The sequence below is a fragment of the Muscardinus avellanarius genome (assembly GCF_963383645.1).
Source record: "Muscardinus avellanarius genome assembly, chromosome: 1".
In the NCBI taxonomy this organism is placed as follows: Eukaryota; Metazoa; Chordata; class Mammalia; order Rodentia; family Gliridae; genus Muscardinus; species Muscardinus avellanarius.
This window is the reverse complement of record NC_137786.1, coordinates 229526373-229665256: the sequence shown is the minus strand read 5'-3', so window position 1 is coordinate 229665256 and position 138884 is coordinate 229526373. Positions and strand designations below refer to the sequence as shown.

The following is a 138884-nucleotide window of genomic DNA, read 5'->3' as shown; positions in this document are numbered from 1 at the left end:
GAGGTGCTTGGTGAGTCACAGGAGAATGGAGAGCCCTGTCAGGAATACCCTCCCTACAGGACAGTTAATAGGAAGCTTTGTCCTCACAAGGACCCTCAGCCATGGCCTTACAAGGTCACTTGAGACCTGCATCTCACACATCCTAAATGAAGCTCAGGCTGTAGGTACAGTGAACACACTCGGTACAGGTCCTGGTATTTTGCATGTCAGGGAGAGTCCCTGTCCTAGGTATTTATTTTTTATTTTGTGGTACTGGGGGTGGAATCCAGTGGCTTTCTACCTCCGGGCTATACTCCCAGACCTTTTTTATATTTTTATTTGGAAACAGGGTCTCACTAAGTTGCTGAGAGCCTCACTAAGTAGCTGAGGCTGGCTTCGAACCCGTGCGATCCTCCTGTCTCAGCCTCCCGAGCGCGGGGATTACAAGCGTGGCCACCACGCCCGGCTTGTCCCTGGTATTTTAAATCCCTCTTTCCGAGGTGTCTCCTGCAAGTGTTCACCACTGCAGGCTACCATCTCTGCCCAGTTGACACGCTAGGCGCCTAGTGGGTGGTTGTCAAACAACTGACTGTCGTTCACTCGGCAATTCTATGGAAGGGGTACGTGGAGCAAATTCAATCACTTCACAAATACTTGTTGAATTTCTAGTGGGCCAGGCATCATGATGAGCCAGGCGCTGGGGGAGAAAAGCCATGACCTAGGTTTCTGCTTCTCCCATGGAGTTCACATTCCAGTTCTACTTTGGTGTTTCTGTTGTTGCTGTTTGGTTGGTTTTTGTGGAGCTGGGGATTGAACCTAGAAACATTCTACCTAAGGCTCGCTACATTTCTGAGGCTGGTATCGAACCCGCGATCCTTTTGTCTCAGCCTCCCAAGTACTGGGATTACGGGCGTGCACCCCCGCGCCCCGCTCGAGTTCTACTTGGTGCTCATACGTCATAAGGGCGAAGGAAGCGAAGCAGAGGTCCGCAGTTGGCAAGGAGCTGAGCTGGGATTCAAACGATGGCCACCCAGCTGGGGCTCTGAGCGCCTTCACTCCCGCGCGGAGGCCCGGCCTCCGTTCAGCCCAAGCCCTCGGCGCGGCCGGCTCCTCCGAGGTTCGAGCCGCGGCAGCAGCCGCCGGCAGCGGCCGGGCCACGGCGCAGGACGAGCCTGGGGCCCCGGGCGGGGCTGCGAGGGCCGGGCCCCGCCCCGCGGCCGCCGGCGACTGCGCACGCGCGGAGGGTGCGCCCTCGGCGCGGCCCCGCCCACAGCCGGGGGACGTCGGCGGCGCGCGACGTGCTCCGCCGGATAAATGCGGTGGCGCCGGGGTGAGGAGCGCTTCTGTCCTGAGCGGCTGGGCGTTCGGACGTTTAGCGGCGTCGGCGCCCGCGCCTGAGCCCGCCCCTGCTCTCCGCGGTGCCATGGCGGACGAGGGGAAGTCGTACAGTGGTGAGCGCTGCGCGGCGGGCGGCGGCGGCGGCCGGGCCCGGGGGGCGGCACCGGCCTAGGCCGCACCCGGGGCGGGAGGCCGCGAGGGGCCCGGCGCCCACGGGCGGCGGCGGCGGCGCGGGCCGGCGGCCGGGGGCGAGGCCGCCCGGGGCGGCGTAGTGGGCTGGAATCCTGGCGCGGAGGACCTGTGGCTCGGAGCGGGCGGCTCGGGGCCGGGTGGCCGGGTGCCTTTGAACTTCGAGGGCGGCTGATGTCTGTCAGTTCAGGTCGGCGGCCTGACTCTTCCTTTAACGTGAGTCAGTGTCCTGCTCGTGGGCAGCCTGGGTGCCCTATTTTTTTTTTTTTTTTTTTTTACCGCGTCCACTCGGTCTCGCCCCTGCCTGCAGCTGAGGCTTAATATTTGAGACCTACACACCAACCTAAGTTGGAGTTTGCACACTGCCGGCTGCTCGTCCATTGTAGTGGTGTAGTGGTTAGGAGAGTGTGACAGCCAAGGTTTGAATCCTGAGTCGGGTACACCAGGCTTGAGTGATTTAAACTCTAGGCCTCGTTTTCCATCCCCTTTAATGTGGATAGTAACAGTAATTGTTCCCCAAGTTTTTGAATGTTTTTTTAAAAATGAGTCCATTTCTATCCAATCCCTGGCGCTGAGTGACTGGCATTGGAGAAAGTTCTCAAAGAACATCAGCTGCACCGTCTAGTCATGTATTATTTTTTCCTATAGTTATTTGTTGAGGTTCTTGTTCAGACTACTACGGTTTGGGCAGACTTCTTTGGAATTCATAGACATTTTTCTCTTCCCCCCCCCCCACTAGTCTTTGGAATTCATGGGCTCATTTGTTCCTTCGTTTTGTTTTGTTCTTCTTCTTACCCAGGGTTTTACTCTCATATTCCTGGAGAGCATTTCAGGTCCCTTGGTTAAGCACCCTAATGTGGGGCTACCACCAGAGCACCTGAGTTAAAGGGCATTTCTGGTAAAAGCGAATAAAGAAGAGCATTTTAAACTTCATAGTGGCATTTTGGGAACAAGAATTTGTTTTTTAGGCCCTTAAATTGCTTCTCCTTTAACCAAGCATTATTACTGTATAGGCAAGAGAAATATTGAGTGGCAGATTTTATGTGGCTTTCAGGGGTCTGACTTATGGCCAGTTACACTTTTGGGTTGCTCACTTTTCTATATTCGGCTTCTTTTGTAGTTCTACTTATTGTCTGCTTCATTTTTCAGAAGCTCTACACAATTTTTTTTTTTTTTTTGAGGGTCTGGGGATGGAACCCAGGGGCATTTGACCTCCGGGTTACACCCCCTGCCCTAGTTTTTATTCTTTATTTTGAAACTGGGTCTCACTGAGTTGCAGAGCGCCTCACGGAGTAGCTGAGGCTGTCCACGAACCACGATCCTCCAGGTTTCAGCCTCCCGAATGCTGGGATTACAAGCGTGCGCCACCACGCCCGGCTCTCTACACAATTTTGTACAAAAATTTCCCTGATGTGAGTTCGTTGGGGTTGTGCATGCCTGTAATCCTAGGATTTGGGAGGCTGAGACAGGAGAATCACAGGTTCAAAGTCAGCCTCAGCAATTTAACAAGGCTCTCAGTGACTTAGTGAGACCCTGTTTCCAAATAAAAGTAAAATAGGAGCCAGTCATGGTGGCACATGCCTGTAATCCCAGGATTTGGGAGGCTGAGACAGGACAATCGTAGGTTTGCAACTAGCCTCAGCAAGGTAGGGAGTCCTTCTGCAACTTAGACCCTGTTTCAAAATAAAGAATGATATAGGGCTGGAGGTGTAGCTCAGAGATAGAACACTGCTGAGTTCAGTCCCCAGCACCAAAAAAGAAAAGAAAGAAAATAGAGACGCGTAGCTTGGAGGTGGAATACCTCTGGGTCCAATCTCCAACACCACACAAAAAAGATTCCTCCCCATACACACCTCCTGTCTTGCCAGAGAGGGTTCTTTCCTCTGAACGGGCAGAGGAGCTTGGATAGAGGTGGCCTCTGTAGTTAGCATGCCTCCCTTCTAATACGTAGTACAGAGTGCTGGGAACTGATTGCCACACTAAGGCATCTGAACCAGTGCCGTGTACTAATTTGTATATCTCTTTCTACTCTAGAGCATGATGACCATGTTAGTTTCCCTCAAAGAAGAAAGAAAGGCCGGGGTCCTTTTCGGTTTAAGTATGGTGAGGGGAATCGTCGGTCAGGAAGAGGTGGTGGTTCTGGTGTTCGGTCTTCCCGGCTTGTGGAAGGTGATGGAGATGTTGCAATGAGTGATGCCCAGGATGTTTCCCGCGTACGATAGTAAGTGACTAGTTGATCTGCTTTGAATTTAGTAGCCAACTATATTTTATTTTATGGCCCTCTTATGGTCCTTGTCATTTCTCTTCTTACCTGGAGCAGCTTAATGGTTTAAGAGTCTCTTTGGAGCCGGGCGTGGTGGCGCACGCTTGTAATCCCTGCGCTTGGGAGGCTGAGACAGGAGGATCGCATAAGTTCGAAGCCAGCCTCAGCTACTTAGTGAGGCTCTCAGCAACTTAGTGAGACCCTGTTTCCAAATAAAATATAAAATAGGTCTGGGAATATAACCCGGAGATAGAAAGCCCCTGGGTTCCAACCCCAGTACCACCAAAAAAAAAAAAAAAAGTCTCTTTGGAGTCCTGCTAACAGTGCAGGATGGTCTTTCCTAGCGTTTATGGATATTTAATTTTCTGCTTCCCCACAGCGGTCCCTATGACCCCCGACCTAGCCGTCGGGGTGATACTTGGCATGATCGAGATCGCATTCATATTACTGTGCGAAGAGACAGAGCTCCTCCAGAAAGAGGAGGGGCTGGCACGAGCCAGGATGGGACCTCAAAGAACTGGTTCAAGATTACAGTAAGTACCTTGGGAACATAGATTGCATAGGCCAAAGAAGTGGCTGGACTCTTCAGAGTGAAGGTGTTTTCTTTTTTTTCCTCTCACAAAAATAAATTTTTTGACCTAGGCACAGATATAACGGAGCACGCCTATAATCCCAGCATTTGGGAGACTGAGACAGGAGGACCTCAGGTTTGAGGCAATCTTTAAGAACTTAGCTAGGGCCGGGTGTGGTGGTGCACACTTGTAATCCCAGCATTCGGGAGGCCGAGACCAGAGGATCGCGGTTCGAGGACAGCCTCAGCTACTTAGTGAGGCCCTCTGCAACTCAATGAGACCCGGTTTCAAAATAAAGAATAAAAAATAGGGCAGGGGGTATAGCTTGGAGGTCGAATGCCCCTGGGTTCCATCCCCAGTACTGTTAAAAAAAAAAAAAAAAAAAAAAAAAAAGAACTTAGCTAGGTCCTCAGCAACTTAATGAGACCCTGTTTCAAAATAAAAAAATGAAGCTGGATATGGTGGCACATGCTTGTAATCTTAGTACTTGGGACGTTGAGACAGGAGGACTGCAGGTTTGAGGCCAATTGTTAAGAATTTAGCTAGGAAGCTGGGTGTGGTGGCGCACGCTTGCAATCTCTGCGCTTGGGAGGCTGAGACAGGAGGGTCGCACAGGTTCGAAGTCAGCCTCAGCTACTTAGTGAGGCTCTCAGCAACTTAGTGAGACCCTGTTTCCTAATAAAGTATAAAAAAAAGTCTGGGAGTATAGCCCAGAGGTAGAAAAGCCTCTGGGTTCCGCCCCCAGTACCCCCCCACAAATAATATAATAAATAAATAAAGCCAGGTGTGGTGGTGCACGCTTATGGGAGGCTGAGAGACTGGAGGATTACTGGTTCGTACACAGTCTCAGCTACTTACTGAGGCCCTCTGCATCTTAGGGAGACATTATTTCAAAGTAAAGAATAAAAGAAGCCAGGAGTGGTCACGCAGGTTTGAAGCCAGCATCAGCTACTTAGTGAGTCGGTCAGAAACTTAATAAGACCCTGTTTCCAAATAAAATATAAAATAGGTCTGAAAGTATAGCCCAGAGGTAGAAGGCCTCTGGGTTCCAACCCCAGCACCACAAATAAAATAAAGAAGAATTAAAAAATAGGGCTGGGGGTATATCTCAGAGGTAGAATGCCGCTGGGTAACCCCAGTACCGCAACCACAACAACAAAGAAAGTTTTAAAATAGGCCTGAGGATTTAGCTTAGAGATAGAAGAAGATCCCTGGGTTCAATCCTTAGTACCCCTTAGTACCTCAATCAATCAGTCAGTTTTAAAAAGGGTTGTAACTCTGAGGTAGAATGTCCCTGGGTTCGATCCCCCAGACCCCCACCAAAGATAATTTATCTTTTTGTCTGTACTCCACATTCAGGTATCCATCCATCCTTTTAGAGTGTTTAACATCATGATTCAAGGGAAGGATTGAGGGGATCAGCAGGATGACAGAGTAGGAGGGAAATGTGATCCCTGTGGTTGGGAGGTAGAGTAACTCCTCTGGATGTCTGTTTGGTTCAAGCTAAGCATGAGTTCTGGAAGTTCTGAGGGTCAGACAAGGTGTAAATGATATCTTGGAGCCAGGCATGATGGCACACACCTGTAATCCCAGTACTTGAGAAGCTGATACAGGAGGATCTCAGGTTTGCTGACAGCCTCATTAACCTAGCAAGGCCCTCCACAACTTATTGAGATTCTGTTTCAAAAATAAAAAACAGCCGGGCGTGGTGATGCACATTTGTAATCCCAGCATTTGTGAGGCTGAGACAGGAGGATCCAGGTTAGCACCCAGCCTCAGCTGCTCAGTGAGGCCCTTTGCAACTCATTGAGACCTTGTTTCAAAATAAAGAATAAAAAATAGAGCTGGGAATGTAGCTTTTTTTTTTTTTTTTTTTTTTAATGGTGCTGTGGATTGACCTAGGGCCATGAGCATGCCAAGCATGTGCTCTACCACTGAGCTGCTCCCCCTCCCCCAGTCCTAGGAAATCTCTTAAAACTTGGTTGGCAAGAGGGTACAAAAGGCATGCTGGATTGAGTTGACAGTTCAGTGTAAGTTACTTAGTGTTACCTTTTTTTTCTCTCATTTCTAGATTCCTTATGGCAGAAAGTATGACCAGGCATGGCTCCTGAGCATGATTCAGAGCAAGTGCAGTGTCCCTTTCACCCCCATCGAGGTAACATAGGCCTGAATGGCTGCCTGGGAACCTGGGAGGCCATGGGTCCCAGCTGAGTAAGACGCTGTAAGCCCAAGTCTAATGCTCTAGTTTCCTCTTTACAGTTTCACTATGAGAATACACGGGCCCAGTTTTTTGTGGAGGACGCCAGTACTGCCTCTGCATTAAAGGCTGTCAACTATAAGATTATGGATCGGGAAAACCGAAGGGTACGTGTGAGGGCCTGGCTTGGTGCAGGGGGGACCGGGGCACAGGGCAGGGCCATTCTCAGTCCCGGGGTGTTAGGTGTGCCTGATGGTGACTCCGCCCTGGGTCTTCTTTTCAGATACCTATTATCATCAACTCCTCTGCTCCTCCTCATTCTGTAGAGAATGAACTGAAGCAAGAACAAGTAGAGCAGCTAAAGGTGAGACCAGTTCAAGTAACATGTTTCCCCAGCCAGTCTTTCCACTTCTTTCTTACACACACAGCTCCCATGACCACCAAATCTTTTCTCTTTCTTTGTAGCTTATCATGAGCAAACGATATGATGGCTCCCAACAAGCACTTGACCTCAAGGGCCTCCGTTCAGACCCAGGTATGGCTGACGGCAGTGATTCTTAGTGAAGACAGGGGGGATCTGTTGGGCAAGGGAAGTTCGAGGAGTTTAATGCTAAAACCGGCCTGACAAGCCCTCCGAGATTTCTTTCTTTCTCCTTCCTATAGATTTGGTGGCCCAGACCATTGACGTTGTCCTGAGTCGTAGGAACTGTATGGCAGCCACCCTGCGAATCATTGAAGAGAACATCCCCGAGGTGAGGCCTGTGGCTGTTAGGACAAGGCGGCAGGCGGGCTGACGAGGTGGGTGAGGGCAGATCCGTCCTGATGGGCGTGCAGGCCATGCTTTCTCTGACCTCTTCTCTGTCCACAGTTGTTGTCTTTGAACTTGAGCAACAACAGGCTCTACAGGCTGGATGACCTGTCCAGCATTGTACAGAAGGCACCCAACCTGAAGATCTTAAACCTCTCTGGAAATGAAGTAAGGATCGATAGCCTGGCTGTGTTTTTGATGGGGTGGGCAGGGGGTTGGGAGAGCTTGCATGAGCGTGGCGGGAGGCAAGAGAGCTTAAGGGATGAGTGTGGGTGATGGGCGGGTGGGAATCCAGCAGCTCTCTTCACAATACATTTTCCTCCCTTTCCCCTTCTTTCTTTGCAGTTAAAGTCTGAGGGGCAGTTGGATAAGATAAAGGGGCTGAAGTTGGAAGAATTGTGGCTTGATGGAAACCCCTTGTGTGACACCTTCCGAGACCAGTCCTCCTATGTCAGGTCAGTTGTAGCCTCTGTCTCCCCTCCTGGGGACCTTCACCCCCTGGGAGGCTGAGTTAGCACACCCTGACCAGTGCCCGTCTGCAGGAGACGTGCAGCCCTGAGCTGGACCACCTGTCCTTTGGGAGAACCACATGCTCCTCCTTCATCTGTCTGTCTCTCAGCTTTGTTCAGGATTCTCCTTCTCACCTCACTGCTATTTGCTGTTTTCTGTGGCTTTTTTCCTTCCTTCCTGAGCACAGCCTTTTCTAGAATCTCCCTCCCGATTGTTCCAAGAAGGACACCCCCCTTTTCTACTCTGACCTGGGGGTGTCTGGTATATGCCCCGTCCGTGGGGTTGCTTTGGGCTCAAGAGCCTGCTATCCGTGGGCTGAGAAAGCCCTCCCTAAATGGGACTTACTGCTAAGATGAGCCTTCCCTCCTTTGACTTGTGATGACCCTCTTGCCCTTGTGCCAAGAGGGACCCACTTCTCATGATCCTCTTGCCCAAGGCTGTAGCCTGGGCTTTTCTGCCCATGCTGAGGATGAGGCCTCTTGGAGGCTGGTACCGGTATGTGCTGTATGTCTCTCTCACCCAGTGCTGTGAGCTGGGCCCTCCATGGAGAAGAAACCTGGGTTTCCCAAGACCTGTGACCAGAGCCGGGGCCCCGCCAGCAGGCGAGGGAATCCCAAGGCAGATGCTGGGCGTGGAGGCCATGGGGGCATAGGCAACCAAGGAGACAGAGAACAGACCCTCTTGGGGGCGCTGTCCCTCCCTCACTCGCACACCCTCACATCACCCTGTTTGGCCCCGGAGGATGGCTGGTTAGCCAGAGACGGGTAAGATTCCTCGGGGAAGGAACAACCTAAGACAGGCACAGTCGCAGAGGGGCCATCAGGAGAGAACTTGGGGGCCAACAGAGGTGGGGCACAGATCCTCACCCCCCCAACTTTGCAGGGGCCTGAGCCCTCACCCCTTCTGAGGGAGGTCTCCTGCCCCCATGGCTGTTTTGCTTCCCACGCCCAGCTCAGATCGGGACCCAGGGAGCCGGCAGAGACCTGGCCAACAGCAACTGCCCTCCCACTGCAGCAGGATTTGCTCTCCATTTCTTCCTTGGACCACGGGGAAAGGGGCAGCTGAAGGAAAGGGCTGTCAGGGCATCTCTCCTGCTTTTCCCTCCTTTTCTCAATGCCTCTCTGCCAGTAGCTCTTTCCTTTGCGCTCTCCTTTTCTTCTCTATCTCTCTCTCTCTCTCTCTCTCTCTCTCTCTCTCTCTCTCTCTCTCTTCATTCTACCTTTTTCCCTTCCTCTTCTGCTTTTCCTTCCTCTTTCTTCCTTTGCCTTCTCTCCTCCTGAGCCCGACCTTGCTCATCTCCCTGCCCCAACATCCTGTGCCATCCCTGTGGTGTGTTCTGGTCTCGGCCAAGGCCAGACCTGGCAGAACCGATGGATACCTGGTGAGGCAGCGGAGCCCCTGGGCTCCCACCCCATTCCCTCCTCCCGGGGCTGTGCAGGTGAGTAGGTGGAAGGTAAGGGGGGCCAGAGGGGGAAGGAGGGCCTGGGCTTAACGCCTGGGCTGATAGTGCTGCTCCGTGTGGCACTTGGGTCAGACAGAGAGAGAAGAGGACAGTCTTCAAGGCTGTCCAGTCTGGGTGCCCCGGGTGAGGTGGGGAATGGGGCCACTTTTTCCTGAGTCCAGGCTGGGGAGGAGCGGGGCGATGAGCAGGATGGAATGGGCTGTCGCTCGGCTGTTGGTATATTTGCTCCTAGAGCAGCCCAGGAGGCATGGTGGCTCTGAAGCTTCACTCACTTCTGTCCCGTTCTTGACAGCGCCATTCGCGAACGATTTCCCAAGTTACTACGCCTGGTAAGTATAAAACTTTTTTCACCCTCTTCTAACAATATAGCATCTCCCACTCCCAAAGTCTTGCCTGATGTGTTTTGATATGCCATTAATTTGAAGACTATGTCCCTGGTTTTGTTGTTTTTGTTGTTCTTTCATGTGGTACTGGGGATTTAACCCAGAAACATTCTACCTCTGAGCTATACCACCAGCCCTCTTTATTTTTCATTGTGAAACAGGATCTCAGTAGGTTGCTGAGGTTGATTTTCAACCTGTGATCTTTGATCTCAGCCTCCCAAGTACTGAACTTATTCCTTTGGCAATCTGATAAAAATTTTAGTCCTTCTTCCCAGAAAGATACCTGTAGACAAAAACTGCTGCATATATCATTCCTGGACACTTGTCATGCCTCGGTTACACTTGATTTCTGACCTTTTACTCAGCTCCTCCATCTGCTGTGTATCTAGCTTGTTCATTTCTAGTTTATACTTTTTCATCTCTCCACAGGATGGCCATGAGTTGCCCCCACCAATTGCCTTTGATGTCGAACCCCCCACGATATTACCGCCCTGCAAGGTGAGAAGTGGGGTTGGGGCTAGAGCTTGTGTATGAAAGTCAGGCACCGTGGCGCACACCTGTAATCCCTGTACTTGGGAAGCTGAGACAGAAGGATCGCAGGTTGAAGACCAACCTCCGCAACTTAAATGAGACCCTGATTCAAAGTAAATAATAAAAAGGCTGGGAGTCTGTATCTTGGAGATAGAATGTCCCTGGTTTCTATTCCCAGTACTCAAAAAAAAAAAAAAAAAAACAACTCACAGGCATTTGGGAGAGTTCCATGTTCCCATGTACCTGATCTCTGTTTTATTCCAGGGAAGCTATTTTGGAACAGAGAACCTGAAGAGTCTAGTTCTACACTTCCTGCAACAGTAAGTAGCACCAACCTGCTGAGGCTAGGGACGGTGGCCGGCCCAAGCATCGCTCTCTTTGGGAGCTGCTGAGTCTTTTTGTGGCTTCAGACCATAGAGCTCAGACTTTTCCTTTCGTTTTCCTCAAAGGTACTATGCAATTTATGACTCCGGAGAGCGGCAGGGGCTCCTGGATGCCTACCATGATGGCGCCTGCTGCTCGCTCAGCATTCCTTTCATCCCCCAGAACCCTGCCCGGTGAGTGTTACATCCCAGCAACTGCCCTAGAACCACAGGGCGCCCCAGCAACTATGGATGCCCACTGCCAGCAGCCACACTACTCTGACCACCACCTCCTTTTTCTCCTTTTCCATAGAAGCAACTTGGCAGAGTATTTCAAGGATAGCAGAAATGTGAAGAAGCTTAAAGACCCTAGTAAGTGTAGTGTGAGCAGAATGGAGTGGGAAGGAACAGGGCTCAGGAGTGTGTGGCGCCCAACCTTGCTTTCTCCTCTGTTGTGCAGCTTTGCGGTTCCGGCTGTTGAAGCACACGCGTCTCAATGTTGTCGCCTTCCTCAATGAGTTGCCCAAAACTCAGCACGACATCAATTCCTTTGTAGTAGACATAAGTGCCCAGACGGTAAGCACTTATTTCTGTGTTGACAGAAGCCTAGAATTGGGACAGCAATTACAAGGCAAAGGGAGCTCAGGCTCTGGCTAGAAAACAACATTGTAACTGGTCTTCTTCTCTTTCAGAGCACGTTGCTGTGTTTTTCTGTCAATGGAGTTTTTAAGGAAGGTGAGAATCTTTTGAGTTCCGAGTTTGCAGCATGGGCCCTCCCTGAGCAAGAATCTTTGTCAGAACTCTTAGCTTTCTACTGACCTTCTGGTCTTTTCCCCCCTGCCCTTCTTTCCCCCATTCTGCCTCAAGCCTCTTGGTTTAGTCTGCCTTCTCTACCTGTTCTGTCTGCAGTGTGGGAAAAGCCTGGGAATTGGCCTGACACAGACTTTGAAGTCAAGCCGGTCTTATATTTTACCCCAGTCTGTAGTCAATGGGGAAGCTATGTTACATCTGAACCTAGATTCTTTATTTGTAAATGGAATTATTTGGTTAGGCATGGTGATGCATGCTTTTAATCCCAGTACTTGGGAGGCTAAGATAGGATCTCAGGTTCAAGGACAGCCTTAGCAAGTAGTGAGACTCTCATCAACCTAGTGAGGTGCTGTTTCAAAATAAAAATGAACAATAGGGCTGGAGGTATAGCTCAGAGGTAGAATGCCCCTGAGTTCAATACCCTGTACCACAGAAAATGGGATTATTAGTACCTTCTCATATGGTGCTATGGAAGGAAGTAAAGTGACTTAGGAAGGACTTGAACCAGCTGGCACAGTGCTGCATGCCTGTAATTCCAGTACTCGGGAGGCTAAGACAGAAGGATGGCAAGTTTGAGGCCAGCCTCAGCAACTTAGACCCTTTTTTAAATTTAAAAATAAAAGCCAGGTGTGGTGGCGCACACTTGTCATCCCAGCATTTGGGAGGCTGAGACAAGAGGATCACAGTTCACAGACAACCTCAGCTGTTTAGGCCCTTTGCAACTCAGTGAGATCCTGTTTCAAAGCAAAGAATAAAAACTAGGGCTGGGGGTGTAGCTCGAAGGTAGAATGCCTCTGGGTTCCATCCCCAGTACCGCAAAAAAAAAAAAAAAAAAAAAAAAAAAAGGCTAAAAATAACGTAGGCATGATGGTACACACTTGTAATCCCAGTATTTAGGAGGCCAAGACGGGATTGTAGGTTCTTTCCACCCTTAGCAACTTAGTGAGACGTTATTTCAAATTAAGAATAAAAAATAGGGCTAGGGGTATAGTAGAATGCCCCTGTTCAATCCCTAGTATGGCAAAAATAGTAAAATAAACGAATAAAATAGGGCTGGGGGTGTAGCTTAAAGGTAGAATGCTCCTGGGTACAGTCCCCATTACACACACACACACACACACACACACACACACACACACTCACTCTCTCTCTCTCTCTCTCTCTCTCTCTCTCTCTCTCTCTCTCTCTCACTCACTCTCTCTCTCATGTCTGGGAATAGCTCAGAGGTAGAATGACCCTGGGTTCAATCCTGAGGACAAAAAAAAAATATGTTGACCTGGCATACTACAAGTGCTTTGTGAGTGGGATAGTAGTTGTTACTGTTACTGTCTTCTCTAACCTCTGACACTTCACCCCACCTCTGCTTCCCTGTACATACATAATATCACCCTATCTGCCTCACTTAGAGCTTTTTGTATTAAAGACCAACAGGTTACAAAAATTATGAATAACTCTAAGGATTGTTGCTCTTGTTCTCTCTGCAGTGGATGGAAAGTCTCGGGATTCCCTGAGAGCCTTCACCAGGACTTTCATTGCTGTTCCTGCCAGCAATTCAGGGTCAGTATTCTGCTTACTATAATGGGTACCATCTCAGTCCCTGGCCAGCAGTGTGATGATTGGAAGGTATAGTCAGTCCTTGTGGGATATTTTTAGAATTTTAGAAAAGCAACAGGAAAAGAGAGAGGTTAAGAGGTTGGCTCTTTAGGGCATGGTAGCACACACCTGTAGTCCTAGTACTTGGGAGGTAGAGACAGGAGGCAAGTGTCCTCATCTGAACATTTCCTTAAGAGTAATCTTTTTTGAGTTTGTTATAACAAATAACAACTGACCATGGATTGAGGGGAAATGTACAGTTAGTGTGTTTGAAAGAGAATCCTTCCAGATGTGAAGTCCATGAGATGAGAGAAGGAGTAAATGGTAAAAAGTAACAGCTGCTGGTCGTGGTGGCGCATGCTTGTAATCCCAATACTTGGGAGGCTGAAACAGAAGGATTGCAAGTTCGAGGTCAGCCTCAGAAACTTGGTGAGACCCTGTTTCAAATTTTAAAACAAGGATGGGTGTGTAGGTTCGAGGTAGAATGCCCCAGGGTTCTTAGTACCACACACACCAAAAAGTAATAGCTAAGAGTAGGAGGGAACCATGTAGGTATTGAAAGAATCTGGGTCAAATGCCAGAGACTAGGAATAATGGCACAAGGATGAGGTTATTTGTCCATCCATTGGTTTAAGATGTTCTTTTTCCCCAAGGTTATGTATTGTGAATGATGAGCTATTCGTGCGGAATGCCACCCCTGAAGAGATCCAAAGAGCCTTTGCCATGCCTGCACCCACGCCTTCCTCCAGCCCGGTGCCCACCCTCTCCCCAGAGCAGCAGGAAATGTTGCAGGCATTCTCTACTCAGTCTGGCATGAACCTCGAATGGTCCCAGAAGTGAGTGCTACGCATGTGTAGTAACGGGTAAACTGAGGTAACACTGATAGTGAACAATGATAGCTCCTGAAATTTTTAAAGCCAGAATATCAGCAAGGCATATAATCTCAGTACTTGGGAGTCTGAGACCTGGAGGATCACAGGTTTGAGAACATCCTCAGCAATTTAGACATTCAGCAACCTATTGAGACTGTTTCCAAAACAAAAAGCCAGAACATTTTTATTGCTTAAAAGAAAAGGAAGGGGGAGCGGCCAGATGTGGCATACACCTGTGATCCCAGTACTTGGAAGGCTGAGACAGGAGGATCATAAGTTTGAGGACAGCCTCAGCAAGTAGCGAGGCTCTTCAACCTAGCAAGACACTTGTTTCAAAATAAAAATTAGGAGTCGGGCATGGTGGCACACGCTTGTAATCCCATCATTTGGGAGGCCGAGACAGGAGGATTGCGCAGGTTCGAAGCCAGCCTCAGCTACTTAGTGAGACCCTTTGCAACTCAGACCCTGTTTCAAAATAAAGAATAAAAAATAGGGCTGGGGGTGTCGCTCAGAGGTAGAATGCCCCTGGGTTTCATCCCCAGTACCATAAAATAAAATAAAAATTAGGGCCGGGCATGGTGGCGCACACTTGTAATCCCAGCATTTGGGAGGCTGAGACAGGAGGATCGAGGTTTGTGGACAGCCTCAGCTACTTAGTGAGGTCTTCTGCAACTCAGTAAGACTGTTTCAAAATAAATAATAAAAAATAGGGCTAAGGATGTATCTCAGAGGTATAATGTCCCTGGATTCCAGCCCCAGTACTGTAAAATTAAAAAAAATAAAAAGACTGAAGGTGTAGCTTAGAGGTAGAATGCCCCTGGATTCAATCCCCAGTACCATAAAAAAGGGGGAGGTGAGACAGATTGAAGGTTTAAAGCCAGCTTCAGCAACATAGGAAGACTCAGCAACTGAGCAACAGCTGCTTTCAGAGCAGGGCTGGGGTTTAGCTTTCAGAGCAGGGCTGGAGGTATAGCTCAGAGGTAGAATGCTCCTGAAGTTCAAGCCCTAACACCACAAAAATTTTTTGTTTTCTTTTTTTGTGGTACTGAGGGTGGAACCCATGGGCTTGTCTACCTCAGGGCTACACTCCCAGACCTATTTTATATTTTATTTGGAAACAGGGTCTCACTAACTTGCTGAGATCCTCACACTAAGTCTCTGAGGCTGGCTTCGAACCTGTGGGAGATCCTCCTGTCTCCGCCTCCCAAGCGCTGGGATTACAAGCGTGCGCCACCATGTCCGGCCATACCACTAAATTTTTTTTTTTTAAAAAAGGTTCAGCTGGAAGCCGGGTGTGGTGGCACACGCTTGTAATCCCCGCGGTTGGGAGGCTGAGACAGGAGGATCGCGCGTGTTCAAAGCCAACCTCAGCTGGCTTAAGAGACCATTTCCAAATAAAATATAAAATAAGTATGGGAGTGTAGCCCAGAGGTAGAAGACCCCTGGGTTCCATCCCCAGTATCACACACACACACCACACAAAAAGGTTCAGATGGACATGGTAGCACATGACTGCAATCCCAGTACTTGGGGAGACTGCGCTGGATCACAGGTTCAAAGCCAGCCTGGGCAGTTTAGCAGGATCTGGTCTCAAAATAAGGGCTAGGGTTGGCAACTAGATTTTTACTCATTCTTCTCCTGTGTAAATAGAGCAACAATGTATGTAATTCTTGGCAAACCTGAGTGTCTGCGGGATGGATTCTGAAAGGCAGTCAGTGTTCAGGGTGACCATGGAGCTGCCTCTTCTCCCCACACCAGGTGCCTTCAGGACAACAACTGGGACTACACCAGATCGGCCCAGGCCTTCACTCACCTCAAGGTAAGGTTTGGAAATACAGTGCAAAAGACAGGACCCGAAGCCGGCAAGGGAGGGTCAAGTCAGCCAGGCACGGGGTGGGGAGGGGACACCAGCTCTGCTGACCTTTCATTTTTCTTCAGGCTAAGGGAGAGATCCCAGAAGTGGCTTTTATGAAGTGATTCTAATCCTGCCCCAGAAGAAGCCCCCTGTAAATAGCCCTTGGATATTACTGTCTGGTTTTCATCTGTCCTCTGTTGTTCCACCGGAAGCCATGCTGTGACTGATGAGGAGGGAGGGCTGCCTTGATCCCTCTCCTCGCCTGCGTCTGGAAGACTTCCAGAGGATTGAGCCAGGAAGCCAAAGCTTACTTTGTAGAACTGACACTAAACTACCCGAAGGACGTAGGTGCTTTGTGTACTTAACCCCAGGAGTCCCCTTACTTTTTAAGATAAAGAGTGAAATTGTACTTTGCGTCAGTGTACTGGGTTGTTTCCGGTGGCTCAGAGGGGCGGTGCAGCCGACAGGAAGTCCCGCCCCGGAAGTGGAAGTGGCCTGGCTTTGGCCGGGATGGCTGCGCTCCTGCGGCGGTGGCCCCAGGGGCTGCTGGTGAGGTTACAACTCCTGCCCACCCGCCGGCTCCTGCAGGATGGGACCCCACCACAGGACGTGCTCCTCTTCAAACATGAACGGCGCCACTTTTTCACCTTCCTCGGGCTTTTCTGCGCCGGCCAGGGCATCTTCTGGGCCTCCTTGGCTGTGGCAGCTTTGTCTCCGAAAGCAGTCCCGGCTCGGCTTAGGGACACCGAGGCCTCGGACCGGTTCAACCTACGCGCTGCTCTCTGGCGCTATGGGCTGGCGGTGGGATTCGGCGCCATTGGTAAGTCATGAGCTGGCTTCCCTTCCTGGGGACCTGGGGTGGTGGGCACCTCATTCCTGACTCAGGCGAGGGGCTACTCCTCGCTGAGAAGGGGCAGGCTGTCCAAACAGGGGTTCGGAATACTGAATTCCTGAGCAGCACACCGTCTTGCAGCAGTAGATTCAGGACTGTTCACTCTGAGACTTTAAGCTAATCCCTCAAGTCTTGGACCCTTTTACTTTTTTTTTTTTTAAATCAGTACGGGGGATTAAACCCAGGAGCATTCTACCTCCAAGCTACATCTCGGCCCTATTTTTTATTTTCAAATGGTTTCAGTTGCTGAGGGCCTAAGTAGCTGAGGCAGGATGCAAACCAGCGAGCCTCCTGCCTCAGCTTTCCAAGTACTGGGATTACAGGGGCTCGTGCCACACCTGGGTCCCTTTTCCCTTTAAAATGGGGGTGGAAGCCTAGAAGCCGGGTGTATTGGCATATGCCTGCAATCCCAGTACTTTGGAGGCTTAGACAGAGGATTACAGGTTCAGAGCCAGTCTGGACGATTTAGGAAGGTCTTACTTCAACATTTAAAGTGTGGGGAGGCTGGGATGTAGCTCCGTGGCTAAGCACTTGCCTGGCAAGTGCACTGCCCTGGGTTCGATCATCAGTCAAAAAAGAAAAAAATAAAGGGGAGAGCTAAGGGTGTAACTCAGATATAGACTTTCTTCTATCTCTGAGGCACTTTGGGTTCAATCCCCAGTACAAAAAGGTTGTGGATGGAGTAATGCAAGATTCTAGGGTAGAATCAACCCTGTTAATAATTGTGTCACGATAGTTTTCTCAAGGGGCACTGGGTATTGCTTAGTCCTCCGGTGAAAACCCCTCACCCCTCACTCCGCTCTTCATCTAGGAACCCTGGTGATCGGTGCTGGTCTTCTTTTCTCCCTGCGGTCAGTGCGTTCAGTGCTGCTTCGAGCTGGAGGACAGCAGGTGACCCTCACCACTCATGCCCCCTTTGGTATGGGGGCCCCTTTCACTGTTCCCTTGAACCAGGTATCCTGCATGGCCCACCGAGGTGAAGTCCCTGCCATGTTGCCTCTGAAGGTGAAAGGCAGGCGGTTCTACTTCCTCTTGGACAAAGCCGGATACTTCCCCAACGCTCGGCTCTTTGACAACACTGTAGGCGCCTATCGGAGCTTGTGAAACCATATTTGGGTTAATTTATCTCGCTCTCAGAGGAAGATAAAACTGAGCCCTAGGCACGAGGTGACAGCCAGTCATGAACGGGAACCTTCAATAACAGCAAATAAAGGAGCCATCGTCCAAACAGCAGCTGCCTGACCCGTGCCTGTTTAGCCTTCGCTCCTTCCTCCCATTTACTTGTTTTTAACATCAAGAAATTAGTACCAAGATGAGGAAAGTAATATAATTATTGCTACAAAAACAGCTATAGGAAGAGGTGGAGAGAGACCTGTTGTCAAGTTTCCCTCCTGGAGGGAAAACAGGCTCCCAACACAAAACAGGGCTACATGGAAGCAAGAGGATTACAGGCACTTGGGCACAGTCTTTGGCTGCAGAAAGCACTCTTTGGTTGCACTTCAGAAATGGGACTGGCGTGGCCCAACAAGAGTATCTGTCTCAGAACTCCACTCAGGGTCTCCTCTCCCCAGAGACATGAGTGGGGTGGCTTCCAACTTCCTCTGTATGACCTGGAGCATCAAGACCACACACCACAATACCAGATTCACCCAAGAGGAGGTCTGTGGAAGATAGAACAGAAATATGAGGAGTGGGGCCACCTGAGATTCAGTCCTCTACCCCACACATCAGTCTTTATCTAGTGTCGAGATAACACGCTACTCAGGTGTTCTCAGCCTGTCACTTATGAGGCAAGCTCATGTACATTGGTGAGCACCCTTACAGCTAGACACTTAAATGAATCAATATTTCCCTGAGTCTCACTTCAGCAGTGTGTAGGTTGGAGTAAAACTGCAGAGCGGTTCCAGGAGGTGTCCATGGGATTTTCTGTGCTTCAGAGCAACTGTGAGGTCAAAGAGACAGTTGTGAGATAGGAAAGAGATATTCTGAGCACTCCTGTGCCCAGGCGCCCTTTGAGATAAGGGTGACTGACAGGTACAATGAGGTTTAGGGCCCCCTCAGCAGAGGGAAAGTAACCCCAGCCAGGCTTCCTTCCCTTTCCCATTACCTATTTGTACTGTGGAGGGAGGTGATGGAACTGCAGAGAGCACTGGTGCCAAATCGAAGCATACAGGCAGAAACTAAGAGCAGGAAGATGGCTATGGCTGAGATGACCAGTGCAATGTGGAGCCCTACGCGACCTCTGAGAAGAGAACAAGCATTAAGGTTGAGATGGGCCTCATCCCACTTCAGTCCCTGGTCCTGAGTAGGGCATTCACCTGTGAGAGTCCTCGATGCAGCTGCTGTAGATCCAGAAGAGCAGAAGCAGAAGGCAGTAGAGGGCCAGGAGGCCAGAGGCCCCAGCCACGAAGTAGCAGAGGGACGGGGCCGAGGGGTGGGATAAGGCCAGGGAGGAGCCATTCAGGGTGGCCACACCATACAAGGGACAGCTACCCCTGAAGGAGCCCTGTGGAGAGAAGCTGCTGAGTCCTAGAGTTCAGGTTAGTGCCTTTGGATGCAAGTAGCCGAGGCTAGATGCGAACCAGTGATCCTCCTGCCTCAGCTTTCCAGTAATTACTCTGGAAGGTGGGAGGGATCGCCTAGACCGGGGCCACTCCAGAAGTTAGGTGTGCCTTGTCAGTTCCTGTTTCTGGGCCAAGGGGACTGATGAAAGGGGCTTACTGGGGAATTAAACCTCCAGTGGTTATCGAATATGAAGAACTTCAGCAAACCCTCACAAGTTCTGCTTTCCCTTCTGAGCAGAAATCCTAGGGTAAACGCGGATCTTCTGCAGCCTTCAACAAGTAACTACTCCCAGTGTTTTCTAATCTGTAGAAGAGATATTCTAGTGCCTGCTTCATAGTAATTAAATGCACCCGTGTTTAACAAGACCGCCTGGCAGTAAATGTGTTTTCTACACCGCTGTCATTTCACAGCGCAGCAGGCAATCGTGCTGGCCTGACCGTGTCCACTAGTCTATGCTTATTATTATTCCGCGCAACCCAAACGCCCCCTGATGTAACGTATGGACTCAGGACTGTGTTGACATCTGTTTCAGAACCAGAAGAGTCACAGAAAGGAAAATACCAGTTCGATTTGGTGCCTCTAGACATCCCTTTAGCACGCGAAAAACAGAACGGGCAGAGCAGAGCCGCGAGGCCGGCCTCCTCACCCGCGCCCCCCGCCCGGCCCGACGCGGCCCGCCCCGCAGCCACACCTGGGTCCGGGTCAGCGCCGCCGCCGCCACGGCCCCGCAGAAGAAGGCGGCCGCGAAAAGCACAAGCTCGACGCGCTGCAGGCAGGCCAGCGCCATGGCGCCCCGGCCGCCCGGAAGCAGCCGTCCGGCTCGGCGCCGCCCCTTCCGGCGCCCGGCACGCCCCTTCCGGGGCGGGGCCGCCTCAGAGCGGCAGGTACAGCGAGTAGTCCGCGAGCGCCCAGCGGCGGGCCGGGCGGCCGGTGCGGCCGATCATGGGCAGCTTCTGCACGTAGCGGGAGGCCGGGCTGGGCCCGTAGGGCGCGGGGAAGGCCGTCTGGAAGAGGCGCCCGCGGCAGCGCCGCCCCGCCTGCCGCCCGGCGATGATGAAGCGGAAGTGCGGCGCGCCGCGCGGGGCGAAGCGGCTCCGCTGGAAGACGTCGCGGGCGCCGGCGCCCGGGCCCTGCTGCCGCGGCGCCCCCCGCGCCCGGTGCACGCGCGGCAGCGGCCTGCTCTCGGAGGCGGCGGGCGCGGGGGCCGCCGCGGGGCCGCCCCGGGGGCTCTCGTCGCCCTGCGGGCTGAGCATGGCGCTGGCCGTCAGCTGCGGCATCTTCCGCACCGAGTCTGGGGCGGCCGCCGGCTCCTTCTTGTCCCCGGGCGGCCGCGGCGCCGTGGGCGCGGGCTGGCCGGTGCCGAAGCGAGTGGCCAGGCTGTCGCCGAAGAAGGCGTAGAGCTCCCGGTAGATGTCCGCCAGGGTCACCGAGGGGGCGGGGTCCTCCGCGCCCGCGCCCCCCGGCGGCAGCGGGAGGCCGGACCCGAAGCCCGGCTCCGCCCCGCCCGCGGAGGGCGCGTCCGGCAGGAGCAGGTGGTCCCAGGGCAGGTCTTCGGCGCGCCGGCGGCCCGGGCCGCCCGGACCGCCCTTGCTGGGCTCTGCGGCCTGGGCCTTCATCTTCAGCAGGCGCTCCACGGCCACCTAAGGAGCAGAGGACCAGGATAAGCAAGAGTTGGGAGCGACCTGGGCCCGGCAAGTGTTCCAAAATCAGCCCGCCGAGCCCACGCAGCGAAGGGAGGCTGGAAGGCGCCGGCACTCACCAGAATGGCTCCGTAGACTTTGTGCCCATCTGCTTTGACCTGAGCGTTGGAAACCGAATAATCATCCAGCACAGCCTGCAGGTTTGTCCAGTAAGTGGACAAGTGTGGGTACAGAACTCGTTCTACTGCCTGGAAGGGAGAGAAGGAATGAGTTAAGCACCTCTTTTTTACTTACTGCCTCTCAAGTACCCCTTCCCAGGAAAGACTTTTTTTTTTTTTTTTTTTTTTTTGCGGGTCTGGGGATGGAAGCCAGGGGCATTTGACCTCCGAGCTACAGCCCCTGACTTATTTTTTATTCTTTATTTTGAAACCGGGTCTCACTGAGTTGCAGAGGGCCTCACTAAGCTGAGGCTATCCACGAACCCGATCATCTGGTCTCACCCTTCCAAATGCTGGGATTACAAGCATGCGCCACCACGCCCAGCCCCCCAAAAATTTTTTTTAAAGGGACTAGCCAGGCATGGTAGCACATGCTTGTAATCCCAGTAACTGGGGGGGCTAAGTGCAGGTTTGAAGCCAGCCTCAGCCACTGAGAGCAACTTAGTGAGACCCTGTTTCGAAACAAAATATATAAAATAGGTTCCTGGAAACCCTTCTGCCTCTGCCCTACACTCCCAGACCTATATATATATATACATACATACATACATACATACATACATATATATATATATTTTTTTTTTTAATTCGGGAACAGGGTCTCTTAAGCCAGCGTGGCTGGCTTCGAACCTGCGCCATCCTCCTGTCTCCGCCTCCCAAGGGCAGGGATTACAAGCGTGTGCCACCACGCCCGGCTATTTTTTATTCTTTATTTTGAAATAGGATCTCATTGAGTTGCAAACGGCCTCACTAAGTAGGTGAGGCTGTGAACTGTGATCGTGATCCTCCTGTCAGCCTCCCAAATGTTGAGATTACAAGTGTGCACCACCACCCCCAGCTTTGTATCCTGTCTTTATTCTCAGTTCCTAGCAAGGCTTGGCAGGTAACAGGTTTCCAATCAGAATTTAGAACGACTTGAGCCCTGTCTGGGCGTGGTGGCGCACCCTTGTAATCCCAGCATTTTGGAGGCTGAGACTGAAGAATCTTGGTTTGCAGGCACCTTCAGTACTTAGGCCCTCTGCAACTTAGTGAGACCCGGTTTCAAAATAAAGAATAAAAAATTGGGCAGGGTGTTGAATGCCCCTGGGTTCCATCCCCAGACCCGCAAAAAAAAAAAAAAAAAAAAAAAAAGAAAGAAAGAAAGAAAGAAAAAGAGTGATGCAGAATTGAGCCAGACGTGGTGGCACACTTGTAATCCCAGTACTTGGGAGGCTGAAACAAGAGGATCCCAGTTCCTGGCCAGCCTCAGCTACTTAGTGAGGCTCTCTTCAATTTAGTGAGACCCTGTTTCAAAAATAAGGAATTAGACACTTTATGACCCAGTGATAATGTGTTCAGTTGAAGTGCTGTCCATAAAAAAAATAAAAGACAGCAAACTGGGCGTGATGTCACAACCGCTTGTAATCCCAGTACTTGGGAGGCTGAGACAAGGGGATTGCAAGCTACTTAGTGAGGCCCTTTGCAACTTAGAGGACCTGTTTCAAAATAAAAGAAAAATAGGGCTCGGGGTGTAGCTCAGAGGTAGAATGCCCCTGGGTTCCATCCCCAGTACCGCAAAAAAAAAAATAAATAAAAAAAATAAAGATCTTAAAAAAAAGGAGATGCCGGGCGTGGTGGCACACACTTGTAATCCCCGCGCTTGGGAGGCAGAGACAGGAGGATCGCACAGATTCGAAGCCAGCCGTGCACGCTGGCTTAGGAGACCCTGTTTCCAAATTAAAATATAGAAATAGGTCTTGGAGTGTAGCCCAGAGGTAGAAGGGCTTCCAGGAACCCCAGTACCACCAAAAAAAAAAAAAAAAAAGGAGATACAATCCAAGCATGGTAGCATATACCTATAATCCTAAAAGGTTGAGACAGAAGGATCAGAGGTTGGCACCAGCATCGGCAACATAGGAAGACCTGTTTCAAAATAAAAGATAAAATCTGGGATTGTAGCTCAGAGGTAGAATGCCCCTGAGTTCAATTGCTAGTACCACAAAAATAAATAACCTCGAAATTATGGTACACGCTTATAATCCTTGTGCCTGAGGGGCTGAGACAGGAGGATTACAGTTGGTGGACAGCCTCAGCAACTTAGGCTCTCAGCAACCTAGTGAGACTTAGTTTAAAATAAGAAATAAAGTCGGTCTGGGATGTAGATCAGAGGTAGAATGCCTCTGGGTTCAATTCCCAGTACCACAAAAAGAGAAGTTAATAAATACATAAGGCTAAAATAGGAGAATCACAGGTTCGCAGCCACCCTCAGCAACATAGCGAAGCTCTTATCAACTTGACAAGACCCTGTTTCAAAATAATAACAGGGATGCCAGGCGTGGTGGCGCATGCTTGTAATCCCCGCGCTTGGGAAGCAGAGACAGGAGGATTGCACAGGTTTGAAGCCAGCTGCACTGGCTTAAGAGACCCTGTTTCCAAATAAAAAGTATAAAAATAGGTCTGGGAGTGTAGCCCGGAGGTAGAAGGGCTTCCAGGAACCCCAGACACCAAAAAATAATAACAGGGAAGCAGCGCAGAGGTAGAATGCCCCTGGGTTCAATCCCTAGCACCCCAAATAAATACTGAGGGTATGTCCTAATGTCATCACATGGAATGGGCAGGCATTCATCAACCTCTGCCATGCAGGACTTCTGAAGAGAGAAGACATGCAAAACGTCACGGTATCGCTGTCTGGCCTCAACACTCCACAGAAGCAAGCACAGACCATTTTTATGACAGGAGACATGCCACGCCATGAGAACTCCCGTGGCTCTGAGAAAGGCCGGGTCCTCACCTTCCATCCGAGAGCGTGCAGCCCCACCACAGCCCCATAGTGAGAGCAGAGAGGTCGCACGGGGTCGGCCAGGACCTTCTGCAGGGAGAGCAGGATCTGCTGATAGAGGCCGCTTACAAGGTCCCCATGAGTCCTGTGGGAGCAACGCTTGTCAGGGAGGGGAAGGCGGCTCCGCTGCCCAGCTGCCTCGCTACACCTCACACTCCAGGGCGACAGGACTCTACGTTCTCAGGGACCCGGCCCGTCTCCCCACCCAACCCACCCTTCGGCTCGGGCCCCGTGGCTACCAGAAGATGTGGCTGAGCAGAAGGGCAGCCCCATCCCGCAGGGTCCAGTGGTCATTCAGGGGGTTGATGGAGGCAGCTAGGGGCTCCAGGACGCAGTAGAGGACGCTGCCCACCAGGGAGCGGACATAGGGTCCCAGGCAGAGGTGTGGGTTCCGAACTAGACTCCGGGCCACCTGCAGTAGCCGGTGCAGCTGCTCCAGGTCGTGGCTGACAGACTTCACCTGCCGACAGAAGACCATGGCTAAGGGGGACGTGCGGGGCGGCAGGCACCTGCCCATCGGAGGGCTCCCGCCACGGGCCCTACACACGGCCGGCTCATCTCCGTCCCACAAAACACTGGCCCCACTCCAGAACGATCACTTACCCCGCTGACCACATAGACAAAGTAAGGCAGGAGCGCTGCGATCTTGGAGTTGGTCTGCAGGTCCTGGAGAGCCACCTGAAGGAGGGCCCAGAACGCACTGGAAAAGCTGCCCCGGCAGAGACTGCCACCGCTCTGGAGAGCGGCTTAGCACAGCCGTGTATCACCACAGTGTTCACACTCACTGATCGAGCACTCTATTTATTTATTTTTATTTTTTTTGGCATACCGAGGATGGAACCCAGGGGCATTGTATCTCCGAGCTACATCCCCAACCATATTTTCCTGATTCTTTCCCCCCCCCCCCCCCCGGTCTGGGGATGCAACCCAGAGGCACTTCGACCTCCGAGCTACACCCCCTGCCCTATTTTTTATTCTTTACTTTGAAACTGGGTCTCTCTCGTGGCAAAGGGCCTCACTAAGTAGCCGAGGCTGTCCGTAAACCATGATCCTCCTGTCTCAGCCTCCCAAATGCTGGGATTACAAGCATGTGCCACCACACCCGGCTAGAGCACTCTACTATTTATCCTACAGAAACCCACTTACACATATAGCCACGCGGCATTGTCTGTAATAATAAATGCTGCTAAACCTCTAACACATTTTTTTTTTTTAATTCTTGGTGGTACTGGGGATTGAACTTAAGAGGCATTCTGCCTCCGAGCTACAACCCCAGACCAATTTTATGTTTTATTTTACCTTATTTATTTATGGGTTTTTTTTGGTTTTTGTTTTTTTTTTGTGTGTGTGTGGTACTGGGGATCGAACACAGGGGCCTTCTACCTTCGGGCTATATGCCCAGACCTATTTTATATTTTATTTGGAAACAGGGTCTCTTAAGCCAGTGCGGCTGGCTTCGAACCTGCGTGATCCTCCTGTCTCCGCCTCCCAAGAGCGGGGATTTCAAGCGTGCGCCACCGCGCCCGGCTTTATTTATTTATGTATTTTGTAGATCGGGTCTGGGGATGGAATCCAGAAGAATTCGAACTCCAAGCTACACCCCTGCCCAAGTTTTTTATTTTTTATTTTGAAACAGAGTCTCACTGAGTTGCAAAGGGCCTCACTAAGTAGCAAACCGCGTTCCTCCAGACTCAGCCTCCCAAATGCTCGGATTACAAGCATGCGCCGCCACACGCGGCTCTAATTTATTTATTTATTTATTTATTTATTTATTTATTTATTTATGTGGGTCTTGGGGTGGAACCCAGGGGCTTTCTACCTCTGGACTATACTCCCAGACCTATTTTATATTTTATTTGGAAACAGGGATTCACTAAGTTGCTGAGAGCCTTGCTAAGTAGCTGAGGCTGGCTTTGAACCTGCGCGATCCTCCTGTCTCAGCCTCTCAAGTACTGGTATTACAAGGGTATTCAAGGGAAGACAGGACTACTTAGCAAGACCCACTTTCAAAATAAAAGGGCTGGGGAATAGGGTATGGTAGCGCATGCCTGTAATCTCAGTGCCCAGTAATTGGGAAGCTGAAACAGGTTAGCGGACAGCCTGAGCTACTTAGTGAGGCCTTCTGCAACTTAGTCAAACCTTGTTTCAAAATAAAGAATAAAAAATATGGTGTAAGCCGGGCGTGGTGGCGCACGCTTGTAATCCCCGCGCTTGGGAGGCGGAGACAGGAGGATCGCGCAGGTTCGAAGCCAGCCGCGCTGGCGTAAGAGACCCTGTTTCAAAAATATAAAATAGGTCTGGGAGCGTAGCCCGGAGGTAGAAGGGCTTCCAGGAACCCCAGTACCACAAAAAAAAAAAAAAAAAAAAAAATATGGTGTAGCTAGGAGGTAGAATGCCCCTGGGTTCAACCGCTAGCACTGCAAATCAATCAATTAAAATAAAACAAAACAGGGCTGAGGTGTAGCTTGGAGGTAGATGGTCCCTGAGTTGAATCCCCAGCACCACCAAAATTAATTAATTAATTAATTAATAACCAGCCTCAGCAACTTAGTGAAACCCCGTTTCCAAATAAATAAGATAGGACTGAAAGTATAGCTCATTGGTGGTTCAATCCCCCAATATAACCAAAGAAAAAAAAAAAAAAAAAAAATGAGTGGAGTGGGATGGTGATATCGTCCAGTGGTAGAGTGCTTACTCAGCATGCACGGGTCCCTGATTGAGAAAATCATCACGTGAGCCCCCAACTGACCGTGGACAGAAGACCCTAGTTTGGCGCCCAGGAGGCCCTTGAAGCCATAAGGCTAAGGCAGCAGAGGCTGGGATGAGGCCAGCGGCCCAGTACCCACCCTGGCTCCTCTGCCTCCTTTCTCCTTTCCTGGCCATGTCCAGGCAGACAAAGCCTGCCACGTGGATGCCTCACTCGGCCGAGAATCAACAGATACCCCGAGCCGGCCGTGATGGCATACACTTGTAAGCCCAGCATTCAGGAGGCTGAGCTCTGCCGGAGGATCATGATTCGCAGGCAGCCTCTGCTACTTAGCAAGGTCCTTCGCAACTCAGTGAGACCTGGTTTCAAAAATAAAAAGACTGACGCCGGGCATGGTGGCGCATGCTCGTCATCCCAGCATTCGGGAGGCTGAGACCTGGAGGATCGCGGTTCGCGGACAGCCTCAGCTACTTAGTGAGGCCCTCTGCAACTCAGTGAGACCCGGTTTCAAAATAAAGAATAAAAAATAGGGCAGGGGGTGTAGCCCGGAGGTCAAATGCCCCTGGGTTCCATCCCCAGACCCGCAAAAAAAAAGACTGAAAAATAAGGCTGGGGTGTTGCTCAGAGGTACAATGCCCCTGGGTTCCATACCCAGTACTAAAAAAAAAAGATACCCCCCAAATAGGCTCCAGAATGCAGGCGTGGAGACCCCCAACGCCCACTCCCAGGGCTGTGCTTAGCCACCGGTTTCCCAATGGTTTCTGCGAAGGGGTCAGGCCTGATGAATGGCCTGGCTCAGAGCCCCACAGCCACCCAAGGGCAGCTCCAGCCACAGCAGCCAGACAACGGCAGAGGAGAGGATCTAGACAACTAAAAGAATTTCACAGGATTTTAAAGTCTGACTGTAGCTGAGCATGGTGGTGCACGCTTGTAATCCCAGCATTTGGGAGGCTGAGACAGGAGGATCACGGTTTGTGGCCAGCCTCAGCTACTTAGGGAGGCCCTTTGCAACTCAGTGAGACCCTGTTTCAAAATAAAGAATAAAAAACAGGGTATAGCTTGGAGGTAGAATGTCCCTGGGTTCCATCCCCAGTACCTAAAAATAAAATAAAATAAAATAGGCCGGGCGTGGTGGTGCACACTTGTAATCCCCGCGCTTGGGAGGCAGAGACAGGAGGATCCCGCAGGTTCGGAGCCAGACGCGCACGCTGGCTGAGGAGACCCTGTTTCCAAATAAAAATGTAAAAATAGGTCTGGGAGTGTAGCCCGGAGGTAGAAGGGCTTCCAGGAACCCCAGTACCACCAAAAAAAAAAAATAAATAAAATAAAATAAAAGCTAAGGTAAAATGCCTCTTGGCTCCATCCCCAGTACCAAAAAAAAAAAAAAAAAAAAAAAAAAAAAAAAATTTATATAGGACTGGGGATGTAGTTCAAAGGTAAAATGCCCCTGAGTTCAATCCCTAGCACCATGAGAAAATTAAAAATAAAAAAAAGTGTGACTGTGAGGCCCAACGCGGCACACTGGCTCACCTTCCTCAGCTGCGGGTCATCCCCCAGCACGGCCCGTGTCACCTGTTGATAATACTTAAGCAGGTCGTCCGTCAGTGAAGAGACCGCGCTGGGCACTGCAGGAAGACGGGCAGGAGGGGGTCAGGGCACGACAGCTGGTCCTCTCCACCCGCCCCCCGGTCTACTCCCTCACCCCCAGCACAGGCGCCTACGAGGAGCGACTCCCCCGGCTCTCGGCACCCTCGCCCCGCGGGCGCCTCGCACCCCAGCGCTCTGCTGTCTGCCTCGTGCTATCGGCCAGGAAGATTCCCACTCAGTCCTCCGCCACCAAGTTCACGAGCCTCCGGCTCTGTGAAGCCTGGCTCGGTGTACCCAGAAGTGCGACCACCCTCAGGGACCTCAGCTTGCTGTGTAGGCTGCTGCTTCTTTTTTTTTTTTGTACTGGGGATGAAACCCAAACCCATGGGGCATTCTACCTCTGAGCTACACCCCCAGCCCTATTTTTTAGTTTTTTTTTTGTGTGTGTGTGGTACTGGGGATGGAACCCAGGGGCATTTTACCTCCAAGCGACACCCACTGTCCTATTTTAGTTGAGAAGGGTCTCGCTTAGTAACTAAGGCTGTCCACGAACCATGATCCTCCGGTCTCAGCCTCCCAAATGCTGGGATTACAAGCGTGCGCCACCACGCCCAGCTTTGCTGCATAGGTTTCTATTCTGGCCTCCAACACATGGGAACCTGACTGGTTCCAGGTCTAGGCTCCCACCTCTGATGCCGGGCCCTCCAGGCAGGGACCAGTACCTGCTCAGCGCACAGAATGAGGCGGGCACTGCCAAATGCTTAGCAGCAGCAGGTGACCTGCCCTCGGCACCTAAAAGAGCGGTCCCCATACCACCCCTTACCTGATCCTTGAGGTGCCAGGTTCCCTTTCCCATCCAGGTAGGAGACATGAACTGGAACCAGGGCAGAGAAGAGTGTCAGCCTGGGATTTTACCCCTCACAGCACCGCCTACCCCAGCTAATCCCCCCCCCACCAGCCAGCCCATCAGCCACCACCCACGCTCCAGCACCCGCCCCCGTCGCCACTCCACGCGGGACACCAGCAGCCACCTCTGACGGCCGTCTCAGCACAGCCTTTGGGGATGTTGGTGGCCAGGGCCAGCTCCACCAGGTTCACCTCTCGGTCCTCAGGAAAGTACAGCTCACCCTCCCTGGCGGGGCGCAGGGGCAGAGCCTCCTGGGATCCATAACCACACACGGCCTGAGGAAAGAGGATGGGACAGAGCCTGAACCGCGGGAGGGAAGAGGCAGGTACCAGGACAGGAGCCCACGTCTGAGGGAAGAGCAGACATCCCAAGAAAAGTGGAAGAAGCCAGGGGCTCAGAGCCATTGCAGGGAATGGAGCCAGAGCACCCACAGCCTGCCTGGTCAGGCGGTAGACACGGTCTCTCTTTACAGACTGGGGCTCTAAGCCACACCCCAGGTTGCTGGCCCCTCGCTCTCCCTCACTCGGCCCCACTCACCTCCACGCTGCTCCACCTAAGAGCCCTGTTAAAGTCCTCGACTGTCAGCCTCCGCCGCCTGGTGTGCTTCATGAACTGAGAACTATTCTGAGGGGAGGAACAGAAGCCTGAGTCAGGGACCGCCGAGCAGCAGGTGTTGGGACCGCCGAGCAAAGCAGGCAGCGCTGGGAAGCAAGCAGAGTGGACGCCACGGCAGTGATCAGAGCGCCTGGATCCCGCCGGGCCTGGTGGCGCATGCCTGGAATCCTAGTGCTTGGGAAGATGAGACAGGAGGATCGGGTCGCAGCCAGCCAGCCTCAGGAAGCTACGGAGGCCCTTTGCAACTTTGTGAGACCTTGTTTCAAAATAAAATAGGGCTGGGGGTGTAGCTCAGGGGGAGAGTGTCTGTGAGTTCAATCCTCAGTACAGCCATTTAAAAAAAAGGAGGAGGCCTGGATCCCAGCTGGGCACTTTTTTTTTTTTTTTTTTTTTGGTGGTACTGGGGGTGAAACCCAGGGACATTCTACCTTCAAGCTACACCCCCAGCCCTATTTTTTATTCTTTCTTTATTTTTTTTTGGTGGTACTGGGGGTGGAACACAGGGGGTTTCTACCTCCAGGCTATACTCCCAGACCTATTTTATATTTCATTTGGAAACAGGGTCTCACTAAGTTGCAGAGGGCCTCACTAAGTAGCTGAGGCTGTCCGTGAACCTGGACCTCCTGTCTCAGCCCCCCAAATGCTGGGATTACAAGCATGTGCCACCACGCCCGGCCATTTTTTGTGTGTGTGATAATGGAGATTGAACCCAGGAGTGTTCTACTTTTGAGCTACACCCCCAGCCCTATTTTATTTTATTTTGTTTTTGTGGTACTGGGGATGGATCCCAGTGGCTTTCTACCTCCAGGATACAGTCCCAGACCTTTTATATTTTATTTGGAAACAAGGTCTCACTAAGTTGCCAAGAGCCTCACGATTGTAACTGAGGCTGGCTTCGAACCTGTGGGATCCTCCTGTCTCAGCCTCCCAAGTGCTGGGATTACTCGTATAATCCTAGTATAAATTTGCACCACCACGCCCAGCCACTTATTTTTTATTTCAGAAGAGAACCTTGCTAAATTGCCGAGGCTGGCCTTAAACCTGCAAACCTCCTGTCTAGCCTCCCACGTACTGGAATCACGGGTGTGTGCCACCACACCCAGCCGAGCTGGGCTCTGACACAAACACCACCTCCAGAGTCACGCTCCCTTTGTACAGCTGTTTCTCGCTGCAGAATGACCGTGCAGCCACTCTGGCTGGCCAGGGAGCTGTGCAGAGGGGCAAAGGGGTGCCAACACATGCTGTTGGGTAGGTCAGGGTGGGAGGAGCGTGGGCAGCGGGCCCCGGCAGCACCTGCGTGGCCTCTCGGAGACGGTAACAGACATCTTCAGCCAGCAGAGCCGCCACCTCGTCGCTCAGCTCCAGGCCTGCGCTCTCCGCCATGAGCCGGACGGACTCCCGCGGGATCTCCACGAACCGCCGCTCTTCCCGTTCTGACATGGCCCCGATACAACTGCAGGCAGAGACGGGAGGAGCGGAGAGCCGCCCCAGGGCCCCTCAGAACCCGAGAGCAGGTGGAGACCCTTTCAACCAAACCACGTTTGCTACTCATGCTCCACAATCCCTGCAGGGAAGCCCAGGGGCCGGGCGACTCAGAAAACGGAGACTCAGAGCCGGCCGGGGCAGATAAGGAAGAGGAGGCACTGGCCTTGGGGTTCACACTCCGGAGCCACCGCCACCCACCTTGACATTCACCAGCCTTGCTGTTCTACGTAAAATAGGGGTGACAACCCCTGCCCTCGTAGCCTAGGGCTGCAGGAGGACAAAATGACACGGTATCTGAGAGTATCGAGGACCAGGACACCTGTGCAGGGCTGGCGCTGCAGCTCAAGAGTAGGGCGCGTGCGTGGGGCACGAGGCCCTGGGTTCCATGCCCAGCACCGGGGGGCAGAGGATGGGGATGACCACACCACACCACACCAACGGAGAGCAACAGAGGATGGGGATGACCACACCACACCATGCCAACGGACAGCAACAGAGGATGGGGATGACCACACCACACCACGCCAACGGACAGCAAGAGCAGCACTAATTAGAAACAAAAAGTTTGTGTCCCTTTCCTTCTCAATCTCTTTTTCTTTTTTCTTTGTGGTACTGAGGATTAAACCCAAACAGAGGGTCCTGCTAAGTTGCCAAGAGACTCGCAACATCACTGCAGCTGTGATCCTCCTGTTTCAGCCTCCCAAGTACTGGGATTTCAGGCGTGTCCCACCCACCCAGCCCATCTCATTCTTTTTTTTTCAGTACTGGGGATGGAACCCAGGGGTATTCTACCACCGAACTACCCTTTTTTTTTATTCTTTACTTTTTTTCTTTCTTTTTTGGCGGGTCTGGGGATGGAACCCAGAGGCATTTGACCTCCGAGCTACACTCCCTGCCCTATTTTTTATTCTTATCTTGATACAGGGTCTTGCTAAGTTGCGGAGGGCCTAAGTAGCTAAGGCTGTCTGCGAACCACGATCCTCCTGTTTCAGCCTCCTGAATGCTGGGATTAAAAGTGTGCACCACCACGCCCGGCTTATTCTTCATTTAGAAACAGGCTATCACACGCCGGGCGTGGTGGCGCATGCTTGTAATCCCTGTGCTTGGGACGCTGAGACAGGAGGATCACACAGGTTCGAAGCCAGCCTCGGCTACTCAGTGAGGCTTCCAGCAACTTAGTGAGACCCCGTTTCCAAATAAAATATAAAAAAAAAGGTCTGGGAGTATAGCCTGGAGGTAGAAAGCTTCTGGGTCCCACCACCAGTACCACAAAAAAAAAAAAAAAGAAAAAAAAAGAAACAGGCTGTCACTAAGTTGCAGAGGACCTCACTAAGCAGCTGAGGCTGGCCACTAACCCGATCCTCCTCACAGCCTCCAAATCCTGGGATTATAGGCTTGAGCCACCATGCCTGGCTCCATCTCATTCTTTTCTTTCTTTTCTTTCTTTCTTTTTTTTTTTTTGCAGTACTAGAGATAGAACCCAGGGGCATTCTACTTCTGAGCTATACCCCCAACCCTATATTTTATTTTTATTTTGAAACAGGGTCTCACTGAGTTGCAAACGGCCTAAGTAGCTGAGACTGTCCTCAAACCGCGATCCCCCTGTCTCAGCCTCCCAAATGCTGGGATTATAAGCATGTGTCACCACGCCCAGTTCCATATCATTCTTATTACAACCACCATCGATTAAATTTTGATGAAAAGAAAGACTACTTGGATCCTGACATGGCCTTGCTCAAAAATCTGCAATGCCCCCCAACACACACACATGCTGCTTGTTAAAACCAAGTCCAAGCCAGGTGTGGTGGCGCATGTTTGTAATCCCAGTAACTTGGGAGGCTGAGACAGGAGGATCGGGATTCGCGGACAGCCTCAGAAACTTGTGAGGCCCTCTGCAACTTAGTGAGACCCTGTATCAAAATAAAGAATAAAGCCGGGCGTGGTGGCGCATGCTTGTAATCCTCGTGTTTGGGAGGCTGAGACAGGAGGATCACCAGAGGGATTGCACAGATTCGAAGCCGGCCACGCTGGCTTAAGAGACCCTGTTTACAAATAAAAATATAAAAAATAGGGTGTATTCGAGTCACCCCTCATGCCATTTTGGCATGGTGCTATATTTCTATTTTCTGTATTTCTACCCTTCTAATAAACTTCTTTAAATCTTCAAAAAATATATATATATGCCGGGCGTGGTGGTGCACGCTTGTAATCCCCGCACTTGGGAGGCAGAGACAGGAGGATCGTGCAGGTTCGAAGCCAGCCCCGCGCGCTGGCTTAGGAGACCCTGTTTCCAAATAAAAATGTAAAAATAGGTCTGGGAGTGTAGCCCGGAGGTAGAAGGGCTTCCAGGAACCCCAGTACCACCAAAAAAAAAAAAAAAAAAAAAAAATATATATATATATATATATATATATATATATATATATATATATAATAGGTCTGAGAGTGTAACCCGGAGGTAGAAGGGTTTCCAGGAACCCCAGTACCACCACAAGAAAGAAGAAAGAAAGAAAGAAAGAAAGAAAGAAAGAAAGAAAGAAAGAAAGGAAAAGAAAGAAGGAGAAAGAAAGAAAAAAGTAGGGCAGCCTGGTGTGGTGGCACACGCTTGTAATCCCAGCCTTCAGGAGGCTGAGACCGGAGGATCCAGGTTCGTGGACAGCCTCTGCTGCTAAGTGAGGCCCTTTGCTATTCAGCGAGACCCTGTTTCAAAATAAACATAAAAAATAGGGCTGGGGGTGTAGCTCAAAAGCAGAATGCCCCTGTGTTCCTGTTCCCATAGCATGGCATAATGAGAACCCAACAAAGAAGCTGGTACCCGACTCTGAAGATGCAGCTGCCCCGTAAGGGTGGAGGGCTGGCCCGCATGCCAAAGTCCGGACAGGAGGCGGCAGCGAGGCCCAGGCCCCAGATACCCCACCCTGAGCCCTCCCGCTACTCCTCCAGCAGGACTGTCTTGTGTTAGTGTTTTTCGATTGTTTTTGTTTTGTCTTTGTGGTACTGAGGACGGAAGATCGGGCATTCTACAGAGGATTATAGGCTCCTGTCCCCCCAAACCAACAGGACTCATTGCTCTTTACCACTAAATCCAATCAGAGCCAGACAGGGTGGCACGCTTGTAATCCTAGCCTCCGACAAGAAGTGAGACTTTAAGGGGCGTGGTGGTGCACGCTTGTAATCTCAGCGCTCGGGAGGCTGAGACAGGAGGATCGCACGGGTTCGAAGCCAGCCTCGGCTACTTAGTGAGGCTCTCAGCAACTTAGTGAGACCCTGTTTCCAGTTGAAATATATTTAAAAAAAAATAGGTTTGGGAGTATAGCGCGGAGGCTGAATGCCCCTGAGCTCCACCCCCAGTACCACAAAATAAATAAATAAAATAAAATGAAGAGCCGGGCATGGTGACGAACGCTTGTAATCCCAGCATTCGGGACGCTGAGACCAGAGGATCGCGGTTCGCGGACAGCCTCAGCTACTTAGTGTGGCCCTCTGCAACTCGGTGAGACCCAGTTTCCAAAATAAAGAATAAAAAGCTGGGCGTGGTGGCGCACGCTTGTAATCCCAGCACTTGGGAGGCTGACGCCAGAGGATCGCGGTTCGTGGACAGCCTCAGCTACTTAGTGCGGCCCTTCACAACTCAGTGAGACCCGGTTTCAAAATAAATAAAATATTGGGCAGAGGTTGTAGCTCAGAGGTCAAATGCCCCTGGGTTTCATCCCCAGACCCGCAAAAATAAATAAAATTAATTAATTAATTAATTAAATAGGGCTGGGAGTGTAGCCCAAAGGTAGAAAGCTTCTGGGTTCCATCCCCAGTACTGCAAAAAAAAAAAAAAATATATATATATATATATGATAAAATAAGCTGGGCGTGGTGGCGCACGCTTGTAATCCCAGCATTTGGGAGGCTGAGACCGGACGATCGCAGTTCCCAGACAGCCTCAGCTACTTAGTGAGGCCCTCTGCAATTTAGTGAGACCCTGTTTCAAAATAAAGAATAAAAAATAGGGCAGAGGGTACAGCTTGGAGGTCAAATGTCCCCTAGATTCCATCCCAGACCCTCAAAAAATAAAAATATAAAAATATAAAAAATATAAAATGTTTCTTTTTTTTTTTTTTTCCTTTTTTTGCAGCACTGGGGATGGAACCCAGGGACATTCTACCTCTGAGCTACACCCCCAGCCCTATTTTTATTCCTTATTTTGAAAGAGGGTCTCACTGAGTTGCAGAGGGCCTCACTAAGTAGTAGCTGAGGCTGTCAGCAAACCATGATCCTCCTGCCTCAGCCTCCCAAATGCTGGGATTACACGTGTGCGCCACCACGCCTGGCCATGCCCCTGGTTTCAATCCTCAGTACCACAAAAAATCCAATCAGCATCCTACTGGGTTGAGCAACACTCCTCCCAATGGATTCCCATTCTGTGTGTGTGTGTGGGGGGGGTATGGGACTGAACTCGGGCCTTCTACCTCTGAGCTACACAGGGCCTCACTAAGTTGCTGAGCCTGACCTCAAACCTGCGATCCTCCTGTCTCAGCCTCCTGAGCATTTCAATTACAAGCCGGTGTTACCAAGCCCAGTTTTCCCCCACTGCTTTTAAATGCAGAACAAAACTAGACCCTGCCTAGGAGCTCTGCACCTACTCCTCTTTCTCCCGTGTTGTGTATTCCCGGCATGACCTCCTTCCATTCTCTCAAAAACACCTCTCAGGACATTTATTTCTGCTGGTTAACTCTCTCCTCCGGGCCTTCTGTGAACTCCTTACTCCTCCAGGTCTGAGCTCCAATGTCACTTGCTAGGGAGCTCTTCCCAGACCCCTCCCGGCTCCAGTCCTCTGCCTTCAGGCAGTTATAAGTCGGTGTGACTTCTCAGTGGGCGACCCCCCCACACTGCCCCCGACCCCCCCCGCACTGCCCCCGACCCCCGCACTGCCCCCGACCCCCCGCACTGCCCCCGACCCCCCCACTGCCCCCGACCCCCCCACTGCCCCCGACCCCCCCACTACCCCCGACCCCCCCGCACTGCCCCCGACCCCCCCACTGCCCCCGACCCCCCCCCACTGCCCCCGACCCCCCCCGCACTGCCCCCGACCCCCCCACTGCCCCCGACCCCCCGCACCGCCCCCGACCCCCCGCACCGCCCCCGACCCCCCGCGCGCTCAGCCCCGCGTCCCCGCCGTCCGCTCCCCGCCCAGGACGGACAGCTTTCCTTCCGAGCGCGCCCAGGCCGAGCCGCGGAGCCCGCGCGGTGAACGATCACCCCAGCGCACCCGGTAACGAGACTCGCGTTACAGACTCTGTCTATTTGCAGCCAGGAATCAGACTCAGAAATGGTTACGGGAGTGTCTAAGACCACCCGGTGCGCACCACGGGGCGATCAGAGACCCCCACACCCTTCCTTCTAATCAGACTGCGATCACCGGCTTCCGGGGGGGCCAAGGCCTTGGGGACTCGCAGCCCCACGACCTGGCGCGGACAGCCACCACGCAGTGACCCCGGGCTCCTCAGTCTCCCCATCTGTGAAATGGGAACACAAGCCCCGCCCCCGCGGGAGGGTCCCCATTACGGGCCTCTACTGAGGCCCCGTGGAGTCCGGGCTGGGACCGAGACGTCTGGCGGCTGGGCCTCCCCTCCGGCGCGTCCCCGCCGCCGAGGAGGCGCGGGCGCGGACCTCTGGGGCTTCCGCGCCGCGTACCCTCCCACCCCAAGCCGCTCATTCCCAATCCAGAGGGCGGGGGCAGAGGGGGTCAGGGGTCACGGAACAGGGTCACGTGGTCAGAGCAGGGGGCGGGCCCCACCGAAGCGGGCTCCGGGGCCCCGGAGTGAGCGCCCCGCAGCGGGACGGGGACGCCATTGGACCCGGGCCGGGCGTGCTCACCTGACGGCTCCGGCGCGGCGACCGCAACTACCGGGGGGCGACCGCAGCGACCGCGACGGCAGCTCCCTCTCACCCCGCTCGCCTCATTCCCTCTCTCCGCGCCCAGGCGCCGCCCTCCACGAGCACAGCCAATCCGCGGCGGCCATGTGAAGATCCCGCCCTCCCGGAGGTGTCCAGCTACGGGATTGGCCGATGTAAAGGCGCTGGACGTTCTAAGGTGCCGGCGATCACGTGACCTTGAAGCCTCCTGCTTCTTAAAGCGACAGCTCTGTCGGGCTTGAAGAGCGAGCGTGCGGGCTTTGGCAGACGCTTGATAAGCGTGTTCTCAAAGGAATATCGACCCCCTACCCTTGATCTTCTCTGCCATCCAGTCTCCAAGCACTTGCATTTTCGTTACTGTAGTAGAAAGGTTTTAAAACTTTGGCATCTGACTTAATTTTCCTCTTCAACCTACCGCACCTGCCTCAAATCCTGTCCCGGGCTGCCCCGTAGGACAAATACAAGCCTTTCCCGCCTCCAGAGTTCTAGACCATTTTACAGCACACACCACCCGGACAGCTTCTTTTCCCAAACTCCCTTTGTAACAGCGGAAATGCTCCCAGTTCTCAACCGATCAACAGTGGACTTACTGAGGAGCGGGTGGGATTTGGGGTCAGATCGGCCTTGGTTCCTATTTCTGACACTGCCATTGGGCAAGTCAGAAATTAGCTCCTCCAACAAGACGAGATGATGCCCGCCTCACGTGCACGTTGTAGATTCAATGAGATAATGTCCGTGGAGGGTGAAATTTCACTGACGCATCAAGAGGCAGCGAGTTCCATTCTGTTCACCCAAGCGGGGGTACTTTGCACTGGCTTATGATTCTGAGTGTGTGTGTGTGTGTGTGTGTGTGTGTGTGTTTCTGGGGGTGGAACCCCGGGGCTTCTACCTACCTTCAAGCTACACTCCCAGCCCTATTGTTTAATTCTTTTGTTGTGGTAGTGGTGGTGATGGTCATGGGAATTGAACCCAGAGTCATTCTACTTCAACCCTATTTTTTATTATTATTATTATTTTTTTTTTTGCGGGTCTGGGGGTAGAACCCAGGGGCATTCGACCTCCAAGCTACACCCCTTGCCCTATTTTTTATTCTTTATTTTGAAACAGAGTCTCACTAAGTTGCAGAGAGCCTCACTAAGTAGCTGAGGCTGGCTTTGAACCTGCGATCCTCCTGTCTCCGCCTCCCAAATACTGGGATTATAAGGGTGCGCCACCACACCTGGCTTTACTCTTTATTTTGAAACAGGGTCTCACTGAGTTGCACACGGTCTCACTAAGTAACTGAGGCTGTGCTCGAATTGCAATCCTCCTGTCTCAACCTCTCAAATGCAGGGATTACAAGCATGATCCACCACGCCCAGGTCTGTATTTTTTTTTTTTTCTTTCTTTTCAGTGTTGGGATTGAAACCAGTGACTTTCTACCTCCGAGCTACACCACCAACCTTATTTTATTTGTGGGAGGGGGCTGCTGAGAATTGAACCCAGGGGCATTTGACCTCTGAGCTACACCACTCTGAGCTATTTTTTATTCCTTATTCTGAAAGGTCTAACTAAGGTGCAGAAGGCCTCAGTAAGTAGCTAAGGCTGGCTGTTTACCTGCAATTCTCCTGTCTCAAGCATCCCAAGTACTAAGATTACAAACCTGCACTGGATGCCCACGCCCTGTTTTTTTATTTTGTTCCAGTATTGGGGATTGAACCCAGGGACATTCTACCTTCGAGCTACAGCCCTCATCCCTGTTTTGTATTCTTTATTTTGAAACAGGGTCTCACTAAATTGCAGAGGACCTCACTAAGTAGCTGAGGCTGGCCTGTTATCTGTGATCCTTCTGTCTCAGCCTCCCAATTACTAGATTACAAGCATGCTCCACCAAGCCCGACTTGCCTGCCACTTTTATTTTTTGTTTTGAAACAAGGTCTTCCTTGCTGCTGAGTCTTGCTGCGTTTCTGAGGCTGGCCTGGAACCCCTACTCCTCTTGTCTCAACCACCCAAGGATTAGGATTACAGGGTGCACCACCACACACGGCCACATTCTTTTTTTTTTTTTTTTTTTTTTTTTTCGTACTAGGGATGGAATCTAGGGGCCTTCTACCTCTGAGCTACACTCTCAGCCCTATTTTTTATTCTTTGTTTTGAAACAGGGTCTCACTGAGTTGCAAAGAGCCTCACTAAGTAATAGCTGAGGCTGTCCGTGAACCGCGATCCTCCTGTCTTAGCTTCTCAAATGCTGGGATTACAAACGTACACACATTCTAATTTTTTATCTTTCAAATTTACTTATTCATTAATGAATGTATTGATTGTGCTGCTGGAGAATAAACACAGGGCCTTGCACATGGTAGGAAAGCCCGGTCCCACTGAGGCCACACCCGAAGTTATTTTTATTAATGTTTTTATTAATTCTGGCAGGAACATTCTGCAAGGGAGCATTCGTTTACACATCCTCCCCTTTCTGTCAGGGCTAGATGCTTATGTCTAGAAAAGAAACGCCTCTGAGATGGAAGCGGTGAAAACCTGATGGATGTAAGAGGGGTTGCCATGACAACCCCACCTGAGGACCCCGACCCTGCTGAGCCTCCTCCAGCCATTCTGCCATACTCAGAGGGATGAGTCACACTGAAGTGGTTTCAGGCTTGAGCTGCTTGTCAGTTCACCTCTACAGGAGAGAGGAAGCCCTCGCCTAAGGTCTGATCATCAGCTCAGCCACGTCAGGGCTGTTGCTGGACCTCCGGACAGCCATTGGCAACCTTGGAGATACACAAGAAGTTTGGAGGAAGGTTGAGGCCTGGCAGGGGCCTGATATATCCCACCTGCTTAGCACACATTTGCCCTCAACTTGAGTGAAAGCAGGGACTAGGAAAGGCAGGACTGAGGCCACATAGGAGAAATGGTGGTCCCCCAGTGCCTGGCAAGAATTTGGAAGGCTTCAAAACCAGACTGACTTTTTTTACATAACTGGGGATGGAGCCCAGGGGTATACTACTTCTGACCTACACAGCCCTATTTCTTTCTTTCTTTCTTTCTTTCTTTCTTTCTTTCTTTCTTTCTTTCATTCTTTCTTTTTTGTGTGTGTGGTACTGGGGATGGAACTCAAAGGCATTCTACCTCCAAGCTACACTCCCAGTCCAATTTTTTTTCCCCCCTGCGGGTCTGGGAATGGAACCCAGAAGCATTCAACCTCCAAGCTACACCCCCCTGCTCATGTTTTATTCTTTATTTTGAAACAGGGTCTCACTAAATTTTCCAAGGACCTCGCTGAGTAGCTGAGGCTGTCTGCAAACCACAATCTTCCAGTCTCAGCCTCCTGAATGCTGGGATTACAAGTATGTGCCACCACATCTGGCTCCAGCCCTATTTTTTTTTTTTTTTCAAATTTGGGGATGGAACCCAGGGGCATTTTACCTCCGAGCTACGCCTCCTACCATATTGTTTATTCTTTTATTTTGAAACAGGGTCTCACAAAGTTGCAGAGGGTCTCACTAAGTAGCTAAGGCTGTCTGTGTACCTTGATCCTCAGGTCTCAGCCTCCCAAATGCTGGGATACAAGCATGTGCCACCACGCCCGGCTACCAGCCCTATTTTTTATTCTTCGTTTTGAAACAGAGTCTCACTGAGTTGCAAAGGGCCTCACCAGGTAACTGAGGCTGCCCGTGAACCCGTATCTTCTGGTCTCAGCCTCCCAAATGCTGGCATTACAAGCATGTGCCACCATGTCCAGCTCCAGCCCTACTTTTTATTCTTTATCTTGAAACAGGGTCTAAGTTCTGGAGGGCCTAAGTAACTGAGGCTGTTGGCAAACCTTCCATCCACCTGTCTCAGCCTCCCAAATACTGGGATTACAAGCATGTGCCACCATGCCCAGCTTTTTGTTTTTTTGTTTTTGCAGTACTGGGGATGGAACTCTGGGGCATTCTATCTATCTCCAAGCTACACCCAGCCCTATTTTTTAGTCTTTTTATTTTTATTTATTTATTTTACTTATTTTTGCGGGTCTGGGGATGGAACCCAAGAGCATTCAACCTCCGAGCTACACCCCCTACCCTAATTTTTATTGAAACCAGGTCTCACTGAGTTGCAGAGGGCCTCACTAAGTAGCTGAGGCTGTCTGCAAACCACAATCCTCCGGTCTCAGCCTCCTGAATGCTGGGATTACAAGCGTGCGCCACCACGCCCAGCTAGTCTTTTTCTCTCTTTTTTTGGGGGTACTGGAAATGAAACCCAGGGGCTTTCTACCTCTGGGTTACACTCCCAGACCTGTTTTATATTTTATTTGGAAACAGGGTCTCACTAAATTGCTGAGAGCCTCACTAAATAGCTGAGGTAGGCTTTGAACCTATGCGATCCTGTCTCAGCCTCCCAAGCGCAGGGATTGCAAGCATGCACCACCATGCCCGGCTAGTCTTTTTCTTTTTGAAACAGGGTATCACTGAGTTGTGAAGAGCTTCACTAAGTACCTGAGGCTGTCTGCGAACCCCAGTCTTCCGGTCTCCACCTCCGGAATGCTGGGATCACAAGCTGCGCCAGCACAGCCTGGCCTTTTGTGTGTGTGTGCATGTGTGTGTGTGTGGTACTGGGGATGGTTTGGGCATTCTACCTCCAAGCTACACCCCAGCCCCATTTTTTAGTCTTTTTATGTTTGATACAGGATCTCACTGAGTTGGGAAGGGCCTCGCTAAGTAGCTGATGCTGTCCAAGAACTGCGATCCCCAGGTCTCTGACTTCTGAATGCTGGGATTACAAGTGTGGGCCACTAGACCTGGCTTTATTCTTTATTTGGAAACAAGGTCTCACTGAGTTGCAAAGGGCCTAAGTAGTAGCTGAGGCTGGCTTCGAACCTGTGCAATCCTCCTCTCTTAGCCTCCCAAGCGCTGGGATTACAATCATGTGCCACCACACCCGGCTTTATTTTATATTTTTAATTATATTTATTATTTTTTTTTATTATTATTTTTGCGAGTCTGGGAATGGAAACCAGGGGCATTCTACCTCTGGGCTACATCCCCTCCCCTATTTTTTATTCTTTATTTTGAGACAGGGTCTCACTAAGTAGAGGAAGGTCTCACTAAATAGCTAAGGCTGTCCGTTAACTGTGATCCTCCAGTCTCAGCTTCCCGAATGCTGGGATTACAAGCGTGCGCCATCACGCCCGGCTTTAATTATCATTATTATTTTTTTCGTATGGGGGATGGAACCCAGGGGCATTCTACCTCCGAGCTACATCCCAGCCACATTTTTTAGTCTTTGTGTGTGTGTGTGTGTGTGTGTGTGTGTGGTACTGGGGATGGAACCCAGAGGCTTTCTACCTCCAGGCTATACTCCCAGAGCTATTTTATACTTTATTTGGAAACAGGGTCTCACTAAGTTGCTGAGAGCCTCACTAAGTAGCTGAGGCTGGCTTCGAACCTGCGCGATCCTCCTGTCTCAGCCTCCCAAGCGCGGGGATTAGAAGTGTGCGCCACTATGCCGGCTATTCTTTTTATTTTTTGAAACAGGGTCTCACTGAGTTGTGAAGACCTCGCCAAGCAGCTGAGGCTGTCTGTGAACTGTGATCCTCCCTCCCGAATGCTGGGATTACAAGCATGTGCCACCACACCTAGCTCCAGCTAATTATTTATTTGGTGCTTGGGGTAGAACTCAGGGGCATTCTACATTTTTTCTTTTTTTCTGGTGGTTGGTACTGAGGATGGAACCCAGGGGCTTTTCTACGTCCAGGCTATACTCCCAGACCTATTTTATATTTTATTTGGAAATGGTCTCACTAAGTTGCCGAGAGCCTTACTAAGTAGCTGAGGCTGGCTTCGAACCTGTGAGATCCTCCTGTCTCAGCCTCCCAAGCACTGGGATTAAAAGGGTGCGCCACCAAGCCCAGCCCTTTATTCCTTTATTTTGAAACAGGGTCTCACTAAGTGTGGAGGACTTCAGGATGTTGCTGAGGCTAGCTGGGAACCTTTGATCCTCCTGTCTCAGCCTACCCAAGTACTGGGATTACAAGCGTATTCCACCATGCCTGGTTTATAATCAATTTTACAAATGCTCTTTAGATAGTTGGTCATGAAGGCTCTTGTTTGTAATCCCGGTACTTGGGAGACTGAGACAGGAGGATTTCATTCTGAGAACAGCCTCAGGGCTAGGAGTTTAGCTCGGAGCTAGAATGCCACTGGGTTCAATCCCCATTACTACAAAAATAAAAAAAAATTTTAGCTGGGCATGGTGACGCATGCTTGTAATCCCCACGCTTGGGAGGCTTAGACAGGAGGATCGCGCAGGTTCAGAGCCAGCCTCAGCTGGTTTAAGAGACCCTGTTTCCAAATAAAATATAAAATAGGTCTGGGAGTGTAGCTCGGAGGTAGAAGGCCCCTGGGTTCCATCCCCAGTATCACCAAAAAAAAAAAATAATAATAATAAAAATTAAAAAATAAAAAAAATTTAAAAAGTTAGGGCTGGGGGTGTAGCTAGAGGTAGAATGACCCTGGGTTCAATCCCTAGTACTTCCCAAAAGAAAGAAAAAGAAAAAAAAAATGCTATTTAAACCTTCTATAAAAGAGCTGGAGATTCAAGCTGCCTCCTCTCCAACTGCCCCAATTATTAAATGTAATTTTCTCCAGATGACCATATCTGACGGCGCTACTATCATTTTCATTGGAGCAGCAACATTTCATGGCAGGACTATCTACGGCGCAAGTAGCATCCGCTAAACCCCAGGTAATTTTTATTTCTTATTGGGAAATAGGGTCTCCCTAGGTTGCTGAGAGCATCCCAGGTTTCTAAGAGTTGTTCCTAAAAAAAAAAAAACAAAACACTTTCATATGAATCAAGTACCTTTAATGGCTTGGACACAGTAAAAAAAAAAAAAAGAAATGGTATCAGCAGCTAAGTTGAACAAGTACCAGGTGTCTTGTGGGGACAGGGATCTTTCCCTGTCTCCCAAAAGCTGCCAAGTGAATCCTCTGGATAACACAGCACGTGTGAAAGTAACAGGCCCTACATCAGGACTGAACAAGGGACGAGGCCTCCATGCTCAGCTTACCAGCCCTGTGAAGACAGGAAGAACGCACCAGTTAGACCCAGAGAACAGGGGCAGCTACAGCCACGCACGGCACGTCCCACGGCCCAAGCCCTGGCTCTTCCAAGCTCACAGAATGAGAAGTTCATTGGTCTCCGGCTCACGCAGTGAATCCTATCAACGCTCCCCCAGCCACGCACCCCCTCCCCAGGTAAAAGCCCTGGCACCCAGGATCAGGCACTCACCCAGGTAATCATCCATCAGGGAGCCAATGGCAAACTGTGGAGGAAAAGGGAAAGGCAGGTGAAGCCGAGGCCGCACACACCCTCCTCCGCCCGCAGCCCTCCGGCCGCCATCCCTTCCTCCCAGCTCAGGAGCTCAGAAGCCAGGCGCGGCGGGTCCTGATCGCCAGGGACGCGGCCGACTCACGATGTCATTCTTATCCACGCGGGTCCCCACAATCTTCAGGCGGATCTCATCCTCCTGTTGAATCACAATGTCCTGGGAGGGAGAGAACGACATGCTCGCTCGACCATCCCCCCCCCCCCCGCGCCCCCAGCCCAGCTCCTCCCCACTCTCCCCGCTCACCTCGTCCGTGGTCTTGTAACATGGTGGGTTGGAGTTGGGGTCAAACTCCATCTCTGATGGGATGGACTAAAAGGAAAGTGAGGCTGGATGAGGATGTGACTTGTGTAATTAACCTTGTAATGCCGGGGATCACACTCAGGGCCTCACACAGGCTAGGCAAGTACGCGACCCCTGAGCGGCTTCCACTGGCCTTTAGCAAAATTTCATTTTCAGCTGTAATTCCAGTATGTGGGAGGCTAACACAGGAGGATCGTGGGTTCAAGGACAGCCTCAGCAAATAGTGAGACCCTGTTTCAAAATAGAGAATTAAAAATAGGGCTGGGAGCCGGGTCTGGTGGCTCACGCTTGTAATCCCAGAAATTGGGGAGCTGAGACAGGAGGATGGCAGGTTGGTAGCCAAACTCAGCTACTTAATGAGGCGTTTGGCAATTCTGCAACTTTGTGAGACACTGTTTCAAAAATAAAGAATAGAAATAGGGCTGGGAGAATAACTTGGAGGTAGAATGCCCCTAGGTTCAATCCTTAGTAGGAAAAAGAAAAAACCCAGCTGGGCTTGGTGACACATGCTTGTAATCCCAGCATTAGGGAGGCTGAGACAGGAGATCGCAAGTGTATGCCACCATGCCTGGCTCTAGGGTTAGGAATTTATTTTTTATTTTATTTATTTATTTTATTTTTTATTTATAGGGTTTTGTTGTTGTTGTTGTTGTTGTTGTTGTTGTTGTTGTTGTTTTTGGTGGTACTGGGGATGAAACCCTTCTACCACCAGTCTACACTACCAGACCTATTTTATTTTATTTTGCGGGTCTAGGGATGGAACCCAGGGGCATTCCACCTCCGAGTTACACTCCCTGTCCTATTTTTTATTCTTTATTTTGAAACCAGGTCTCACTTAGTTGCAAAGGGCCTCACTAAGTAGCTGAGGCTGTCTGTGAACAGCAATCCTCCAGTCTCAGCCTCCTGAATGCTGGGATTACAAGCCTGCGCCACCACACCCAGATCCTATTTTATATTATTATTTGGAAACAGGGTCTCTTAAGCCAGCGAGGCTGGCTTCGAGCCTGTGTGATCTGATTCTGATCCTCCTGTCTCCACCTCCCAAGCATGGGGATTACAAGCATGCCCCACCATGCCTGGCTTTTTTTTTTTTGCGGGTCTGGGGATGGAACCCAGGGGCATTTGACCTCCGAACTATACCCCCTGCCCTATTTTTGATTCTCTATTTTGAAACAGGGTCTTACTAAGTTGCAGAGGGCCTAACTAAGTAGCTGAGGCTATCCGCGAACCACAATCCTCCGGTCCCAGCCTCCCAAATGCTGGGATTACAAGCGTGTGCCACCATGCCCGGCGAGGGCTAGCAATTTAAAATGGACCCCAAGCCGGGCATGGTGGTGCACACTTGTAATCCCAGCATTCAGGAGGCTGAGACAGGAGGATCGTGGTTCACAGACAGCCTCAGCTACTTAGTTAGGCCCTCTGCAACTCAGTGAGACCCAGTTTCAAAATAAAGAATAAGGCCGGGGGTGGTGGCGCACGCTTGTAATCCCCGCGCGTGGGAGGCAGAGACAGGAGGATCCCGCAGGTTCGAAGCCAGCCACACTGGCTTAAGAGATCCTGTTTCCAAAAATAAAAAAAAGTATGAAATAGGTCTGGGAGAGTAGCCAGAACCACCAAAAATAAATAAATAAATAAACAAAATAATAAAGAATAAAAAATAGGGCAGGAGGTGTAGTTCGGAGGTCAAATGCCCCTGGGTTCCATTCCCAAACCCGCAAAAAAATTAAAATAAATAAAATAAATAAAATGGACCCCAATAAGTGGTGACACAGGGGTGTGCTCTTAGCCCCATAGAGCATGAGTGGACTTACATGTCTAGAGATGAAGCAGGACATAGGCCCAATCTCTGTGAAGAGTCCAACCTAGGAAGAAAGTGAGTAATCACAGGTTACATTTTGTCCTCCAAAGCCTTTTTAAAATTTATTTTATTTTTGGGGTAGTACTGGGGTTCCTGGAAGCCCTTCTACCTCCAGGCTACACTCCCAGACCTATTTTATACTTTTTTAATATTTGGAAACAGGGTCTCTTAAGCCAGCACGGCTGGCTTCGAACCTGCACGATCCTCCTGTCTCTGCCTCCCAAGCACGGGGATTACAAGTGTACCCCACAAGACCCGGCTATTTTATTTCTTTTTTTTTTTGCAGGCCTGGTGATGGAACCCAGTGGCATTTGACCTCCGGGCTACACCTCCTGCCCTGTTTTTTATTTTTTATTTTGAAACAGGGTCTCACTGAGTTGCAGAGGGCTTCACTAAGTAACTGAGGCTGAAGCCGGGCGTGGTGGCACATGCTTGTAATCCCAGCATTTGGGAGGCTGAGACCGGAGGATCGGGGTTCGTGGACAGCCTCAGCCACTTAGTGAGGCCCTCCGCAACTCTGTGAGACCCTGTTTCAAAATAAAGAATAAAAAATAGGGCAGGGGGTGTAGCTCAGAAGTCAAATGCCTCTGCGTTCCATCCCTAGACCCGAAAAAAAAAAAAAAAAAGTAGCTGAGGCTGTCCACGAACTGTGATCCTCCAGTCTCGGCCTCCCAAAAGCTGGGATTACAAACGTGCGCCACCATACCAGGATAAACCCCCCCCCCCAATCCTTTTAAATTCTCCATCTTTATTGAGTTCCTAATCGTAATATCCAGGATTTATAAGCAGCCTAAACTGTAGCACTGTTTTTTGTGGTACTGGAAATGGAACCCAGAGGCCTTCTACCACCAGGCTACACTCCCAGACCTATTTTATAGTTTTTATTTGGAAACGGTCTCTTAAGCCAGCAGAGGCTGGCTTCGAACCTGCGCGATCCTCCTATCTCAACCTCCCAAGAGGGGGGATTACAAGTGTGCGCCTGTCACCCGCTTGGCTTTAGCACTGTTTTTTTAGGGAAGATTACAAGCAAAAGACACCATACCTGGCTCGTGTGTGTGTGTGTGTGTGTGTGTGTGTGTGTGTGTGTGTGTGTGTTTAGTACTGGGGACTGAACCGAGGAGCATTCTATCTCTCAGCCCTGTTTTTTAATTTCTTATATTGAAACAGAAGCCCAGCATGATGGCACATGCATGCCTGTAATTCCACACTTGGGAGGCTGAGAGATTGCAGGTTCAGAGCCAGCCTCAGCAACTCAGTGAGACTGGCAGCAACTGAGCGAGACTGTTCCCAAATAAAAAAGTACAAGCCGGGCGTGGTGGCGCACGCTTGTAATCCCCGCGCTTGGGAGGCTGAGACAGGAGGATCGCACGGGTTCGAAGCCAGCCTCAGCTACTTAGTGAGGCTCTCAGCAACTTAGTGAGACCCTGTTTCCAAATAAAGCATAAAATAGGTCTGGGAGTATAGCCCGGAGGTAGAAAGCCCCTGGGTTCCACCCTCGGGACCACAAAAAAAAAAAATAAAATAAAATAAAAAGTAGGATAGAGCTGGGGGTGTAGCTCAAGGTAGAATGCTCCTGGGTTCAATCCTTAGTACCACAAAAAAATAAATAAAAATAGGACGGGTGTGGTGACACACACTTTTATTCCCAGCATTGGGGAGGCTGAGACAGGAGGATCTTAGTTCCTGACAGCCTCAGCTACTTAGTGAGGCTCCTGACAACTCAGTGAAGCACTGTTTCAAAAAATATAAAGACTAGCCGGGTGTGGTGGCCCACGCTTGTCATCCCAGCATTCAGGAGGCTGAGACCCGGAGGATCGCGGTTCGCAGACAGCCTCAGCTACTTAGTGAGGTCTCTGAAACTCAGTGAGACCCGGTTTCAAAATAAAGAATAAAAAATAGGGCAGGGGGTGTAGCTCGGAGGTTGAATGCCTCTGGGTTCCATCTCCAGACCCGGGGGGGGAAAAAAAAAAAATATATATATATATATATATATATACACTAAAAGATAGGACCGGATGTGTCCCTTGTAGCTTGGAGGTAGAAAGCCCCTGGGTTCCATCCCCAGGACTGCAAAAGAGAGAAAGAAAGAAAGAAAGAAAGAAAGAAAGAAAGAAAGAAAGAAAGAAAGAAAGAAAGACAGACAAAAGAAAAATGAAAAAAAAAAAAAAAAGGCTAAATTGCAGAGGACCTTTAAATCAGTGAGGCTGGCCATAAATATGTGATTTCCTTGTCTCAGATTCCCAAGTATTGGGATTATAGGCATCCACCGCCACGTCTGGTTTATTTTTATTTATACTTTACTTTTGCGGTACTGGGGACGGAACTCGGGCATTTTACATCCAAGCCACACCCCCAGCTCTTTTTTTATTCTTTATTTTGAAACAGGGTCTCACTGAGTTGCAAAGGGCCTCACTAAGTAGCTGAGGCTGTCCGCGAACCACGATCCTCCTGTCTCAGCCTCCCAAATGCTGGGATGACAAGCGTGCGCCACCATGCCTGGCTTATTTTTTATTTTGGAACAAGGTCTCAAGCTCAGCATCACAGTGCATACTTGTAATCCCTCAGAAGGCTTAGACAGGAGGATGGCAGGTTCGAAGACAGCCTCAAGCAAGTACTGAGACACTCGCTCATCTACCTAGAGAGACCCTGTTTCAACCTAAAAATGAAATACAACTGGAGGTTTAGCTTGGAGGTAAAATATCCCTGGGTTCAATCGCCAGCATCACAAAAAATAAAACAAAAAAAGAAACAAGGTCTTCCTAGGTTGTTTAAGTTATCCTTGAACCTGTGACCTTTCTTCAGCCTCTGATGTTCTATTTTGTTTTTGTTTTTGATTTTGTGGTGCTGAGGATGAAACCCAGGACCTCACCCATGCTCGGCAAGCACTCCACCACTGAGCTACACTCCAGGTCTAACCTTTCTTTTTCCTTTTTTTTTGGGGGGTGCTGAAGGTTGAATTCAAAGGCATTCTACCTCTGAGCTACACTTCCAGCCCTATTTTCTTTTCTTTTTCTTTTTTTTTTTTTTTTTGTGGCACTGGGAGTGGAACCCAGGGGCTTTTCTACCTCCGGGCTATACTCCCAGACCCATTTTATGCTTTATTGGAAAAAGGGTCTCACTAAGTTGCTGAGAGCCTCACTGAGTAGCTGAGGCTGGCTTTGAACCTGTGCGATCCTCCAGTCTCAGCCTCCCTAATGCTGGAATTACAAGCATGCACCACTACGCCTGGCATGTTTATTATTATTATTATTATTATTATTATTATTATTATTATTATTTTGGTGGTGGTACTGGGGTTCCTGGAAGCCCTTCTACCTCCGGGCTACACTCCCAGACCTATTTTATATTTTTATTTGGAAACAAGGTCTCTTAAGCCAGCAAGGCTGTCTTCGAACCTGAGCAATCCTCCTATCTCCGCCTCCCAAGGTCAGGGATTACAAGCGTGCCCAGCAACCTTTCATTGTAAATTAAACCTAGTGTAGTTGTGAGTCGTTTAGATCTGGGTTTTGTTAGTCTGAGACTTGAACGCTTGTTGGCCACAGGACCTTGGCGGTGGATTCTCTGGGCATCCCCACCTGGGAGCAGGGATAGAGGCTCCCACCTGCCAGTCCCTGTGGGGCTTTGCATGGGACCTGGTCTTACTGACCATGCAGTCAGTGCAGGCCTGACTCTCATGCATGAGTCAGACAAGGAAAATTCGCTATGTCACCGGAGGTGAGAGCACTGCAGCCCAAGACAGTATCCTGGCTGAAGCCACAGTTAGCAATGGAGAGGGCTCGACCCAGAGCGGAGGGACCAGCCCTGACCTCCCACAGACGTCTCACCTTATTGACCTGAGTGACCACAGCATCCACGACTTCGCCTTTAAAAGGCCGGAAAACAATGGCCTTGTACTTCACGGGATAAAGAACAAAGCCCCGGCCTGGCTGGATCACACCAGCACCAATATTGTCAATGGTAGTGACGGCAATTACGAAGCCATACCTGCAGGGAGGATAAAGAGAGAAAGGCTCGGGGTGTGGAAGAGCCCGTCAAGCCACCTGCACCGCAGCGCCTGAGCCTGCAGGAGGAGGGAGAAGGCAGCACCTCTGAGCAGAGCGGAAGGACCGAGAGAGGACAGGTCAGTACCTAAGGCCAAATGCTTCCAACACTTTATTTTATTTATTTTTTATTTTCGGTGGTACTGGGGATGGAACCCAGGGGCCCTCTACCTCCGGGCCACACTCCCAGACCTATTTTATAATTTTTTTTGGAAACAGGGTCTCACTAAGTTGCTGAGAGCCTCACTAAGTAGCCGAGGCTGGCTTCGAACCTGCGCGATCCTCCTGTCTCAGCCTCCCAAGCCCAGGGATTACAAGCGTGCGCCACCACGCCCGGCATTCTTCCAACACTTTATAATAGCTGTGCATGGAGGCACATGCTGGTAATCCCAGTAATTGGGGGGCTGAGACAGGAGTACTTGGAAGCTGAGACAGGGAGATCGCAGGTTCGAGCACGGCCTCAGCAAGTAGTGAGATGTTCAGTAATCTAGCAAGACCAAGTTTCAAATTAAACATAAAATAAGGCTGGGACAGCCTCAGCTACTGAGTGAGGCCCTTTGCAACTCAGTGAGTCCCTGTTTCAAAGTAAAGAATAAAAAGCCGGGCGTGGTGTTGCACGTTTATAATTCCAGTACTTGCTGAAACAGAGGATCGCAAAGGTTCGAAGCCAGCCTCAGCTACTTAGGCTCTCAGCAACTCAGTGAGACCCTGTTTCGAAATAAAGTATAATATAGGTCTGGGAGTACAGCCTGGAGGTAGAAAAGCCCCTGAGTTCCACCCCCAGTACTACACACACACACACACAAAATGAGTTGGTTATGGAATACCCCTGGGTTCAATCACATATTAAAAATAAACAGCCAGGCATGGTGGCGCAGGCTTGTAATCCCAGCATTTGGGAGGCGAAGACCAGATCAAAGTATATAGATAAAATAAAATATTAAAAAATTTTCAGAATAAAAAATAAATACTATATTAAAAAAAATAGGGGCTGGGGGTGGTGTCGCACGCTTGTAATCCAAGTTTGTAATCCCAGCATTCAGGAAGCTGAAACTGGAGGATCACGGTTCTTGGACAGCCTCAGCTACTTAGGGAGGCCCTCTGCAACTTAGTAAGACCCTATCTCAAAATAAAGAATAAAAAATAGGGCAGGGCAGGGGGTGTAGCTCGGAGGTAGAATGCCCCTGGGTTCCATCCCCAAACCCGCAAAAAAAAAAAAAAAGGGATGAGGGTGTAGCTCTGAGGTCAAATGCCCCTGGCTTCTACGCCTAGACTCACAAAAAAAGAAAAATTATAAATAAATAAAATAAATACGGCTGGGGATGTTGCTCAGAGGTAGAATGCCCCTGGTTTCCATCCCCAATACAGAAGGAAAAAAAAAAAAAAAAAAAAAAAAAAAACCTGCTTCGGATCATTCTGACACCAGATACCCAAACTCTCCACTGTCCAGGGACTAGTCTCAGCCCATTCACAACTTCCTGTAGGACACTCCTCTGTGGCGAGCTCAGGGACTGTCAAGTCCCAGCCCTCTTCCTTCCCCTAAACAGTTTTTCCTGGTTATTCATTCAGGAAACAGCCCGAGGCCCGTGATGTGCCAAGAATGAGAATTAAAACAATGAGAGGACTGGTCTCCCATCTATGCGCCGTGTGTTTCCAGAAACCCACACGAGGGCTGGCAGCGCAGCAGGAGGTTTGAAAGCGTTTGCGGAGTGAATGAACGTCCCGTCCAACCACGGGGAGCCCTGGGAGCCCGCTTGGCCGAGGATGCCTTGGTAACCCAAACGGGATGCCACTGGCTGCCTGGGGCACCTCGGGGCGAAAGTGCTCCGCAGCCCGGCGGCGGGGCCTCCGGGGCTGGGCAGGGGGCGCGGAGGGCGCGACACTCACTTCCCCGTGCAGGTGCCCTCCACCTCGGTAAAGAGCTTCTGCTTCACGGTGTTGAGCAAGTTGGGCCCGAAGTAGCGCGGATGCAACAGGATCTCGTGCTCCAAGGAGATCTACGGGGAGAGACGGATGGACGCCGGCCCGGCGCGGCCTCGCCGCTCCGCTCCACCCAGCCCTCGCCACCACCCCGCGCCCCGCACCCCGCTCACGTGGTAGAACATCTTCCCGCAGAAGGACCCGCCGCGGGGCGCACCGCCCAGCCTCCCGCCAAGCCGGAAGCGCTCGGAGCCGCCCCAGCGCCGCTTCCGGCCCCGCCCCGCGCTCTGATTGGACCTCGCCGTAAGAGCGGTTGGGCTAAGCCCCACCCCGTCCCACCCATTGGCCGTTTTTTTGTTGATCTGCATAAATTGCAATAGATGCACAATAAATACTTGAGGGGGGGGGAAGTGGGTACTCGTGATTGAGCCCAAAGGAAATCAACCGCTGAGCTACACTCCCAAGCCCTATTTTATTTTTTTTTATTTATTTTTATTTATTTTGCCGTATTGGGGATTGAAGCCAGGGGTATTCTACCTCTGACCTACACCTCCAGCCCTATTTTTTATTCTTCATTTGGAAACAGGGCCTCACTAAGCAGCTGAGGCTGTCCGCAAACCGGGATCCTCCTGTCTCAACCTCCCAAATTCTGGATTACAAATTTGCGCCACCCAGCCCTATTTTACCTTTGTCTTTATTTTTGTGTTATGTGTTATTGAGGACTGGACTACCCCCAGCCTTTTTTTTTTTTTTTTTTTCCGGAACCAGGGATTGAACCCAGGGGCATTCTAACTCCAAGTTACACACCCAACCCTATTTTTATTGGAAACATAGCCTTACTAAATTGATGAGAGTCTCAACACTTGCTGAAGCTGTCTTCAAACCTGCCATCCTCCTGTCTCATCCTTCCAAGTACTGGAATTACAAATGTGCCCAGCCTGTTTTTTTATTTTGAAACAGGGTTTTGATAGGTTGCTGAGAGTCCTCCTACACTGCTGAACCTCTCAAGTCTATCCTCCTGTGTCAGCCTCCAAAGTACTGGGCATACTTATTTTCCTTTTGTGGGACTGGCATTAAACACAGAGGCATTCTACCTTTCAACTACACCCTAACTAGATTTTATTTCTTATTTGGAAACAGTCTCACTAGGTTGATAAGAGTCTCACTACTTGCTGAGCTTGTCCTCGAACCTTCAATCTTCCTGTCTCAGCCTCCAAAACAGGGATTACAGTCTTGCACCACCATGCCCCACTGGAAAAACAGCCTCAGCAAGCCAGGCATGGTGTTGCACACTTGTAATCCCAGTACTCGGGAGGCTGAGACAGGAGGATCACAGGATCATGACCATCCTCAACAATTTGTAAGGCCTTTTGCAACTTAGTGATACCGTTAACAAATATAAAATAAAAAATAGGACTGGGGGTGGAGCTCAGAGGTGGAATGCCCCTGGGTTTAATCCTCAGGTCTCAGCCTCCCGAATGCTGGGATTCCAAGTGTGGGCTACCACATCCGGCTGTAATACCCTGTTCCAAAATAAAGAATAATAGGGCTGGGGGTGGAGTTTGGATGTAGAATGCTTTGGGTTCAATCCCTAATAACACACAAACAGAAAAAGTATATAGCATGCTTCATTTACCCATGCGCCCATTGCTGTACACTCGGCTATTCTTTGCAATTCTGGTACAGACATGAATATCTAAATGGACACTTTTATTCTCACATCATAATGTAAACCGTGTTGACAGTGACCCATGCACACAGTACTGCTGCCCCCTCTGCAAGCCTTCCTGCCCCACACAGGGTACTGAGATTGGCACTGGTGTTCTCACATATCTACATAAAGCCACAATAGTAGTTCCTTCGTGGGTCCTCCCCCCCTTCTCCCAGACCACCTCCCTGGCTCCAGTTAGGTTTCTCCTTCATTCTCTGAAGTCCCTCTGGTACCTCCATCACTCCCCAGCATCCAAATATGAGAAAATATGACCCTTTACTTTCTGTGACTGGCTGATCTCACCTAACATAATGACATAATTTTGTTGTCCTTCTTTGTGTGTGTGGTACTTGGGATTGAACCCAGGGGCATTCTACCCCTGAGTCACACCACCATCCTTATTTATTTATTTATTTATTTATTTATTTATTTATTCATTCATTCATTCATTCATTCATTTATTTTGTTGTACTGGGGATAGAACCCAGGGGCATTCTACCTCTGAGCTACACCCCCAGTGCTCTTTTTATTCTTTCTTTATTTTTGATGGTATTGGAGGTGAAACCCAGGGGCTTTCTACCCCCCAAGCTATACTCCCAGTCCTATTTTATATTTTATTTGGAAACAGGGTCTCAATAAGTTGCTGAGAGCCTCACTAAGTAGCTGAGGCTGGCTTCGAACCTGTGCGATCCTCCTGTCTCACTCAGCCTTCCAATCGCTGGGATTATAAGCATGTGCCACTTCGCCCAGCTCCCAGCCCAATTTTTTTTTTTTTTTTTTAATTTGGAAACAAGCTCTCACTGAGTTGCAAAGGGCCTCACTATGTAGTTGAGGCTGGCGGAGAACTGCAATCCTCCTGTCTCAGTCTCCCAAATTCTGGGATTACAAGCATGTGCCACCACGCCTGGCTCAAACGAGCAATTCTTTTTTTTTGGGGGGGGGTGTCTGGGGATAGAACCCAGGGACATTCGATCTCCAAGCTACACCCCCAACCCTGTTTTTTATTCTTTATTTGAAAACCGGGTCTCGCTGAGTTGCAAAGGGCCTCACTAAGTAGCTGAGGCTGTCCGCGAACCGCGATCCTCGGGTCTCAGCCTTTCGAATGCTGGGATTACAAGCGTGCACCACCACGCCCAGCTAAATGAGCAATTTTTATAGAGCTATCAGAGCAGTATTGAGGTGAATAACTAAGATGACTCTTATAATTTTGGCCAAAATCCTAAATTTGTTTAGGAGGTGACCAAAGACAGAAAAAAAAAGAGCTCAAGCTGAGTGTGGTGGTGCAGGTCCTCAGCAACTAAGCGAGACTGTTTCAAACCAAAGAATAAATGCCACGCATAGTGGCACGTGCACACTTGTAATCCCAGCATTTGGGAGGCTGAGACCAGAGGATCATGTTTGAGGACAGCCTCAGCTATTTAGCGAGGCCCTTTGCAACTCAGACCCTTTTCAAAATAAAGAATAAAAAATTGGGCAGAGGATGTAGCTTGGAGGTCAGTATCTCTGGGTTCCATACCCCAGACCTGCAAAAAAAAAATAATAATATATAATAAATAATAAATAATAAAAAGTCGGTCGTGGAGGCACCTGCTTGTAATCCCAGTACTTGGGAGACTGACACAGAAGGATTGCAGGTTTGAGGCCAGCCTCAGCTACTTAGTGAGGCCCTTGGCAAATTAGTGAGACCCTGTTTCAAAAGAAAGAATGAAAACTCGGGATGAGGGATGTAGCTTGGAAGTAGAATGCCCCTTGCTTCAATCCCCAGTACCAGAAAAAAAAAGGAATAAAAAGGGAGGCCGGGCGTGGTGACGCATGCTTGTAATCCCCGTGCTAGGAAGGCGGCGAAGACAGGAGGATGGCGCAGGTTCGAAGCCACCATGCTGGCTTAAAAGACCCTGTTTCCAAATTAAAAAAATACAAAATAGGTCTGAGAATGTAGCATGGAGGAAGAAGGGTTTTCAGGAACCCCAGTACCACCAAAAAAAAAAAAAAAATAGGGAGGGGTTGTAGTTCAAAGGCGGCCCCTGGGTTCAATTCCTAGAATGAAAAAAAAAAAAAAAAAAAGATTGGTGGGGTCTTCTAGTTACATATTTCTGAGACCATATTTTCTTAAATTTTTTTCAGTCTAAACAATATAGTAGCTGGGTGTGGTGGCACATTTCTGTAATCCCAGTACTTGTGAGGCTGAGACAGGAGGGTTTCAGATTTATGCCCAGCCTCAGCAATTTAGAGAGGCTCTCTGCAACTTAAGGAGACCTTCTTTCAAATACAGAATAAAATCTGGGTGGGGGTGTAGCTCAGAGGTAGAACATCCTGGAGTTTAATCCCTAGTATCACAAAAACAAAACAAAAATAAATAAAAGTTGGGCCTGAGCCAGGCGTGGTGGCTCATGCTTGTAATCCCAGCATTCGGGCCTGGAGGAGCGGTTCCCGGACAGCCTCACCTACTTAGGCCCTCTGCAACTCAGTGAGACCCGGTTTCAAAATAAAGAATAAAAGAATAAAAAAAATAGGCCAGATAGCTTGGAGGTCGAATGCCCCTGGGTTTCATCCCCAGACCTGCAACAAACAAACAAACAGAGCTGAGAGGTTAGTTTAGAGATAAAATGCCCTTGGATTCAACCCCCAGTACTACAAATATAAAACAAACAAACAAAAAAACCCCATAATAACAGCTTTCTACCTCTGGGTTACACTCCCAGACCTCTTTTTATATTTTATTTGGAAACAGGGTCTCACTAGGTTGCTGAGAGCCTCACTAAGTAGCTGAGGATGGCTTCGAACCTGTGTGATCCTCCTGTCTCAGCCTCCCAAGCACTGGGATTACTAGCGTGTGCCACCACGCCCGGCTCTTTATTCTTTATATTCTTTTTTTTCTTTTTGTCTTTGGCCCGGCTGTCTTGAGACATTTTAATGCCCTTACCCCATTGATGCCCTTCCTACCAACACCTGCCTAATATTCCTGGACACAGTACTGTGTATCTTCTTCATTGTAAATTGACCACCGAGTCCTGGCTAAGGACATCGTCATTTCTCTGAGGCTGCTACCGACGCAGGGGCGCCGGAGCCATTGATCTGGAGCAGTGGCGGCATCATGGACTTTTTAAGGAAGGGACCTTCAGGAGACATCTGCGGTTCAGAAAGGTATGGCTCTCTCCCACGCTCCTGCACAAGCCTGTCTAGGACCCGGGACTCCAGGGTTTCACTCTGCTTCTCTTTTTTCCGTTCACTCGACAGCTGGAGACACCTGCAGCTCGCTCTGGCATCGCCAATGCACCTGCCCACTAGCGCCCGCAGGGAAGGGCACCGTGTCCCGCGCCCTACCCGGGTCTTCGACCACCTGCGGGTCTCTGACAGAAGCTCAGCCAATCCAGAGGACTCTGAGGCAAAGAAGGCGGGACGAGGAGCAGAAGTTCAAGGCAGGAGCCCCAACCAATCCGGCATCTAGCTGTCTGACAGACGGTCACTAGTACCCACTTAGAGACACCGGTCAGAGTGGGGCGGGAGAGCATACAGCGGACCAATCAGGAAGGGAGAAGGCGCTCTCGAGCCAATTGAGGCCGAGAAGGTGGGAAGGGGCGGAGCTCTCCTGGTGGCTGCTCGGTGGTGGGAGAGGGCTCGGCTTTCTCTCCTAGTTCTCACCCTGGGAGTCCTCAGCCCCTGGAATGCGAGGGAGAGACTCAGGGAGTTCCTGGAGTGGGGCGCAGAGGCATCGCTCGGTAAAGCCTGGGAGCGAACAGGAGCCTAGTTAGGGAGCCGCTGGAAGCTACCGGGTGGGCATCGAGGAAGCCAAGGCTGGTTAGGGGCGGGACTTCCGGGGGCAGGGCCATTGGGTGGGGCGGGGCTTGATGCTGATGTTAGTCTGAGGGGCGGGGCCATTAGATCTTGGGTGTTAGGTGTTAGAAAGAGGGTAGTAACTCAAAATCAAGAGCCTTGCAGTGGGGATGGTCTTGCCAGAGACCTTGGGGTGGCAAGTGACAGTTAAGGGCTGGTGTGCTGCCGGGGAGATTACCTACCCTAACCCACGTCCTCTCTTCCTAGGGTGCCACTGGTGGGGACCTTCCTTGGGTGCCCTCCCCTTCGTAGGATGCTATGGAGTTCCCAGAACACAGTCAACAGCTGTTGCAGAGCCTCCGGGAGCAGCGGTCCCAGGGTTTCCTTTGTGACTGCACCGTGATGGTGGGTAGCACCCAGTTCTTAGCCCATCGGGCTGTGCTGGCCTCCTGCAGCCCCTTCTTCCAGCTTTTCTACAAGGAGCAGGAATTGGACAAGAGGGATCTGGTGTGTATTCACAATGAGATTGTCACGGCCCCAGCCTTCGGGCTACTTTTGGACTTCATGTATGCTGGCCAGCTCGCCCTGAGGGGGGACACGCCTCTAGAAGATGTGCTGGCAGCTGCCAGCTACTTGCACATGAATGACATTGTCAAGGTGTGTAAGCAGAGGCTGCAGGCCCGGGCCCTGACAGAGGCCGACAGTACCAAGAAGGAAGAGGAAACCATTGCACAGCCCCCTAGTTTGGAGTTTCTGTCCACCTCTTCTCATGGCTCCCGGGCTTTGTTGGCGTCTGCAGAGACTTCAGGCCATTGGGGTAAAGAGGAGTGGAAAAGCCCGGCTGCCCCCTTACCTCCTGTCCGCCCTCCAGATGAGCCACCGATGCCTGGCGGGGCCGACACTACCCAGCCTGGCATGGAGGTCGACTTGCCACATCTGCGGGCACCTCCCCCACCAGTCGCTGATGTCTCCGTCTCTCTTGCCAGCCCCAGTAGCTCCACAGAGACCATTCCTGCCAGTTACTTCTCTTCTGGCCTCCCAGCAGTTTCGGTGGAACCCCTGACTCCTCTTGATGTGGGTCCTGAGAGTCTGAGGGTGGTGGAACCTAGAGTTACCGGAGGACCCCTGCAAGGCCTCTATCCCCCAGCTTCAGTTCCGGCCCCAGCCCCAGACTCGGCTCCAGTTCCATCTCAGGCGCCAGCTCCAGCTGAAGCTGAGCTGGTCCAAGTAAAAGTAGAAGCCATTGTGATCTCTGATGAAGAAACTGATGTGTCAGAGGAACAGACTCAGGGGCCTGAGGGACTGTTCCCACCCGGGAGAGCAATGTATGGGGGACAGCCCTCCCAGCCAGAGGCTTTTGAGGAGCCAGGGGCAACAGGACTGGAGGAGGTGGGGCCGACTGACCACTTCATGCCTCCAGAGCCTCATCTACCCTACCATCTGCTCCCAGGGCCGGGGCAGTATCACCGAGGACTGGTGACCTCCCCCCTGCCCGCACCCCCGGCCCTCCATGAGCCACTTTACCCACCTTCTGAGTATGAAGCAGCCCCGGGAAGCTTTGGGGTTTTTACGGAGGATGTCCCCACCTGCAAGACTTGTGGGAAGACTTTCTCATGCTCTTACACGCTGCGGCGACACGCCACCGTCCACACACGTGAGCGGCCCTACGAGTGCCGCTACTGCCTGCGCAGCTACACGCAGTCAGGGGACCTCTACCGCCACATCCGCAAGGCTCACAATGAGGACCTGGCCAAACGCAGCAAACCGGATCCCGAGGCTGGCCCCATTCTAGGGGTGCAGCCCCTCCCTGGCTCCCCGACTGCAGACAGACAGACCAGTGGTGGCGGACCATCCAAAGATTTTGTACTTGGCCCCAAAAACTAACATCTGGAAGAGCATGAGCTGATACCAGGCCCGAGCTTGCCATCCTAGATAGCAGCCAGAAGGTCGGAGGCGTCCTATCACTCCTGCTGGGTGACAGAGTGAGGGCTCTGCCCAGGCTGAAGGCTCCCGCCCTTCTCTTTGCCTGGCCAGATAAGCAGGACTTTTTAGAGCAAAACAGATCAGCCAGCCCTCGCCAAGGGCACTGAGAATTTTCTTGAGGTGTAATCAGTTCGCACTCCACATTCTGGAACATAAAGCTACCAATGAAATGACCTCTTTGAACTGGTGTTGGCTGGTTTCTTCCACTGACCTGCATGTTTACATACCTTTCCTCCAGTCCTTTTATCTGTACTTGGGGTAGGGGAGGGGGGATTGATTACTTATGATAAAAATGGGCAAGGCAGAGAGAAATGTAGACTTCACTTAAGAGTATTCAGCGCTTGCTTTCTGAGCCATATGGAATATTTCATATAAATTCTCATTTTAATCCTCCACTTTAAGTCGGGCACGGTGGTGCACGCTTGTAATCCCAGTACTTGGGAGGCTGAGACAGGAGGATCACAGCTTTACGGCCAGCCTCACCTACTTAGTAAGGCCCTCTGCAACTTAGGGAGACGCTGTTTCAAAATAAAGAATAAAAAATAAGGCTGGAGGTATAGCTCGGAGGTAGAATGCCCCTGGGTTCCATCCCCAGTACTGCAAAAAAAAAAAAAAAGTGTAATATGTAAAATGAAATAAAATGTAACGCCGGGCGTGGTGGAGCATGCTTGTAATCCCCACGCTTGGGAGGCAGAGACAGGAGGATCGCGCAGATTCGAAGCCAGCCGCATGCGCTGGCTTAGGAGACCCTGTTTCCAAAAAAAAAAAAAAAAAAGTAAAAATAGGTCTGGGAGTGTAGCCCGGAGGTAGAAGGGCTTCCAGGAACCCCAGTACCACCAAAAAATAAAAAAATAAAAAAAAATAAAATGTAAAACAGGGTTGGAGGTGCAGCTCAGATGTAGAATTCCCCTGGGTTTAATCTCCAGTACTACAAACACACACAAAAATCCTCCACTTTATGTGGTGTGAGATCCTCACCCCCTATATGTGGACAAGAAAACGTGAAACTCAAAAAACTGAGCTTTAGCTGTGCACGCTTATAGTCCCAGCATTTGGGAGGCTGAGACTGGAAGATCATGGTTCTTGGACAGCCTCAGCTACTCAGTGAGGCCCTCTGCAACTCAGTAAGAACTGTTTCAAAATAAAGAATAAAAAACAGGGCAGTGGGGTGTAGCTTGGAGGTCAAATGCTCCTGGGTTCCATCCCCAGACACCCCGCCCCAAAAAAAGACTAATTAAATAACTTTCTTTTTTTTCGTGGGTCTGGAGCTGGAACTCAGAGGCATCTGACCTCCGAGCTACACCCCCCTGCCCAATTTTTTATTCTTTATTTTGAAACAGGGTCTCACTGAGTTGCGAAGGGCCTTACTAAGTAGCTGAGGCTGTCCGCGAACCGTGATCCTCCAGTCTCAGCCTCCCGCATGCTGGGATTACAAGCATGTGCTACCACGCCCGGCATAAAATAACTTTCTAAAATGCATTTGTGTGTGTGGGTTTGGGGATGAAACCCAGGGGCGTTTGACCTCCAAGCTACATCCCTTGCCCAATTTTTTTTTTTTATTCTTTATTTGGAAACAGGGTCTCACTAAGTTGTAGAGAGCCTCACTAAGTAGCTGAGGCTGTCCATGAACTGCCATCCTGTGGTCTCAGCCTCCCGAATACTGGGATTACAACTGTGCGCCACAACGCATGGCTTCTAAAATACATTTTTAAAAAATTAATTTATGAGCCGGGCGTAATGGCGTACGCTTGTAATCCCAGCGCTTGGGAGGCTGAGACAGGAGGATCGCACAGGTTCAAAGCCAGTCTCAGCTACTTAGTGAGGCTCTCAGCAACTTAGACCCTGTTTCCAAATAAAGTATAAAATAGGTCTGGGAGTATAGCCCGGAGGTAGAAAAAAATTAATTTGTTTTTGTTTGTAGTACTGGGCAATTTAAGAACCTTGGCAGGCTGGGCGTGGTGGCGCACTCTTGTAATCCCACCATTTGGGAGGTTGAGACTGGAGGATCGTGGTTCACAGCCAGCCTTAGCTATTTAGTGAGACCCTTTGCAACTCAGTGAGAATATGTTTCAAAATAAAGAGTAAAAAATAGGGCTGTGGTGTAGCTCAGAGATAGAATGCCCCTGGGTTCCATCCCCAATCAGTACTCAAAAAAAAAAAAAAAAAAAAAAAAAAAACTTAGAAAAGGAATAAAATACTCTACTTTTACTCTACTTTTGTTAGTTCTGTCTTTGGACTTTATCTGACTATTTGGTAGAAAAACTATCTGCTGTAAGCTGATGGTTATTTAAAGGAACAAAGAAGAGTGTACCTGAGATGTTTTGTTTTATAGTACTGGGGATTAATCCCAGGGGCATTATGTTTTATTTTTTATTTTGAAATAGAGTCTAAGCTGTAGAGGGCCTCACTAACTTGTTGAGGCTGGCTGAGAAGCTGTGATCCTATCAGCCTCCCAAATACTAGGATTGCAGGTGTGCACTACCTGGCCTGGCTTGGGAAGTTTGTGTTTTGCAGTACAGGAGATGAAACCCAGAGGCAGTCTCCCTCCAAGCTACGCCCCCAGCCCTATTTTTGTCTTTATTTTGAAACACGGTCTCATTGAGTTGCAAATGGCTCACTAAGTAGCTGAGGCTGTCCTCCCTGTCTCAGCCTCCTCAATGCTGGGATTACAAGCATGTGCCACCATGCTCAGCTCCTATTCTTTATTTTGAAACAGGATCTCACAAAGTTGCAGGTGGCAGCCTTACTAAGTAGCTGAAGCTGGCCTTGAAACTGTGATCCTGTGGTTTCAGCCTCCCGAATACTGGGATTACAAGCATGTGCCACCACGCTCATCTTACCTCCACTTAAAAAGGCCTTGGTATATAGCTTCAGCTAAGTATGTAATGCCCACAACTCCACAGGCATTCTCTACAATGTGTAAACTGACGAAGGAGCTCCTGAATGATGGATCCTCCTCTTGAGCCTGGGCCTGCACTAGATCTACAACCCGCATCAATGCCAACGAACCTTCTAGAGTGTTCCAGCAGGTGCTTCAGAGGCACTAAATGATGATAGCCCTTCCTCCTTTTTTTCCCTCCTCCACAAGGAACTAAGCTCTTTCAAAATACAGGGTGAAACGCCGGGTGTGGTGGCGCACGCTTGTAATCTCTGCGCTTGGGAGGTTGAGACAGGAGGATCGCACGGGTTCGAAGCCAGCCTCAGCTACTTAGTGAAGCTCTCAGCAACTTAGTGAGACCCTGTTTCAAAAAAAAAAAAAAAAAAAAAAAGGTCTGAGAGTATAGCCCAGAGGTAGAAAGCCTCTGGGTTCCACCCCCAGTACCACCAAAAAAACCAAAAAAAAACATACAGGGGTGACAGGTACAGAAAAGTGTTAGATATTTATCCTGCTCTATCATGGTATTGCTTCTAGAAGACTTAGTAATCTGTCTTTCCCACGTTGTTTAGAAAAGTTTGTATACTATAAATATGTACTGACTAAGAAGTAAAACATTTACTTGGTATCTTGTTGGCACAGGGCTTAAGGGTTATTAAATAAATATTTAAAGGCTTGACTCAAGAAGTTTTAAGAGGATAATTTAATGAAAAAATAAATAAGTGTAGTATGTTAATTATCTGCAAGCAATAGCAAGGCCTAGAAATTATCAGGGGGAAAAAACAGAAACCAGATACTTTCGTGGGGGAAAAAGAATCCGAATGTGTGTGAAATACCAGAATAAGGAACTAAAGTGATTAATACTTGGGCCCAACTCGTAACTGTCCATTTTCACCCAAAACGTACTACCCGATGTGGCACTGGGTGCTTGAAGAGAACAAAGGAAGAAGCTCCCTTTCCGCTTCCTCTCACCAGTTCACCCGCTGCTCGTCTCCTCTGTACGTGAACGCATCTAACAGTCCCGTCATTAAGCCCTGCGCCGGACATAGCATTAATTCCACCTACAGCGGACGAATGTTTTCTGGTGTTTGTCAAGGCAAGTACCACCAACACTAACATATTGAAAGCTACGTAAATATACAGATGGATAAGAAAAACAGATGCAGATGGTCTAAGCAGTAAAGACTTTGTGCAGAATAGGGGACAAAACAGCGATCCACCTGGGTCAGAGGTATAGGGTTCATTTCTTTTGCTGAGGCTCAGGTTTCCCCCTGCTGGGTCCCCAACAGGTCACCTAAGTTCAGGCGGAGAAGCGGAGCTCTTCTTTTGTTAGCCGAACATGCCCAGGTACAGCTGCTTCTCTTTTCTGTGGTAGCTGCTGAGCTCTGACTGAGTCAGCTGAAGGTACCGCCGGACATTGGCATCTTGGAAAAGGATGACGGAGCAGGCAGTTAGACACAGGCCTTAATCTCCTTATGGTAGGAGGGGGTTAACCCGCTCCCATTTAGCTCTACAAAATCTAAATATATCAAGATTATTCTACGCAATAGTTCCATTAATACCACTTTGAATTTTTTTTTTTTTTTTTTTTTTTTTGCGGTCTGTGGATGGAACCCAGGGGCATTCGACCTCGGAGCTACACCCCCTGCCCTATCTTTTATTCTTTATTTTGAAACAGGGTCTCACTGAGTTGCAGAGGGCCTCACTAAGTGGCTGAGGCTGTCCACAAACTGAACCGCGATCCTCCTGTCTCAGCCTCCTAAATCCTGGGATTAAAAAGCTCCACCCACTTTGAATTTTTAAAAAAATCAGTGGGGTGGGACAGCCCATAGCAGTCGTCCAGCTATTTGGAAGGCTGACACAAAGGATTACAGGTTGGAGGCCAGCCTTGGCAATTTAGTAAGACTTTGTCACCAAATAAAAAGGACTAGAGAGCCAGGCGTGGTAGTGCATGCTGTAATCCCAGTACTTGGAAGGCTGAGACAGGAGCATTGGAGGTTCACCGCCAGCCTCAGCTTCTGGGTAAGGCTCTCTGCAATTTAGTGAGACACTTTCAAAATAAAGAATGAGGCCGGGCGTGGTGGCACACGCTTGTAATCCCCGCGCTTGGGAGGCGGAGACAGGAGGATCGCGCAGGTTCAAAGCCAGCCCCGTGCTCTGGCTTAGGAGACCCTGTTTCCAAAAAAATAAAATAGGTCTGGGAGTGTAGCCCGGAGGTAGAAGGGCTTCCAGGAACCCCAGTACCACCAAAAAAAAAAAAAAAGAATAAGCCGGGTGTGGTGGAGCACCTTTATAATCCCACTGCTTGGGGGAATAAGACAGAAAAATCACAGGTTCAAGGCCAGCCTCAGCTACTTAGTGAAGCCCTCTGCAATTTAATGAGACCCTGTTTCAAAATAAAGAATAAAAAAAAAAAAACTAGGGCTGGGAGTGTAGCATGGAGGTAGGATATCCCTTGTTACAATAGCGGGTGCTGCAAAAGTAAATACATAAAAAATTTAAAAATATATAAGAAGGCTGGGTGTGGTGGCATACGCTTGTAATCCCAGCATTTGGGAAGCTGAGATGGGAGGATCATGGTTGAGGACAGCTTCAGCTACTACTTAGTGAGGCCCTTTGCAACTCAGTGAGACCCCGTCTCAAAATAAACAATAGAAAATAGGGCTGGGGGTGTAGCTCAGAGGTCGAATGCCCCTGGGTTCCATCCTCAGTAACACACACACACACACACACACACACACACACACACACACACACACACTATACACATGAATAAAATGGGGCTGGGGGTATAGCTTAGAGGTAGCCCCTTGATTTCATCCTCAGTACCTACACCATTTGCATAGACAGCACCTAATCTATGTACTGCAAAGTCAGAACTGTGAACAAATGGCTTTTTTTTTTTTTTTGGTACTGGAAACAGACCCAGGGGCATTCTACCTCCCAAACACACCCTCAGCCCTATTTTTAATTCTTTATTTTGAAACAGGGTGTCACTGACTTGCAAACAGCCTAAGAACTAGCTAGATGGCTTATTTTTTAAAATCTTTTCTTATAGTGGCTTTCACATTGATTTAAATGAGTGAGATTTGGGCCGGGCGTGGTGGCGCACGCTTGTAATTCCCGCGCTCGGGAGGCTGAGACAGGCGGATCGCACGGGTTCGAAGCCAGCCTCAGCTACTTAGTGAGGGTCTCAGCAACCCAGTGAGACCCTGTTTCCAAATAAAATGTAAAAAAGGTCTGGGAGTATAGCCTGGAGGTAGAAAGCCTCTGAGTTCCACCCCGAGTACCACAAATAAATAAATAAATAAATGAGTGAGATTTTTATTTTTTATTTTTTTGGGTACCTGAGGGTGAACCCAGGGACCTTCTACTTCTGAGGTATACACCAAGCCTATTTTTGTTGTTTGTTTTGCGGTACTGGGAATGGGACCCAGGGCCACTGTACCTCTAAGCTACACACCCAGCCCTATTCTTTCTTTTTTTCTTTTGTGGCACTGGGAACAGAACCCAGAGGCATTCTACCTCCAAGCGACACCCCCAGCCCTATTTTTTATTCTTTATTTTGAAATAGGGCCTTACTGAGTTGCAAAAGGCCTCACTAAGTAGATAGGGGCTGCCCGTGAACCGCGATCCTCCAGTTTCAGCCTCCCGAATGCTGGGCTTACAAGCTTGTTCCACCACACCCGGCTCTGAGTCCTGTTTTTTTATTTTATCTGGAAACGGGGTGTCACTAAGTTGCTGAGGCTCTCATTGAACCTGTGATCTTCCTGTTCCCAGCTAAAAAAGTGAGATTTTACTGCACTGCTCTGTCTGGGGTCCTCTGTTTTTAGCCTTCAGAAGATGCTCTAAGCCAGAATTTTAAAAAACAGGGGGGTAAACAATTTTTTTTTTTTTTTTTGGTGGTACTGGGGTTCCTGGAAGCCCTTCTACCTCCGGGCTACACTCCCAGACCTATTTTTACATTTTTATTTGGAAACAGGGTCTCCTAAGCCAGCACGCGCGGCTGGCTTCGAACCTGCGCGATCCTCCTGTCTCTGCCTCCCAAGCGCTGGGATTACAAGCGTGCGCCACCACGCCGGGCAACAATTTTTAATACTAAACAACCAACACCAGAATGCCTTGCCATCCTTTTCTCAGGATTCTTTTTGCCTTGGAAACAATGTAGCAAATCTCAAATTCTCTCAGGAGGCTGCCTCTTTTTCTAGGTCACACCTAACTTTAGCTAATCAAAAGGATAAAATAATAACTAAATCAAAGGCCAGTCCTCAGCTGGAGAGAAGGCGAGAGGATGCTTATGTTTTTTCATTGGGATTCACATCCACTTACAATAGCATTCCTCAAGGCTGGGAACTGAACAGTTGAAAAATGACGCTTTTAAAATCCGAGTCGAAGCCGGGCGTGGTGGCGCACGCTTGTAATCCCCGCGCTTGGGAGGCGGAGACAGGAGGATCACGCGGGTTTGAAGCCAGCCACGCTGGCATAAGAGACCCTGTTTCCAAAAATATAAAATGTCTGGGAATGTAGCCCGGAGGTAGAAGGGCTTCCAGGAACCCCAGTACCACAAAAAAAAAAAAAAAAAAAAAAAAAAAAAAAAAAAAAAAATCCGAGTCAAAGCTGGGCGTGGTGGTGCATGTTCATAATCCCCGCACTTGGGAGGGTGAGACAGGAGGATCGCACAGGTTTGAAGCCAGCCTCAGCTACTTAGTGAGGCTCTCAGCAACTTAGTGAGACCCTGTTTCCAAATAAAGTATAAATAGGTCTGGGAGTGTAGCCCGGAGGTAGAAAAGTCTCTGGGTTCCACCCCCAGTGCCACAGAAAATAAAAAATAAAATCCTTGTCATGCACAGTAGGTGACTATAGAAAATGATACTGCACAGTTATTTCAAAAAGCTAGGAGAGCTGAGCATGGTGGCGCATGTTTGTAATCCCAGCATTTGGGAGACTGAGACCAGAGGATCGTGGTTCACGGAAAGCCTTAGCTACTTAGTGAGACCCTGTTTCAAAATAAAGAATAAAGAGGCCGGGCGTGGTGGCGCACACTTGTAATCCCAAATTACAAGCATTCTGGAGGCAGAGACTGGAGGATTACAGTTTGTGGACAGCCTCGGCTACTTAGTGAGGCCCTCCGCAACTTAGTGAGACCCTGTTTCAAAATAAAGAATAAGCCGGGCATGGTAGCACACGCTTGTAATCCCAGCATTCAGGAGGCTGAGACCAGAGGATCGCAGACAGCCTCAGGTACATAGTGAGGCCCTCTGCAACTCAGTGAGACCCAGTTTCAAAATAAAGAATGAGGCCGGGCGTGGTGGCGCACGCTTGTAATCCCAGCATTCGGGAGGCTGAGACCTGGAGGATCGCGGTTCGCGGACAGCCTCAGCTACTTAGTGAGGCCCTCTGCAACTCAGTGAGACCCGGTTTCAAAATAAAGAATAAAAAATACGGCAGGGGGTGTAGCCCGGAGGTCAAATGCCCCTGGGTTCCATCCCCAGACCCGCAAAAAAAAAAAAAAAAAACACACACACAAAATAAAGAATGAAAAATAGGGCAGGGGGTGTAGCTCAGAGGTCGAATGTCCCTGGGTTCCACCCCAGACCTGAAAAAAAAAAAAAAAAAAAAGAAGTATAAAAAATAGGGCAGGGGGTGTAGCTGAAGGTCAAATGCCCCTGAATTCCATCTCCAGACGAGAAAAAAAAAATCTAGGAGAAAGAGTTTTGAGAGTTTTCAACATAAAGAAATGATAAAGCCGGGCGTGGTGGCGCATGCTTGTAATCCCAGCATTCGGGAGGCTTAGACAGGAGGATCACGGTTTGAAGATAGCCTCAGCTATTACTTAGTGAGGCTCTTTGCAACTCAGTGAGACCCTGTTTCAAAATAAAGAATAAAAAAAAAAAAGAATAGGGCTGGAGTATAGCTCGGAGGCAGAATGCCCCAGGTTCCATTCCCAGTACCGCAAAAAAAAAAAAAAAAAAAAAAAAAAAAATCTTTCTAGGGCAGGGGTGGTAGATCTTTTACATAAGATATACAAAAGGATCGCAGGTTCCAGGCCAGTCTTGACAACCTAGACTTGTTTCAAAATAAATAAAAATAGAGCTGGGGTATAGCTCAGAGATAGAATGCCCTGGATTCAGACTACTTGTCCAGGCTGGCCTCAAATGGGGGATCCTCCTGCATGAGCCTCCTATAACACGACTGCAGGTGTGTGCCACTGCACCTGGCAAAAAGCTGAGCTATGCTACCCAGGCTGGCCTTGCCTTCCTGTTTCAGCCTCCTGAGTGACTGGGAGTATAGCCACTGAGTCCTGCTAAGGAATTTTTTTTTCAGTATTGGGGATTGAACCCAGGGGCATTCTACCTATGAGCTACACCCTAGCCCTATCTTTTTATTGTTTATTTTTTAATTTTTTTGCTGTGTCTGGGGATGGAACCAGGGAACATTCGACCTCGGAGCTACATCCCCTGCCCTATTTTTTATTCTTTATTTTGAAACGGGGTCTCACTGAGTTGCAGAGGGCCTAAGTAGCTGAGGCTGTCCGTGAACCGTGATCCTCCCTCTGGTCTCAGCCTCCGGAATGCTGAGATTACAAGTGTGCGCCACCATGCCCAACTTTTTATCCTTTAATTTTGAGACAGGATCTCATTCTATTGTAGAGGGCCTCATTAAGTAGCTGAGGCTGGCCATGAACCTACGATCCTCCTGTCTCAGCCTCCCAAGAACTGGGATTCTAAGGGTGCGCCACCATGCCCACATCTGCTTCCAAATCCTGTTTTATTAACATATAACAGAAGCCTAGCATGGTGACACATGCTTGTAACCTCAGTGCTTGGGAGGCTGAGACAGGAAGATTACAGATTCAACATCTCAGTAACTTAGGGAGGCCCTTTACAATTTAGTGAGACCCTGGGTTTTTTGTTTTTTTTTTTTTAGTGGTACTGGGGATTGAACTCAGAGGCATTCTACCTTCCAGCTACACCCCCATCCCGATTTTCTTTCTTATTTGTAAGTACGGTCTTGCTAGGTTGATGAGAGTCTCACCACTTGCTGAAGCTGTCCTCAAACCCGCGATCCTCCTGTACTCAGCCTCTAAGTACTGGGATTACAAGTCAAGTACTGGGATTACAAGTGTGTGCCACCACAATCGGCCTGAGACCTTGTTTCAAAATAAAAATAAAAAATAAATAGGGCTGGAGGTATAACTCAGAGGTAAAATGGCCCTGGGTTCAATCCCCAGAACCATAAAACAGCAAGGACAACAACAAAAACCCACATAATAGCTGTACACGTTTATGGGGTACAGTGTGATAATTCAAGTATGCAAATCAGGGTGATTTGCATTACGTGTCCTTAAACACTCATTTCTTTGTGGTGACAGCAGGACAACTGGTCTTGTCCTCACAACTTCAGGGTCCTTGTCACTCACCTTTAGGCTGCCTACCGACGGCAGCCAGGAGGTAGTGCCGAGCCTGGTCATAGTCCTGGAGGTGGAAAAAGGCTACGCCTGCCCGGTACAAGGCCTTCGCATTATCCGGCTGTCGTTCCAGGACTTTCTGACTGTATTCTCTCACGCGGTCGTAGTTCACTGGCTCCATCTGAAGGAGGCAGGCTAATGGGCCAAGTTGAAGGGGGAAAGAAGGAGGAGGAGGGGCTCATTACACTGGATTCCACAGGCAGAACCCCACATAGGGTGATCTCAACAACGTTCACGCACTCAACAAATACCAAACTGTCTCCCGTGTGACGCACACTCCTCCAGGCACTGGAGGAGACACAGCAGTGAAGAAAAGGTGGAATTTTTTTTTTTTTTTTTTTGGTACTAGGGATTGACTAGGGCATTCTACATCAGAGGTACACTCCCAGCCCTTTTTATTCTTTTGTTGGTAAAAGAGGGTCTGGTCATCTCAGTACTTGGAAGGCTGAAACAGAAGGACGGCATATTTGAAGCTAGCCACAGCAATTCAGCAAGACCCAGTTTCAAAATTTAAAAAAAGATGGAAGCCGGGCGTGGTGGCGCGCATTTATAATCCCAGCATTTGGGAGGCTGAGACTGGAGGATCGCAGTTCGTGGCCAGCCTCAGCTACTTAAGTGAGGCCCTCTGCAACTCAGTGAGGCTCAGTTTCAAAATAAAGAATAATGCCCCTGGGTTCCATCCCCAGACTCACAAAAATAAATAAAAATTTAAAAAAATTAAAAAGATGGGTATGGTAATGCATACTTGTAATCTTATAAATTGGGAGGATAAGAAAGGAGGATCGGGGGTTCTCGGCTAGCCTCAACTACATAGTGAGGCTCTCCCCAACTTTGTGAGACCTCATTTCAAGAATAAACAATAGGCCAGGCATGGTGGGGCACAAGTGTAATCCCAGCATTCAGAAGACTGGAGGTGCCGGGCGTGGTGGCGCACGCTTGTAATCCCCGCGCTTGGGAGGCTGAGACAGGAGGATCACACAGGTTCAAAGCCAGCCTCAGCTAATTAGTGAGGCTCTCAGCAACTTAGTGAGACCCTGTCTCCAAATAAAATATAAATGGGTCTGGGAGTATAGCCCGGAAGTAGAAAGCCTCTGGGTTCACCCCCAGTACCACCAATAAATAAATAAATAAATAAATAAATAAATAAATAAATAAAAGGGTTCAAAAAAAAGAAGACTGGAGGTGTGGCTCAGATGTGACTGACCCTGGGTTCAATCCCCAGTAACACACACACAAAATAAAATATGACTGGGCATGGTGGTGCACATTTGTAATCCCAGCATTTGGGAGGCTAAGACCAGAGGATCGGGGTTTGCAGAGAGCCTCAGCTACTTAGGCCCTTTGCAAGTCAGTGAGACCCCGTTTCAAAATAAAGAATAAAAAATTGGGCAGGGGTGTTGCTCAAAGGTCGATTGCCCCTGGGTCCCACCCCCAGACCCACCAAAAAATAAATAAAATAAAATAGGTCTGGGAGTGCATCTCAGAGGCTGAATGCCCCAGGGATCAATCCCCACTACTGTAAAAAGAAAAGCTAAGAGGGTCTCCCTAGGTTTCTGAGAGTATTGCTACTTGTTGAGGCGGTCTTCAAACCTAGGATTGAAACCTCCTGTTTCAGTCTCCCAGGTACTGGCATTACAGGTGTGCTTCACCACACCTGGCTACCCCCAGCCTTTTATAATTATTTTATTTTTACGGTACAGGGGATGGAACCCAGAGACGTTGTACCTCTGATCTACACCCTTAATCTTTTTTTTTAATTCTTTATTGGGAAAGAGGATTTCACTAAGTTACAGAGGGCCTTACTAGATAGTTGAGGTTGGCTGGGAATCTGTGATCCTCCTGTCTCAGCCTCCCAAGTACTGGGATTCCAAGTGTGCGCCACCACACCCGCCTTATTTATTTGGTATTGGGTATTGAACTCTAGAGCATTTTACTCCAAGCTATACTCCAGCTTTTTTTTTTTTTTTCTTTTTTTTGGTGGTATTAGGGATGGAACCCAGGGGCATTCTACCTCTGGGCAACACCCCCAGTCGTATTTTTTCTTTATTACTATTATTATTATTATTATTACTTTTTTTTGCGGGTCTGGGGTGTACCTCCGAGCTACACCCTCTGCCCTATTTTTTTATTCTTTTTTTTTGGGGGGGGTCTGCAGATGGAACCCAGGGGCATACGACCTCCGAGCTACACCCCCTGCCCTATTTTTATTCTTTATTTTGAAACCCGGTCTCACTGAGTTGCAGAGGGCCTCACTAAGTAGCTGAGGCTGTCCGCGAACCGCGACCCTCAGGTCTCAGTCTTCCGAATGCTGGTTTATAGGAAAGAAACCATTCAAAATAAGCCGGGCGTGGCGGCGCACACTCGTAATCCCAGCATTCGGGAGGCTGAGATAGGAGGATAGCAGTTCACGGACAGCCTCAGCTAGTTAGTGAGGCCTTCGCAACATAGTGAGACCCTGTTTTAAAATAAAGAATAAAATATAGGGCAGGGGGTGTAGCTAGGAAGTAGAGTGCCCCTGGGTTCCAATCCCAGACTCGCAAAACAAACAAACAAAAAAAAACTGAAATACCAGGGACCAACAGTACCAGGTGAACCAAGTAAATCCTCTCCCAAGTGTTAAAATTCCCTTAAAGAAACAATGCTTGTTTCTTCTCTATAGCATGTAGTGAAAAATGTCCAAAAGCTATCAGCATCACCTGAGAGCTTGTGAAAAAAAGTAGTAAACGAGGCATGGTGGCTCACGCTTGTAATCCCAGTACTTGGGAGGCTGAGAAAGGAGGATAGCAGGTTTGTGGCCAGTCTTAGCTACATAGTGAGGCCCTCAACTTAATGAGACCCTGTTTCAAAATAAAGAAAAAAAAAAAAAAAAAAGCCCAGGGCATGGTGGCATATGCTTGTAATCTCAGCATTTGGGAAGTTGAGACAGGAGAAACTGGTTCCAGGAGTACTCAGCTACTTAGGCCCTTTGCAACTCAGTGAGACCCTGTTTCAAAATAAACAGTTCAAGGCCCGGTGTGGTGGTGCACTTTGTACTCCCAGAGTTTGGGAGGCTGAGACAGAAGGATGGCACAGGTTCAAAGCCAGCCTCAGCTAGTGAGGCTCTCAGCAACGTAGTGAGACCCTGTTTCCAAATAAAGTATAAAATAGGTCTGGGAGTATAACCTGGAAGTAGAAAAGTCCCTGGGTTCCACCCCCAAAAACAAAAACAAAGAATACAAAACAGAGCTGGGGGTGTAGCCGGGAGGTAGAATGCCCCTGGGTTCAATGACCAGTAAGGGGGAGGGGCGTATTTATAAGCTCCACCCACTAAATCCGAATCTTTGCAGGTAGGGCCCAGGTAATTGTGTTTTTAACAAACTCCAGGTGAGGTTTGAAGAGCCCTGCTTAGCAGCCACGCGATGAGAGCTCTGTGTATGGGAAAAAGACTTCCGTTCCTAGCAGGACAACTGGGTAACAGCAGCAAAGAACGTTGTGTCCACCACAGAGCTTCAAGTTCCTGACTCCATGCTCTCTACCCACCCTGATCCTTGTTCTTACCAGCTAGATTGTTGTAGCAGTGTGTCTGGGTGGTGTGCAATATGTTTTCTTGTTCAGGCGTGAGCGCCGGGCCTTGAGGTCCCAGGTTAGGTATCGGGGAGGGCAGACTGGGGTCCAGACCCCGCAGCTGCAGCAAAGCTCTGTGGTACCTACTCACAGCCTCTCGGTACTTCCCTTCGCGGTAGCGCTGGTTCCCTTCCTCCTTGTACAGCTGAGCCTCCTGCAGGCGCTTCTCCATAACTCCTGGTCGCCGGTCCTTGCGGAATTGGGAAGTGAAAGGTACGGAAGCTCTGGGGTTGATTTTGGTAGCTTAAGAAGGCAAACTAGCCTTCTCTAGGAGAACCCCTGGAAGGAGAGCTTCTCTTCCTTGTACCACACCCCCCACCTCTCCACTCTGCAGTTATTTTTTTTTTCGATCCCCAGAAGTGCAGGGAACTAGTGAGGAAGAGGATGTGGGAATAATAAAAGCACAGCTCGGGATTCCCTGACCGGGCGATCTTGGGGCTAGACGACACCCCGAGGGGCGTGTGGGAGGGGAGGCCCTCCTAGGGAACGGGCGGGCGGGCGATCGCCGGCAGAATTTACTTCCTCCTTTCTTTCGGACACACCCCCTAACCTGGAAGGAGAAGGGAGTGGGCGGGGACAACTGCCGAAGACGGCGAGAGGGCCTCCCTCCATGCCAGCTCTTTATTCGTCCTCATTCAACAGGCATCCGTCGACGTCTGTGCTGAGCGCTGGGGCGCGGGGTAAACGAGAGTCTTGCTTCCCAAGCCGCAGGGGAGGCTTCAGCGGCCTCATGAGCTTCTCAGGTGCAAACGCACCAAGCGCCCGGCCAGTTCCCGGCCTCCTGCAGACGCCGAAGCCCGGAAGCCCCCGCCAGGACTCGAGTGTCGGGGCTGCGGCACCGAGAGGAAAGGGTCGGCTCTCCCAGCAGTTCGGTAGCTAAAGGGTCGCGCGCACTGCGCCACACCGCCCAATCACAGGCGGCTCCGGAAAAGTAATCCCGCAGAAACGACCCGCCTCCCCGGCGGACCAACCCGGAAAAAAAAAAAAAATCCCCAGGCCGCTTCGCCAATCGAAAAAAACCCGGACGATCGCGCAGGGCCAACCAGAACGACGGACAACGATTCAAGTTGGCCAATGAGAGAGACGAAAGGCGGGGCCGGGGCGTCTGTTGCTGGGTAGAAGTTGATGAGGCTTTGAGAGAAAAGAAGGGCGGGCGGGGGGTGTTACTGTTTTCCTGGGTTCTGAAGAACCCTTTTGCTTACTGGTTACAAAAAGCATTGCCGTAAAAGACGGAAGCCGTCGTGTTGCGACAGATTCCCTCCCGGCTTTTTTTCAGTACTCCCCCAACCCGACTGCACACACAAGAGTAGGGAAGAGAGGCCGTCGAGCAAACCCTAAGAGACCGCGGCTATCGGAAACGCGCCGACAGCCCGGGGGGGGGGTGGGAGGAGCTTGTGATGGGGAGCTCCCGGAGCCTGCGCAGAAGGCCCGGCTGAAGTACGGAAAGACGGGCGCGCACACGCTTCCGTGCTACGAGGCACTTGAGCCCCAGCCAGCCGGGCCCGTCCTGCGCCCTGCTGCGGCTGCGCGGAGAGACCTCCCGCGCTGATTGGCCCGCAGGCCGGGAGGGGCGGGAGAAGGAAGGAGGGAACTCCGTCGTCCTCGGCGCGCGCCCGCCCGCGGTAGGGGGACCCGGGGCTGGAGGGAGAGCGGCTCCCTGTGGCGTTGTTTGGGGCTCCGAGAGCCGCACGGGGGAGGGCAGGGCCGGGCGGCACTCGGCCTCGCGGCGGAGCCGGGGAGGCCCTCGCCGCGGCGTGCGTGCGTGCGTGCGCTCGCTCGCGCGGGCCCAGTGCTGGCGCGTGAGGCGGAGGCGGGCGGCGGCGGCGCCTGCGCGTTCGGGCTCGGTCGACGGTTCGCAGGGGAGGAGGCGGCGGGAGGCGGAGGAGGCGGCGGCGGCGATGGAGGTGAAGCGGCTGAAAGTGACCGAGCTGCGGTCGGAGCTGCAGCGGCGGGGCCTGGACTCGCGCGGCCTCAAGATGGATCTGGCGCAGCGGCTGCAGGAGGCGCTGGACGCCGAGCTGCTGGAGGACGAGGCCGGCGGCGGCGGGGCCGGGCCCGGCGGGGCCTGCAAGGCGGAGCCTCGGCCTGTGGCCGCGTCGGGCGGCGGCCCGGGCGGGGACGAGGAGGACGACGAGGAGGAGGAGGAGGAGGAGGAGGAGGAGGACGAGGAGGCGCTGCTTGAGGACGAGGACGAGGAGCCACCCCCCGCGCAGGCCTCGGGCCTGGCCGCGCAGCCGCCGCCGGAGCCCCCGGAGGCGGCAGCCATGGAGGCCGCGGCCGAGCCCGATGCCGCCGAGAAGCCGGCGGAGGCCGCGGCCGGCCCAGGTGGGGTCAATGGTGGCGAAGAGCAGGGCCCCGGCAAGGGAGAGGAGGACGAGCCCGAGGAGCGGAGCGGAGACGAGACGCCGGGGTCCGAGGCGCCCGCAGACAAGGCCGCCGAGGAGCAGGGTGAGGAGCTGGCAGCGGGGCCCGGCCCTAAGCCGCCGGGCGCGCCCCTGAACCAGCACGCCGCCCTGGCCGCGGGCCCGCCCGCCCGAGGGTGCAGCGTTCTCTCTGCTCTTTGGTGGCGTCCCACGGAGGTGGGGGCTTTGATCCGCCGCCCACCGTTCCGAGGGGTTTGGCGGCGCCACCGTTTGTAGGAGGGAGGTTCCTGCCCACCTCGGTTCCCTGGTAGTGGTTGGATGCGAGCGATTCTGCATGCTACCTGTGGAGCAGTCCCTCCCAGGGCACCTTACCTTTTTCTTAGCCGAGAATGTGCGGAGGAATTGGCGATGACAGGGGCCGGTGGACTTGCCGTCACAGGGTTAGGCCTTTGGGCTGACTGTTGACTTTTTGACCGTAAAAATATTAAGCAATAAGCCGGGTCCGTCAAAGTCCTTTGTGTCAAAAGCACACTGCCAGAGCTTGAGCCGCTCAGAATCTGGAAACCTAACCTTGCCGCCGCCTGAGCAGTAGGGGACAGCCTGTAGCGTGAGCGTTGAGTTTAATAGTTAACTAGCGGAGAAAGTCTTTAATCTGGTGCATTTGGAACAAGTTAGTTACTTGACCAGGGGTTTTACCCAGCCCGTGTTTTTTATGACTAAACTTTCATCTCCCCACTGAACCAATGGATGGATACGTTTGTAGATTTGCTGTATATTTGGCTCTGGCCGTGTGCAGTTTAGGTTCCTATGCGATTGAGGTTCTGGTCCGTGGAGTAACCTTGTGGAAGAGAAGCCCCGGGAAGTTCGCGACCTTTCTCCTTTTGAAGTATTTGAATGATTAGAGATGATCCGAAAGAGTGTCAGGGTAGCAGAGAAGCTAGACCTGCTTTCAAATCTTAGAATAAGTGGGCTATCTCATTTCTTGTATTCATGTTTTTTAGACTGCTTACCGAGTTATCATAGTATAATTGGAACCTATTTTGCAACAATCACATGCGACTTACAGGCTTTCTATTATATAATCTTTGACTTGTGTGTACCCCAAATACAGATAAAAAGTGAAGGATAAATAAATGATGCTTTAAAGAAATTAAAATTATTAGCCAGGTGTGGTAGCACACACTTGGAATCTCAGTACTTGTGAGGCTGAGACAGGAGAATCACAGGTTCGGACCAACCTCAGCTGCTTAGTGAGGTCCTCCGCAATTTAGTGAGAACCTGTTTCAAAATAATGGGGGAAAATAGGGCAGGGAATGTAGCTTGGAGGTAGAATGACCCTGGATTCCTTCCTCGTTTCTAAAAAACATAGGGCTGAGGTATATACCTTGGAGGTAGGATGTTCCTAGGCTCGATCCCCAATACTGTTAAAAAAAAAAAAAAATGGAGGGAATTTTTTAAAACTTGGCATTCTGGTGTAGATGGGTGTGGTGTCACACATCTGTAATCACAGGTTTAGGAAGGCTGAGACAGGAGGGTCTTAAGTTTCTAGGCAGCTTCAGCAATTTAGTGAGACCCTGTTTCAAAAGAAGGGGGATGGGTTGTACGGCTCAGGAGTACAATGCCCCTGGGTTCAGTCCCCAATACCAAAAAAAAAAAAAGAAAGAAAAAGCTTTGGTAGTTAAAAAGCCTTGGTAGTACAAATACAAAAGTCTAAGGAAAAACTCCAGTGTTTTTTTGTTTTGTTTTTCTTGTAAAGAATGTTGCTGAGCTGGGAATGGTGGTGCACGCTTGTAATCCCAGTACTTGGGAGGCTGAGACAGGAGGATCACAGATTTGTGCCTACCTTCAGCTACTTTAGCCCTCCACAATGTAGTGAGACCCTGTTTCAAAGTAAAGAATAAAAAACAGGGCTGGGGGTATAGCCCAGAAGTAGAATGCCCCTGATTCAACCCCTAGAACTGCAAAAATAATAAGAATGTTGCTAAATATGTGACAACACCTTTCTGTCCCAAATTATGTGCATTAAAAATGCAGTATTATTTTTGGGTCTCTTGTGACCTAATGGTTTGCTCTTGCAACTTTCAGTAAAAACCTCTGACAAAAATACAGCTGTGTATATCATGCACTTGATTTTATTTGCTAAGTGAGTGAAACCATGGGTGGTTGTGCATTTTAGATAGCAAAGGCAAACTTTTAAAGAAAATTTGAGGCATGTATATCATGAAGCTATGGGAAAGTGTTAGAAAATATGTATTAAGTGCCTGACTTAAATCCAAATCTGGTAAAAATAGAAGACCATTTGTGAAGGTTTTTTTAAAAGACCTAAGGGGTATTTTTTTGTGTTGTATTAATGGGGAAATCTGCAAGTTTGACCTGATTTAAGCAGATAAATTTAGAATGCAAAACCTGTCCAGTTTTTTATCTACTGCTTGACTTTAATTAGTCCATAATGTTCTCCCCCTACCCTAAATTTTCAGCCAATGATAGGAAGGTAATATTTGGAAATGTAATATGGATGCAGTGGGAATACCTGGCTGTTTTGATTAGGCAGATCCTCAGATCCCGTTTAGTTTCTATTGGTCTGAGCTTATTCTACCTTCCAGTATAAAAACTGCTGATTTTCTTTCCCTCCTTTTTGTAGGAGATGATCAAGATAGTGAAAAGTCAAAACCAGCAGGCTCAGATGGTGAGCGGCGGGGGGTAAAGAGACAGCGGGATGAGAAGGATGAACATGGCCGAGCTTACTATGAATTCCGAGAGGAGGCTTACCACAGCCGGTGAGGGAAACGGTCCCTTTCCTTGAAGGGAATGTCTACTCTGGTTTTGGTATCTGATGTTGATTGGAGAGTCTGGAAGGAGGGGTGGATTAAAAATGGAATAGGTTTTTATAGGCATATGATTTAGAATTGAATCCACTATGGAAGCTCCTATTGCCCTTTCTTGTTTGTTGAAAGAAGCTGTCTGCTGGAATTTGATGTTCACTGATAGGATAAAATGGACATAATGTCACACAGACAATTCTCAAAGAAGAGGGCTTTGGTTATATTGTATTTGCTTATCTCTCCTGCAAATAGCTCCAAGTCTCCACCACCTCCTGAAGAAGAGGCAAAAGATGAGGAAGAGGATCAAACTCTTGTGAATCTGGACACATGTATGTATAAGACAGATAAATTGGGGTTTCAAACTAATCTGAAAGTGATTTTGGAGATGAAAACTTCATGGCTTATCGATTCTAAGAGACTTTGTGTCCATTCTGGACAATTAGGTATATTTGTGCTCTGGTGGTGGTTTTCAGGTAGCAGGCATTGTAGTGAATCAGTTTCTCTTTCTTCTTATAGATACCTCTGATCTCCATTTTCAAGTGAGCAAAGACCGCTATGGAGGGCAGCCCCTTTTCTCAGAGAAGTTCCCCACCCTTTGGTCTGGGGCGAGGAGTACTTATGGAATAACAAAGGGAAAGGTCTGCTTTGAGGCCAAGGTTAGTAGCTCGTTAACGCTATTCGTTAATTAGTGTCTCAGACTCCCATTCATCAGTATTTTGTTAGTGCACAAAAAAGGTATCCCACGATAACAGTGATCTTCAGTGACCAGACAGTTGACCCCCATGACTTTGGTTTAGTGATGGTTGTCATTCTCCTTTTGAATTGTGATAGTTGTCATTTTTAGTTTGTATAGAAACCGTATCTAATTCAGACTTTGCTCTTGTGTTGGTCAGAGTATCTTAAGAGTTCCTTTTCTGACTTGACCAGGTAACCCAGAATCTCCCAATGAAAGAAGGCTGCACAGAGGTTTCTCTCCTTCGAGTTGGGTGGTCTGTTGACTTTTCTCGTCCACAGCTTGGTAAACTTATTTTGTAACTTCCTTGTTTGTGCCTGTTGTCATCTTGCTCATTCTATGGGAACTGAGTAGTTAACTGATTTTTTTATATTATTCTAGGTGAGGATGAATTCTCCTATGGTTTTGATGGACGAGGACTCAAAGCAGAGAATGGACAGTTTGAGGAGTTCGGCCAGACTTTTGGGGAGAACGATGTCATTGGCTGCTTTGCTGTAAGTGTTCTAAAGTTGTAGATTTGTAGCAGGGTATGGAGAAAGGGCCCTGGGAATTTAGTTGATGCTTTCAATCAACTGCTGGCTTTCATGCATTTGTTGTGTTGCTTGTTTAGTTGTGTTTCAAAGTCTTGATTTTTTTTTTTTTTAATTAAACTAACATTTAGTCTGCCTCAAACCTTTCGGTTCATAAGTGCTCTTGTCTTTTGTCTTTGTAGAATTTTGAGACAGAAGAAATAGAACTCTCTTTTTCCAAGAATGGTGAAGACCTCGGAGTTGCATTCCGGATCAACAAGGAATCCCTGGCCGAGCGGGCCCTTCTACCCCATGTCCTCTGCAAAAATTGTGTTGTAGAATTAAACTTTGGTCAGAAGGAGGAGCCCTTTTTCCCACCACCTGAAGAGTTTGTGTTCATTCATGCTGTGCCTGTGGAGGAGCGTGTGCGCACTGCAGTCCCTCCCAAGACCATAGAGGAGTGTGAGGTATGCCCGACAGTGCAGAAATTTGAGCTTCCTGCTTTGGAATGGTGGGTAGTGTGTTCTCCCAGGTCTCTTCTCAGCATCTTCAATACTGGGATGGGAAAATGTTTTTAAATTGAATTTATAAAACTAAGTGAGTTTTCATTGCATTCCTGATTCTCTTTACTTGTAGGTGATTCTGATGGTGGGACTACCTGGATCTGGAAAGACCCAGTGGGCCCTGAAATATGCAAAAGAGAACCCTGAGAAAAGATACAACGTCCTGGGAGCTGAGACTGTGCTCAATCAAATGAGGGTGAGTTGAAGTGTCTGAAAACAAAAGTTCCACAAATAAAGGAGTGAGTTTTTTCCTGTGGATGTGTTTTGTGGGGTTTTTTCTTTTTCTTTTCCTTTTTCTTTTCCTTTTTTTTTTTTCTATTTTTTTTTTTTTCTTCTTTATTTGATACTAGGGATTGAACCTAGGGGCATTCTACCTTTAAGCTACACCCCCAGACCTATTTTATTTTTTTAAATATGGAAACAGGATCTCAGTTGCTGAGCCTGTTGGTAAACCTGTGATCCTCCTGTCTCAGCTTTCCAAGTACTAGGATTATAGGCCTGCACCACCTGTTTCACATGTCAGAATTCTGAAAGATAAGATTTGGAATATATATACTGATTAACTGGAAATGGGTGTACTACAGGAAGTGGACATAGCGCTGAGGGAGAAGGATGGGTTGACGTGATAGATGGACCATTTAAAGTAACAGTAGTGATTCTTGGATCTCAACTTGCTACATAACTCCTTGTTTTTCTCTTTTCCCTTACACTTATCAGATGAAGGGGCTCGAGGAGCCAGAGATGGACGCTAAAAGCCGAGACCTTTTAGTTCAGCAAGCCTCCCAGTGCCTTAGTAAGCTTGTCCAGATTGCTTCCCGGACAAAGAGGAACTTCATTCTTGATCAGGTATGGTTCAGACATTTAAAAAATATTGTTATAAAAGATCCAAAGATGAGAGTTTGGTGCCCACTTTATCTGATAAAATTGTTTAGCATCAAACGAGAGTACATATGTAAAGAGAGACTGAATTTTAAAAAACTAATCAGACGCCAGGCATGGTGGCGCACACTTGTAATCCCATCATTTGGGAGGCTGAGACAGGAGGATCGCATTTCGAGGACGGCCTCAGCTACTTAGTGAGGCTCTTTGCAACTCAGACCCTGTTTCAAAATAAAGAATAAAAAGACTGTGGGTATAAATCAAAGGTAAAAGCCGGGCGTGGTGGCGCACGCTTGTAATCCCTGCGCTTGGGAGGCTGAGACAGGAGGATCGCGCAGGTTCGAAGCCAGTCTCAGCTACTTAGTGAAGCTCTCAGCAACTTAGTGAGACCCTGTTTACAAATAAAATATAAAATGGGTCAAATATAAAGTGGGTCTGGGAGTATAGCCTGGAGGTAGAAAGCCTCTGGGTTCCACCCCCAGTACCACCAAAAAAAAAAAAAAAAAGGGTAAAATGCACCTGGGTTTTATCCTCAGTACTACCAAAATAATTAAAAGATGAATCCGTTTACTTTAATTATGACTATCTGGTTGTAAGCTACCCTTGTAATGTTTTTGAACTTTCCAGGGGTTTGTACCCCTCATTTAGTGTTTTAACCTGAGAATGTGTAGGTCCCCAGGTGAAAGAGGCAATAGAAAGTCGAAGTGCTGCCGAGAAATATCACAGAAAGTAAAACCAAGATGCTTCCCCTAGCCAGCAAAATCTAGGAGGAAAGGGGTAACAGGAGGAGGTCGAGTTGCAGAAAGGGCCCTATAGAGAAGCAATTAAGGTGACCAGTCAGAGGGGGTGGGGTGGGGGAGGATGGAGCCTCTTTAAAACTCATGAGGTACAGTAAACAAATGTATCAAAGATAACCACCAATCAAGCATGGGATGGAGGGAGGGGGAGGGAAGGGGATGGGGATTGGATGAGGGCCAAGTGATGATATGTGCTTGTATATCCTCTCAAGTCTTGTATTCCAATGTCATGTATGGTTACAATGCACCAATAAAAAAATAAAAAATAAATAAATAAAAAGAAAGTCGAAGTGCTGGCCGTAGTGGCACACAGTTGTAATCCCAGTACTTGGGAGGCTGAGACAAGGAGGATTACAGGTTCGCAGCCAACCTCTGCAATTTAGTGAGACCCTGTTTCAAATTAAAGAATAAGAAATAGGGCTGAGAGTATAGCTTGGGGGTAGAATGCCCCTGGGTTCAATCCCCAGTACTTTAAAAAACAACAAAGAGTTGACTCTCGTTTGAACTCATGGCTCCCCACTTACTGGACTTGTGATTTTGGACAAATCCCTTAACCTCATCTGAAACTCGGTTTTCCTGACGTTCAACATTTGCTGATACCCCTCACGTAGAGTTTGAGAAGTTAATGACTGTGTATTATTGACCCCTAATCTGATTCAGGAGAAATTGATTTTTATTGCCAAACATCTCTTGTTCCTAGTGTAACGTGTACAACTCTGGCCAGCGGCGGAAACTGTTGCTGTTCAAGACCTTCTCCCGCAAGGTGGTGGTCGTCGTCCCTAATGAGGAGGACTGGAAGAAGCGGCTGGAGTTGAGGAAGGAAGTGGAGGGAGACGACGTGCCTGAGTCTATAATGCTGGAGATGAAAGGTGCGCTAGAATTGCGGAGACAGGGATCTGCACACGATCAGTGCACACCTTGTCAGGTCCTCTTAGCACCCATGTCTAAAGTATAAATCTGAAGAGCAGTGTCATGAGTGTGAGCACGTGCCAGTGAATGAATGAGTGAGCTGGGCGAGGTGGCCCATGCCTGTAATCTCAGTACTCAGCAGCCTGAGATAGGATCAAAGGTTCAGGCCTCGGGCAACTTAGACTATAAAAACAAAGATTAAGCCAGGCGTGGTGGCACACGCCAGTAATCCTGCTATTTGGGAGGCTGAGACAGGAGGATCACATTTCATGGACAGCCTCAGCTACTTAGGCCCTCTGCAACTCAGATCCTGTTTCAAATTACAGAATAAAAACTAGGTCTGGGCATATAGCTCAGAAGGAGAATGCCAGCCGGGCCAGGTGGCGCATGCTTGTAATCCCAGCATTCGGGAGGCCGAGAGCGGAGGATCGCAGTTTGCACATAGCCTCAGCTACTTAATGAGGCCCTCTGCAACTCAGTGAGACCCAGTTTCAAAATAAAAGAATGAAAAATAGGGTAGGGGGCGTAGCTCAGGTCGAATGCCCCTGGGTTCCATCCTCAGTACCAGGAAAAAAAATAAAAAGACCGGGCATGGTGGTGCACGCTTATAATCCCAGCATTTGGGAAGACAAGACGATCACCATTCACGGACAGCCTCAGCTACTCCTTAGTGAGGCCCTCTGCAACTCAGTGAGACCCTGTTTCAAAGTAAAGAATAAAAAATGGGGCTAGGGGTGTAGCTTGGAGGTGGAATGCCCCTGGTTTCCATCCCCAATACTGCAAAAAATAAAAAGGGCTATAGCTAACAATGCTTCTGGGTTCAATCCCCAGTACAACACACAAAAATTAGTAAACAAATGAGTGAATGAGCTGAGTACGTGGAGAAGCCGTAGCTACTTGACTCATCTCTCATGAGATACAACAAAGGGAAACCGATGTTTTACAGGATAATTAGAGCTCAGAGGGCTGGAGATGTATCTTAATGGCCAAGCAAGCACTAGGCTTTGGTTTTAGTCTTCAGCGAAAAAAATGAATGAATAAAGCTAGGTATGGCGGATGTAATCCAAGTACTTGGGTGGCGGAGATAGGAGGATCCCAGGTTCTGGGCCAGTCTCAGCTACTTGGTGAGACCCTGTTTCAAAATAAAGAATAAAAAATTGGGCTGAGGTTGTAGCTCGGAGTTAGAATGCCCCTGGGTTCAATCCCTAACACTCAAAAAATGGGGGGGCAGTTTTACAGTGGTTCAAATGAAAATTTTTGGTGTTTGGAATAAATTATGCCATTGGTATATCTTAATTACTAGTATATTAGGCTTGTAGTTTGTTGCTTATTTGCCTTTTTTTTTTTTTTTTTTTTGGTATTTGGACAAAATCATTAATGCAATGCAAATTCTGAGAGCAGGGTCCATACAAGGCAGCATTAATTATTTTGAGATTTAACTTTCTGCTGTTCCCTTGGTACTGTGGTTTTTCCTTGCTGCCTTTAGTTTGTGACATCCTAACCTACCCTGTCAATTGCTTAAATCTTAAAATTCATATATTCCAAGCCGGGCGTGGTGGCACACACTTGTAATCCCAGGAGATCGTTATTTGCCGCCAGCCCCAGCTAGTTGGGTCCTTTGCTATCAGAGTCTCAAAGAATAGAAAAATAGGGGCTGGCTTGGGAGGTGAAGACAGGTTTGAAGCCAGCCTCAGCTACTTAGTAAGGCTCTCAGCAATTTAGTGAGACCCTTTCAAATAAAATATAAAATAGGTCTGGGAGTATAGCCCAGAGGTAGAAAGCCTCCAGGTTCCACCCCCAGTACCACAAAAAAAAAAAAAAAAAAAATTGAGCTGGGCATCATGACGCACGCTTGTAATCCCAGCATTCGGGAGGCTGAGACCAGCAGATCGCAGTTCATGGACAGCCTCAGCTACTACTTAGTGAGACTCGGTTTCAAAATAAAAGATAGGGCAGGGGGGGGTGTAGCTCGGAGGTCGAATTACCCTGGGTTTCATCCCCAGTACCACCAAAAATAAAAGTGTGTGTGGTATATATTTCCCAGTCATGGGAACTGGCTTACACATTCATAAGCTAAAAGTCTTTGCATGTCTAAACAGACTAAGCCAATCCATAACTGATACTCAGGCACTGTGAGAAATTTAGTTCAATTTTATAAAACAAGGCTAACTGGATTCATCTGAGAATTATGAGAGTTCCATTGAAATGAATTCCACTGGGACTCAGCCTGTGAACTAGATGTCCAGAGACTAGCAGGTGTGCTGACCTATCATCATGTACAGGTGGTAAATGCGAGACCTTGTGCACTTATTTTCTGTTCTTGTATAGGTTAATAGATTGTTTTATGGCAGAGTTTCTTTTAAAAATATTACTTCTTGAGCCCGGTGTGGTGGCGCATGCTTATAATCCTAGCATTCGGGAGGCTGAGACTAGAGAATCACAGTTCGAGGACAGCCTCAGCTACTTAGCAAGGCCTTTCGCAAGTCAGTGAGACCTAGTTTCAAAAATAAAAAGACTGCTGGGAGTGGTGGCACATGCTTGTAATCCCAGCCTTTGTGAGGCTGAGACAGGAGGATCCAAATTCGCGGACCGCCTCAGCTACTTAGGGAGCCAATTTGCAACTCAGTGAGACTCTGTCAAAAATAAAGAATAAAAAAATAGGGCTGGGGGTGTAGCTTGGAGGTAAAAAGACCCTGGGTTTCATCCCCAGTACCAAGTAAATAAATGAATAAATAGGTAGATAGACTAAAAATAAAGGGTTTGGGTATAGCTTGCAGTATAATGCCCCTGGGGTTCCATCCCCAGTACGGCACACACAGAAAAGTTCTTAACATCTTATCTAACTAACACCAAAACTTTCTCAGTTACTTTTCGCCTCTGTTACCTGCTTCTGTCCTGATAAGAAGCCATAACCCAGTTCACTGCTGATTCATTATGGATCATTTGAGAACTTAATAAATCTACAGTTGGCAGATAACCCTTTGCCTGGGGCTGTTACAATAGAGAGAAAACTTAGAGCAGAGAAAGTTCATGTGAATGCAAGTGGGTCTGCACCTGGTACATTTTTGTGCATTACTAGATGAGGCTTAGAGAGGCTTATGCTTCCTGTAGAAGAGCTTTTATAATGAGTTCTTACCCATCTATGCACTTTTCAGGCCCACAAGCTTCTCTCTTACTCTTATAGCCAACTTCTCCCTGCCTGAAAAGTGTGACTACATGGATGAGGTGACCTATGGGGAGCTAGAGAAGGAGGAAGCTCAGCCCATCGTCACCAAGTACAAGGAGGAGGCCAGGAAGCTGCTGCCCCCCTCCGAGAAGCGGACTAACCGCCGCAACAACCGAAACAAGCGCAACCGGCAGAACCGAAGCCGAGGCCAAGGCTACGGTGAGTCCTGGGGACCTGCCAGCCCCCGGCCCCAGGCTGCTCCTGTGCTGAGTACAGCAGGCCCTGCACAGGAAGCTCGGGAAAGCAAGTGAAGTCACCAGCGAGAAGGAAGTGCCTTCTTTATGGAGCTTATTTCTTCCTGTGTCGTCTGCTAACATCACCAGCTTCCTTTGCTGTTTTCACAATCTTTCAACTCTGAAAAAGATACTTTTCAGTGAAAATACTTGTTTTCTTAGAAAGCTAGTGCTGTGCCTTCTCATCTGTCCAGTTTTTATGTTAACACATGGCTTTTCCACTTCACCTTGCCAGTGAAGGATTTGTGCAGTGAAATCTGCTTCTCAGAGTTTTCTTGGTGTATTGTCTTGGGTCAGCCCACATGCATAACCCAGAAAGTGATGCATTGTTCATTTTTTCAGTAATTTGGGGCATTTACAAAGCAAGTTGGGTTATCCGTGGAATTTTTCTCCAAATGTCTAGTTTGTCAGCTAAACCTTGAGTGTGCATTCACTGCTCTTTAAAAACTGTGGGGAGTGTGTGTGTGTGTGTGTGTGTGTGTGTGTGGTATATAACTTAAGACAGCAGAGGTTTTGAGTACCATTACATGCTGAGCACTGAGAATATTAAAAGTTCCCTCAAGGAGTACATTATATATAGAGAGAGGGAGGGAGGGAGCCTTTGTTTTCTTTGTATGAAATGATGGGTATGGGTTTTGTGATACCTTTGATCCCTTCCAGGGCTGAAAGTCTGTGACTCTATGAATGGCAGTTTTTACTAACTCTGCCATGTATCCTTTTGCCACTGTAAATGTTTTGCAGGAATTGGGGAGCTTCAAAAGCAAGGTGGCTTGGTTTTCTTGTGTCTTTCCCTCTGCCCTTCCCCCTCAGACTTTTAAAAGATCCTGGCTGGTACTTTAATTAACATTGTGCAAGCCTAGCCGAAGCAGGCCTCCTATTCCCCCAGAATTGCTTTTGGCTCCAGCTTTTTGATTTCCACTCAAATGTGGAGCCAGGACCCCTCGCCAGCTGTCTGAGCGCGCTCTCCATTTCTCTTCCAGTGGGCGGGCAGCGCCGAGGCTACGACAACCGGGCCTACGGGCAGCAGTACTGGGGGCAGTCTGGAAACAGAGGGGTGAGTGCAGCTCTCCTTCTGCTCCTCCCTCTGGGCTATGATGGCCATTCCTATTGGCTCGGGGGAGCAGAGGGGTTTGGGCTGTTTTCTCAGGGCTTAGGGTTTTGCCCGTTTAATGTGTTCATCTGGAAGAATTTGACCTGGGAAAAGAATCTACCCTGTTTATTATATCAAGCAAAGAAGTACTTCATTTAAGAGGGGGGTAACAGTGGGTCTTGCTGCTGAACACCCATGGATCCTCACTCTCTCTTCTTTCTTAGGGCTACCGTAATTTCTATGACCGATACAGGGGAGACTACGATCGATTCTATGCGCGGGATTACGAGTACAACAGATACAGAGACTATTACAGACAGTACAATCGGGATGTGAGTATCTCCTTGGGGTGAGGGGCTGGGGGCCAGAAGGGTGAGTTCATGCCTGTTCCTCCTCAGCCAGCTCTGGCTCCAAGTGATGGGTTTCCCCCTTTCTTCCAGTGGCAGAATTACTACTATCACCATCCCCAGGACAGAGACCGATACTACAGGAACTACTACGGTTACCAAGGGTATCGGTGAAGCCCCTGCTGTTGTCGCCTGTCAGCCATGATGCTGAATCTCTGGGGGTGCCAGGCACCCCCCAAAACACAACCAAGGAAACAGGGGCTGTCGGGGTGGGGCTGAGCTGCCGGGGAGGGGTGGTGGGGGGAGGGTGCGCAAGCAGGGGTGGGGGAGGGGGGAGGTGGAAGCAAACAACAAAACTGTACATTTTTTTTAAAGTTTGTTGAAAAGAATATTGTCTTATTCTATAAAACATTTCAAACCTAGTTAGATATTTGTAATCAAAAACCATTTGCGCAGAAAGCAGCACTTAGGGCTGCCTGTTCTACACCCTGCAGTTGGATAGGAAAAGAACTGAAAAAGTCACCCTTCTGACATTGTAAAGCAGCCGGAGCGGCAGTCAAGTGAGGGGGAGAGTGCGGCGGTGTGGGCAGGAGGGCGCAGCGCGAGGCTGCTGTCCACGCAGGAGGGGCAGGCAGGAGGGGCAGAGGGAGCGCTGTGACCGGGCAGTGAAAATAAACGATCGGCTCTTAGCAGTCACTTGCACCAACTCACCGTTGTATTTTCTTTACGACCTTTCCCTCTTGGGATATGTGGTCTGGTGGGCTGGGAGGCCAGTTGTCTCAGCGTGCACCCTGCCGTGTGCTGTTTGGCTGAGGCACGCAGACTGTGAGTTGGGTGGTTCTGTTATGTAGGATTCCCAGGCCAAGAAGGTGTGGAGACGTCTCTAGATTGCAGAGCAGAATAGCTTGCCTCCTGTAAGCACCCGTTAATGAATTCCCTGAAGTGTCGGGAGAGTGGGATCGTGGCCCTCAGCTGCAGGTTGTGATTTGCCAGTCTCTAGTCTCTGTCTTCCGAGGTTGAGAGAGGCAGCGGGTCTCTGAAATTATCTTACTAGAGTGTCTGCCTCTTAAGCGGGAGAGAAGGAATGTTTCTCAGGGTTTCAGCTCACAAAAATGCAGCAGGACTCTGTTCACTGCAGCAGGATATGTATATAGGTGAATCCTGTGGTGTGGGCTCCCAGGCCCAGGTGCTGAGAATAGCAACTATTTTATACAGTGTGAGGGGCTCTGCCCTGCTGGGGTCTTTTTGATACACAGGTAGAGAATGAGTAGAAAAGGGGGGCGGGAGGGGAGGCAGCTCAGCGGGGCTGCTGAAACTTGGGAAGAGTGAGTGTGAGCATGTGTGCACGTGTGCGTGAAAGGGAGCACCCCTTCTGGACTTCTTGAAGCAGGATTCCTTCGGGGGTACTTTTCCCTGTGTATACCCAGAGAGGACTCTATCCAAGAGACTCTGTTGGGATCATTTAGCCTAATTTTACCAACGCCCTTCCAATTCTTGACAAAACAGCTGCCGGTTGCTGGGTTCAAGAATCTGGGTGGGCTATGGGAATGCTCTTTCAATATTCAGCTTCGGTTTTAATTCATCATCCCGCTCAGCACTGTGTCAGCCAGCAGCTTACTCAGCAAGCACCATGTATCACAGCACTTCCTAGAGAGAACCCTGGGTTGTGCTTCTAGAAAATGCTTCACTTCTCCTTCCTCACCTGGGCAGCCCTGTTTCGAGTTTGCTGAGATTTGCTCTTTCTCTCCCGCTCCCTCTGTCCCTGCGGCAGCCCTTCTCTAGATGTGCAGGTCCTCATTCCGCTCCTCTGGTCCGTCATCTGTCTGTCAGGACACAGCCTCCTGCTGCGGCCCCTCTGGCCGAGCTTGGACGGGGGCTGGTAGGAGATGGGTTTGCGTGCTCATGGTGATGTCTTTCTGTTGGCTTTCTTCCTTGTGGTGCCCTCATACGGATTTGTGTGTGGCGGTGGGTGAAGTGATTGCATGAACTTTTCTGTAACCCACTAATTATTTTTATTAAATGAGAAAGCTTTGGACAAAGTGTCAGGGCAAGGAAGTAAAAATTGGAGCTCCAAAGAAATTCCCTTAGGGCAAGATTGTAATAGAAAATGGAATTTCCTGAGGCAGAGGCTGGCCCCCCCCCAGGTGTTCAGACCTCCAGCAAATAGCATCCTCTTATGGTCTGTGATAGGTGGTGAGTGTTGGGGCCCTTAGGGGCAGGGGGATAAAGCCTAACCAGCTTGGGGGTTGTTTTGGGGGGGTGGGGAACATGCTGTTGATTTTTGACACTAGAAAGTCATCTTTTTAAAACGGCCATTTTCTAGGTGGGTGGAGAGTGAGACAGCCACGTCCTTGTTGGTCAGTCCAAGAGATCATTTGCAACGAGAGTGGATGTCTGGGCTTCGTTTCTGTCTGTGTTCATTATGAAACAATAATGTTGAGGGGTGTGGGTTGTGGCCACAGGGGTCCCTGGCCTTGTTTCCTTAGGAGACTTGTTTAGTGTGTTATCAGATGTCTGTTGTAGCTGTAGATGGAAAAGCTTGCAAGGAAAAACACCACATGGCGTCTGTAAATGTTTTTGCACAACCTGTAAAGCATTCTTGGAAGTGGCCAGTAAAAAAGGGTTTTACCATTTAAAAAGAAATGTAACCGTGTCATTGTTTACATCTGTAACTTCTCCCTCCCCTATTCTCATTACAACATTCTGGCAAAAATGTAGGCACAGTAGCTTCCAGTTTTAGAATAAATAACCATTTGGATTGAATTCTCCCTATCTTCTGTGGCTGCGCTGACTGGGGTGGAGCATGTCATCGGGGTGTTCGTTTCTCCATTTATCTTTCAGTGCTGTTTCTCAGGTTGCACTGGTCCAACCAAGGACAGCTCTCCTCGCTGCTGGTCTTCATTTCCTACCATGCCGTCACTTGGGAGCCAGCCTTACACTTATGGGGTGTGGGGGATCTATTTGGTGCTTGTTTAGCTAAGAGCTTAAGTCAGTAGAGTAGAAGAAAATAAATTTACTCATGACTTCTATATTTGGGCTTTGAATAAACCATTGGGTGCTAGGTTTAAATATAAGGGTCTACCAAACACAGTAGCTCACACCTCTAATTCTAGTACTTGGGAGGCTGAGGAGGGAAGATTGCAACTTTGAGGACAGTAGACTCATATCAACCTAACAAGACCCTGGTTCAAAATAAAAATAAAATAGGGGTGGGGGTGTAACTCAGAGGTAGCCTGGGTTCGATCCTTAAGACCACAAAGGTCCATCTATAACAGCAAACAAGTTTATTCATGAGTGGTTATCATCTAGGAAGAAAAGCCCTTTCACTAAGAAGGTGTTTGTTGGGGCTATTTTCTAGTGAATTTGAAGAATGAGAAAGCTAACAAAAGCACGGTGCTGCCGGGCGTGGTGGCACACGCTTGTAATCCCCGTGCTTGGGAGGCGGAGACAGGAGGATCGCGCAGGTTCGAAGCCAGCTGCGTGCGCTGGCTTAGGAGACCCTGTTTCCAAAAATGAAAATGTAAAAATAGGTCTGGGAGTGTAGCCCGGAGGTAGAAGGGCTTCCAGGAACCCCAGTACCACCAAAAAAAAAAAAAAAAAGCACGGTGCATTTCTGACACTGAACTGACCATGATTTCTAAGAGCTTGGATGTCACCATTAAGCTTGACAAGTCATGAGCTACGGCATAGTATTTTTGTTGTGTTTGTGGTACAGGTGATTAACCCAGAGGCATGTCTTTGTACTGAGGATTGAATTGACCTCTGGGCTACAACCCAGCCTTCTTTGTGGCACTGGAGATTGAAGCTAGGGACATTATACTCTGAGGCATGCCCCCAGCCACCCCTCCCCATGTTTGTGTGTGGGGTACTGGGGATTGAACCCAGAGGCGTTCTTCCTCTGAACACCCCCATCCTTATTTGAGTCAGGGTCTCACTAAGTTGTGTGAGCCTCACTAAATCGCTGAGGATAGAAAAGACCCTACAATCTTCCTGTCTCCATCTTAAGTACTGGAATTATAACTGCGGCATCAGGCCTAGCTCCCCCAGCTCTGGTTGTTTTTTTTTTTTTTTTTTTTTTTTTTTTGGTACTGGGGTTCCTGGAAGCCCTTCTACCTATATTTTTATTTGGAAACAGGGTCTCTTAAGCCAGCACAGCTGGCTTAGAACCTGCGATATCCTCCTGTCTCTACCTCCCAAGCGCAGGGATTGCAAGCGGCGCACGCTACCACACCCAGCTCCCCCAGCTCTTTTATTTTGAAACAGGAACTCAGTAGGTTGCTGAGTCTCTGCTAGGCTGGTCTATACTGCTGAGGTCCTCAAACCCTGTGATCCTCGTGTTTCAAGTACTGGGATTACAGGTGTGTACCACCATGCCTGGCAATTTTTTACTCAAAGTAAGATCTTGCTAAATTATTGAAGCTGGCCTCCCAAGTGGTGGGGTTATGTGCCTGTGCCACCACACCTAGTCTGAATAGTTTTTTTTTTGGGGGGGGGAGGTACTGGGGATGGAACCCGTGGCATTCTACCTCTGAATTTTATATCCAGCCCCATTTTTATTATTTATTTTGAAACAGGGTCTCACTAAGTTGCAGAGGGTCTCACTAAGTAGCCGAGGCTGTCTACAAACCTGTGGTCCTTCCTGTCTCAGCCTCCCAGATACTAGGATTACACATGTGCACCACTATGTCCTGTCGGGAAAAAAAATTTTAGCAAGTGTTAAAATTTTATTTACTCCTCTGGAATTTGCCTAACACTGTGAGGCAGTAGGAATAGTGCTCTTGGTCTCTGCTATGCCCTGCTGGCCATTTAAGCACATATATAGTACAATCTATTCATTAGGTATTGGGTGCCTGCTGTAGGCCAGGCATTGTCAACATGTAAGAATTGACAGACAGCCTTCCTCGGAGTTCTAACATGCATAGAGGGAACTAAGCAGGTTCCTGAACAGAAGAGAGTTTGGAGCCCAGCCTGGTGGCGCACGCTTGTAATCCCAGCATTTGTGAGACTGACAGGAGGATCGAGGTTCCAGGACAACCTCAGCTACTTAGTGAGGCCCTTCACAATTCAGTGAGACCCTGTTTCAAAATAAAGAATAAAAAGATGGGCTGCAAATGTAACTTGGAGGTAGAGTGCCCCTGGGTTCCATCCGCAGTACTGCAGAAAGGGAGGGGAGAGGTTGGTCCCCAGTGATACAAACAAAAAAAGGGATTGGTCCCCATTCCATAAGGCAGCCATGTTTTCCTGTTTTCTGAGTTTCAGGATGAGATGTTTGTTAGGTGACCTCCAGGACCTGTTAGGGCCCCGAAATTCCACCAACAATAAAGTGCGCCAAGTTCGTGAAAGTGTCCCAAGTTATTTGAGTACCCCTGGAGCCCATCAGGATATCCTTAGCACACTTAAATTCTCGTCTTCACAACTTAAGCTGGTAGAACACTATATTCATTTGTTTTCTTTATTCCTCTCGCTGTTTTCCTGTCTGCAGGGAAGCTGGGGGTGATGTGGGTCTGGCTACTGCAAGTCATCCTAATCCCCCCTGCCCTCGGCCTCCAGTACTTCCACGCACAAAAATGAGTGGGCCTAGGCCTCCCCCAGGAAGGATGTGTTCCTTCAGAACATCTTGATCACGAGGAACAAATATACTGGGACTGTTACCTTCTCTGTCTTGGCCTGGTCCCAGTGGAATTTAGGTTCTTTGGGAGAAAAGGGCTGCTAGGAGACATTTGGGATAAGCCTCTGCCATGTTTGAGTTGGAGGCATTCTTGGGACTTCATATCTTAGCTTTGGTCTCTGGCTAGCAGCATGCTGGACTCCTGAACCTTGTGGCAGGTACCCTGGGAACTGGGGACACTGCTTTTTTTTTTTGGGGGGGGCAGATGTGGCCGAATCTGTGTGAAGGAAAAATGAAAGAAAATCAAGCACCTGTTCTGTCAGGAGACCCTAACTGAAAATTTCGAGTTTATCCACCTCCGGGGCAGGCCAGGGCATGAGCGAGGCACGGCAGAGGGTGGGTGCCGGGGGTGTGGCTGCCCACTTGGACGGCAGCTCCAGAACGGGCCTCCACTCGGCGCGCCCGGAATCCCAGCCTTCCTGCAGGACGCCCGCGCCCAGGCCCCGCCATCCTTTGTCTCGGGGGCCGGGGGCCCCGCGCTCGGCCCGCGGGACGCAGCCGCCGGCTTGGCGAGGGCGGGAGCAGCCATTTTGAGAGCAGATGAGCACGGCGGAGCCCGGATCGGATCGGGAGCGCGGGGCGCCGGGGGCCGCCATTTCAGGAGCGGCCCGTACGGCGGAGCGCGGTGGGGGCCGCCATCTTGGGCGGCGCGGGGCCGGGGACCCCGACCCGGACCCGGACCCGGACCCCGGCCCGCGCGTGCACGCCGAGGTCCGCCCCCCACCCGCGCCCCCACCAGCCCGACCCCGGTGTGCGCCGCCCTCCGCCCGGGACGCGGCCGCGTGCTCGTGCTCGGAGGCTCCGGAATACTTTATTCTGCAATGGTCCAGGTGAGGCCCGCGGCCCTCCCTGCCGCCGGGAGGGGCGGCGCTCAGGCCCCCGCGGGCCCGGGCGGGGAGGGGAGCGCGCCGGGGCTCAGAGGAGCGCGCAGAAGAACTTCTTCTCGCGGAAGGGGTTCTCCGAAGTGGGCACCGGGGTGATGAGGGGGTCCTCGCAGGCGTGGGCATCGCAGTAGGTCATCAGGTCTGCCGCGGCCTTGGACACCTGGACACACGGCCGGAGGGGGGAGTCAGCCAGATCCCCTGCAAGAGGACTGCAGCCTCCCTCCCCAAATGGCGTGTCTGGTCCAGCGTGCTGGCTCCGGCCTGGAGTCCGGCTGCTTGGGAGGCCGAGGCAGGAGGATGGCAAGTTCTAGGCCAGCCGGCGCAACTTAGACCCTATCTCAGCAGGGCGCGGTGGCACGTTACCAGTACCCCATTACCGCAGTAAATAAATAGTCAAATAAAAAGGGCTAGGGACATATCTCGGGGGTAAAGTATGCCTGGGTTCCATCCCCAGTACAAGAGAGGCGTTTTTGTTTTGTGTAGCGGAGGTAGTAGGGCTTGAACCCATGGTTATTCTACCTTGGAATTACACCACCAGCCTGTACCCCCTACACACACACACACACACACACACAGAACTAGGGACTGAACCCAGGAGCATTCTACCTCCAAGCACACTCCCAGCCCTATTTTTTTTTCTTTCTTTTTTTTTTTTTCTTTTTTTTTTTCGGTACTGGGGATGGAACCCAGGGGCATTCTACCTCCGAGCTACACCCCACCCCTATTTTTTTATTCTTTATTTTGAAACAAGGTCTCACTGAGTTGCAAAGGCCCTAAGTAGTAGCTGAGGCCAGCCGCAGTGATCCTACTATCTCAGCCTCCCAAATACTGGGATTACAAGCATGTTCCACCACACCCAGCTCCTATTTTATTTTTATTTTTATTATTCTTTATTTTGAAACAGGGTCTCGCTAAGTTGCAGAAGGCCTCACTAAAGAGTTGAGGCTGGCTGTGAACCTGTGATCCTTCTGTCTTAACTTCTCAAGTACCGGGATTACAAGCGTGGGCCACCACACCTGGCTTTTTTTTCTTTCTCTCTTTCTTTCTTGTGGTATTATAGATTGAACCCAGGGGCATTCTACCCCTGAGCTCCACCCTCAGCTCTAATTTTTTTGTTGTTGTTGAAACAGAGACTCACCAAGTTGCAGAGGGCCTCACAAGGGGCTGAGGCTGGCCACAAACCTGAGATCCTCCCGTCTCGGCCTCCCAAGTACTGGGAGTACAAGCATGCACCACCACGCCCGGCTCCCTATTTTTATTTTGAAACAGTCTCGCTAGGTTGATAAGAGTCTTGCTACTTGCTGAGGCTATCCTTGAACCTGTGATCTTCTTGTCTCAGACGCCCAAGTACTGGGATTCCAGGCATGTGCCATCACACCCGTTCAAATAGGGCATCTTTAGCTCTCTCTGGGGCTCCTTAAAATGGTCTTCTCCCTCACCTGGAGGTTTGGGCGCCTACAGCACAGGCAGGTCTGGTCAACTAATGGGAGCTTGGGTCCCACCTACCTTTATCCGGCACAGGCTGGCCTCAATCTTAAGCTGTTCCACCATCTTGCGGGCTTGCCCAATAGTCATGGTGCTGTTCACAGGCGTCTCCCCTTTCATCCTGAAAGAGAGGGACAACTCAGTGCGTTGAAGACCCCCTCCATGCCCACTCCTCACCAGCTTTGACAAGGCTGGATCATGCCCTCAATATTTGGTTCCCTAATCCTCACCCTCCTCCAGAGGCCTGTCCCATCCCAGTCTTCCTTGGTGGAGGGGGGGGGGGAGAGGTGGAATGGTGGTCTGCCCCCCCCCCCCCCCCCCCCCCGTCATCAAACAGTATGCAAATAAGGCTTTTCAGCCCTTCAAGCCGCGTGTGTCCCCAGCTCTGAAAGCCTCAACCAGAATGAGCCCCACCCTGATGGGAGGGCACAACACCCCACCTGCCCCTTGGGCCCCACTGGGAGAAAACCAGGCTACCCCCGACTCACCTGAAGTGACCCACAGTCCGCAACAGCAGCAGCCTCACCCCTGGAGTGCAGGGTCAGTGGGGGGCTCAGATGGGGGGTGCCCCACCCTGCAGGGAGTTACAGCTGAAAGTAGCCGATGAAAAAGCAGCTAATACAGAAAACGCCACTGAGGAGGGTCAGGCCTGAGATCCGCGGAGGGGTGGGTGGTCTCAGCTTCTGCCCAGACGCCTGGTACCTGAAGGATGAAGGATGCTGGAAGGAGCCGCTCAGATCCTGGAGCATACCAACTGCCTGGCCAGTGGGGGAGCCTGGCTGCGCCTGCATCCCCTGCGCACACCCCCACTGTCACTGTCTCACTGGCTGCCCCTCCCCCATTGCAGGCATCCTGAGCCTGGGCTAGAGCCCTGCCCGCAGAAGTGAAGACGAAGCCGACTCCCCCCGTAAATGGGGTGGTCTGGGCCTGTGACAGCCCCTGCAGTGGAGTCCGCACTGGCTGCGGGGGACCCTGCTCATTTGAAAGTCTGACATCAGCTGGGCAGCGGCCCCCCCTCCTCCCTGCCTCTCCACCCTGACACCGCACTTCGCACCTGGATCTTCCCCCCTCTCCCTGGGACCCTCCATCTCCCCGTAAGAAAGATGTGATGCGCCACAGGTGACCAGCTTCTAGATCACCACGATCTAGCCACAAGTGACTAGAGTGGGCGATCCAGGGAGAGCATCGTCAGCAAGATGTCTAAAGAAATGGCAGACCGAAGAGGAGAGGTTGGGAGAAAGGCGGCCTGTAAAGACCTGGTCAAAGGAGCGGACAAAGCGGAGGTAAGGCGCCTGGCAGGGGAGTCAGTAGAAGTAGTCTGGGGTTCCTGGGGTGGGGGTAACGAATAGCGAGGGAGGGTGGATTGATGTGAAAAAAGTCAAGACATCTTCAGTAGATCACCTCCCGTCCCTGCAGCCGGATGGGAAGACGCACAGGCAACTTGGCTTCGGCTTCTGAAGGACCTTACCTGGGGTGATTAATATGTGAAAGAGAAGACGCCACGGACCAGGACCTAGCCTAATGTTTTGTAGGGGTTCAGGGTGCGACAGTGCGGCCACTTAGGGCCAGAGGAGGTCGAGCACGCACTTTAAGGGCTGAAGCCCAAACGCGGGGCCGAACCGCAGCCAGCCTGTGAATAGTGGGCAGCAGGCCACCTGCGCAACACGCGAGCCACAGGTTCGCGCAGCATACAACAGAATGCGCCCCGCCGGGTGCGCCTACGGGTCCCGGGTGCTGTGGAGGTCGGGTCCGCGTCACCCCGCCCCCACCGCCGTTTGGGGAGTTAAATGGCCGGTAATGAAGGTATTAGGCCGAGGGCCGGCGGGGCTGGTGGACTCGAGGCGGGGCCGAGCGGACGCTGCTGAGTCACAATATGACCTGGGAGCACGCGGGAGCCCGGAGGGAGGCCCCTTCCCCACTTGGCTAGGATCACGCGCGGGGACGTGGCCGCGGGGAGGGACCGTGCGGAGGCTGGAGCCCGGCCCCGCCCCCGAGGCTTTGGCCCCGCCCCCAGCTCTGTTGGCCCCGCCCCTCCGCGCGGGGGCGGGGCGCCCGCGCCCGGAAATCCCTTCTCTGGGTTGCCGGGGGAGCGCGCGGCGGTGAGTCGGCGGCGCGGTGCGGTCTCCATGGTGTCGCGGCGAGGCGGGGGCTCCCGCGGCCCAGCTGGGGCCGACGGGCGGGGGGCGGCGGTTGGCTGCAGGACGCCAGGCCGCGAGCGGGGCGCCCCAGGCCCAGGCGGGAGCCGGCGCGGCTGGAGGCGGAGAGGAGCTCCGGAGGCACTTGCTTTGAGGCCGCTGGCTCGGAGTCCTCCATGCCACCGCCTGACAGTGTCGATAAGTGAAACCGCGCTGTGAGAAGTGTATGGGTGTGTGTGGCACTGGGTGTTGAGCCCAGGGACAGTCTGTCTCCAAGCTACACTCCCAGCCCTTTTTTTTTTATTTTTAATTATTATTCTTTATTTTGAAACAGGGTCTCACTGAGTTGCAAAGGACCTCACTCACTAAGTAGCCGAAGCTGTCCTCCAACCGCGATCCTCCGGTCTCAGCCTCTCAAATGCTAGAAATTACAAGCGTGCACCACCACGCCCGGCTTTTATTTTTATTTTGCAACAGGGGCTCACCAAGGTTGATGAGCGGCCGAGACTGCCCTCGAGCCTGCAATCCTCCTGTCTCAGCCTCCCAAGTACTGGGATTACAGGCGCGCACCACCAAACTTTAAGGTGCTCGTTTTCTGTAGGTCATACGCCGCTACGAATGAGGATCAGATTGGTTTTGTCCCAGAATCAGTGGCTCCTGGAAGAAGAGCTCAGTGGAGGAGCCCTGGCACTGGGGCGAAGGGAGCCCACTGGAGAAAAGGGAAGGCTGCGAGCATGACCATTTGGAGAAAGGCCCTGGGAAACAATGACTTTGCTTTGTCCCGCTATCTCTGGCTTTCAAGTCCAGTAAGCTTGTGTTTTGTTTTGTGGTTGTACCCACCTCCCTGGTAAAGGAACCATTCTCTTCTCTTTTTCCAGGAACCACCCTCTGCCTCAGCTCATGGCCAGGGGTGGCGTCCAGGTGGCAAAGTACCTAAGAACTCGAGACCTGAACCTGGGGCCAGACCCCCTGCTCTCCCCACCATGGTCAATGACCCACCGGTACCCGCCTTGTTGTGGGCCCAGGAGGTGGGCCATGTCTTGGCAGGCCGTGCCCGCAGGCTGCTGCTGCAGTTTGGGGTACTCTTCTGCACCATCCTCCTGCTGCTCTGGGTGTCTATCTTCCTTTACGGCTCCTTCTACTATTCCTACATGCCGACAGTCAGCCATCTCAGCCCTGTACATTTCTACTACAGGTGAGAGGGGTCTTCTGTCAGCCGAGGAATCCTACTCAAGAACTGCCACCAGCTCCCTGGGAGCTTATCCAGTCCAGCCCCTTCCTTTTACAGAGGAGCAGTCTAGCCCGATGTGCTAACAGGGCTTCTCACCTCTCACGCCCCAGGGCTTCAGCAACTCTGGGGTGGAGGGACTGGGCTCTAGGGGTCCTAGTTCTTCCTCTGGTTGCTGGATGCTGGTCAGAAAACAGGAAAAGGAAATAGCCTTGCACTTCTACACTGCTCTCACGAGGGTCAGTTCTATTTAGAACCCTCTCTCACAGACGCTAGGATTCTGAGCCAACGCCAACCCCTTGGGCATCTCAAAGCCAGCTTGGCTTTGGGCAGAGGCAGCATTGGGAAACACCTCCCTTCGCCTTTTACTTCCTGCCTCCTATCCTCAGTAGGCCGCTGCACCACACAGTCGATGGGAACATGAGGTGATTGAGCAAGAGCCCTGCCTTCCCCCGCCCTGCACTCCACTAGCCACTCACCTTTCCATTTTACACACTTTGCCAGGTTTTCTCATTTCCCAGCAATGCCTATAGAGCCAGCCAACAGATGCCGATTAAGAGCATTATTCACAATAATAATTTTTTTTTTTTTTTTTTTTTTTTTTTTTTGCGGGTCTGGGGATAGAACCCAGGGGCATTTGACCTCTGAGCAACATCCCCTGCCCTGTTTTTTATTCTTTATTTTTATTTTTTTAATTAATTTTGTTGTTGTTGTTGTTGTTGTTGTTGTTGTTGTTGTTGTACTGGGGTTCCTGGAAGCCCTTCTACCTCCAGGCTACACTCCCAGACCTATTTTATTTTTGGAAACAGGGTCTCCTATGGCTTCGAACCTGCGCGATCCTCCTGTCTCTGCCCCCCAAGCGCGGGGATTACAAGTGTGCACTATCACGCCTGCTTATTCTTTATTTTGAAACAGGGTCTCACTAAGTTGCAGAGGGCCTCATTAAGTAGCTGAGGCTGTCCGTGAATGGTGATCCTCTGGTCTCAGCCTCCTGAATACTGGGATTACAAGCGTGCGCCACCACACCTGGTCCAAAATATTTTTTTCATCCTAAATCCCTAATTATGTTCTGTAATTTTCTTTCTTCCTTTCTTTTTTTTATGCTACTGGGGATGGAACCCAGGGACATTCTACCTCTGAGCTACATCCCCAGCCCTGTTTTTTATTCTTTTTTTTTTCTTCTTTTTTTTTTTTGGTGGTACTGGGCTATATTATCAGACATATATATATATATATATACTTTTTTTTTTTTAATTTGGAAACAGGATCTCTTAAGCCAGAGAGGCTGGCTTTGAACCTGCACAATCCTCCTGTCTCCACCTTCCAAGCGTAGAGATTACAAGCGTGTGCCACCACACCCGACTTTTATTCTTTATTTTGAAACGGAGTCTCACTGAGTTGCAAAAGGCCTCACTAAGTAGCTGAGGCTGGCTTCGAACCTGCCTGATCCTCCTGTCTCAGCCTCCCAATTGCTGGGATTAAAATGCATGCACCACCAACCCCGGCTTCTGTAATTTATTTAGGGTTAGATCTTATGAAAACTATGGCTCTTCCTGCTATAAAAATGTGTATACAGGGCCAGGCGTGGTGGTGCACACTCGTAATCCCAGCACTTGGGAGGCTGAGACAGGAGGATCGCATGGGTTTGAAGCCAGCCTCAGCTACTGAATGAGGCTCTCAGCAACTTAGTGAGACCCTGTTTCCAAATAAAATAGAAAATAGGTCCAGGAGTATAGCCTGGAGGTAGAAAAGCCCCAATACCACACACAAAAAAATGTGTATACATATCCAGACACATGTCGCACACCAGTATTACCATGTGCCACTTTGCCCACAGTTTGAAGGGATTTCTGAGCCTCTTAAAGATTATCTGAGCCGGGCTTGGTGACAGAGGCTTGTAATCCCAGCATTCGGGAGGCTGAGACCAGAGAATCACAGTTCGCGGACAGCCTCAGCTACTTAGTGAGTCCCTCTGCAACTCAGTGAGACCCTGTTTCAAAAATAAAGAATAAAAAATAGGGCAAGGAGTGTAGCTCGGAGGTAGAATGCCCCTGGGTTCCATCCTCAGACTTAAAAGATTATCTGTAGATCCATTTGAAGGTGTTTTCTCTAACTAGGCCCCAGACCAGAACTACTAAGTCAGAATCCCTGGGGGTGAGATCCTGGGATATACATTTCATTAGCCTCCTCAATTTTAAACACTTTGTCCACAGTTTCCCATCTAAGAATGCCTGCTATATTGAGAGGAGAGAAATTGAAGGAGGAGCAGTTTGAAAGGGATAGAAAAATCATGTGATAACGTTGACTCTCCTAGCCACAGCCATGATTGTTCTCCATGTCTAACAGACAGAAGGGATGGGGACAGGAAGGAGCCCTAGGAAGCCAAAAGGTGTGCAGACAGACAAGGTGACTCTGTAACTTAGCAGAGCATCCTCCTTCTCATTTAGGACCGACTGTGATTCCTCCATCACCTCTCTCTGCTCCTTTCCTGTGGCCAATGTCTCACTGGCTAAGACGGGACGCGATCGGGTAAGTATGGGAGATGGAGCGAGGTTTCATTAGCTCTGTGATGACCTGAAACAGTAAGGCTCCTGAAAGATGGAGAGAACAGGAATGAGATAATAGCAACTGAGAAGAAGACTTGAAAGTTGAAGAGAATTTAAGATCTAAATGAATTAGCCACGTGGTGGCGCACGCTTGTAATCCCAGCATTTGGGAGGCTGAAACCAGAGGATCGTGGTTCACAGACAGCCTCAGCTACTTAGTGAGGCTTTCGGGAACTTCATGAGACCCTGCTTGAAAATAAAGAATAAAAAATAGGAAAGGGGGTGTTGCTCGGAGGTCGAATGCCCCTAGGTTTCATCCCAGACTGCAAAACACTAATAATAAATGAATTAGCCAGGTGTAGTGGCACAGTCCTGTAATCCCAGTTCTTGGGATGCTGAGACAGGAGGATCACAAGTTCAAGGCTAGCCTCAGAAACTTAGCAAGACCATTTTTGTTTGTTTGTTTGTTTGTTTGTTTGTCTGTCTGGTGGTACTGGGGGTGGAACCCAGAGGCTTTCTACCTCCGGGCTATACTCCTAGACCTATTTTATACTTTTATTTGAAAATAGGGTCTCACTAAGTTGCTGAGAGCCTCACTAACTAGCTAAGGCTGGCTTCGAACCTTTGTGATCCTCCTGTCTCAGCCTCCCAAGCGCGGGGATTACAAGCGTGCGCCACCACGCCCGGCTCTAGCAAGACCATTTCAAAGTTAAAAAAAAACTGCTAGGGGTATGTAGCTCCGTGATATAATGCCCCCCAGCTTCAATCCCCAGTATTACACACGCGTGTGCGCGCGTGTGTGCGCGCGCGCACACACACACACACACACACAATCTAAATGGAGCCAGGCATGGTGGAACAAGACTTTAATCCCAGCAGTTCAGCAGGATGGCAAGTTTTTGTTTTGTTTTGTTTTGCGGTACTGGGGATAGAACTTGGACATCCTACCTCCGAGCTACACCCCCAGCCCTATTTTTAGTCTTTATTTTGAAACAGGGCCTAAGTATCTGAGGCTTTCTGAACCACGATCCTCCTGTCTCAGCCTCTTGAATGCTGGGATTCAGCCATAGCCAGATTCACCCTGACTAGGATGGCAAGTTTAAAGCCAGCCTAGACAACTTAGTGAGACCTTGTCTCAAAATTATTATTTTTTTCCGTACTGAGGATGGAATCCAGGGGCATTCCTCTTCCAAGTTGTACCCCCAGCCCTTTTTTTTATTCTTTATTTTGGTGGTACTGGGGGTGGAACCTAGAGGCTTTCTACCTCCGGGCTATACTCCTAGACCTTATATATATTTTTTATTTTATTTTATTTTATTTTTTGAAACAGGGTCTCACTAAGTTGCTGAAAGCCTCACTAAGTAGCTGAGGCTGGCTTCGAACCCATGCTATCCTCCTGTCTCAGCCTCCCAAGCGTGGGAATTACAAGCGTGCGCTACCACGCCCACCTTTTATTCTTTATTTTGTAACAGGGTCTGAGTTGGCAAAGGGCCTCACTAAACAGTTGAGGCTAGCCATGAACCACGATCCTTCTGTCTCAGCCTCCCGAATGCTGGGATTACAAGCGTGTACCACCATGCTCGACCAAAATTAATTTTTTTATTTATTTTTAAATTTTTTTTGGTGGTACTTGGGTTTCTGGAAACCCTTCTACCTCTGAGTTACACTCCCAGACCTATTTTATATACATATTTTCTTTTATTTAGAAACAGGGTCTCTTAAGCCAGCGAGGCTGGCTTCAAACCTGCGCGATCCTCCTGTCTCCGCCTCCCAAGTGCGGGCATTACAAGTGTGCCCCACCACTCCCAGCATTTTTCTTTAAGGCTAGGTTTTTGGGGCATATGTGTATGGTACTGGGGATTGAACCCAGGGGAATCTACCTCTGAGCTGCACCCACAACCCTGTTTTATTTATTTATTGGTGGTACTGGTGATGGAACCCAGGGACATTCTACCTCTGAGCTCCACCCCCAGCCCTATATTTTAGTCTTTTTATTTTTGTTGTTTGTTTGGTTGGTTGTTTTGTTTTTGCAGGTTTGGGGATGGAACCCAGGGGCAGTCGGCCTCCGAGCTACACCCCCTGCCCTATTTTTTATTCTTTATTTTGGGACAGTCTCACTAAGTTGTGGAGAACCTCACTAAGTAGCTGAGGCTGGCCACAAACCACAATCTTCCTGACTCAGCCTCTGGAATACTAGGATTACAAGCGTGCACCACCGCGCCTGCCTTTTTTTTTTTTTTTTTTTTTTTTTTAATGTGGTACTGGGATAGAACTCAAGGGCTTTCTTCCTCCGGGGTATACTCCCAGACCTATTTTATATTTTATTTGGAAACAGGGTCTCACTAAGTTGCTGAGAGCCTCATTAAGTAGCTGAGGCTGGCTTCAAACCTGTGCGATCCTCCTGTCTCAGCCTCCCAAGCACTGGGATTACAAGTGTGCACCACTACACCCAGCTTAGTCTTTTGATTTTTGAAACAGGGGTCTCACTGAGTTGCAAAGGGCCTCACTAAGTAGCTGAGACTGTCTGTGAACTTCGATCCTCCGGTCTCAGCCTCCCGAGTGCTGGGATTACAGCATGCACCACCACGCCGGGCTTTATTTTTTATTTTGAAACAGGATCTTACTTAAGTTGTGGAGGGGCTCAGTAAGTAGCTGAGGCCACCTGTGAACCTATGATCCTCCTGTCTCAGCCTCCCAAGTACTGGGATTACAAACATGTTACCACCGTGCCTGGCTAGAGTATGTTTTGCTTTGTTTTTAAGTAATAAGGTTGCTAGGCATGGTATCCATGCCTGTAAATCCTAGTACTTGGGATGCTGAGACAGGAGGATCACAGGTTCAAGGACCACCTCAGCAAGTAGTGAGGTTCTCATCAACTTAGCAAGACCTGTTTTGACATAAGAAATCAGGCTGGGTGTAACTTGAAAGTAGAATGCCCCAGGGCTCAAGTCTAATACCATACATACATACATACATACAGTAAGGCTACTACTAAAAACTCAAGTATAGGGCCCCTGGGTTTGATCCTAGTATTGCAAAAAAAGTTTTTCTTTTTGCCAGGCGTGGTGGCGTACACTTTTGTAATCTCAGCGCTTGGGAGGCTGAGACAGGAGGATTGCACATGTTTGGAGCCAGCCTCACCTACTTAGTGAGAATCTCAGCAACTTAGACCCTGTTTCTCAATAAAGTATAAAAAAGGTCTGGGAATATAGACCGGAGGTACAAAAAAAATTATTATTATTATTATTTATTTTATTTTATTTTTTATTTTATTTTATTTTATTTTATTTGGTACTGGGGTTCCTGGAAGCCCTTCTAAATCCAGGCTACACTCCCAAACCTATTTTTACTTTTTTTTTTTTTTTTTTTGGAAACAGGGTCTCCTAAGCCAGTGCGTACAGCTGGCTTCGAACCTGTGCGATCCTCCTGTCTCTGCCTCCCAAGCGTGGGGATTACAAGCGTGCACCACCACGCCCAGCCTTTTTTTTTTTCTTTTTCTTTTTCTTTCTTGGTGGTACTGGAGTTTCTGGAAACCCTTCTACCTCCAGGCTACACTCCCAGACCTATATTTATACTTTTTTTTTTTTTTTTTTTTTTTTTTGCGGGGCTGGGGCTGGAACCCAGAGGCATTTGACCTCCGAGCTACAACCCCTGCCCATTTTTTTTTTTTTTTTGAAACAGGGTCTCACTGAGTTGCGAAGGGCCTCACTAAGTAGCTGAGGCTGTCCGCGAACCGTTATCCTCCTGTCTCAGCCTCCCGAATGCTGGGATTACAAACGTGCGCCACCACGCCTGGCTTATACTTTTTTTTTTTTTTTTTTTTTTGGTGGTACTGGGGGTGAAACCCAGAGGCTTTCTACCTCCGGGCTATACTCCCAGACCTTTTTTTATATTTTATTTGGAAACAGGGTCTCACTAAGTTGCTGAGAGCCTCACTAAGTAGCTGAGGCTGGCTTCGAACCCGTGCGATCCTCCTGTCCCAGCCTCCCAAGCGCGGGGATTACAAGCGTTTGCCACCACGCCCGGCTTATACTTTTTTTTTTATTTGGAAACAGGGTCTCTTAAGCCAGCACAGCTGGCTTCGAACCTGCGCGATCCTCCTGTCTCCACCTCCCAAGCGTGGGGAGTACAAGTGTGCGCCACCACGCCCGGCAAATTTTTTTATTTTTAATTATTAGTATATTTTGATCTTTCTGTGACATTTAGGATGTTCTCATTTTCAGCATATGGAGTGAGCTATACCCTATTTCAGTTGGGTCATATCTGCTAGGCGAAGTAGCTGGTATGTTTTAGACCCCAGTGAACGAATCAGAAGCTTCATTGGCATAGAATGGCACCCACCCAGGAGCCTTAAATGCTTGTATATAAAGCGATGGAATGCTTAGAAAGTAAGTGTGGCCTGTTCTTACAAAGGGTATTGAACCAGAGGACTGGACAGACGCCACTGTGCCTTCAGCAAACCTGGGGCCAGATGCAGTGGCACTTGCCTATGATCCCAGTACTTGGGAGGTTGAGACAGGAGGATCTCAGGTTCTCAGCCAGCCTCGGCAACTTGGTGAGACCTCAGCAATCTAGTGAGACCCCGTTTCAAAACAAAAAAAGCCGGGCGTGGTGGCGCACGCTTGTAATCCCCGCGCTTGGGAGGCGGAGACAGGAGGATCGCGCAGGTTCGAAGCCAGCCGCGCTGGCTTACGAGACCCTGTTTCCAAATAAAAAAGTTTAAAAATTAGGTCTGGGAGTGTAACCAGCGGCAGAAGGGTTTCCAGGAACCCCAGTACCACCAAAAATAAAACAACAACAACAACAAAATGCTGGGCAGGGTGGCACACACTTGTAATCCCAGTACTTGGGAGGCTGAAATGACATGATAATAGGTTCACAGCCAGTCTCAGCTACTTATTGAGGCCTTCCACAATTTATTAAGACCCTATTTCAAAATAAATAGGTTTGAGCCCAGCGTGGTGGCGCACGCTTGTAATCCCAGCATTCAGGAGACTGAGACTGGAGGATCACGGTTCACAGACAGCCTCAGCTACTTAGGCCCTCTGCAATTTAGTGAGACCCTGTTTCAAAATAAATAAAAAATAGGTCAAATACCCCTGGGTTCCATCCCCAGACCCGCAAAAAGATAAATAGGTTTGGCCAGCATTCAGGAGACCGAGAAAGGAGGATCCATTTTCGCGGACAGCCTCAGCTACTAAGTGAGGCCCTTTACAACTCAGTTAGACCCTGTTTCAAAATAAAGAATAAAATAGGTCTAGGGATATGACTCAGAGGTAGAATACCCCCGGGTTCCTTCCCCAGTACCACCAAATAAATAAGTTTGTAGTGTCATTTGGAGGTAAAATGCCCCTGGGTTCATTCCCTTGTGCCTCAAAAATAAAAACTAGAAAGGGTTGGGGGTGTAGCTCAGAGGTAGTACACATTTGGGTTCAGTCCCCACTAGCACAAAAAGTAAGAAACTGTGTTGCACGTGCTTGCAATCTTGGTACTTGAGAGGCTGAGACAGGAGAATTGCAGGTTTAAGGCCAATCTCAGCAAGTTAGTGAGGCCCTCAGCAACTTAGTGATAACCCTGTTTCAAATTAAAATAATACATAGGTTTGGGGGTATATCTTGGAGGAGAATACCTCTGGGTGACATTCCTGGTACCACAAAGACAAACACATCTGGAAATCCTGATAAAGACCCATGGAGACGCACCCTACTATACTAGGCCAGCTGGTTAAAGCTCTGAGGAGTAATAGAACGCCTGAACTTAAAAATGACCTCGAGAGCCAGGCATGGTGGCACATGCTTGTAATCCTAGCATTTGGGGGCCTGAGACGGGAGGATCGAGGTTCGTGGCCAGCCTCAGCTACTTAAGCCCACTGTAAGTCAGTGAGACCCTGTTTCAAAATAAAGAATAAAAATAAGATGGAGGTAGAATACCTCGAGGTTCTGTCCATCCCAGTACTGGAAAAAAAAAAAAAAGACCTCGGACAGCCGAGCATGGTTGCACACATTTGTAATCCCAGTACTTGAGAGGCTAAGACAGGAGGATCTGGGTTCACTGCCACTGCCAGCCTCGGCGACTCAGGCCCCCAGCAACTTAGTGAGACCTTGCTTCAAAATAAAGAATAGAGCCGGGCGTGGTGGCAAACGCTTGTAATCCCCGCGCTCGGGAGGCTGAGACAGGATCGCACAGGTTCGAAGCCAGCCTCAGCTACTTAGTGAGGCTCTCAGCAACTTAGTGAGACCCTGTTTCCAAATATTAAAAAAAAGGTCTGGGAGTATAGCCGGAGGTAGAAAGCCTCTGGGTTCCACCCCTAGTACCACCACAAAAAAATAAAAAATAAATCATTTGAAGCCAAGTATGATGGCACACGACTGTGATACAGTACTTGGGAGGCTGAGGCAGGAGGATTGCACCCTCAACAGGTTCAAAGCCACCCTTAACAATTTGGCAAGGCACTCAGCCACATAGACCTTTTTTTCGTTGTTTTTTTGTCTTGTGGTACTAGAGATGGAACCCAGGTGCATTCTACCTTGAGCTACACCCCCAGCCCAGTTTTTATTCTTTATTTTGAAACAGGGTCTCACTGAGTTGCAAAGGGCCTCACTAAGTAGCTGAGGCTATCCTTGAACTGTGATCCCCACACTTGGGAGGCAGAGACAGGAGGATCACGCAGGTTCAAAGTCAGCCTCAGCTGACTTAAGAGACTGTTTCCAAATACAATATAAAATAGGTCTGGGCGTATATCCCAGAGGTAGAAGGCCCCTGGGTTCCATCCCCAGTACCACCAAAAAATAATAAATAAATAAAAATTCAGGTTGAAGCCGGGCAATGGTGCACACTTGTAATCCCAGCAATCAGGAGGCTGAGACCAGAGGATCACAGTTTGCAGACAGCCTCAGCTACTTAGCGAGGCCCTTTGCAACTCAAGGAGACCCTGTTTCAAAACTAAAAGGACTGCCAGGCAGGCGTGGTGGTGCACACTTCTAATCTCCACACTTGGGAGGCTGAGAGGAGAATTGCACAGGTTCGAAGCCAGCCTCAGCTTAGTGAGGCTCTCAGCAACTTAGACCCTATTTCCAAATAAAATATTAAAAATAAAATAGACTGGGAGAATAGCGCAGAGGTAGAAAGCCTCTTGGTTCCACCCCCAGGACCACAAAACAAAACAAAAAACACGAAAAAGAGTAAAAAATAAGGCTAGAGATGTAGCTAAGCGGTAAAATGCCCCTGGGTTCCATTTCCAGTACTGCAAAAAAAAAAAAAAAAAAAAATCAGGTTGGGGTATAAATCGGTGGTAGAATGCCCCTGGGTTCAATCCCCAGCACAATGAATAAATGAATGAATGAATGAATGAATGATAGGACTGGGGGTGTAGCTTGGAGGTAGAGTGTCCTTGGATTCAATCCCCAGCACCACAGTAAATAAAAAAAATTTATTGAGCTATAATTTATATGGCATACTATTTACCCACTTAATAGTGGACAATTAAATCATTTTTAATATATTCACAGACTTATACAACAGTCACCACAGTTTCATCACTCCAGAAAGAAACCACATACCTGTATAGCAGTCATATATGTACACATGCACACTACACACTTACATTTACTTTCAACCTATAAATTAAAAATATTTTTTTTGTATTGGGGATTGAACCCAGGAGCATTGTACCTCTGAGCTATACCCCCAGCTCATTTTGTGTGTGTGTGTGTGGGGGAAGGTCTGGGGATGGAACCCAGGGGCATTTGACCTCTGAGCTACAACCCCTGCCTTATTTTTTATTCTTTATTTTGAAACCGGGTCTCACTGAGTTGCAGAGGGCTTCACTAAGTAGCTGAGGCTGTCAGCAAACCGTGATCTTCCAGATCTCAGCTTCCCGAATGCTGGGATTACAAGCGTGGGCCACCGCGCCCGGCTCCAGCTCATTTTTATTTTATTATTTATTTATTGTAGTACTGGAGATTGTGCCAAGGATGTTCTACTTCTGAGCTATACCCTCAGCCCTATTTTTTATTTTCAAACAAGGTCTCATTAAGTTGTAGAGGGCCTCACAAAGCTGCTGAGGATAGCTGCAAACCTGCAATACTCCTCTCTTGGCCTCCCAAGTTCTGGGATTACAAGCATGTGCCCTCATGCCCCACACAGGATTACAGGCATGGACCACTACATGCTACTTAGAATTCATAATTCAGACAGGTGTGTTGCCGCACACTTGTAATCCCCGCGCTTGGGAGGCTGAGACAGGAGGATCACACAGGTTCCAAGCCAGCCTCAGCTACTTAGTGAGGCTCTCAGCAACGTAGTGAGACCCTTTTTCTCAGTAAAGTATAAAATAGGTCTGGGAGTATAGCCTGGAGGTAGGAAAGCCCCTGGGTTCTACCCCAGTACCACAAGAAAGAAAGAAAAAAAGAAAGAAAGAAATCATTCAAGAGATAGTTCAGACTTAAAATTAGAATCTGAGCCAGGCATGGTGGCGCACGCTTGTAATCCCTGCGCTTGGGAGGCTGAGACAGGAGGATCGCACAGGTTCGAAGCCAGCCTCAGCTACTTAGTGAGGCTCTCAGCAACTAGTGAGACCCTGTTTCCAAATAAAATATAAAATAGGTCTGGGAGTATAGCCTGGAGGTAGAAAGTCCCTGGGTTCCACCCCAGTACCACAAATAAATAAATAAATAAATAAATAAATAAATAAATAAATAAATAAATAAAAAAAATTAGAATCTGTATAAATGTACTTGGGAAGCTGAGCCAGGATAATCACAGGTTCAAGATCAACCTCACCAACATACTGACGCTTAGCACCCTCTGGAGAACCTGTTTCCCAGCCAAATCTTTAAAAAAGGCTGAGAGTATAGCTCTGAGGGACAATGTCCCTGGGCTCAATCCCCAGTACCTAAAAAATAAAATAGAGCCAGACATGGTGGCGCACGCTTGTAATCCCAGCATTTGGGAGGCTGAGACCGGAGGATTGCAGTTCACAGGCAGCCTCAGCTACTTAGTGAGGCCCTTTGCAACTCAGTGAGACCCTGTTTCAAAATAAAGAATAAGCCGGGCGTGGTGGCGCACGCTTGTAATCCCCGCGCTTGGGAGGCGGAGACAGGAGGATCGCACAGGTTCGAAGCCAGCCTCAGCTACTTAGTGAGGCTCTCAGCAACTTAGCGAGACCCTGTTTCCAAATAAAATATTAAAAAGGTCTGGGAGTATAGCCCAGAGGTAGAAAGCCTCTGGGTTCCACCCCTAGTACCACCAAAAAAGAAAGAAAGAAAGAATAAAAAATAGGGCTGGGGGCGTAGCTCAGAGGTAGAATGCCCCTGGCTTCTATCCCCAGTACTGCAAAAATAAAATAGGACTGGTGCTGTTGCTCTGAGTCATAGAACACCACTTGGTTCAATCTCTGGTTCCACCGAAAAGGACTGAACAGACCTGGGGAGCTGAGTGGGAGCGTGCGCTCACATTGTATGAGCCCCAGGGTTCAGTGAGGGGATTAGAAACTATAGAAACGGCTAGGAAAAACCAGGGTGTTTCGAGGCACGACTTCATGATCTTTTGCGGTTGCTCCCAGTGGGCCAGCCCTCCCACTAAGAGTCTCAGGGTTGTATTAGCAAAACCAAGATAAGGGACTCAAGTCTGGCACAGCGCTGGCCGGGGATCCCAGCTACTCCCGGGAAGCGGGAAGCGGTCAGGAAGAGCTCAGGGGTATGGATTCAGCCTGGGCAGTGGAGCAAGACCTCATCTCAAAAAAAAAGATAAGGGACTGAGAATGACTTCAAGATGTTGCCCTGCAGTGCCTGAGGAGTGTGGCCAGGGAGGCTGAGCACTGCTGACACTTGGTTAATTAATAACGTAGGGGAGGAGAGTGGTCCCTAGGGGTCAGCCTCAGCGCGCAGGCCTGAGTACTCACAGATGGCCCAGTTGGCAGGCTGAAGACTGGCTTTTGGAAAAGAAATACTACAGAGCCTTCAAGTTCGTTTTGTTGGGGGGGGGGGGGCTGGCCACCAGAAGAGGGCAGCGTGTTTTTGGGGTGAGCCATCAGAAGGCCTGTCAGGCTAATCAAGGGGGCTGTTTCTGAGTATTGGAAGAGGTGTGGTGATGGCGGGGGGCAGTATGATTTTAAAAGATTTATCCAAAAAATGAGATGGGGGCCACCTCGCGCAGGTGCTGATGTATGGCCAGCCGTACCGCGTCACCTTAGAGCTGGAGCTGCCAGAGTCCCCTGTGAATCAAGATTTAGGCATGTTCTTGGTCACCGTTTCCTGCTACACCAGAGGTGGCCGAATCATCTCCACTTCTTCACGCTCAGTAAGTGTCCGCTGGCTTTCTGGGAAGAATGAGGGCATGGTCAGACTATGTGGGCAGGGCGTCAAGAGAAAACCTCCCGGGCTCCGGGCTCTGGGGTCAGGGACGCATCACCATAAGAGAAGAGGAATCTGCTTACCAAGCCACAGACACTTGCCAAACACCCCGGCACGTCCAGCTCTGGAGTCAAGTGCAGAGCTAGACAGACAGGTCCTCCGCACAAGCTGGCTTAACTCCCGGACCATAAAGTGCCCTAGAATGAGCCTCAACGACACCGAGGAGTGTCACGTTCTTAGCACATGGGTGTGCAACCAACATCCGACCCCACTGGACGTGAATTGTCAATAGAACCGGGTCGTGAATGTCTGCGTGGGGGGGGGGCATCTGATGGCATTCTGGGTCTTGGGTCCCACCCCGAATGACAGAAGTATTGGGGGGAGAGAAAGGCCAGAGATAATGTTGCGCTTGGAAGGTGTTTTGGGGGAGGGGCCTTTGCTGTATTACCCAGGAGAAAGGTGTTCTGGTCCTGCGGGGGGGGGGGGGGGGGTCCGGGACTCTTCAAGCCATGGGAATGCCTGGAGTGGAAAGTGAAGGGGGGGAGGCAGGTGTGGACTGGGCGGGGTCGGGAAGGGGTGCGGGAACTTGGGCACCTGCCTCCAGCCTCCGCCTCCTGGCCCCCGCAGGTGATGCTGCATTACCGCTCGGACCTGCTCCAGATGCTCGACACGCTGGTCTTCTCTAGCCTCCTGCTGTTTGGCTTTGCTGAGCAGAAGCAGCTCCTGGAGGTGGAGCTCTACGCAGACTACAGAGAGAACTCGGTGAGCAAAAGAAGGCTGCCTGGGAGGCGGTGCTCCCTCAGCGGAGGGAGGCTCGGGAGCACCGCAGGCCTCGGGAGCGGGGCCTGACCCTGCCCTCACGCACCCCCACCCCCACCCCCGCAGTACGTGCCGACCACCGGAGCCATCATTGAGATCCACAGTAGGCGCATCCAGATGTACGGCGCGTACCTCCGCATCCACGCCCACTTCACTGGGCTCAGGTGAGGCGCCGGAAGAGGACCTTGGCAGCTCTCCCGGCTGCTGTCCTTAAATGAGGAGCGCCCCTGGCAGGCAGAGGTAACGGGCTAACAGACCAGCACTGAATCACACTTTACAGAGGCCAGAGGTTCGCGACCCCAGATGCACATCGGGATTGAGCCCAGGGGCACTCTACCTCCGAGCTACAAGCCCAGCCCCATTTTTTAGTCTTTATTTGAAACAGAGTCTTACTAAGCTGCAGAAGGCCTCACTAAGTAGCTGAGGCTGGCTGCAAACCTGTGATCCTCCTGTCTCAGCCTCCCAAGTACTGGGATTAGAAGCATGCAGGTTCCTGGGAAACTTCTTAAAAATACTCATGTGAAGCTGGGCATGTGGTGCTTGTTTGTGATCCCGGTACTTGGGAGGCTGAGACAGGAGGATTGCAAGTTCAAGGACAGCCTCAGCAAGTAGAGACACTTAACCTAGTGAGACACTATTTCAAAATTTAAAAATAAAATAGGGCTGGGGTATAGCTTGGAGGTTGAAGGCCAGGGTTCAGTCTTCAGTACCACATATACAAAAAAGAAAAAAGAAAACTGTGTTAGACATGAGCCAGATGTGTGCCTGTAATCCTAGCTACTTAGGAGGCTGAGACAGGAGGACTACAGGCTCAAGGCCATACTGGGCAACTTAGATCCCAACTCAAAAATTAAAACAAGCCGGGCATGGTGGCACATGCTTACAATCCCAACATTCAGGAGGCTGAGACTAGAGGATCACAGTTCGCGGACAGCCTCAGCTATTTAGTGAGGCACTCTGCAACTTAGTGAGACCCTGTTTCAAAATAAAGAATAAAAAATTGGGCAGGGAGTATAGCTCGGAGGTTAAATGCCCCTGGGTTCCATTCTCAGACCTGCAAAAAAAAAAAAAAATTAAAACAAGCCAGGTGTGAGCCAGACATGGTAGTATACACGTGTAATCCAGTACTTTGGAAGGCTGAGACAGAAGGATCAGGGTTCGTGGCCAGCCTCAGGCTCCTTACACCTCTGTAAAACCATGTTTCTAAATAAAGAATAGGCCGGGCGTGGTGGCGCACGCTTGTAATCCCAGCATTTGGGAGGCTGAGACAGGAGGATCGTGGTTCAGAAACAGCCTCAGCTATTTAGGCCCTTTTCAATTCAATGAGACCCTGTTTCAAAATAAAGAATAAAAATTAGCTTGAAGGTAGAATGCTCCTGAGTTCCATCCCCAGTACCGCAAAATAAATAGATGGATGGATGGATGGATGGATGGATGATGGATGAATGGATGGATGGGTTGGGGCTGTAGCTCAGAGATAAAATTCCCCTAGGTTCAATCCCCAGTTCTGAAAAAAATAAGAGTAGGACATTGTGGCATATACCTGGAACCTAGTCGTTGGGAGACAGAGAGGAGGATCACAGGTTTGCAGCCAGCCTTAGCAATTTAGTAAGACTCTCAGCAACTTTTTGTTTCAAAATAAAAAAATAAAGCCAGGTTTGGTAGGGCATGCCTGTAATCCCAGGAGACTACAAAGGGAGACTGAGAAGATTGTAGGTTTGAGGACAGCTTCAGCAAGTAGTGAGACCCTTTGCAACTTAAAAATAAAATAGGGCTAGGTGTGTAGTTTGGATATAAAATGCCTCTGAGTTCAATCCCTAACTAACAGTAATAATAATAATAATAATAATAATAACAACAACAACAACAACAATAAAAACTAGGGTTGGGGTGTAGCTCAGAGGCAGAATGCCCCTGGGGCCAGTCCCCCATAACACACGTGCGTGCATGGGCACACACACACACACACACACACACACACACAAACAGCCATGATTGAGGCCATTGCCTGTGCCTTGCAGTGCTAAGGCCGCCAAAAGCCCTCACGTTTTGTGTGTGTGTGTTACGTGTGTGTGTGTTACTGGGGGTTGAGTCCAGGGACATTACCTCTGAACTATACACCCAGCACTATTTTTTATTTTAAAACAGTCTCACTATGCCAGGCGTGGTGGCGCACGCTTGTAATCCCAGCCTTCGGGAGGCTGAGACCTGGAGGATCACAGTTTGCAGACAGCCTCAGCTACTTAGTGAGGCCTTCTGCATCTCAGTGAGACCTGGTTTCAAAATAAAGAATAAAAAATAGGGCAAAGGGTGTAGCTCGGAGGTAAAATGCCCCTGGGTTCCATTTCCAGACCCACAAAAAAAAAGAAAAAAGAAAAAAACAAAACAGTTTCACTAAGTTGCAGAGAGCCCAAGTTGCAGAGGCTGGCCACGAACCTGCGATCCTCCTGTGTCAGCTTCCCAAAGTCCTCGACTTTTTTTTTTTTTGCACAGCACTAGGGACAGAGCCCAGGGGCGTTCTACCTCTGAACGAGTGGACACCCCCAGCCCTATTTTTTGTTCTTTCTTTTTTGTATGTGTGTGGTGCTGGGGGTGAAACCAGAGGCTACCTTCCAGGCTACACTCCCAGACCTATTTTATATTTTATTTGGAAACAGGGTCTCACTTAAGTTGCCAAGAGCCTCACTAAGTAGCTGAGGCTGGCTTCGAACCTGTGCGATCCTCCTGTCTCAGCCTCCCAAGCGTGGGGATTACAAGCGTGCACTACCATGCCTGGCTGTTCTTTATTTTGAAACAGGGTCTCACTGAGTTGCAAAGGGCCTCACTAAATAGCTGAGGCTATCCACAAACCGTGATCCTCCTGTCTCAGCCTCCCAAATGCTGGGACTACAAGCATGCGCCACCATGCCCAGCTTATAGCCCTTAACTTTTTTACTTTTTTTTTTTTTTTTTTTTTTTGCGGGTCTGGGGGTGGAACCCAGAGGCATTCGACCTCTGAGCTACACCCCCTACCCTATTTTTTATTCTTTATTTTGCAACCAGGTCTCACTGAGATAAGCGGGCCTCACTACATAGCTGAGGCTGTCCACGAACCGAACCGCGATCCTCCTGTCTCACTATCCCGAATGCTGGGACTACAAGCGTGCGCCACCACGCCCGGCTTAAAGCCCTTGACTTTTATTAGAACTTGGTGCCATGGGGTCTGATGACTTTGAGGTCTCCAGGGGCTGTGGGGCCAGGCTGGCTCTAGGCCAACTCACTTGAGTTGGCCTAGAAATGTTCTCTGGCAAATTCGAAGGCTGGCGCTGTCTGGTGATGGCTGCTCCTTCCTGTCCCTGTTCCCGGCCTCAGGTACCTGCTGTACAACTTCCCGATGACCTGCGCCTTCGTGGGCGTCGCCAGCAACTTCACCTTCCTCAGCGTCATCGTGCTCTTCAGCTACATGCAGTGGGTGTGGGGGGGCATCTGGCCCCGGCACCGCTTCTCTCTGCAGGTCGCAAGGGCCAAAGGCCCCTTCGTTTTTCCTTTCAGGATCTCCCTTGCGGGTGGGAAGGACGCGTTGGGGGCTCCCATACGGCTAGTGAGGGAAACCAGCCCTCACCGCCCAGCCTTCCCCTCCACAGGTGAATATCCGAAAGAAAGAACGTTCCCCAAAGGAAGGCCAGCGGAAGAGCCCTGCTGGGCAGCCAGGTAAAGGTGCTGGTTTGGTTTGGGGCTGGTGGGGAGTGAATGGGCCCAGGGGAGGGGGGGGGGGCTGCCTGCCTCCAGTGCGGGGCCTCAGGCACTCACAGAAGCTGAGGGAGGAAGGCCAGGCTGAAGCAGATGAGGTTGGCACTGCCGCCCAGGCACGGCCACAGCACCCTACCCCAGCTGTCCTCTACTTCGTTGGAAGTACAGGGCCCGAAGGACAGGAGTCGTCCACCCAGCAGTCAGATGTGACCGAGGATGGTGAGAGCCCTGAAGATCCCTCAGGGACAGGTGTGGCCGGCGGCAGCAGCCCCTCCTTCCCCACTCCTCTGCAGCTCTCCCCTTCGGCCCCTGGGTCTCACCTCAGTCTTCCTCTTTTGGCCACAGAGGGTCAAGTGTCTGAGGAGGAGAAGCCCGACCAGCAACCCTTGAGTGGAGAGGAGGAGCTGGAGCCGGAAGCCAGCGATGGTAAGGGCCACCGAGATGAGGCGCCCCCGGGGCTGCAGGTGCATCTGGTCTCTCAGATCTGAGATTTGGGCTTTCTCTTTCTGGACCCAGGCTCCGGCTCCTGGGAAGACGCAGCTCTGCTGACCGAGGCCAACCTGCCTGCTTCTGCCCCCACCCCTGCCCCGGAGACTCTGGGCAGGTCTGAGCCCTCTGTGGGCGCCCTCCGCCAGCGCTCCACCTGCTCGAGCTCCTGAACAAGAGCCCGGCCTCCACATTCCAGCACTTTCCCACCTGACACTCCTCCGCTTGTTTTCTCCTCAATAAACTATTTTGTGCCAGCTTCTTCCCTGACTCTTTGAAATGATTTAAGGCCATTCGAAACCCCTGAGTTCCACTGGACATGGTGGTTCGTGCCTATAATTGCTGGGATGACTGAGCAGGAAGCACAGGTTCGAAGCCAGCCCTCAGCAATTTAGTGAAACCCTTTTTCAAAATAAAAGATAAAAAAGGGCTAGGGTGTAGCTTGGAGGTAGAATGCCCCTGGTTTCCATCCCCAGGACCAAAAAAGAAAGAAAGCCATGCCTGGTGCCACACACCTGTGATCCCAATACTTGGGAGGCTGAGACAGGAGGATCCCAGGTTTGCAACCAACCTTAGCAAATTAGTGAGACCCTGTTTCCAAATAAAAGTAAATAGGGCCCGCAGTATAGCTTGGAGGTAGAATCCCCCTAGGTTCAATTCCCAGTACCAAAAATAAAGCAAGAGCTGAGTATGATGGCACACACTTGTAATCCCAGCATTTGGGAGGCAGAGACAGGAGGATCAAAGTTTGAAGACAGCCTCAGCTCCTACTTAGGCCCTTTGCAACTCAGTGAGACCCTGTTTCAAAATAAAGAATAAAGCCGGGCGTGGTGGCGCACGCTTGTAATCCCCGCGCTTGGGAGGCTGAGACAGGAGGATCGCACGGGTTCGAAGCCAGCCTCAACTACTTAGTGAGGCTCTCAGCAACTTAGTGAGACCCTGTTTCAAAATAAAATATAAAAAAAAATAAGGAATAAAAGCCGGGCGTGGTGGTGCACACTTGTATTCCCAACGTTCAGGAGGCTGAGACCAGAGGACTGCAGTTCATGGACAGCTTCAGCTACTTGGCGAGGCCCTCCACAACTTAGTGAAGATAAAAATAAGAATTAAAAAATAGGGCAGGGGTTGTAGCTCAGAGGTAGAATGGCCCTGGGTTCCATCCCTGGTACTGCCAAAAAAAAAAAAGGGCTAGTGCCAGGCACGGTGGCTCATACTTGTAATCCCAGTATTTAGGAGGCTGAGACAGGAGGGTTATGGTTTGAGGACAGCCTCAGCTACTTAGTGAAGTCCCTTTGCAACTCAGTGAGACCATGTTTCAAAATAAAGAATAAAAATAGGGCTGGGGCTGTAGCTAGAAGGTGGAATACCCCTGGGTTCCATCCCCAATACTGCAAAAATAAATAAATAAATAAAGGTTGGGGGTGTCGCTCAGAGGTAGAATGTCCCCAGGTTTAATCCCTAGTACAACAACAACAACAAAAAAATGTCGTGTTCCCCTGGCCGCTCCCTGTCCTGTGGCTTACAGGTTTTCTGGGCAGAGGCTGCTCGTGCGGAAGGCCTGCTGACCCGGACTGCTCTGGGTGCAGCTGTTTCCCTCCATAAGCCCAGGAAGCCCAAGGAGAGAAAACCTCCCCTGCCCCTGACAGGCTTCCTGCCCACCCTTGTGTGGCTCTCATCTCCCTCAGGGGAGGGGGCTAGTGCAGGGCGGGTCTGGAGAGCTGGGCTACATCATTCTGGCCCCTACACCCCTCCCTTCCCTGTCCATTGGGAGGCAGAAGACAGGAAATGACTGCCTTACATGTGGTAGCAATTTTTTTTTTTTTTTTTTTTTTTTTTAGCTAAAACAGCATTTTGTAACCCAGGCTCCATGCTGGCCACAGCTGTTTTCCTCTCATACCAGCCAGGTGGCCCTCTCCGCTCTCCAGGGCCCCCTCCCCATTCCTTCACATGACTGGAGCCCGCGGATTCTCATCTCAGCTCCTGGCCCCTTTCCACATTCCACTCCTCTGTCAGAACCCAGGCATCCCGGCCTCCACTGCAACCGCGGTGCCTGGCGGTCCCCATCACCGGCCCGTGACTCAGGCCCTGGGAGGAGGAGACCCGCCCTCTTTCTTGGCATTCACCGGGGGAGGGGAGTGGAGAAAAGGGGGCTAGGTAGTGACATCAGAGTGGAAGGGTATAAAAGCTTGCAGCCAGAATAGAATTGAAATGGAAGACAACCTGACGGTGCGGCCTGCGGTCCTGGGGACTCCTGAGCCTGGTATGCAGACTCCTGGTGGCGGCTGCTCCCTTCGGCTTCTCCCTTCGTCAAGGCCTGCCTACTGGTGAGGGCCGCTGTGGGCCAGAGGGGGTGAGGGGCTGCGGACACCTGGGATGGGGTGTGTACAGGTGACAGGTGTGGAGTAGGGATGCTGGCGTCTTTCCTCTCTTCTTCCGTCTACTCTGGGTTTTTGCATGTCGTTACTGCTAATACTCGGATTTCTTCTTTTTCTTTTTTCCCGTGTGCGTATATGGGCCGGGGACTGGGGGATTGAACGCAGGGCAGTCTGCCTCCAAGCTAGTCCTAGTCTTTTTCTTTTCTTTTTTTTTTTTTTTTTTGCGGGTCTGGGGATGGAACCCAGGGGCATTTGACCTCTGAGCTACACCCCCTGCCCTATTTTTTATTCTTTATTTTGAAACCGGGTCTCACTGAGTTGCAGAGGGCCTCACTAAGTAGCTGAGGCTGTCCGCGAACCGTGATCCTCCAGGTCTCAGCCTCCCGAATGCTGGGATTACAAGCGTGCGCCACCACGCCCGGCTTAGTATTTTTCTTTTTTTTTTCTTTTTTTCTTTTTCTTATTTTTTGGTGGTACTGGGGGTGGAACCCAGAGGCTTTCTACCTCCAGGCTATACTCCCAGACCTTTTTGATATTTTATTTGGAAACAGGGTCTCACTAAGTTGCTGAGAGCCTCACTAAGTAGCTGAGGCTGGCTTCGAACCCGTGCGATCCTCCTATTTCAGCCTCCCAAGCGCAGGGATTACAAGTGTGCGCCACCACGCCCGGCATAGTCTTTTTCTTATGTTCAATACTTGGGATGGAACCCAGGGGCATTCTACCTCCGAGCTACACCCCCAGCCCTACTTTTTTTTTTTTTTTTTTTTTTTTTGGTGGTACTGGGGTTCCTGGAAGCCCTTCTGCCTCCGGGCTACACTCCCAGACCTATTTTTTACATTTTCATTTTGGAAACAGGGTCTCCTAAGCCAGCACGCGTGGCTGGCTTCGAACCTGCGCGATCCTCCTGTCTCTGCCTCCCAAGCGCGGGGATTACAAGTGTGCGCCACCACGCCCGGCAGCCCTACTTTTTTATTCTTTATTTTGAAACAGGGTCTCACTGAACTGCAAAGGGCCTCACTAAGTAGCCGAGGCTGTCCGTGAACCCAGATCCTCCTGTCTCAGCCCCCTCCAGTGCTGGGATGACAAGCCTGCACCACCATATCCGGCTCGCCCCAGCCTTTTCATTTTTTATTTTTTGGTATTCGGTATTCAGGGTTGAACACAGAGGCCGTTCACCCCTGAGCTACACCCCCAGCCCTATTTTTTTTTTTTTTTTTCCTTGAAAGAGCCTTGATAGTTTACTGAGTTTCTCACTAAGTAGCTGAGGCTGGTCTCGAACCTGCAACCCTATCTCAGCCTCCTGAGTACTAGGATTATGGGCATGCACCACCAGGTCCTGCAAAAATTTGGTTTTTGTTTTCTTGTCTTTTTGAAACTGGAGCTTGAACCCAGGGTGCCACACTTGCAAGACAAGTGCTTTGCCTTGACTTACATCCCGGACCCTCACTTTTAATTGGAAACAGGGTCTTACTAAGTGGCCGAGGCTGGCCGCAACCTCCCCTCTCAGCCTGCCAAGTACTGGGCTTACAGGCATGTGTCGCCACACCCAACTCCAAGCTTTGTTTGTTTTGCAGTACTGGGGATGGAACTCAGGAACATTCTACCTTTGAGCTATGGCCACAGTCCTATTTTATTTCTTATTTGGAAACAAGGTCTCACTAAGTTGTGAAGGGCCTTGCTAAATGGCTGAGGCTGGCCTTGAATCGGCCATCCTCTTGTCTCAGCCTCCCAAGGACTGAGGTTACAAGGGTGTAACACCACACCCGGGTTCATTACTTATTTTACTAAAATCTTCTCCCTGGGTGTCAGGTGGGAATTATTCCACCTTTCTTCTCTTGACCCCCCTCCGCACTTTGTTTATTCAGGAACTCTTTCTTGAACTTTTTGTCCAAAACCAAACATTTGTCAACAGAAACTCATTGACAAATGTATCTGTCTCGTTCCCACCTCGTTCCTCTTCTTATTTATTTTGCAGGACTGGGGATGGAATCCACGGGTATTGCACCTCTGAGCTATTCCCCCTCCTCAGCCCTACTTTTTTTTTTTTTTTTTTTTTTGCGGTACTAGGGATGGAACCTAGGAACGTTCTACCTCAGAGCTACAGGTCCAATCATTTTTTAAAAATTTTTTTTGGTGGTACTGGGGGTGGGATCCAGGGGCCTTCTACCTCTGGGCTACACTCCCAGACCTATTTTATATTTTATTTGAAAACAGAGTCTCTTAAGCCAGCTGAGGCTGGCTTTGAACCTGTGCCATCCTCCCGTCTCAGCCTCCCAAACACCTTTTTTTTTTTTTTTTGCCTTACTGGGGATGGAACCCAGGGACATTCTACCTCCAAGCTACATACCCAGGCCTATTTTTTATTCTTCATTTTCAAACAGGGTCTCACTGAGTTGCAAAGGACCTCACTAAGTAGTAGCTGAGGCTGTCTGCAAACTGAGATCCTCCCGTCTCAGCCTCCCGAATGCTGGGATTACAAATGTGCGCCACCACGGCCGGCTTCCTCTTTCCATCTTGGTTCCTAGTTGTGTCTCACTGTCTCCATAAATTCTGTGCAGGCAGGGGACTGGGAAAGCTATCCAGACTTTGTGTGGAGAGGAGGAGGAAATTTAACCCAGGGGTATTCTGCTTCTGAGTCCCAGCACTTTTTAAATTTTCTAAATTGTTATTGATTGATTGATTGGTTGGTTGACTGATTGATTGATTTAAACAGGGTCTTGTAGCCAGGCGTGGTGGTGCACACTTATAATCCCAGTATTTCAGAGGCTGGGACAAGGAGAATCACATGTCCCTGGCCAGGCTCAGCTACTCTTAGCAAGACGGCGTTTTCAAATACAAAAATAAAATAGGGCCGGGCGTGGTGGCGCACGCTTGTAATCCCCGCGCTTGGGAGGCGGAGACAGGAGGATCGCGCAGGTTCGAAGCCAGCCGCGCGCGCTGGTTTAGGAGACCCTGTTTCCAAATAAAAATGTAAAAAATAGGTCTGGGAGTGTAGCCCGGAGGTAGAAGGGCTTCCAGGAACCCCAGTACCACCAAAAAATAATAATAATAAATAAAATAAAATAGGGCTGGGAGGTATAGCTCAGAGGTAGAAGGTCCCTGTGCTCAATTTCCAGCCCCCAAAACAAAACAAAAACAAAGAAAACAGCCCGGGTCTTTTCTTTTCTTGCCGAGTTGCTGAGAGTTTTGCTCCATTTCAGAAGCTGGCCTCCAGCCCGCGATCCTCCCAAGTGCTGGGATGACGGGTTGTGAGCACGCCATCATGCCCGGCTAGCCTTTAAAGGCTGATGCTTTTCCCTTCCAGGCTCCATGCTGAGCTCTCCCTGCCTTCTGTGGCTCCTGGCCTTGACCTCCGTGGTTCCCAGAGCTCGGCCCTGGGCTCCTCCGGACTTGGAGGAAGAGGACGATGACTCAGAGAGCACACCTGGGCCGGCCGCCCCCTGCGACTACGACCGGTGCCGCCACCTGCAGGTGCCCTGCGCGGAGCTGCAGCGGGCCGGGCGGCCGGCCTGCCTGTGCCCCGGGCTCAGCAGCGCCGCCCAGCGGCCGGAGCCCCCGCGCCTGGGAGACGTGCGCGTGGTGGCGGAGGAGGGCCGCGCGGTGGTCCGCTGGTGCGCCCCCTCCTCCCCGGTGCACCGCTACTGGCTGCTGCTCTGGGAGGGCTGCTGCTCTGGGAGGGCGGCGGGGCTCCGCAGAAGGGCCCCCCTCTCAACGCCACGGTCCGCAGGGCGGAGCTGAGCGGACTGAAGCCTGGGGGCGCTTACGTGGTGTGCGTGGTGGCTGCGAACGGGGCCGGGGAGAGCCCAGTGCCCGGCCCCGGCGAGGACGCGGTGCCCGCCTTTGGGCCCTGCGGCCGGCTCGCGGTGCCGCCGAGGCCCATCACCCTGGTGCATGCGGCCGTGGGGGTGGGCACGGCCCTGGCACTGCTGAGCTGTGCCGCCCTGGCCTGGCACTTCTGCCTCCGGGAGCGCTGGGGCTGCCCGCGCCGACGCCCAGTTGATACCCAAGCTGCGGATGCGCTGTGATGGGGGCCCGGGGACTCCGGGGCAGCCCAGCCCCACCCGGAGTGCCCAGCCCAGCCCCAGGACTGCAGACCCGGCGCTGCCGGCCCTGGGAGCAAGGCCCAGGACCCCCACCCGACCGCGGGGGTCTCTGGACTGGGCGCGCATTAAGGTCCCGGGCTTATCTCTCTGTTCCGGCTGAAGGCTAGGAAAGAGTAGAGAGGGTTGGAAAGTTTCTGCTTAAACCAGGAGAAGGGGGTGCGTGCCTGTGACCCCAGCATTTGGGAGACTGAGACAGGAGGATCAGGGTTCGCTGACAGCCTCAGCTACTACTTAGGGAGGCCCTCTGCAACTCAGTGAGACCCTGTTTCAAAATAAAAAAATAAAAAATTGGGCAGGGGTGTAGCTCGGAGGTCGAATGCCCCGGGGTTCCATCTCCAGTACCTAAATAAATAAATAAATAAATAGGGTGCCGGGTGTGGTGGTACACACTTGTAACCCCCCGCCCGTGTAATCCCCGCCCTTGGGAGGCGGAGACAGGAGGATCGCGCAGGTTCGAGGCCAGCGAGGCTGGCTTAAGAGACCCTGTTTCCAAATAAAAAAAATATAAAATAGGTCTGGGAGTGTAGCCTGAAGGTAGAAGAGTTCCAACCCCAGTACCACCAGAAAATTAAAAAAGAAAAAGGACTGGGTGTGTTGCTCAGAGATAGAATGCCCCAAAATTTCATCCTCAGTACCACAAAGGAAAAAAAAAAGTAAATACCAGCTAAATGTGGTGGTGCACACCTATAATTCCTCCTGCTCCTCCTCCTCCTCCTCCTCCTCCTCCTCCTCCTCCTCCTCCTCTCCCTCCTCCTCTTCCATCTCCTCCTCCTTTTTCTTCTTTGTGCTGCTGGGAATTGAAGCAGTCCTCTACCAAGGTGGTACTTCCCCAGCTCTGTTCTGTGTGTGTGTGTGTGTGTGTGTGTGTGTGTGTGTGTGTGTGTGTGTGTTACTAGAGATGGAACCCAGAGGCATTCTACCTCTGAGCTACACCCCAGCCCAATTTTTTATTCTTTATTTGGGAACAGGGTCTCTCTGAGTTGCAAAGAGCCTCACTAAGCCAGCCTCCACAACTTAGTGAGACCCTGTTTCCAAAGAGAGAGAGAGAGAGAGAGAGAGAGAGAGAGAGAGAGAGAGAGGTGGGTGGAGCTCTGAGGTAGAATGAATGCCCTGGGCTCAACCTCCTGTAACACACACACACACACACACACACACACACACACACACACACACACACCAGTTGGGGCAGAATCCAGCTGTATAACTGTGTCTGAGGAGGATGTAGTTTAAGGATTGTCACTGGATAGAGAAGGGAGGGTGACGGCGGACATGGACGAAGCCTGAGAAATGAAAGATTCCCAAGGGGTTAAGAGAGGGGCTGGCAAAAGGTCAGACTCCCCAAAACGCCAGGCAGAACTCCAGTCCTTCAGGAACTCACCTCAAAGCCCCCCAGTGACGGAGGGAGCTTACCTTCACCCTTACTGAGCTGCTCTGGCCTCCCCGCCCTGCCCTTGTGGATCTGTTCGTTTCCTTTGATGGTTGTATCTCAGTGGCTTTGAGTCCTCCCCAATCTCTAGCATTCCCCTTGGCGTTGTGATGTTTGTTTTTTCCCATGAAAATGTAATGCTTAGCCGGGCGTGGTGGCGCACGCTCGTAATCCCCGCGCTTGGGAGGCTGAGACAGGAAGATCGCCCAGGTTCGAAGCCAGCCTCAGCTACTTAGTGAGGTTCTCGGCAACTTAGTGAGACCCTGTTTCCAAATAAAGTATAAAATAGGTCTGGGAATATATAGCCTGGTTTCCACCCCAGTACCACCAAAAAAGAAAAAGAAAATGTAATACTTAACTTAATTGGAGAAGGGTATAAGATCTTGGTTTTAGAGAATAAACTTTGTCAGTTGCTCATCAGGCAGTTGTCCGTGCGTTCATTTCAGGGTAGCTGCTCATCAGGCAGTTACATTTCAGTACGGCTGCTCAGCAGGCAGCTGTTGCTTTCATTTCAGGGCAGCTGCCCATCAGGTAGTTGTTCGGTTTCCCCTCTCAGGTCTCTCCCTCCCAAGTCCCGGAGAAGAATCTCCACAGGAGGGGATGCCCACGCTACTGTTTGGGACAAATTTGTATTCTTGTTAGCGACAGCAGAAACAACAGTAATAGGAGGGAATGGGGTGGGCAGTGGGGAAGGGCAAGATGAGTGCTGTGTGCACGTATGCCTGGACCAGCTCGTACTCCATTAAGATGTGTGACTACAGTGCACCAGTTAAAAAACAAAGAAAAAGAAAAACCCAACAGTGTATACCAACGAACCCTCCATTTGTGCTTATTGTATATGCGCTGATAACATTAAAAGAAATTTTAAAGAAAGATAATTTTCGTGATCCTTTTCAATTCACCACCTATACACCTACTTTTCAGAGTTTATATACTTTTCTTGGTATTAGGGATTAAACCCAGGGAAATTCTACCTCACTGTCTCAGCCTCTACCTTTGAGGCTGAGATAGGAGAATCAGGTGGGTGCGAAGCCAACCTCAGCTATTTAGTGAGGCTCTCAGCAACTTAGTGAGATCCTGTTTCCAAATAAAGTATAAAAAATAGGTCTGGGAGGATAGCCCAGAGGTAGAAAGCCTCTGGGTTCTACCACAGTAGGATAAATAAATAAATAAATAAATGTTAAGTGGGCACACGCTTGTAATCCCAGCATTCGGGAGGCTGAGACCGGAGGATCGCTGTTCCCGGACAACCTCAGCTACTTAGTGAGGCCCTTCACAACTTAGTGAGACCCTGTTTCAAATTAAAGAATAAAAACTAGGGCAGGGGATGTAGTTCAGAGCCACACAAAAATAAATAAATAAATATATATAAATAAAATTAACTGGATTAATTGGGTTGGGCATGGTGACCAACATTTATAATCGCAGCATTTGCCAGGCGTGGTGGCGCACGCTTGTAATCCCAGCGTTTGGGAGGCTGAGACAGGAGGATCGCACAGGTTCAAAGCCAGCCTCAGGTACTTAGTGAGGCTCTCAGCAACTTAGTGAGACCCTGTTTCCAAATAAAGTATAAAGTAGGTCTGGGAGTATAGCCCGGAGGTAGAAAGCCCCTGGCTTCCATCCCTCAGTGCCATACACACACCAAAAAAAAAACTTAAGTGGGAATTTCCAAATGTAATCCCAGCAACCCAGGAAGCTAAAACAGAAGATTGCAATTTTAAGGCCACTGACAATTTCATCAGAATTTGTCCTAAAATAGAAAATGTTGGGTGTAACGGGTGTGGTGGCGCAGGCCTGTAATACCAGTATTTGGGAAGCTGAGCCAAGAGGATCACAGGTTTGAGGTCAGCCTCCACAACATAACGAAATCCTGTCACAAAATAAAAATATATAAAGAAAGGCTGGGGGTATAGCTTGGAGGTAGAATGTCCCTGGGTTGAACCTCCAGGACAAACTAAAAAAGAAAAAGAAAGAAAAGAAAGAAAAGAAAGAAAGAAAGAAAGAAAGAAAGAAAGAAAGAGCCAGGTGTGGTGGCGCACGCTTGTAATCCCCGCGCTTGGGAGGCGGAGACAGGAGGATCGCGCAGGTTCAAAGCCAGCCGCGCTGGCTTAAGAGACCCTGTTTCCAAATAAAAATATAAAAATTAGGTGTCTGGGAGTATATCCCGGAGGTAGAAGGGTTTCCAGGAACCCCAGTACCACCAAAAAAAAAAGGGGGGGGGAGGAAGGAAGATAAGTGCTGGGTATAGTGACACAGAACTGTAATCCCAGTACTGAGAAGGGAGGATTAAGGTTTTGAGGCTAGCCTCAATTAGCAAGACTCTAGCAATATTTAGCAAGAGCCTGTTTCCAAATAAAGTATAAAATAGGTCTGGGAGTACAGCCCAGGGGTAGAAAAGCCCCTGGGTTCCACCCCTAGTACCAAAACAAAACAAAACAAAAAACTGGGTGTTGTAGCTCAGGCCTGTCTAGGGTCCCAAGCACTGGGATTACATATCTGTACCGCCACATCTGGCTAAATAGCACTTTTACTCTTTTACTAATTACAGCTTATTTTTTTCTTTCAGTACTAGGGCTTGAATCCAGAGGCATACTATCTCTGAGCTACACCTCCAGCCCTATCTTCCTTCCTTCCTTCCTTCCTGTAGTACTGAGGATGGAACCTAGGGGCATTCTACCTCCAAGCGACATCCCCAGCCCTATGTTTTTTATTCTTTTTTTTTTTTTTTTTTTTTTTTTTTGAGGTACTGGGAATGGTACGGAAGGGCTTTCTACCTCTGGACTATACATCCAGAATTATTTATTTATTTATTTATTTATTTATTTATTTATTGGCAGTACTGGGGATGGAACCCAGGGGGGCCTTCTACCTCCGGGCTACACTCCCAGACCTATTTTATATTTTATTTGGAAACAGGGTCTCTTAAACCAGCTGAGACTGCCTCGAACCTGCGCGATCCTCCTGTCTCAGCCTCCCAAGCGCGGAGATTACAAGCGTGCGCCACCTCGCCCGGCTCTTATTCTTTATTTTGAAACAGGGGCTCACTGAGTTGCAGAGGACCTCACTAAGTAGCTGAGGCTGTCTTCGAACCGCTATTCTCTGGTCTCAGCCTCCCGAATGCTGGGATTAAAAGCGTAAGCCACCACGCTTGGCAAGGGAATGTGTTTTTTATTTGGAAACAGGGTTTCTTAAACCAGCTAAGGCTGGCTTCAAACCTGTGCGATCCTCCTGTCTCAGCCTCCCAAGCTCAGGGATTACAAGCGTGCACCACCACGCCTGACTTAATTTTTCTTTGTTATTGTTTTGTTTTGTGGTACTAGGGGTGGAACTCAGGGGCTTTCTACTTCCGGGATATACTCCCAGACCAATTTTATATTTTATTTGGAAACAGGGTCTCACTAAGTTACTGAGAGCTGGCTTTGAACTTGTGCGATCCTCCTGTCTCAGCCTCCCAAGTGCGAGGATTACAAGTGTGCGTAACCACGCCAGGCTGATTTTTTTTTTTTTTTTTTTTTTTTTTTGGTGGTACTGGGGTTCCTGAAAGCCCGTCTATCTCCAGACTACCCTCCCAGACCTATTTTATTTTTGGAAACAGGGTCTCCTAAGACAGCACGGCTGGCTTCGAACCTGCGCGATCCTCCTGTCTCTGCCTCCCAAGCGCGGGGATTACAAGCGTGCGCCACCACGCCCGGCCGGCTAATTTTTTTTTTTAAACACCTGATTTGGGGATGAAACCCAGGGCCTTGTGCATGCCAGGCAAATGCTCTACCACTGAGCTATATGCCCTTAGCTCTAATTGTGTGAGTGTGTGTGTGAGTGTGTGTGTGTGTGTGTGTGTGTGTGTGTGTGTGTGTGTATGGTACTAGGAATTGAACTCAGGAGGCAGGGCATTGTACCCATAAGCTATATCCTCAGCCCTTTTCTTCTTTCTTTCTTTCTTTCTTTCTTTCTTTCTTTCTTTCCTTTTCTGGTACTGAGGATTGAACCTAGGGGCATTCTAGCGCCAAGCTATACCTGAGCCCTATTTTTTTTTTTTTTTTTTTTTTTTTTTTGGCGGTACTGGGGTTCTCGGAAGCCCTTCTACCTTCGGGCTACACTCCCAGACCTATTTTTACATTTTTTTAAATTTGGAAACAGGGTCTCCTAAGCCAGCGCGTGCGGCTGGCTTCGAACCTGCGTGATCCTCCTGTCTCTGCCTCCCAAGCGTGGGGATTACAAGCGTGCGCCACCACGCCCGGCCTGAGCCCTATTTTTTATACTTTATTTTAAAAATAAACAAAATTTTTTTTGTGTGTGTGTGTGTGTGGTACTGGGGGTGGAACCCAGAGGCTTTCTACCTCTGAGCTATACTCCCAGTCCTATTTTATATTTTATTTGGAAACAGGGTCTCACTGAGTTGCTGAGAGCCTCACTGAGTAGCTGAGGCTGGCTTCGAACCTGCGCGATCCTCCTGTCTCAGCCTCCCAAGCGCGGGGATTACAGCGTGCGCCACTACGCCCGGCTAAAATAAACAAATTTTTAAAATAAAGTATAAAAAATAGGGCTGGGGATGTATCTCGGAGGCAGAATGCCCCTGGGTTCTATCCCTAGATCCACACACACAAAAAGAATAAGCTTTCATACTAAGGCAAAATAATAAAATCCTTTTCTGTGCCTCTAAGCTGTCAGCCAAGAGCTGCAGCCAATATTGACCTCGGTCAGCTAAAAGTTAGCTGTTAGCCCAGCTGAGCAGGGAATGTTAAAACAAACACTAAATTCTCACAGTAGTTTAAATTAAGGTTAAGAGAACCCTATATTAATTACCAAGTACAAGCTGGGCGTGGTGGCGCACGCTTGTAATCCCAGCATTTGGGAGGCTGAGACCGGAGGATCACGGTTCGCAGACAGCCTCAGCTACTTAGTGAGGCCTTCTGCAACTCAGTGAGACCCGGTTTCAAAATGAAGAAAAAAATAGGGCAGGGGGTATAGCTCGGAGGTCAAATGCCCCTGGGTTCCATCCCCAGACCCGTAAAAAAAAAAAAAAATTACCAAGTACACAAAAGAGTTATAGCGCAATGTCTCCATACTTCAAAGACAAGTTTATAATAAATAACTTCTAGCAGATAGAGATAAAAATGGCTAAAAACTCCCCAAGGACACGGGAAGATGGTGCAGGCCTTCTCCAAAGTGGACACCTACCATGTAACCCCTGACCTTGTTAACCAAGTCACACGTCTTGGTCATAAATCTAACAAGAAAGGCTAACACCAACCGGGCGTGGTGGCGCACGCTTGTAATCCCTGCGCTTGGGAGGCTGAGACAGGAGGATCGGATTGCGGTTCGCAGACAGCCTCAGCTATTTAGTGAGTCCCTCTGCAACTCAGTGAGACCCTACTTCAAAATAAAGAATAAAAATAATAGGGCAGGGGCCCGGTGAGTTCTTGTCTAAGGTGAGCAAAGAATGACACCTCAGGAAGGGGAGTAAAAGGTTTATTGGAAGCAGCAGGGAATGGGGGGAGAAGGGTGGCTGAACACCGCAAAAGGGGCTGGAACTCTGGGTCCAGCAGCTGCGTTCAGGACAATACTTGGGCCACTACCCGAGTGCTGCCACGCCAAGTGCCCATCAGTTACAAACTACCTTCTCCCAGAGTCCACAAGACCTGCCAGAAAAGAGGTGCAGGTGGCCAACACGAAGAGGAAGATGAAGAGAGAGAGAAGCTCCCCAAAAGGGGAGGGGGTCCTGAGAGGGAAAGTCCCCATTTTGCCATTGAATAAGGCAAAGGCCTGACCACTTGCAAGTCTGTTTATGGTTAGGGTGACTTCCAAGAAGAATTCTGGGAAGTAGCTCTCAGAATTTGCATAGGGTTCAGCCTTGCTCCTGGGTTTGGGCTCCTGGGTTTGTTGATTAGTAAACTGATGGCTTTGTGAAGCTCTGGCCTTCTAATCTCTGAGCCTTTGGAATTTCAGGTATTTGTGGCCCCTCAGGGAACTCAGGAGATTAGCTTTTTTCTACCAAGGCCTCTTCCCTATCTTCCTATTTCCTTTTACCTCCTCACCAGGATATAGAAGGTTGAGACAGAAGGTTCGCGGTTCACAGCCAGCCTCAGCTACTTAAGGAGGCCCTCCGAAATTTAGTGAGACCCTGTTTCAAAATAAAGAATAAGAAACAGGGCAGGGGGTATAGCTTGGAGGTGGAATGTCCCTGAGTTCCATCCTCAACCCTCAAAAAAAAAAAAAAAAACTAGAGCTAACCAGGCATGGTGGTCCACACTTGTAATCCCAGTACTTAGGAGGCTGAGATGAATGGCCAGCCTCAGCTACTTAAGGTCTCCACAACTTAGATCCTATTGCAAAATATAAATAAAAAAAGGCCAGGCGTGGTGGTGCGTGGTTGTAATCCCAGCATTTGGGAGGCTGAGATAGGAGGATCCTGGTTCATGGCCAGCCTCAGCTACTTAGTGAGGCTCTCTGCAACACAGTGAGGCCCTGTTTCAAATTAAAGAATAAGCCGGGCGTGGTGGCGCACACTTGTAATCCCCACACTTGGGAGGCTGAGACAGGAGGATCACACGGGTTCGAAGCCAGCCTCAGCTACTTAGTGAGGCTCTCAGCAACTTAGCAAGACCCTGTTTCCAAATAAAATATAAAAATGGTCTGGGAGTATAGCCCGGAGGTAGAAAGCCTCTGGGTTCCACCCCCAGTACCACCAAAAAAAAAACAAAAACAAAAACAAATTAAAGAATAAAAAATAGAGCTAGGGGGTGTAGCTTGGCAGTAGAATGCCCCTGGGTTTCATTCCTAGTACCTGAAAATAAATACATACATACATACATAAATAAATAAATAAATGGAGGTAGAATGCCCCTGGTTTCAATCCTCAGTACTACAAAAAAAATAAAAATAAAAAAACCCCAAATACTGAGTTGATGAAACTGAGAGAAGAGGCAGGACATCTCAGGCAGGGGAAGTGGTCGGCAAAAGGCCCTGAGAAGAGGTAGGGCTGGTGTCACAACACTCACAGGGCACATGAAACTAGTAGATGAAACTGTCAGCTTTTATACTGTACTGTCTTGCCCAGAATTAAGGTGCTATGCTGTCCACTCTGCAGATGAAACTCTTAAAACTAAAACAAAAGCAAAAAAAAAATGTGGAGGGGGAGAAGGCCAGCATTTAAGCTTTTCCTACATGACCACGACCCGGGCGTCATGTAGGAGTTTTAAGCAGGGAAGTGATGATCCAGGATTAGATACTGTGTTTTGCAAACATCCCATTGGCAACTGGACAGAGGATGGCTCAATTCCCTGAAGCCGAGGAGTGGGCCAAAGAGCTGCTCGCTTTAACAGCTCCTGATAAACTTTGCCAAACAACTTTCCCACAGGTTAAGAGAACATAGTTCAGCCGGGCGTGGTGGTGCGCGCTTGTCATCCCGGCATTCGGGAGGCTGAGACAGGAGGATCGCGGTTCATGGACAGCCTCAGCTACCTAGTGAGGCCCTCTGCAACTCACTGAGACCCGGTTTCAAAATAAAGAATAAAAAAATAGGGCAGGGGGTATAGCTCAGAGGTTGAATGCCCCTGGGATCCACCCCCAGATCCGGAAAAAAAAAAAAGAGAACATAGTCCTAATAACTCCTCCTCCTCCTCTTTTTTTTTTTTTTTTTTGTAGTGCTGAGCATTGAACCCAGGGGTGTTCTACTTCTGAACTACATCCCCAACCCTATTTTTTTTTTTTTTTTTGAAAACAGGGTATTGTCCAGATGCCAGCAGTTTTACTAAGTTGCCGAGGCTGGGTTTTTTTTGTTGTTTTGTTTTGTTTTGGTGGTACTGCCGGTGGAACCCAGAGGCTTTCTACCTCCGGGCTATACTCCCAGACCTATTTTATACTTTATTTGGAAACAGTGTCTCACTAAGTTGCTGAGAGCCTCACTCAGTAGCTGAGGCTGGCTTCGAACCTGTGCGATCCTCCTGTCTCAGCCTCCCAAGCGCGGGGATTACAGGCGTGCGCCACCACGCCCGGCCCGAGGCTGGTTTTAAACCTGTGCTCCTCTGTCTCTGCTTGCCAAGTGTTGGGATTACAGGTGTGCACCACCATGCTCAGCTCATAAACCTAATTTCTGAGGAGGAAACACCACAAAATCAAGAGCTGGCTGCATTCAACTCACAAGTTTTAAAAGTTGCACCAAGCCAGGACCGGCGGCGCACACCTATAATCCTAGGACTTGGGAAGCTGAGAAAGGAGGATCACAGGTTCAAGGCTGGCCTCTACAGTTTAGTGAGGCGCTCAGCAACTTGGTGAGACCGTTTCCAAATTAGAAGAATTAAGAAATTGGGCTGGGGATGTAACTTGAAGGTAGAACCCCGTAGGTTCAATTCCTAACAACACACACACACACACACACATACATACACACTAAAAATAAAAGTGAGCTGAGTGTGGTGGTGCAAGCTTTTTTGGTGGTACTGGGGTTCCTGGAAGCCCATCTGGGCTACACTCCCAGACCGTTTTTTGTTTTGTTTTGTTTTATTTGGAGATAGGTTCTCTTAAGCCAACGAGGCTGACTAGGAGCCTGCGCGATCCGACTGTTTCCGCGTGTGCCACCACCCCCGGCAAGCTTTTAATCCCAGTACGTGGGAATCTGAGACAGGAGGATCACAGGTTTGGGTAAAGCCTCAGGAACTAGTGAGACTTTCATCAATCTAGTGGACCCTGTTTTAAAATAAAAATAAAAAAGCTGGGCGTGGCGGTGCATGCTTGTAATCCCCGCGCTTGGGAGGCTGAGACAGGAGGATCGCATAGGTTCGAAGCCAGCCTCAGCTACTGAGTGAGGCTCTCAGCAACTTAGTGAGACCCTGTTTCCAAATATAAAATAGGTCTTGGAGTATAGCCCGGGGATAGAAAGCCCCTGGGTTCCACCCCCAGTACCAAATCAATAAAAATTAAAAATAATAAAAATAAAAAATAAAAATAAAATAGAGCCGAGGGGTATAGCTTGGAGCTAGGATTCCCCTAGGGATTGAAAAAAAAAAAATATATATATATATATATGGTGTGTGTGTAAGTGGGTATTGAATCTAGGGGCATTCTACAACTGAGCTATGCCCTCAGCCCTATTTTTTATTCTTTTTATTTTGTTGTGCTACTAGGGATTGAACTCAGAGGCATTCTACCTTCGAGCACCCCAGATGATGTTTTATTTCTTACTTGGTCTTGCTAGGTTGATGAGTCTCACTACTTGCTGAGGCTGTCCTCAAATCTGCACTCCTCCTGTCTCAGCCTTCCAAGTACTGGGATTACAAGAGTGTGCCACCACGCCCGGCTGTATTGATTGTTAATAAGGACTTACTAATTGCTAGTAAGAACAAGCTTTCATACTTAGGCAAAACAATAAAACCCTTTTCTCTGTCTCTAAGCTGTCAGCCAAGGGCTGCAGCCAGGGTTGACCTTGGTCAGCTAAAAATTGGCTGTTAGCCCAGTTGAACACTGAATGTTGAAACACAGACATCTACACTTAGATAAAGAATTATATAAGCCGGGTATAGTGGTGCATGCTTGTAACCCCAGCATTTGGGAGGCTGAGACAGGAGGATCACGGTCCACCGACAGCCTCAACTACTTAGTGAAGCCATTTGCAATTAGTGAGACCCTGTTTCAAAATAAAGAATAAAAGATAGGTTCGGGTGTGGTGGCACATGCTTGAAATCCTAGCACTTGGTAGTCTGAAACAGGAGGATCGCTCAGGTTCAAAGCCAGCCTCAGCTACTTAGTGAGGCTCTCAGCAACTTAGTGAGACCCTGTTTCCAAATAAAATATAAAATAGGTCTGGGAGCATAGCCCAGAGGTAGAAGGCCTCTGGGTTCCACCCCCAGTACCACAAAAATAAATAAATAAATAAATAAACAAATAAATAATAAAAAATAGGGCAGGGGTGGGTAGTGTATCTTGGAGGTAGAATGCTTCTGGTTTCCATCCCCAGTACCGTAAATAAAATAAAATAAATTTTAAAAGAATTATATAGACTCTCATAACAGTTTAGACTAAAGTTAAAAGATAAAAAGCAAGCTATATTAAGCCAATATTAATTACTAATTACACAAAATAGTTATAGCCCAAACTTCCATACTTTAAAAGACTATATTCTTGTGTCTTTTTTTTTTTCTTTATTATAAAACAAGTTTTCAACATAGTAAGTAACTTCTAACAGACACAGATAGGGAGAAGCTGAGAATTCACCAAGGACAAAGGTGGACAATACACGCATTAATAATGGAAATAAATAAAAAAAAAACAAAGCAGGCTTCTTCTACCCTGCAGCCCCTGACCTTGCTAACCAAGTAACACTTTTGGTCAGTGAAGTCAGACCTGTCTGTCCCTTTGAGCATGAACAAAGAAGGCTACAGGAAAGGCTCACACAGCAGAGAGAACTGGCAAGCCTGCACCTGCTTTTGGTGGCCAAAGAGGACCATTGGCTAAGAAGGATGGGAGAGAGGACATAATGAATTATAAAAATGTTATGAAGCCGGGCGTGGTGGCGCATGCTTGTAATCCCCGCATTCGGGAGGCTGAGACCGGAGGATCGTGGTTCACAGACAGTCTCAGCTACTTAGTGAGGTCCTCCTCAACTGAGTTAGACCCTGTTTCAAAATAAAGAATAAGAGCTGGGCGTAGTGGCACACGCTAGTAATCCCAGCATTCGGGAGGCTGAGACCAGAGGATCGCGGACAGCCTCAGCTACTAAGTAAGGCCCTCTGCAACTCAGTGAGACCCTGTTTCAAAATAAAGAATAAAAAATTGGGCAGGGGCAGGGATTGAAGCTCGGAGGTCAAATGCCTCTGGGTTCCATCCCCAGACCCACAAAAAATAAATAAATAAAATAAAATAAATGGGCAGGGCTGTAGCTCAGAGGTCGAATGCCCCTGGGTTCCATCCCCAGACCCGCAAAAAAAAAAAAAAAAAAAAAAAAAAAAAAGTTATGAAACTGAGCGTGATAGTTCTTGGGAGGCTGAGATAGGAGAATCACAGGTTGGAGGAAAGCCTCAGTAAGCAGTAAGGCTCTCATCAACCTAATGAGACTGTTTCAAATAATAAAGAAAATCAGTCTGGGGGTATAGTTCGGAGGTAGAATGATGTGGGTTCAATTTTCAGTGCAATAAATAAATAAATAAATAAATAAATAAACAAACAAAATGTTATGTGAGCTGGGTGTGTAATCCCAGCATTTGGGAGGCTGAGACAGAAGGATCCCCATTCACAGCCAGCCTCAGCTGCTTAGTGAGACTGTTTTAAAATAAAGAATACTTGGGCTGGGATGTAGCTCAGTGGCAAAGTGCTTGCTGGCAAGTGCACCGCCCTGGGTTCGATCCCCAGTCCAAAAAGACAAAAAATAAATAAATAAATAAATAAATAAATAAATAAATAAATAAATAAAATAAAGAATATTCTGCATGCTTGTAATCCCTGTGCTTGAGAGACTGAGACAGGAGGATCACGCAGGTTCGAAGACAGCCTCAGCTGGTTTAAGAGACTGTTTACAAATATATAAAAAATAGGTTTGGGAGTGTAGCCCGGAGGTATAAGGCCCCTGGGTTCCATCTTCCATCCCCAGTACCACCAAAAACAAACAAACAAAAAAACCGGGTGTGGTGGTGAACACTTCTAATCTCCATGCTTGGGAGGCTGAGACAGGAGGATCCCTCCCACAGGTTCGAAGCCAGCCTCACTGGCTTAAGAGACCCTGTTTCCAAATAAAATATAAAATAGGTCTGGGAGTGTAGCCCGGAGGTAGAAGGGTTCCATCCCCAGTACCACCAAAAAGAAAGAAGGAGAGAAAGAAAGAAAAGAAGCCGGGTGTGGTGGCACAAGCTTGTAATCCCAGCATTCGGGAGGCTGAGACCAGAGGATCACAGATGGCGGACAGCCTCAGCTACTTAGTGAGGCCCTCTGCAACTCAGTGAGACCCTGTTTCAAAATAAAGAATAAAAAATAGGGCAGGGGGTGTAGCTTGGAGGTCGAATGCCCCTGGGTTCCATCCCCTAAGGCACACACAAAAACATATGGCTTGGGGGAGGGGTAGCTCAGAGATAGAATGCCCCTGGTTTCTTGTTTCAATCTCCAGTACAGAGAAGAGAGAGAGAGAGAGAGAGAGAGAGAGAGAGAGAGAGAGAGAGAGAGAGAGAGAGAGATATCAGTGTTTTACTTTCAAGGCTCTCCACTGCGTCCCTCTGACAGTGCTTTGTTCTGTCCCTTCTTTCTATGTTTGTAATAATAAAACTTTGCTTAAGTTTGCAGCAGTGTAGTTCTGGCTATTTTTTTTTTTTAAACAAGCTAAGAACAAGAACCCAGGACAACATCCTAGGCAGTTACAAATATCTAGTATTTTAAAAAAAAGCCGGAGGTGGTGGCACATGCTTGTAATCCCAGCATTTGGGAGGCTGAAACAGGAGGATCGCGGTTCGGGGACAGCCTCAGCTACTTAGTGTTATGGATTGGGAGAATATGGTTGTGGGGAAACTGTTCCCCGGGAACCTCTGTGAGGGTCCCAGACACACTTTCCCCCAACCCGTAACAAAACCCCAAATGACCAAAACCAGAAAATTACCGCGGGTTCTTGTCCTAAGCTAAGAATAAAAATGCATAGCTTGGACAGTTGCTGAAGATTAAATGAAGTTTATTAAAAAGATAGCAGTACTGCCGGGCGTGGTGGCGCACGCTTGTAATCCCCGCGCTTGGGAGGCAGAGACAGGAGGATCGCACAGGTTCGAAGCCAGCAGCGCTGGTTTAGGAGACCCTGTTTCCAAAAATAAAATAGGTCTGGGAGTGTAGCCCGGAGATAGACAGGCTTCCAGGAACCCCAGTACTACCAAAAAAAAAAAAAAAAAAAGATAGCAGTACAGAAAATAGCCGGGCGTGGTGGCGCACGCTTGTAATCCCGGCATTCAGGAGGCTGAGACCTGGAGGATCGCGGTTCGCGGACAGCCTCAACTACTTAGTGAGGCCCTCTGCAACTCAGTGAGACCCGGTTTCAAAATAGAATAAAAAATAGGGCAGGGGGTGTAGCTTGGAGGTCAAATGCCCCTGGGTTCCATCCCCAGACCCGCAAAAAAAAAAAAAAAAAAAAATGGAAATACAGAAAATAGTTACAGCTCCATGCCAAAATGGCATGAGGGGGGAGGGTGGCCCGGGCCAACTCACCACTCCCTGGATACAGCACGTGGACCGGAATTTTTATACCCATGACCTCCATCTTGTTTACATAA

General features: G+C 49.5%; 11 protein-coding genes across 15 annotated transcripts; 6 read left to right on the top strand and 5 right to left on the bottom strand.

The window, feature by feature from the left end:
* Nucleotides 1-1402: 1402 nt before the first annotated feature.
* On the top strand, nt 1403-15846 carry NXF1 (nuclear RNA export factor 1; the record flags this gene model as incomplete). Its single annotated transcript, XM_080689367.1, has 21 exons — nt 1403-1430; nt 3541-3727; nt 4149-4302; nt 6413-6496; nt 6601-6705; nt 6822-6902; nt 7004-7073; nt 7202-7290; nt 7407-7514; nt 7692-7801; nt 9611-9647; nt 10131-10199; nt 10497-10552; nt 10682-10789; nt 10908-10966; nt 11055-11170; nt 11287-11329; nt 12889-12961; nt 13651-13833; nt 15628-15688; nt 15808-15846. The coding sequence occupies 21 exons, from the start codon at nt 1403-1405 to the stop codon at nt 15844-15846; spliced, it is 1860 nt and encodes a 619-aa protein (XP_080545493.1).
* A 388-nt stretch (nt 15847-16234) lies between these two features.
* Nucleotides 16235-17720, top strand: TMEM223 (transmembrane protein 223; the record flags this gene model as incomplete). Its single annotated transcript, XM_080697510.1, has 2 exons — nt 16235-16544; nt 17428-17720. 2 exons carry the CDS (start codon nt 16235-16237, stop codon nt 17718-17720), a joined length of 603 nt encoding a protein of 200 aa, XP_080553636.1.
* Nucleotides 17721-18639: 919 nt separating this feature from the next.
* TMEM179B (transmembrane protein 179B) lies at nt 18640-19968 on the bottom strand (the record flags this gene model as incomplete). Its single annotated transcript, XM_080716676.1, has 3 exons — nt 18640-18858; nt 18935-19122; nt 19873-19968. The coding sequence occupies 3 exons, from the start codon at nt 19966-19968 to the stop codon at nt 18720-18722; spliced, it is 423 nt and encodes a 140-aa protein (XP_080572802.1). The 3' UTR covers nt 18640-18719.
* Nucleotides 19969-20053: 85 nt separating this feature from the next.
* On the bottom strand, nt 20054-31116 carry TAF6L (TATA-box binding protein associated factor 6 like; the record flags this gene model as incomplete). 2 transcript variants are annotated; one of them, XM_080695658.1, is made up of 10 exons in its annotated part: nt 20054-20821; nt 20941-21069; nt 23810-23942; nt 24097-24317; nt 24461-24535; nt 28095-28189; nt 28975-29025; nt 29183-29333; nt 29596-29682; nt 30967-31116. In XM_080695658.1, 10 exons carry the CDS (start codon nt 31111-31113, stop codon nt 20054-20056), a joined length of 1857 nt encoding a protein of 618 aa, XP_080551784.1. The 2 variants fall into 2 exon arrangements, with proteins under 2 accessions (XP_080551784.1, XP_080551785.1); XM_080695659.1 differs by lacking the exon at nt 24461-24535 and having other exon boundaries at nt 30967-31113.
* Nucleotides 31117-36915: 5799 nt separating this feature from the next.
* POLR2G (RNA polymerase II subunit G) lies at nt 36916-57335 on the bottom strand (the record flags this gene model as incomplete). The annotated part of the gene is made up of 10 exons (XM_080691993.1): nt 36916-37053; nt 37100-37203; nt 44314-44347; nt 44498-44569; nt 44657-44722; nt 46525-46575; nt 50396-50555; nt 52499-52608; nt 52696-52818; nt 57291-57335. 10 exons carry the CDS (start codon nt 57333-57335, stop codon nt 36916-36918), a joined length of 903 nt encoding a protein of 300 aa, XP_080548119.1.
* A 582-nt stretch (nt 57336-57917) lies between these two features.
* ZBTB3 (zinc finger and BTB domain containing 3) lies at nt 57918-59900 on the top strand (the record flags this gene model as incomplete). Of its 2 annotated transcripts, none has more annotated exons than XM_080719764.1 (2): nt 57918-58015; nt 58284-59900. In XM_080719764.1, the coding sequence occupies exon 2, from the start codon at nt 58335-58337 to the stop codon at nt 59898-59900; it is 1566 nt and encodes a 521-aa protein (XP_080575890.1). In that variant the 5' UTR covers nt 57918-58015; nt 58284-58334. The 2 variants fall into 2 exon arrangements, with proteins under 2 accessions (XP_080575890.1, XP_080575891.1); XM_080719765.1 differs by having other exon boundaries at nt 57919-57951.
* Nucleotides 59901-64203: 4303 nt separating this feature from the next.
* Nucleotides 64204-74117, bottom strand: TTC9C (tetratricopeptide repeat domain 9C; the record flags this gene model as incomplete). Its single annotated transcript, XM_080693340.1, has 3 exons — nt 64204-64298; nt 70295-70477; nt 73880-74117. The coding sequence occupies 3 exons, from the start codon at nt 74115-74117 to the stop codon at nt 64204-64206; spliced, it is 516 nt and encodes a 171-aa protein (XP_080549466.1).
* A 1726-nt stretch (nt 74118-75843) lies between these two features.
* On the top strand, nt 75844-88590 carry HNRNPUL2 (heterogeneous nuclear ribonucleoprotein U like 2; the record flags this gene model as incomplete). Its single annotated transcript, XM_080697145.1, has 14 exons — nt 75844-76393; nt 78950-79085; nt 79383-79459; nt 79647-79786; nt 80058-80148; nt 80245-80357; nt 80576-80839; nt 81009-81131; nt 81653-81781; nt 83312-83480; nt 86705-86905; nt 87960-88033; nt 88294-88401; nt 88510-88590. 14 exons carry the CDS (start codon nt 75844-75846, stop codon nt 88588-88590), a joined length of 2256 nt encoding a protein of 751 aa, XP_080553271.1.
* A 6409-nt stretch (nt 88591-94999) lies between these two features.
* Nucleotides 95000-96573, bottom strand: GNG3 (G protein subunit gamma 3; the record flags this gene model as incomplete). The annotated part of the gene is made up of 2 exons (XM_080704177.1): nt 95000-95128; nt 96475-96573. The coding sequence occupies 2 exons, from the start codon at nt 96571-96573 to the stop codon at nt 95000-95002; spliced, it is 228 nt and encodes a 75-aa protein (XP_080560303.1).
* Nucleotides 96574-99556: 2983 nt separating this feature from the next.
* BSCL2 (BSCL2 lipid droplet biogenesis associated, seipin) lies at nt 99557-117921 on the top strand (the record flags this gene model as incomplete). 3 transcript variants are annotated; one of them, XM_080718699.1, is made up of 10 exons in its annotated part: nt 99557-99783; nt 102264-102345; nt 112518-112661; nt 113342-113476; nt 113600-113697; nt 116885-117026; nt 117157-117223; nt 117431-117511; nt 117608-117688; nt 117779-117921. In XM_080718699.1, the coding sequence occupies exons 1-10, from the start codon at nt 99572-99574 to the stop codon at nt 117919-117921; spliced, it is 1185 nt and encodes a 394-aa protein (XP_080574825.1). In that variant the 5' UTR covers nt 99557-99571. The 3 variants fall into 3 exon arrangements, with proteins under 3 accessions (XP_080574825.1, XP_080574824.1, XP_080574826.1); XM_080718698.1 differs by having other exon boundaries at nt 117157-117229; XM_080718700.1 differs by lacking the exon at nt 117157-117223 and having other exon boundaries at nt 116885-117078.
* A 5511-nt stretch (nt 117922-123432) lies between these two features.
* Nucleotides 123433-124148, top strand: LRRN4CL (LRRN4 C-terminal like; the record flags this gene model as incomplete). The annotated part of the gene is given in 2 exon segments (XM_080691983.1): nt 123433-123783; nt 123786-124148. Coding segments are annotated over 2 exon segments (714 nt in total).
* Between the last annotated feature and the right edge of the window lie 14736 nt (nt 124149-138884).